The sequence below is a fragment of the Pelophylax lessonae genome (assembly GCF_965119305.1).
Source record: "Pelophylax lessonae genome assembly, chromosome: 6".
NCBI classification, from domain to species: Eukaryota; Metazoa; Chordata; class Amphibia; order Anura; family Ranidae; genus Pelophylax; species Pelophylax lessonae.
In genome coordinates, this window is record NC_138773.1 from 116,143,468 (window position 1) to 116,287,646 (window position 144,179).

Sequence of the window (144,179 nt, forward strand, 5' to 3'; positions counted from 1 at the left end):
TTTAAAAGGGGATATAATTTCTGCTATGGCTGCAAAGCATAGCATCACAGGCTTTGCATTTTAGCAAAAAATATGTTTTGATATCTTCAGAGGAGGGGGTTTCTATCAAGTAGGCCATGTAGGGACCCATGATTTCTATCAGCAGCCCTGGCCTCCTGGGATATGTGACAAGGATATCTCAGGGGGGTTGCACGAGCAGAACATGTTCTCAACAGGTATGTTTGGAGGCAGGGCACGTAACTCTGAAAGCACATTAAAAATACTTTCTGGCGTTCGTGCCTCACCTGGAGCACCAAAAAAAAAAAAAATACCTTCTTGCTATGGTATTTTGAGAAACATTTTTTTTTATCTTTGTTAAATGTCCCTAATGGCAGTATCATGCTTCTTATGCCCCTTTAAACAATCACTTGCCTATTACCTTTCAAAATGGCCAGAATTTAGTATCAAGATTGACCCTCCCATAGACTTCAGTGGAATTTGCTGCTAAGTTCTGGTTTGACACATTTCAAACAAGATTTGATGAACCATCCACGCATCAAACCATAGATGTATGCTGCAACAAGTAGTTTACAGTGCATCAAATAACACCAAACAATATTCATATATACACAAAGCAATATACATTTAAAGTGCACAGTGTAAATAAAATCATATAAAATAAAAGTGCTTAAGTGCCAATATACATAAAAATGCATAAAGTGGGCCGATGCATGCATTACCCAATATGACCGTTACCTGTAACATGCTGTGTTTGCTACATTAATGGTAGCATCCTTTTCTGGAGAGTGTCCATTTTATGAGGTAGTTTATGAGGGGGTTTGCTTGTTTTTGTCCACACACCGAAGGATCTGTTATTAATCTGGATTGGTTGGTGGATGATTCACGACCCACTGGTGATCTTTTGGACTTTGATTTAAAGAACTTTATTCACTTTTTGTGTATATAGACATCTTTATTTTATATGATTTCTATTTTCATGATGCACTTTATATGTATATTGCTTTGTGTGTTTTGCACCCTATACATATAACAATATAAGCATTGTTTGGTGCTAATTTGGTGCACTATAAATTCCCTGGCGCTGCATACGCCTATGGTTTTATGTTTTTTGCGATTTTGTATATCAATCCTCTAGTGCTTAGCAACAAAGTTTTGATCACAATGCAAACCAAATACCTAGATATTGTCATCCACTCATCAAACCTGGGAAGATTTGTCCATCCCTACTGATACTCACAGAAGAGAGCGTTTGGGGATTTGGAGAAACGTGGGGCACTTGATCCTAGGAATATAAGGCGAGACCACAGGTTTGCTTTAAATATTAATCCTGGTTGTAAAATCACAATATTTTAAACTTAATTTATCTCGTTAGACCTCATTTGGATATACTACTTAACTGAGTTTGTTTAGCTAATTTACCATGTCTACTGTCATACAATTTTAATATTAAATAATTAGACGCAAAGCTCTAGTTATGCAACTTTTACTTCCTGTTAAATGGCAACAAACATGTTCAGTCTTTGGGGGAAACTCCTGTGCATTCTTTGTTCCACAGCAATGATGGTGTTAAGCAGTTTAACCTTGGCAAGGCATGTCTCTTTGATGTCTGTGGATGTCCTGCATTTCAGGGATGTGAGGGGACTAGGCTTGTAATCCCCTTTACAGATCAATGAGTCATCCAGCTGCCATCCAAAATACAGTATATGTGTGCCACATCTACAGAGGAAATGTTTTCTTTCTGAGTTGGACTACTGTCTGACAGGTCTGTCCTCCCAGCTCTCACACTCAACTGTAGTGGCTTATCCACAAACAGAGGTAAGTTCATTCAGCTTTTTGGTAACATCTTAAAGGACCACTAAACACGCATTACAGAATGTAAACATTTTAGGAGATCAGAAGATACATTATTTAAATGAATGTGGTTTATCAGGGATCAGTATTTTAAAATACATGCCTTATTTCTTCTCAAATACTTCCATGTAAGAAAACTGTCCACTGTCATGGCAGTTAACAATGGGTCTGCATACATTTTAATTATATCTGTACAGGTGTTTAAAATATTTTTGGTATTTTCTCAAATTTACTCTAATAACTTTCATCGATTAAATGGTCTTAAAACAAATGACATATTTAAAAGCAAATGTTTTTAACGACCAAACAAAAGAAATAAAAACCTCGCTATTACTCTAACCGCCATCTAAAAAATGTTTTAAGGAATCTTGAGGATATTGAATGATCCTGTAGATATAATGGTTTAATATTGCCATTCAGTTTATCACAGGACCATAATCTTTTTTAGCATAGAATGTGGAGCATGAAAAAATAGTAAAAAAAAAAACAACCTTTGCTGGTTATCAATATTTTAGTGAAATAAATTAAGTAAAACCTACTTGACTTCATGCTTATGGGTTTTTTTAATTTAGGATGTGGTAAATACAAAACAGTATTGAGTTTATGGTGAGTGGCTGCTGAGAACAACATAAAAGCATACCAAGAACCTTATGTAGCTCATAACTCATTATTAGAAGACTTTTTGCAAACAACATTTCATCTTTAAATGTTCATTGCAATACCAACATTAAGTCACTCAAAATCTGTATTAGTGCCGGTTCACACTAGGTCGCTCCGACTTAGGGGGCGACCTGTGAAGTCGCGTGCAGCGCGACTTCGGCGCAACTTGCACGGACTTCATAAAATGAATGTCAATGCAAGTCGCCTCCAGGTCGCCCCGAAGTAGTACAGGACCCTTTTTCTACTTGTTTCGCTCCTATTAGAACCGGTCCTGTACTACTCAATGACCGCGACGGTGCACGACTTGCCAGGCTGACCAAGTCGCCTGACAAGTCATATTAGTGGGATCCGGCACTTAGGTAAACTTGCCCACTAGGGCATAAATAGGAAAAAACGTATTTTCTTTTATGCGTGTATCAATAATATTTAGCATGTTCTATCCTGCTTATTTTGCTTACAGTGTACCTGTATATTTTTCTATAAAATAGTAATAAAGGTATGTGAAATAACAAAATTCCGAAATGCTTTCATTAAATATTTTAACAGCAAGCGATTTTTAAAATACTATATTTGTTGTTATAGTAATAGGCCCTTAGCCACACGTGCCTATGTATACTAAGAAACACTCAATTATGCAAAATCCTCAGTGAAATCACTTCACATATGGGAAGTATTATTGATGTCATATTTATCAAAAATCCCAACAGAACTTCTAAAAACACAACTTAGATATTTCTTTACAGGGGTGATTGGCAATATATGCTGAAATCCTTGAGGAAAGAGATTGATAGAAGGTCAAGTACAAGCAGCTATGAAGCTCACAGATTCCTTTGTGATTTTACTATTCCTAAACCAAGTGAAGTCTCAGAGGACACGAACCAATAAAATGCTAAAGACTGTATCTCAAGATAAAGAGATTCCTCACCAAGGCATTAAGGATTTCCCCCTGCCCATTCAAGCAATAACTTCATCTAACATTTCTGTACTGGAGCATCCAATGCTTTCAACAAGAGGCCCTATGCTGACATCTCCACGTGAGCACAAATCCTCTGAAGATATGAAGCTCCATCTTCTGAAGAACACCCATGTGACTTGTAATGATGGCACAACAGCAGGGTAAGACTATCTAGAGACCATTTATGCAAGACAGCACAACTACGTGATTCTTATGGCTGTCTTTGGTTATTTGTAGGTACTACATACGAGAAGCCAAAGCAAACAAACGCTGGATTATATTTTTGGAAGGTACCTATGGAAAGGGAAAGTGCAGGATTCCGCAGACTGGAATAAAAATTGTGTAACTATAAAACTAATACATTAACAGAACAAGGAATTTAGTGGTGACAGTATCTAACTAAAAAAAATCCTGTTGCAAAACGTTTAATTTCATTAACAATCTTCTGATATGTACATTTAATGTATTTTAGGCATGTTATTTACCCGTAAAGGCTTCCCCGGCATAGACATCCAAAAGCCCTCAGACTGCTGCTGGACATATTTTGATTGTAATGTCAGCAGCCCCACAAAACTCATAGCTGTCACTCAAGTGGCACTCTATAGTATTCATGTTTGTTTCTCCCCAACTCCTACATAAAGGACTGAGCTGAGACAACACAGGCAATAATTAGAAAACCCCAGATAAGAAGTAGGATATGACGTGCAAGGAGGGGGCTGTGATAGAATTCACACTTTCTTAAGTTTAATTTACATAAAGTACACTGCACTTTGATAGGAAGTATTTTTTATATCCAGCCAGGGGCCATAAGTGTATCTAAGTGCTTTCAGTCCAGTGTCCTAATGGTACAATATATATAAGATTATCCTTTCTAGATAAGTCACTGTCTTGGGGTATCTACCCAATGATTCCTATTTTATTATATGCATGCTGGGATGATACTAGCATGGTTCAGGTCTGCTTAGATTTGATATGGCATGCCATAACTGAGCAGGTCTAAGCCTAGGTAGAATTTTTTTTTTTTTTTTTTTTTTTTTTTTAGAATTTTTGGCAGTAATCGTGTTGCACAGTGTTACCCATCGATTAGTGAAGAAAGTGAAATGTATAAAATCTGAAAAAGAGATCCAACTAAAAACTTGCATCTTTAATAACTGAAGTTAGCTAAATTCGGGTATCACTTAAACTCCAAACATTCTGCTTTGAACTTTTTTTTTCTTCAGCCATAGGTTCAACTTGCACTTCCTAAAAAGAATAGAGCAATGTGGAAAATACAATATCCTGCAGCAGCCTAAAAGTCTGCCTGCATTAAAATTGCTTAAAAGTAATATTTGATTGGTTGTAATAGGCACCTGAAATTTATATAAATATGCTTGCTGATGTTGATTCGATGTATTTAAAACTGAAAGAAATAAAAAAATATTCAGATTTAATCTGTAACTTTTCTAGGTTAGAAAAACATAGCTGTTTTTTATTTGGATGGCAACACAGACAGTAAAAGAGGCTGGAAAAGGTCAGTAGGGCTGAAGCAAAAAAAAAAAAGAATGAAAAAGGTGGAAAACAGAGCTAACAGATACAAAATTCTTTAGCAAACTAAAGTTCACTTCTGCTAGTACTGATGGGACATTGGGATTTCTTCCCTACTGTTTGTCAGTATCTATATTTGCAAAACACACCCAGGGGATGTTGTCCATTATTGAGTTGTATATCACTATGCTAAGGAGATGGTATTTTAGGTGCTGTTTTTAAATGGCACACATACAGGAATGCTTGTTTTTCAGCACAAAAGCTGGCTTTGCTGAGAAAAAAATCCTCACTATTTATGAACATTGTAACGATTTTATAAACTTTTTTTGGAGATTTCTACAGTACTTTTCTTTGTTTTGAAGAAATGCAATAATTGTATGCTTTTACAATATCCTTTCTAAAACTGATTTCTAAATGGGAGGATTTGCCTTAATTATAATTACCAGAAGATTCTCAGGGTTCTAATAAATAGGCATAGGCGAACCTTAAAAAAAAAATTGCACCAACCCTCTTATTGCAGTCAATGACTGTAATTTGATATGGGTCTTAGTACAGAATTTTGGGAAAAGCAGCAAGCCAATCATACAACATAAAATATTTCAGGAAGTAACAACTCTAGGTTGTTACATTACAAGGTGACATTTTTAATGTTTCAAGTTTTCTGTGGCTTTAGATTGCAAAGGTAAAAAACAATATAAAAGATAGATACAGTCAACAAATAAAATATATGACAACAAACATTATATATATATACTGTATATATTTTTTTTTAACAAAAGTAGAGTTCTAAATAAAGCATTATCATATATTGCATTAAAATAACCTTCCACTTTCTCTATAAACAGGGGGGTGGTGTTGTTACAGTAAAGAGACTTGCGATATCAGATACAAAAGTGCCAAACGGTTAATGAGTTCCTCAAACTGGCCAAAGACCAGAAAAGGTAAGTTACTATTGGCTACTTAAAGTGTTTGTTAGTCATTGTTCTTTGATTACATCAACTAAAATATAAAACACATTTTTTTTGTAACTAATTAATTGATTTAATAGTCAATATTATAAAAGTAGGTGTTTGCCTTATTTATAAAATTTCTTAGCATTTTTGTATATTTTTTAAACTCTGCTATAATTTACTTCATAGCTCTAAATTAACCTGCAAAATCAAGAAACAATGTTCATGTGCAATGCTTTTTCGAATTTTAAAGCTTTACAGAATCTTAGAACCACGTTAGAGGTACATTATCTGATAAATAGAAATATGGAAAATGTAATATATTATTCCTTTATCATAACTGCATGGTAATTGTAATACAAGTTAGACATTGTGTAGGTTTACTATGTTTTCCTAAGACAAGTGTTCTTAAGGGAAAGAGGGAACTAAGTGAAATAGTTACTATAGACTTTTAGATTTGCCAGACATTGTATTCCATTTTACTGCGATGCTAGGGCCACACCATTTTATTTATCTTAGCTACTTTACCTGATGGGCCCACTGGCCAGGTATGCATGCACAGCAAGGATGGAACAGAGCCTGAACAAAACAGATGCAGAGTTCTCTTAGCCCATGTGAACTCACAGCATTTGTAAAGGATTATTTTTTTAAAATAACAAACATGTCATACTTACCGGCTGTGTGCAATGGTTTTGCACAGAACAGCCCCAATCCTCCTCTTCTCATGTTCCCCAAAGGCACTCTGGGTTCCTCCCCCTTGCCAAGTGCCCCCATAGCAAGCTGTGATAGACAGCAGCAGCAGCCATTCCAGCCAATAAGGAGGGGGAGACCCGGGACAGCCATGGCTCTCATGCACATCGCTGGATTGAGATAGGGCTTAGGTAAGTATTAGGGGTTATAGGGGGCTGAGAGGGGAGCTGCTCACTGAAGTTTTATAAATGTATGCATAATATGCATGAGGGTAAAAAAACTTCAGCCTTTACAACTACTTTAAAGTTTTAAGAAACCCACAACAGTAAAATCAGTGTGTATATGCAGTAAAGCATGCTTGTTATACTCACTGTGGAACCTAAGGGGTTAATCCTGCGCATTGTGTAAAAAGGCTTTTTAATTCTGTCTTCTCTGATCCTCCCCTTCTTTTGCTGCCCCAATCCATCTTCTGATAGAACAGAGCCTTGGAGGCACTCTGCATATGCTCAGTTTGGTGTGTATTGCTAGAAAAAATTTTTTTTTGGGAGGATGCATGTAATCAGCAAAGGACCAATCAGACAGAAAGTCAGGGGTCATGTAGCCTCATAGGACAGTCAGAGGAGAATGAAAACTTCTCCTAAAAGCTTTAATCAGTGCTTGGCCAGACACTAATAGAAGTCACAAGACTGCTATATACTGCTGATGAGAAAAGGTATTTAGCAGTTTATGTTTACTAAAATAATTGCATTTCCATGTTCTGTGTACTGTGGGAGACCAGATATAGTGAATGCAGGCTCCTGGGATTAGTAATACAATAGTAATAAATAAGAAAATTATAATGTTTTTGGGTCAATCTCATTTACCCTTTTGTGACCAGGGTCATTGATGCCTAGAGGTCTAGGCCAAGTTTAGCAGCGTCCATATGCGTCCATATGCGTCAGTTAACTTACTATATAGTCAATGACTAATGTGCCTACCAAAAAATTGTTTACATTTTTTTAAAGGCATAGCTATCGTTTGGTAGTTTGTTTAAATAATTATACCATTCAGATTGTTTTATAGAAATTTACTAAAATGTGAAAAATAAATTTTACACTTAAAGTTTAACTAAAGGTAAAACAATTTTTTTTTCTAGTTTTGGATAGAGTCTAGAAGGATTAGAACCCCTGTCAGTTTTTATTACTGTCTGTGCCCACGTTAGGGAGATTCCCCTCTCTGTTTGTTCTGTTTTTTTCAAGAAAAATAAATCTTTATTGAGGGTAAGAAAATCATTGTAAAATCATCACACAATTATGCAGTATACATAGCACATAAATTGGTACAATGAGAAAAATGCAAAGAAAACTACGCTCAGTATATATAAAATATATAAATATATATATAAAATAACATCAATATACAAGAACAAAGAGCCATACTGCAGGGTAAAGTGACAATGTTCTTGAGTCTTCCAGATCAGGTGAACAAACTCAACATCAAAAAGTAGAGAGCATCTTTTAAGAACCTCAAGGGGATATGTAGAGGAAGGGGTCATAGGGGAGGAAAGGAGAGTATGGGTCAAGAAAGAAAAGGGTAGAAGGGGGAAGGAGGGGGGGGGGGAGGGCATTCCACTGGGAACAGTAGAGGGGAGCAAAGTGTGAGACCATTCACACCTCAACCCTCCAGAAGCCTATTCATGGCTAACTGGTGAGGAGCCAGGGAGGGGTCATCCAACCATGGTTGCCAGATGGAGTTACATTTTTTGACTTGCGAATCCATTGCTCTGCCCTTGGTACATGGGAGGAGATCAAGTATCTAGCTATAAGCTTGCGAGCAACATAGAGCAAATGTATAATGGCCACGTGGGCGTTCGGGGTCAGGGTCTCTACCTCCAGAGCACCAAGTAGGCACACAACAGTTTCCCTAATGGGCCATACACACTATACAATTGTCTTTAGATTTTTTCCTTTAGATTTACCAAAATCATATAATATAAGGTCAAACCTAAACACTTTCAACTTGTATGCAATCTGGCAGGCCCTTGCACTACATAGAAAAGGTAAATCTAAAGGAAATCTAAAAACAAAAGTTGTATAGTGTGTATCTAGCTTTAGTAATTTAAAATTATACACTCTGGAGATTGTGTCAATCACTACAGTCCAATAGCGAAACAGTTGGGACATCTCCATAGCACGTGAATGAGAGTACCCTGTTCTTTCTCGCATTTCGGGCATAAAGGAGTGTGTCTGCGACCCTATCTAAATAGCTCGACCGGGGTCCTATAAGCTCTATGAAAAAGGAAAAAATGGGACACCCTCTGACACAGAAACCAGCAGTACCGACGAAAGGGCACAGTTCCCACGTCTCCCCATCAACAGGTCTCAGATCTCCCTCCCAGTCCGCTCTACCTGGCAGGCTAGCCTGGTCCTGCATGGACTGTTTGTCCTGTTTACCTTCATCATCGAAAGTGAAAGTAAAAGAAAATCCCAAACTTTGGGTTGTCCCCAGAAAAGTAATAGATGGGAAATCTTCCAGTGGGGACAATAGTTCTGGCTATGTGGGGGTCTCCAAGAAATTCCCCTAATTTTACGGATTTCCTCTCACTTCCTGTTTGGCTATGGGACAGGAAGCGAATGGAAATCTCCGCAATAGGACAGGAATGGTCAAAAAAAATCTCATATGGGTTATTATAACCCTTCCTTACTCTATCCAAAATGAATAAAAAAAGTTTTGCCCATAGTTCTACTTTTAAATAGGTTATAATATTCGTCTTTAAATGTATTAAATTAATATTTTTTTTCTGGTTGTTTTTAACTTTAACCAAATTTAGCCAAAATGTGCTGACTGTTTTTGTCAATGTGTCTTCTTTGTTTAAGGCACAATGGTAGGTACATATTAATGTATTGAGCTGTGAGGATATGTGAACAGTGTGTTTTTTAATGCACTGCAAGGCACTTTCTGAAATATATGTTTAAATTACGTTTAAAGCTTCAAATTCCTTGCTAAAAAAATACATAATAATATTATTCAATGATTCATATTTTCTTAACCACTTCAATACAGGGCACTTTCCTCCCTTCCTGCCCAGGCCAATTTTCCCCTTTTAGCGCTGTTGCATTTTGAATGACAATTGCGCGGTCATGCAACACTGTACCTACACCAAATTTATGTCATTTTCCCCCCACAAATAGAGCTTTCTTGTGGTGGTATTTGATCACCTCTGGGTTTTTTCCTTTTTGCTAAACAAATAAAAAAAGACCGAAAAGTTTGAAAAAAAAAAATGTTTTTTGTTTATGTTATACAATTTTGTAAATAAATACGTTTTTTCCTGCACTGATGAGACTGCACTGACAGGCACTGATGGGGTGGCACTGATGGGGTGGCACTGATAGGCGGCACTGATAGGCGGCATTGATGGGCACTGATAGGTGGCACTGACGGGCACTAATAGGTGGCACTGATGGGCACTAATGGGCACTGATAGGCGGCACTGGTGGGCAATAATGGGCACTGGTGGGCGACACTGAAAGATGGCAATGATGGGCACTTGTGGGCAGCACTGATAGGGAGGGCACTGGTGGGAAGCACTGATGGGGAGGGCAATGGGGGGCTCCCTGATTGCCATCCCTGGTGGCCATAGTGGACATCCCTGGGGTCATAGGGGCATCCCTGGGGTCATGGGTGGGCATCCCTGGTGGTTCTAGTGGCATACCCCCGAGGGTCTGCACTGGTAATCAATGATCTGATTACCAGTGCCGACCCCCCCCCCTGTCAGGGGAGCCGCCGATCGGCGCTCCTTTACTCGTGCCAGGCACAAACTAAGGAAAGCCGATCAACGGCTGTTCCTGTTTACTATGTGACCAGCCGTGATTGGACACGGCTGATCACATGGTAAAGAGCCTACGTCAGAGACTCTTTACCGAGATCGGAGATGCATCACCAATCGTCGCTGTATTATCCTGCTGCCGTCATATGACGTCCGGTCAGGATAATACAACCACATTCCCGCCGTCAATCTGTTATAGGGCGGGCGGGAAGTGGTTAATCGAAGTAACACTGTTGCAAAAAAAAAAATGCATAATAGTTACTTCTTCAGTGAGCAGTGCCTCAGATTTTAGCTGTCCTAAAGAGTTACAGTATCTTCTTATAGAGTTAAAATATCTACTGCATCCAACACTTTCAGATGTGTCAGATATTTTGGTCCCCTAATATGTGCTGCGATTCCATTCGCCAGCCCCTACGTCCACACTGTATCCTGTGGCAGAGGATGGAATCACAGCATAGATGGGGGAACTAAGCATCCGACACACCTGAAAGTGTGTTGGATGCAAACGATTCTTATACAATCATAGCTCTTGAAGACAGTGAGGATCTCAGGCACCATTTGCTGGTGAGGTAATATTTACATCTCTTCTTTCGCAAGCAGTTTGTATTTACAGTACATTTTTTAGAAGAACACCATAGTCTCTAGGAAGAAACCACCTTGGAGTTTGTTCCCTTTACAATTATGCACAGCACAACGTCCCTCTTGTTAATATTAATATAATAAAGTTAGATTAGACTTCTGCACCATCTTCTCAACAGGGAGAGATGGCCTCTAGAGTTTGAAAGTCTATTACGCTTGTTTATTCCATACTGACTAAATTACTATACACAAAGCATTCTGCTCATTCCACCAAGAATGGTCATATCCTCAACAATTACCATTAACATGGTAGACAAGCTATTTTTCACATACATAATGTCAGCATATCTACACTTGATTAGTGGATTTTAGGCTAGGTTTACATTATTGCATGTTGGGAGCGTGCGCACCATTGGGTGCATTCCGGACACTCAAGAGAAATGCACTGCTCTTTAGTAGACATGTGGGGGTGCCATTAAAGCAGGACTTTACGCCTAAACAACTTGATAAAAAAAATAATGTTCTTTAGCAAGGAACATACACTGCCTGGCCAAAAAAAAAAGTCGCCACCTGGAATTAACTAAGCAACTAACTAAACTAAGCATGCAGCAACTATCTTATTGGATATTTACTGTATGTGCTCAAAGAATGAGGTCAGCTGACTACCTGAATATACTGAATGACCAGGTTATTCCATCAATGGATTTTTCCTTCCCTGATGGCACAGGCATATTCCAAGATGACAATGCCAGTATTCTTCAGCTTTAATTGTGAAAGAGTGGTTCAGTGGTCATGAGACATAATTTTCACACATGGATTGGCCACCACAGAGTTCAGAACCTAACCCCATTGAGAATCTTTGGGATGTGCTGGAGAAGGCTTTGCGCAGTGGTCTGAATCTCCCATCATCAATACAAGATCTTGGTAAAAAATGAATGTTACATAGTTACATAGTTAGTGAGGCTGAAAAAAGACACAAGTCCATCCAGTTCAACCTATGTGTGTGTGTTTGCTTTTAACCGTACATTGTATACCCCTGTATGTTGTGGTCTTTAAGGTGTCCATCCAATAGTTTTTTGAAACTATCAATGCTCCCCGCTGATACGACTGCTTGCGGAAGAGAATTCCACATCCTTACCGCTCTTACAGTGAAGAACCCCTTACGCACTTTAAGGTTAAACCGCCTTTCCTCTAGTTTTAGTGAGTGGCCACGTGTCTTATTGTATTCCCTTACTCTAAATAGTTTGTTCCTTATGCTAGGGTCGCCAGTACAGTATTTGTACATTGATATCATATCCCCCCTCAAGCGTCTCTTCTCCAGAGAGAATAGGTTCAGTGCTTGTAGTCTTTCCTCATAGCCGATGTCCTCCATTCCCCTAATTATTTTTGTTGCCCTTCTCTGGACTTTCTCCAGTTCCAGCACATCCTTCCTGAGGACCGGTGCCCAGAACTGGACAGCATACTCCAGATGTGGCCGGACCAGAGTCTTGTAGAGTGGAAGAATAATCTCTTTATTTCTGGAGTGAATCCCCTTTTTTATACAACCCAGTATTCTGTTGGCTTTGCTTGCGGCGGCTTGGCATTGCATGCCACTTCCAAGCCTGTTGTCTACCAGTACCCCCAGGTCCCTTTCCATCCTAGACTCACCCAGAGGTTCCCCCCCTAGTGAGTAGCTTGCTTTCTGGTTTCTGGCCCCCAAGTGCATTACTTTACATTTTTCTACATTAAATCTCATCTGCCATGTAGTTGCCCACCCCGTTATTTTGTTCAGGTCTGCTTGCAAGATTTCCACATCCTGCATAGAAGATATTGGCATGCCTAATTTAGTATCATCTGCAAATACTGAGATTGTACTAGATATCCCCTCCTCTAGATCATTTATGAATAAATTAAACAGGATTGGTCCCAGGACAGAACCCTGGGGGACCCCACTTTCCACACCCGCCCAATCAGAGTACTCCCCATTAATCACCACCCTCTGTACTCTCCCCTGGAGCCAGTTCTCTATCCAGGTACTCACCTTCTGATCCATACCTACCTTCCTTAGTTTGTACAGTAAGCGTTTGTGGGGAACGGTGTCAAAGGCCTTTGCAAAGTCCAGATACACCACATCCACAGGCTTACCTTTATCTAAGTGGCAGCTCACTTCATCGTAGAAGGTTAATAGATTGGTTTGGCATGAACGATTTTTCATGAATCCATGCTGATTACTACTTATAATACCGTTTTCATTACTAAAGTCTTGTATGTGGTCCCTTATCATCCCCTCCAAAATTTTGCAGACTACAGATGTTAGGCTGACCGGCCTATAGTTACCCGGGATATATCTCGGCCCCTTTTTAAATATTGGTACCACGTTGGCTTTTTTCCAATCAGCTGGCACCATACCCGTCTGTAAACTATCCTTAAAGATCAAGAATAATGGTCTGGCAATCACCTGACTGAGCTCATTTAGAACCCTTGGGTGCAAGCCATCCGGTCCCGGGGATTTATTTATGTTAAGTTTCTCTAGTTTAGCTCTAAGTCTATCCTCTGTTAGCCATGGCGGCACTTCCTGAGGTGTATTATTTAGTTCGGCCTTACAAGCTAGGTTCGTGTAGCCCCCCGATTCCTTTGTGAAGACTGAAGAAAAGAAATTATTTAACACTTCCGCCTTTTCTCTGTCCTCAGTGGCCATTTTTCCTTTATCATCTTTTATGGGGCCAATGTGTTCTGGCCTCGCTTTCTTACTGTTTATATACTTAAAGAACTTCTTGGGGTTCTTTTTACTCTCCTCCGCTATATGTCTCTCGTGTTCTATTTTAGCCGCCCTGATTTCATCTTTACATTTCTTATTACACTCTTTGTAATGCTTAAATGCTGCCAATGACCCCTCAGTCTTGTATTTTTTGAAGGCCTTTTCTTTAGCTCTATGCAAGACTGGACGGAAATAAATCTTGTGACATTGCAGAATCTTATCGAAACAATGCCACAGCAAATGCGTGCCGTAATCAAAGCTAAAGACGATCCAATATGTGTGACCTTATTTTTTTAGTGGCCACTTTTTTTTGGCCAGGCAGCAGTGGTGGCCGGTGTATATGGGGTGCTGCCCCCCATCCATGCGTCCGGCCCCCTAATCTGCATGCAGGGCGCCGGACGCATGGAGTTTAATGGGAATTGTTTTTTTTACATCACCTGATTAGAGCCAGAAGCTCTAATAGGGCGATGCAAAGGGTGGAGCCGGGGCGCAGAGCAGTGCGCTATTGCCACACCGATCCTCCTCCTGGCCAATCAGGAAGCGCGTCTGATACGCGCTTCCTGATTGGCCGCAAGGCAAACTCCTTGCCATTGGCCGAGGAGGAGGCGGGACCGGAAGTACTTGTGGAGACGCGCCGGGGGACAGAGTGAGGAAAAGCCGCCGCCGGGTCTGGGGGGGGGGGGAAGCCCACACTGCATTGAGGGAGGCACGCTGTGGCACTCTGCAATGATTGGGGACAATGCTGTGGCGCTCTGAAATGATTGGGGACAATGCTGTGGCGCTCTGCAATGATTGGGGACAATGCTGTGGCGCTCTGCAGTGATTGGGGACAATGCTGTGGTGCTCTGCAATGATTGGGGACAATGCTGTGGCACTCTGCATTGATTGGGGACAATACTGTGGCACTCTGCAGTGATTGGGGACAATGCTGTGGCGCTCTGCAATGATTGGGGACAATGCTGTGGCGCTCTGCATTGATTGGGGGGGCACGCTGTGGCACTCTGCATTGATTGGGGGGCACGCTGTGGCGCTCTGCATTGATTGGGGGGCACACTGTGGCACTCTGCATTGATTGGGGGGCACGCTGTGGCACTCTGAATTGATTGGGGGGCACGCTGTGGCACTCTGAATTGATTGGGGGCACGCTGTGACACTCTGCATTGATTGGGGGGCACGCTGTGGCATTCTGCATTGATGGGGGCATGCTGTGGCACTCTGCATTGATTGGGGGGCACGCTGTGGCATTCTGCATTGATTGGGGGGCATGCTGTGGCACTCTGCATTGATTTGGGGGGATGCTGTGGCACTCTGCATTGATTGGGGGCAATGCTGTGGCATTCTGCATTGATGGGGGCATGCTGTGGCACTCTGCATTGATTGGGGGCACGCTGGTCACTAATTTTTCTGTTTGCGCCCCCCCAAAAATTTTGAGCAGCAGCCACCACTGCCAGGCAGTGTACATTCCACATTATTAATTATGCTACCAAAATTAGTGTGTGCTGTAAGTTGCCTCGAGCATTGCCCCTGTTTCTTCTTGCTGTCAGCGGATCGTCCTCTACAAACTCAGCAGTCCCTAAAAATTGAGAGCAACTTGAGCAGGGTGAAACAGTGTATTACTGGATTTGAAACAGTATAGACACCCATTTTTAATGTTTTACATAGCTATACCTGCAAAGGGTGCCAGCCTGAGTGATATAGCAGGACTTAATTTTGTGACTAATGTTCCACTTTAACCACTTTCTGCAAAATCACGTACCTGTATGCCATTTTGAGGAAAAGGTTGTACCGGTTTGATGCCTTTAGCTAGAGGCCTCATCCGAGTACCGTTTTTAGAGTGGAGGGTTGGCTTTCATGTGATAACAACCGATGCGACTAAGCAGCCACTCAGGCCATTATCACAAGCAGAGAGAGGCGACGCCCCCCCCTCCCACCCGGGTCTCCCGTCCCACCGTGAGGCCCGAGAGGCCAGCCGGCACGACCGCCAGCTGGCTAGAGTCCCAAAAAAGTTGGATACTCACACATGTGAGGTATCTCCACGATCTTTTGAGTGAGAGCAATAATTCTAACAAAAGACCTCCTTTGTAACTCTAAACTGGTAACTGTTAAAAAATTTTAAACCGTCGAATATGAAGATTTTAAAGTACCGTAGTTTGTCACCATTCCACAAGTGCATGCCATTTTAAAATGTAACATGTTAGGTATCTATTTACTCGACTAAATAGGATAACTTTACTGTTTCATTTTTTTTTTTTATTCAGTGAAGTGTATTGTTTCCCAAACAATTGCGTTTGAAAGACCGCTGCGCAAATACCGTGTGACATAACATATTGCAACGACCGCCATTTATTTTATTATTTATTTTATTTTATAGCAAAAAATACAGATTTTTAGTTGGATGCAACAAATGTCAGAAATAGGTCTGGTCTTTAAGTCATTAATGGCACCCCCACGCACTGGCAAAATACCTGCATTTTCCTGTGCATGAAACTGCATAGTGCCACAGCACCATGCGGTTCCGTGTGATGTGATTTTAACAAAAAGTGTTGGGGACTTCTTTCCCCGCATTTTTTGTTGACAGGGCAGCATGTTGTAATGATGTGAACCAAGACTAAAAGACAATCTTCTGTCAATTGTGTCAGAATTGTTTGAATCATATGTCAAAGCAATAAAGCATTGTTATACATTTCCAAAAATTAAACCTAAAATCAAGATTTTAATATATTGTGGTTTTCTATTCTGTGGATGTGTTGGCTGCATTTGTTTTCTTTTCAAGTACATTTTCTGCAAGTACTGTACATAAAAGTATATTTTGAAATTGTCAGAAATGCAGTGGCATTGTAACTTCCCTTGAGATTAACTGAAATTTCCAATCAATCAAGCTTTCAGTTTTCCAAGCTGTTTTCTAGGAAATACACAACCCCTTCCACCTTTGTAATGCAGAGAAGAGGAGGTGTTTGTACAAGTAGTCTCAATAAAAAAAACAGCCTAGGATGATAATTCAATTCCTATGCAGATACAGTATGGTGAGTGAGTGTTTTCACCCTTACCACCCTAATGGCTAGTACGCACTATAAAAAAATCGGGCAAACATTTTCATCCAAAGAATTTTCGTACGATTTTCGTATAGTGTGTACACAACTTTCGACAGCCGATTCTGAATTTTCGTACGAAAATTCTCAAAGGGACAAACTCCAAAATTTTTCTCGTATGGGAAAAAAACGAACGATTTTTGTTTAGCCACTTCCTGAAAACTGATGTAGCTCTATGTCGGCTGCAAGAAGTGGTTGTACCAGGGTGATGCCTGCAGCTAGAGGCATCATCCCGGTACCATTTTTTAGAGTCGGCGGTTGGCTTCCAGGTAGTATTGTCCATGACGTCATGTCCGGGTTACACGGCGGCTAAAGGCGCTAAATTTAAAAAGTGACATTCAAAAATGCTATTTTCGGCATTTTGAATACATTGAAGTGCAGTGGAGGGGGTTTGGGGTCGTTTAGACCCCGATCCCTCCATAAAGAGTACCTGTCACTGTCTATTGCTGTCACAAGGGATGTTTACATTGCTTGTGACAGCAATAAAAGTGATCAGATATTTTTTTTTTAAAAAACCTGTGCTAAAATTAAAAAATTAAATAAAATAAATAGGAAAAAAAAAATGTTAAAGTGCCCCCGTTGCTGTGAGCTCGCGCACGAAAGAAAACGCATACGGAAGTCACGCCCGCAAATGAAATCGCTGTTTAGACCACACATGTGAGGTATCGCCGCGATCGCCAGAGTGAGAGCAATAATTAAAAAAAAGAGCTACTCTGTAACTCTATACTGGTAACTGTTAAATTTTTTTAAAACATCGCCTATGGAGATTTTTATTGACCGTAGATTGTCGCCATTCCGCGGGTGTGCGCAATTTTAAACCGTAAGATGTTAGGTATCTGTTTACTCGGTGTGACATCATCTTTCACAATATACAAAAAAAAAATGGGCAAACTACTATTTTTTTTTTTTAAATGCAGTGAAATGTATTTTTTCCCAAAAAATGGCGTTTGAAAGACCGCTGCACAAATACCGCATGACAAAAAATAATGCAACTACCGCCATTTAAAAAATATATATATAATGTTTGGGGGTTCTAAGTAATTTTCTATCAATAAATACTGATTTTAACTTATAAACAACATGTGTCAGAAATGGGCTCGGTCCAGAAGTGGTTAATGTGCAACGTTATCGTACGATTTTTGTACAAGTAAAATCAAAAAAGAAAGACTGCGCATGATCAGAAACACAAAAACACAAAAACAACAAAAAAAAAGCCTTTGCCTAAATAACAATTTTCATACGAATTTTCGTTCATTTGCTGTAAAACAACGAGGAAAATCGGACGATCATTCGCCCGATTTTCTTGTAGTGCGTACCCCACTTTAGACAGGAAGCATGTTACTATCAGGATCACCAGGTGAAAATAAAAAGAGAAGAGCCTGAAAAGAAGAAAACTACTGCAGCCACCACATCAAAGGAGTGGTAAGCAATGTTTTACTTTTTTATTTCTGGGTTTTGTATGCTTTAAGCAGCCACAGTCAGCAATTACATGTTACGATATACTGTATACGACTTATGAATCAATAAAACATATTTTTTAAATCTGTAAATATATAAAAACAGCAACATACTTTATTTTTTCTCTTTGTGTGAAAGCATCTCTTAACACAGTTTACATTTTTGCTGTCATAAAAAAAAAAGATCTATTTCTACAATGACGACATCTGAAAAGTTGGATTTATACATGCGCTCTGCAAATTGTTCTGAGGCCCTCTGATGTGATTTATATATATCTAGATACTTTAACACATCTCTGACCACAGAAATGCAATTTAAGTGATATATATTTCAATCATTGTTTTTGACAGGCACAGGAATTCTCTCAGCCAGGCAAGATGAAAATCCTCACTGGTGGAATCTAAATGCTGTGTATGTCTACTATGATTGTGATAAGTATAAAGAATTGTCCAGCAATGCTGTGAATGTATTCTAAAAACAAAAATGCATGAACGACTGTCCCCGGATATCTCCAATAAGTTTAAACCAGTGGTCTCCAAACTGCGGCCCTTTATGACACCAAATATGGGGCACAATTCCTCACACTGACACCAACTATGGGGCAAAATTCCTCACACTGACACCAACGATGGGGCACAATTACACACACTGGCACCAAAGATGGGGCAAAATTCCTCACACTGACACCAATGATGGGGCACAATTCCTCACACTGACACAAACGATGGGGCACAATTCCTCACACTGACACCAACGATGGGGCACAATTACACACACTGGCACCAAAGATGGGGCAAAATTCCTCACACTGACACCAACGATGGGACACAATTCCTCACACTGACACCAACGATGGGACACAATTCCTCACACTGACACCAACGATGGGACACAATTCCTCACACTGACACCAACGATGGGACACAATTCCTCACACTGACACCAACGATGGGGCACAATTCCTTACACTGACACCAGCGATGGGGAACAATTACACACACTGGCACCAAAGATGGGGCACAATTCCTCACACTGACACCAACAATGAGGGACAATTCCTCACACTGACATCAAAGATGGGGCACAATTCCTCACACTGACACCAAAGATGGGGCACAATTCCTTACACTGACACCAGCGATGGGGAACAATTACACACACTGGCACCAAAGATGGGGCACAATTCCTCACACTGACACCAACAATGGGGGACAATTCCTCACACCGACACCAACGATGGCGCATTGTTTTTTCCCACTGGGATCTTTTCTTCTCACTACTCCACAGTCTGGCCCCCCTAATGTCTGAAGGACAGTAAACTTGCCCCTTGTTTAGAAAGTTTGGAGACCCCTGATTTAAACAAATATAAGATAGTACCACACAAACACTGAGAACTCAAGACCAAGTTACAAGGAATAGCATAAAACATTTTGCATAAAACTTTTGGCTACAGAAGAACTCCATGCAGGACGTAAAATCATTGTACCTATACAATCCAGCAGTGGCGGCCGGTGTATTGAGGGCGCAGGGCCCATCCATGCGCCCGGCCCCCTAATCTGCATGCAGGGCGCCAAACGCATGGAGCTTAATGGGTTTTTTTTTTTTTTTTTAAATCACCTGATTAGAGCCAGAGGCTCATTTCATGTTTACCAGCCCCTTCCAGAATTAACACATTGAGCAATTGATAATAAATGCTCCTGTGTTTACTATTCTTCAGCTTGTGAATGAATATGAGCCTCTGTACAGAGACTTCTATTCATTCATATGCAGTGAAAGGGAATAAGGACTCTGAGAAGGAGCCCCCTTCAGCCTCCTCTAAGCTTTTGCTCACAGACATCTTTACATGGATCAGTGATGTTAGAAGGATAAGCTCAATGAAGGAGGCAATAGGGTTGATTTACTAAATGCAAATACGAAGTTCACTTTGCAAAAGAAGTTGCACTTTGCTGGGGAGTTTGCCCCAGAGCTTAGTGAAAGAGGTGAAGCTGTGTTGACTTCCATCATTCAATCATGTTCAAGAAAAAATGCTTTTTTTTTAAAAATGTTATTTGCAAGTGGTTGGGTATTCTTTGCGAAAGGAAACTTCACCACATTCACTAAGCTCTAGGAAAAAGTCCCTTGCAAAGTAAAACTTCTATTTTAAAGTAAACAGTCTATTTTCCTTTAGTGAATGAAGGCCAAAGCTTTTTGGAAGACACGGAGCTGTGAGTATCAACATTAAAAGCTCCAGTATGTTCTCATTAGATGTTAGGGCTGGTTCACACCTGAATCTCAGATACCCAGCACACGTTACTGTGCGATTCCTGAGTGGTGCAAATTTGTAGCCCATTCATTTGAATGGGCTGCAATTCACAACAGAACATCAAAAATGTAGTGCATGCACTAATTCTAAAAAAATGTGCCGCACCAAATCTCATGCTACCGGGGTACCATGTGATTTCAAAGCCACAAACACACTGCGTTTGTGATCTGCATTTGCGATGTTGTTAACAATACATTAGCCCCCACAGCTGATCGCAAAGGCAGTCTGTTTTGACTTGAGCGCAATGCGGGAAACGCACACAGAACGCGCATTTCCAGAGCTGTGTCCTGGTGTGAATCGACCCTTAAAGTGGGTGCTTCAAAAGCACAGAGCAGGTGTATCCTGAGCTCCTCAGAGGTCTGCTGACAGCCTTACTGACAAGTGGGGTGGTGTACCCGATTCAAAAACGAGACTGGGGAATTGCTACTCAGTGGTCTGTGAGCTTTACTGAAAAACTGTTTCCAAACTGCTGTGGAAAAGCACTCTAAATACATAAAGATGTTAAATTTGTTAGCGATGGATTCCAATTATCCATGACCAGGGCTTTTTTTCCCCAGAAAATAGGTGCAGGAACTTAACCACTGGGTGTGCTGCATATAGAGTGCAGAGTTCAGCCTTCTTCCACAGATGCTTACCCCTGCACCCCCCATCCACATCTCACTTTCAACCCTCTTCAGCTCTGACCTCTGCATGCAACCCCCCCTCCTCCACTGCCCCCATCTCCTCCCCTCCTTTAAAGCTCCACCATCTTCCACATGTCTTACTTTTATTCCTTTATTAAGCTGGATGATCTCCGCCTCTCTCATTTGCAGGGAGTTCATCCAGTAGGGGTGTAGGCATCTGCACTGTGCCCCGGGCACCTGCATCTCCCTTGTCCCTATCCTACACTCAGTAGTAAGCCGCTCAGGAGATCAGATCTGTGGGAGCCATTGGGAGAAGCCATTCTTTTGTGTTTACAAGTGATAATGGTGATCAGTGAGCAGAGGGCCTGAGCCAGAGGTGATGGAACAGAGTTCCACCAAGTTCCAGCTGAAAAAATGCTATAAATATACTTTTATTAATTTATTAATAGATATTTTCCTTTCTTTTTCCAGTTTTGTGCCGTATTGCTCAAGTGATGTCTGGAGCGGAAACATATCCAAAACAAACAATGGTATAAATATTTCTGTTTCTTTAACAAGATTACCACTGATAACATGAAAGGCTAAACTGTCTTAGGTACTATAGCTCTAATTCAGACTAAAGGCTTGATTTACTAAGGACTGGTTCACACTACCCCGCTTAATAAAATGTAGCATTTTACCATGCAGTGAGCTGTCAGAGATCCAGCAAGGAGTGGTGCGATGTGCACATAAGTTCATTACACTGCTTACTTTTTTCTAACTTTATCTGGCATATTACAGTGACATTTCATCCATGTCTCTGCACAACAGTGCTGTACATTGTGTTGCAGTACAGTGATATGCTGCATTTTTCCATACTGCACTGCATCACACTAGTGTTGTGGCAAGAATGAGACACATTGAAAAATATATTTTGATCTGCCAGAAATGTCCCAGCTCTTAAAGTAGAAGTCCAGTAAAAGCTTGGTCTTAAATCTGCACCCACCCCCATTCTAAGCCCTATACTAACTACCTTGTAGAAGAAAGATATCTGTGCTTCCCTATTCTGAAGGCCCTTTAGTTCAGGCACATGATCTCCCCAGCCGCTGGCTTCAGTGAAGAGGAGAGATTGCAATGCCTATGCAGTGATGTCACCCATAGGTTTACTATGGGGCATCCGTTGTCAGCTGTCAAGCATGTGACTGGACAGGAGAATCCTTGGAATAGGTAAATTTAAGCATCTTTCCTTGACAGGGTAGCTTAGAATGAGGGAGGGAGCAGGTTTTTGGCTGAATTTCTGCATAGATATCTTTTACTAAAACATGTCCATACATGGCTCAAATTTTGGCCAATTTCTAGGAATAAGAAATGTCCTATGAGAAGTGCCCTCTTTTAAAGAGACAACTAAGCACTGGGAAATGTATGGATTGCAGATCCCAAGTCCTAATATTGCTTGTATTTACACAATAAATAGTTGGTCCATTTTTTTGTGAAAAGGAAAGCAAGCTTGAATACTGGCAAGTCACTCTCCTTACGAATCCTGGCAGATTTACTATGCACTAGCGTTGACACTAATGGACCATACACACTATAAGATTTTCTGAAGACTTTTTCCTTCAGACTTACCAAAACCATATAATATGAGGTCAAACCTAAACACTTTCAATTTGTATGCAATCTGGCAGGCCCTTGCACTACATAGAAAAGGTAAATCTGAAGGAAAAAGTCTTCAGAAAATCTTATAGTGTGTATGGTCCTTTAGATTCTTTTGTATTTCTTTTTTTGACTGATCATTAAAGAAGAAATATACACTATATTACCAAAAGTATTGGGACACTTGCCTTTACACACACATGAACTTTAATGGCATCCCAGTCTTAGTCCCTTGGGTTCAATATTGAGCTGGTCCGCCCTTTGCAGCTATAACAGGTTTAACTTTTCTGGGAAGGCTGTCCACAAGGTTTAGGAGTGTGTCTATGGAAATGTTTGACCATTCTTCCAGAAGTGCATTTGGGAGGTCAGGCACTGATGCATCCTAAAGGTGTTCTATCAGGGAAAGGTCAGGACTCTGTACAGGCCAGTCAGGTTCCTCCACCCCAAACTCACTCATCCATGTCTCTATGGACCTTGCTTTGTGCACTGGTCCAATTCATTTGGCGGAGGGGGGAATATGGTGTGGGGTTGTTTTTCAGGGGTTGGGCTTGGCCCCTTAATTCCAGTTAAGGGAACTCTTAGGGTGTCAGCATACCAAGACATTTTTGACAATTTCATGCTCCCAACTTTGTGGGAACAGTTTGGGGATGGCCCCTTCCTGTTCCAAAATGACTGCACACCAGTGCACAAAGCAAGTCCATAAAGACATGGATGAGCGAGTTTGGGGTGGAGGAACTTGACTGGCCTGCACAGAGTCCTGACCTCAACTTGACAGAACACCTTTGGGATTAATTTGAGCGGAGACTGCGAGCCAAGCCTGCTCCTCCAACATCAGCGCCTGACCTCACAAATGTGCTTCTAGAAGAATGGGTAAATATTCCCATAGACACACTCCTAAACCTTGTGGATAGCTCACCCAGAAGAGTTGAAGTTTTTATAGCTGCAAAGTGTGGGCCAAATAAATATTGAACTCTATGGACTAAGACTGGGATGCCGTTAAAGTTTATGAGAGTGTAAAGGCAGGTGTCCCAATACTTTTGGTAATATGGTGTATCTTCAGTGGTTCTTTACCCATTTTCAAATTTCTTTTTTCTGTATGTTGTCCCTTGAAACAGTTATTAGACATCTCTTGGCTGCTGCCTACAATGTACAGACAACAAACTGCTCTACTGCCCCTTTGTGCCTTTGTGTTATCTACAGCTACCCAGATACATCTCCCATCATGGTCCTATTTTATTTAGGTCCCCCATCATTCTTGGTGCCACTGTCAATGGGCCTTTGCTCCCATTACAACTGTTTTTTTCCCAATACAAATCAATGGGAGTGCGAAATCAGCTTGAAATAAGTTGAAGGAGGTTAACTGTGGATCCAATGCACCTGTCAATGAACTCTGAATGAATTTAGAAGTATCTCAAACTGCTATCAAATGAAGGGGGAATGAACATGAAAAACAGCATTTGCCCTTTGACACAAGCCTTTGTAATACTCATTGCAGCTGCAGGGCAGGGCAGGGCAGGGCAAGGCAATATCAGACTAGTAACCAACCAAATTAGGTTATTATACAACGTATTTAGGTGGAACTAAGCCAAAAACAGTTACATCCAAGGTATGTCTTGAATGATAATTGTTGCTTGTGCTCTCAACCTGTCAACCCATTACATAGCTGGTGTCATACTCATAACTAATCACGTGTGCAGCACCATGGCAACTGCAGATCAAGCAGAGGCTAAGTTGGCAGCTTCCTTGGTTGTAAAGGATAAGAAAGTTTAATTCCACTTGAACATGTTGTAAGTATGTTATGTTTTCTGCAATTGCCCTGTATAGGTAGCAAATTCGTCTCAAATTACAATTAAAAAATAATGGGTTAATTTAATTGATAATATAAAGCATTTTTTATTTAATTTAGAAAAATGTATGAAAGAGGTAATTTTATCAAATGTTCTATGGAATATGAGTACTAAGGGACTTTTGGGGTGCTCACAAGTAATGGACCAAAAAAGGCCAATAAAGAAACAAGAAGAAAAAAATAATTTTCTTTTTTTTCGTCTTGTTTCTCTATTGGACTTTCTTGGCTCATTACTTGTGAGCACCCCAAAAGTCCCTTAGCCCTCATATTCCATTTTACATTTTTTAATTGGGATGTTGGTGCTCTAATTATATGTATTTGGTCCCATCCATGAAAGCTCCTTATCAAATGTACTGTGTTTGTTTAATTAGTAGTGTTGCACAATGGTGGTGAATGCAGACTATACTACCTTATGCTGCCTATAGAACGTCCAATGTCACCCAAGAACAGGGAGACATTTGCCTGTCCTCTGCACTGTAAGGAACCACCTCTCGTGTCATTTTTCTGGCAGACTAATGTTCTATACACCCAATTAACACCTTTCTTTTTTTCTTTTCTTTAAAGAGACTTTACATATCCCCGAATGGCAAAGACGCAGGGTTTTTTTTTTTTTTAATTCCATCTCCTGACTCACTAATACTCACCTCCCGTGCTGCTCCATTGCTCAAGGCACTCAGTCCTTGTGTATGCTCCATGTGAGATATATTGGAAAATCTCTGAGAGAAATACCAAGGCTGAAGCTCTCATTAACCCCTAGGGTAACAGTAAATGACCAGATCCTTACCATATAGGACTTCAGATCCGGAGGCAGGATTGGAGATTTTATGGTCACCATTAAATACAAATAGTCACCAGAGGGAAAACCTATAGATCTATAATTGAAATAAAATCTTGAAAATAAAAAGCAGTAAGCATGTAAAATATAAAAGACACATAAATAGTTAAATTTCCATACATGTTCTAAAAATAAAAACATACACAATAGATTTCTATTTCAGATTTATTTTCCTTTTTGTTTCCAGACTATTCATTCATGGGATCATTAATAATTCAGGAGGTAATACGAGACTTAGTACCACGAGGCATAAAACAGGCCAAAACTGTCATTCTGGCAGGTTCTAGGTAAGATTTCTTCAACTGTTAAATGTTTATGGATTATGTCTAAATGCTGTTTTGACATGTTGGAAGAAAGAGATTTGTAGATTACCTGTTCTGATTTTTATTTTTTTAACTAAATGTGTAACACAATCAGGGGAATTCAAAGTATCCCTAAAGGCACTTTTCTTTAAGTAGTTCCCCTAAGGCAAGCATTTGTGCCTGTGTCAGAAACATTACCAACCTGGGTGGAAAATGTACGTAGTTCTTACTACCGCCACTTTAAGAACCTGTCAATATGGCAGCGACAAATTCTTAAAGAATTACCTCCAGTTCTCAGATTAGGAAACTGGCGAAATTAAGACCAATGCTGAGCAGTACACCAGTACTCAGAGTGGGCTGTGCCTTTGCTGTATTTAGGATGTTTGCAGAAATCTTTTACACTCTATTAAGTTCATCACCCTTGTAAGAATCAACTCACCATGCCTGCAAAGATGAGGTGCAACTTTTGGATTACATTTTCTTATTGCAGTTTCACACCTACATATACACTGAACAAAATTATATTATTATATATTGTTCACAAATCTGTCTAAATCTGTGTTAGTGAGCACTTCTCCTTTGCCGAGATAATCCATTCACCTCACAGGTGTTGCATATCAGGATGCTGATTAGACAGCATGATTATTGCACAGGTGTCCCTTAGGCTGGCCACAATAAAAGGCCAGTCTAAAATATGCAGTTTTATCACACAGCACAATGCCACAGATGTTGCAAGTTTTGAGGGAGCGTGCAATTGGCATGCTGACTGCAGGAATGTCCACCAGAGCCGTTGGCCGTGAATTGAATGTTCCTTTCTCTACCATAATTTTTTACATGGGCATTCCAAAATATATAGCACCCTTAGTAGTTGCACAGTTAATAAACTGTTTGATCCAGTATGTATTTATACCATCAGAGTCAGTGAACACATTTGTACAGCCGACATATCTACACAGTTTAATGTCCACAGGGGTACATGCCCTTTAAATCTGGGAGATCAGTAGGCCAGTTTTGCTACTGGTTGTAGTCTCGGACCTACTATTTCTTTTAGGTCATTGGTGCGTATAAGTATGTGCCAGTGGTTTTTAGAATCTGGTTTACTTCTTCCCATTAAGCCCCATACCTAGTAATGATCCTCACTGGACCCTGTGGGGTCTCTGGTGGGGCCAAATGAGGTTTGAGGAGATTCCGTCTCATTTTTCCCCTGCAATTTTTTTTAGCTCTTCTAGGGATTTCATGTGAATAGCCCCTTTCCCTGAATCTTTGATATAAATCATCTGCTTCAGGCCAATAGTCACCATCGTTAGAGCAGCTCCTTCTAATCCTCAGGAACTGACCGACTGGAATACCACGGACTAAAGATCTCAGGTGATGACTACTAGCGTAAAGCAGGGTATTGGCAGCTGTTTTTTTTAAATCATGGTCAGTAGGGTGAAACTCCCTCCAGACGTCTATAGGCAAAGGTTTGTAAAACTGCACACATCTGGGCCTTGTGTCCTGGGTTGTGGGAGGAAGTGTCTCATTGCGCATATTGTCTGTCCAGAGCCGAGTTGAGGGCAGTAGTAGAATCACACATAAGAAGGATTAAGCCCTTTTGGTGCTGATAAACCTCTTTACAGAGGTGAGAGAAAAACCTATGTTGAAATCTGTTAGGTACGTATTAGAAGAGGAGATGATAGTAATGTTCTGGTCCCAGAGGGTTCCCTCCAAGAGTAAGTACCTGCCTGTAGGGTCTGCAATCTCCAATACACAAGAGAAAGGAAGGCTGCATCAGAATGCAATCAAGACACATCTATGCTTTTCAGTGGCCGAGACAGTATAGAACACTGGATAATATAGAGAAAGAAACCGTGAAGTGTAGGACTGGGCAAACCTGGTCTCCTTTAAGCATACTATATGCACTTGTTGGGATTTGAGATGATGGAACACTTTAGACTGCTTAAAGGGAGAGTTGAAGTAATAAATGTTTTGTGTTTGGATTGGATAGTCATGGTGGGGGAGGACTGAGGCGCTCATCAACAAAAAGGGGAGGAGAGGAAGAGAAGGTGGAGGAAAAAAAGGAAAAAGAAAATCAGTGGAGGCAGAGAGGCCAACCCATTCACAACTGAAAATTTGTACAAATAATATAAAATATAACAGGTCAAAATATAAGATGCATCACATATCATAAAGCATCCCTATAACAGGCCTCAAAACCAAACAATGCAAGGCTTACATATAAAGCTTCGGCATGGCAAAAGGGGGAGAATCCAGAATAGAGGGTGGAATTCAACAGGTGCAAATCTAAGTACTGTGAGAGAATTCCAAGTGTTCAACAGGGTCCAATATCAGCGATAAGGAGCGGGAAGCCCCTGGATTAAAACAATGTTTATGAGTATAGGACGAACCCATTAAAGGCTTTGCAAAGTACATACAAACAGCTCAGAGTGAAGCCACGGAGTTTCATTTAACATAGCAAGGGTAAAAGTAGCCACTTGAGGGAGAAGGCAGCAGGGCCACGAGAGGGCCCATGGTTTAGCAAAATTCTTGAAAAGTCATCCATATAAGATAACACAAAAACAGCATCAACAGGTTGACATCAAGGATGGCCAAACAGACAAAGTTCGAAAATGTGGCTTTCTAGAGGCACGCTGAGAGCCTGAGGGTTGTGCTAAGCCTGAGCTGTAACGTCCAGGAGAAAGAAGATGTAAGGCTTCAAGCGTCCACTATGCCTCCTCAGGGGTGCAGACAGAGTAGCTCCTGCCTTTGTAATTGAAGGTAACCCGAAAGGGGAAGCCCCAGGTACATTTAATGTGGTGGTTCAGAAGAATGAAGGTGAATGGCTTAATTTGGCTTTCAGTCTACAGCATGGACTTGAATCACCCCAGGACTTTGGCATCTCTTAGTGGGGGGAGGCTGTGGTGGGAATGATGCTTCTGCATTGCTCTCAGCATCAGAGAGTAGGTCCGACTCACCCTGTCAGCAAGGGCGGTAGGAAGGGACCAGATCTCCTGAAGTATAATTCCCTGCATTTAAGCCAGTCATAGACAGTTTGAAATTTGGCTGGTTGAGCAGGAACCGGATACATTTCGACCTGTTTATGGGCAGGCTGGTTGTACTGAAGTCGATCCATCGATTGACTCCAGTACAAGCAGCCTGGAGAGTTTTTCCGCCCGATTATTGCCAGCAGATAAAGCCGCTAACAGTGATCATTGTATTCTGCCAGTGGGGAAGGCTCCCCAAGCTCCACGCCAGCAGGATACAATAGTGATGCAGGAGGGATTCGCCCAGCAACACAAAGAAAATTGCATACTGTATGGCCTGCCTTAGATCTAATAAGTTTTGCTATGCCTAATCTAAATCTGGCCATAGATAGAATTTCAAATGAAAATTCTTAGGAAAATGTGTAAGAAAATTCTCAGAACATTTGTTTGTCGTTTGAAAGATTTTGTTTGCTTTTAACATTTGATTTTGGAATGAATGGAAAAAAACACATCCACTGTTAGAAATTCATTCATTTGAAAAAAAAAAAATCCAGCCTGCTCCTTTAAATTAACTCATCACTGCAGTTAAAAATGAACATTGATTTGACCTATTAATGATTAGAAAAGAATGAACTTTGGTAGTACCTTCTTTTTCCAAGAATTTTCATTCGAAAGTCTACATATCTATGGCCAGCGTAATACTCTTTTATTTTCAGTACATTTCAGTGTACAGATAATCTGTTATTCTATTCGTAAAATGCTCTCTCCTGTATCTGGTATTAAACCTGTACACCTACAGTATGGTCATAACCTATTAGCTTTTATCACATGCTTGCTATAGCCATATACACCTACTCATGTTTCGCAAAAAAAGTTCATTTAATTGGGTTGTAGGTAGTGTTTTATATTTCCCCACCTACACCTATTGTTAAGAGTTTACATGAAGTACTGAAGAATCTTTTTTGTAGGTCAGCCTATAAGTTTACATCAATGAATGTATTACCTTGATCTATAAGTACAGAATAGTGGGGGGAGGCATGTCAACATGTGCAACTTAATGTTACCTTGGATAGAGGACTAATACTGTTAACCCCTATGGTACCTTTAGTCAGAAAAAAAACCTTTACATATTTCCCATATATGCTTACAAAATGTTTTTGTACCTAACAAATAAATATCTGTCAATAGTTGTCTATTACCAATTAAAAACATGCCTAATTAGCTGAACACAAATATCCTCTGTAACCAGTGTTGATGTCACTTATTGATATTAGCAGACAATGCTTCCCTAAAAACTAAAGTGACCATATTTTTAAAACTAAATCAAGGAACACACTACAGACTATGCTCACTGTTAATGGGAATGGGATGGGGGCAGAGTAGGGAGAGAGGTTAATATCAGTGTGCATACCATGCCATACCAGATGGTGGTTGTGGCCAATGGGGTGGGAAATGCTTAAAGGGGTAAACAAAACCTGAGCCCACTCTGCTCTGGATAGAAAGTGTGTAATGTGTAGAGTGCAGAGGTCTGGAGTAAGTAAAGCATAGAGTGCAGAGGTCAGAAGTAATGCCTTCAAAGCAAAAATTCCCCCTCCTACCAATACAACTCCCCATGGGGGTAAAGCACAGAATGCAGAGGTTACATGGAATAAGTAATGCAGAGTGCAGAGGGCAGGAAAAGATTATGCATAGAGTGCAAGAGTAATGCCTCCAATACATTTCCTCATGAAAAAATCAGGGCAGCACAAGTATCCCCCACCTTCCTCCCTGAACTGCACTCAATGGACCTAGGCACTACATTGTATCTACTAATGAGACCTGACACCATGACCTCTATGTGTTACTTATGCTGCAGAATACATGGATAACAAATGGGTAATCATGACATCATTAAAGTCACCCATGAAGTCACCCAGGACAAATATGTTCTTTGATAAAAATGCTACAATGCACATTAGAGCATAGGCATCCCCATAGGTTTTCATTTTGGTTTTTATTTATTTTTCTTTTCTAACACAAAGTGGAGTTACTCCCTAGCAGCCCGCATGGCATCTGGTCCCTTCTCCTGACCTCAAGCCAAACATACTAACGTATCCTGGACCTCGCCAAAGAGCAATCGATGCATCCGCAAGGCGACCCGGATCCCAGGAACAGCAAAGCACACTGTCATGCTGGGCACACTTTTTAGAGGTCACGCACCTTTAGCAGGGCATCCGACCTAGCACAACTGCTCGCCATTGGCAGAGCTTTCATTATCACAAGTGTCAGTCTTCTGCGCATGTGTGCCATTCACTATCCTGCTGTTGGCCAGGCATTTGGTGACTACTGGAGCCATCCTGGAATTTCTGGACATCACAGGACACAACAGAATTCTCCCAATATCCATGGAGACTCCAGTTGCCACGTCTTCCAAAAGGTAGAAAAATTCATACAAAATGGTCCTTATGAGTAAGGAGTAGAGTTGAGCGGACACCTGGATGTCCGTGTTCGGCGGGTTCGGCCGAACTTTAAAAAAAAGTCCGGGTCCGTGTCCCGGACTTTTGCCGAACTTTTCCCGGACACCGAACCCCATTGAAGTCAATGGGGACCCGAACTTTCAGGCACTAAAATGGCTCTAAAACACCAATGGAAAGGGCTAGACTGCTGCAAATGGCAGCAAAACGTAGTTAAGAGCATGGCAAGTGCTCTGCAAACAAATGTGGATAGGGAAATAACTTAAAACAACAAAAAAAAAAAAACAGAAAAATAAAACAATGTTCTTCATCTCTGAAGGACGAGGCCCATATGGAGTAGGAGGGAGGTTGAGGTGGTGGTGGATGTGGCGGTGTCATAGGCGTGCGCACAGGGTGTGCCGGATGTGCCTGGGCACACCCTAATCACCTAGGGCACATAGCATTATCGCTCTGTTTGCCAGTGAGGAGATGGGAAAGATCTCCCTCGGACCTGCTCTGCTCTATTTCACTTTGCCAGCAGGGAGAGTAATGTATCGGGGCCATGTACATGTAGGCAAACACATGCATGTGTATTTAAACTTTGGGGTGCACACCCTAATGCAATAGGCTGCTCGCACCTATGGGCGGTGTAGGTGGAAGCGGCGGTGGAGGAGGACCAGGGCCGGATTAAGAGCATCATGGGCTTGGTGCTGAGGATTTTGAAGGGCCTTAAGGGCCGTGCCTTGGCATGCACCCAGAGGAGGAAGGGTGCAGCCATGCATGCCTAATTCCACATGGGATGCTGTCTCTGAAGCCCATAAACACATCCATGCATCGGCAACTGTCCCTCCTTGTCCGGCCTTCGTGCTGTGTGGGGAGGTTCTGAGGGAGCTGCCTGGGGAAGCGAGCATAGAAGCCAGACTTCTGTGTTTACAAGTGACAGAAGAGCGGTAACAGTGAATATGGCCAACCCGGGGCCTATATAAAGGTAGGGGCCTGGAGCTGCAGCTCCAATAGCCCCTACGTTAATCTGGCCCTGAGGAGGACGAGGTAGCCAACACTGCTTCTTTTCACAAATTTTAAATGAGGGTACACCCCAAAAGAGTGAGAGCAAAAATGGAACAATGGCTGGGTAAGGTCGTTATTGATCGCTATTCTGCACAAGGTACGGAAAAGTCCCGTGGGATCCATGTCTGGTTCATTTTAATGAACGTGAGCTTGTCCACATTGTCTCTGGACAGGCGGCTGCGCTTGTCTGTGATAACGCCCCCAGCCGTGCTAAATACCCGTTCAGATAATACACTGGCTGCAGGGCACGCCAGCACCTCCAAGGCGTAAAGGGCAAGCTCAGGCCATGTGCCCAACTTGGAGACCCAGAAGTTGAAGGGGGCAGACCCCTCATTCAGTACGTCTAGGCGTGTGCACACATACTGCTCCACCATGTTGGTGAAATGCCGCCTCCTGCTAAGATGTTCCATATGAGCTGCTGGTGCTGCTGTTTGTTGTGGCGTGCTGACAAAGCTTTTCCACATTTCGGCCATACTAACCCTGCCTTCTGAGGTGCTGGCGGTGCCCTGGTTGCGTTGGCGACCTCTTCCTTCTCCTCCTCCTCCTCCTCCTCCTCCTCCTCTGCCTTGTGCTTCCACTGTGGCCCCGCTGTCAGGTGGGAAAATGCCAGCAGCATCGCGTCTACCAGCGTGCGCTTGTACTCGCGCATCTTGCGATCGCGCTCCAGTGAGTGAATTAAGGACGGTACGTTGTCCTTGTAACGGGGATCCAGCAGCGTGGCCACCCAGTAATCAGCACAAGTTAGAATGTGGGCAACTCGGCGGTCGTTGTGGAGACACTGCAGCATGTAATCGCTCATGTGTGCCAGGCTGCCCAGAGGCAACGAAAGGCTGTCCTCTGTGGGAGGTGTATCGTCCGTGTCCTCTGTATCCCCCCAGCCACGCACCAGTGATGGCCATGAGCTGGCCTGGGTGCCACCCTGCTGTGAACATGGTTCCATCTCCTCCTCCAGCTCCTCCTCCTCATCCTCCAGAACTGTGCCCCTGCTGGACAATTGTGTCCCTGGCGTTTGTGTGTGCAGGAACCCACCCTCGGAGCCCCTTGCGAATGACTGCCCTGAAAGCCTTGGAAATGTTACCTCTTCATCCTCCTCCTCCTCCTCCTCCTCCTCATCCTGTGCCACATCCTCTTCCATCATCGCCCGAATAGTTTTTTCAAGGAGGCATAGAAGTGGGATAGTTAAGCTGAGAACGGCGTCATCGGCACTGGCCATGTTGGTGGAGTACTCAAAACAGCGCAACAAGGCACACAGGTCTCGCATGGAGGCCCAGTTATTGGTGGTGAAGTGGTGCTGTTCCGCAGAGCGACTCACGCATGCGTGCTGCAGCTGAAACTCCACTATGGCCTGCTGCGGCTCGCACAGTCTTTGCAGCATGTGCAAGGTGGAGTTCCACCTTGTGGGCACGTCACATATGAGGCGGTGAGCGGGAAGGCCGAAGTTACGCTGCAGCGCTGACAGGCGAGCAGCAGCAGGGTGAGAACGCCGAAAGTGCGCACAGACGGCCCGCACTTTCTGCAGCAGCTCTGACATATCGGGGTAGTTTTTAAGGAACCTCTGCACCACCAAATTCAGCACATGCGCCAGGCAAGGGATGTGCGTCGAACCGGCTAGGCCCAGAGCTGCTATGAGATTTCGCCCGTTATCGCACACCACCAGGCCGGGCTTGAGGCTCGCTGGCAGCAACCACTCATTTGTCTGCTGTTCCATGCTCCTTCACAACTCCTGCGTGGTGTGTGGTTTGTCCCCCAAACAGGCAAGTTTTAAAACTGCCTGCTGTTGTTTACCCCTGGCCGTGCTGAAGTTGGTGGTGAAGGTGTTACGCTGTCCGGATGAGGAGGCGGTAGAGGATGAGGAAGCGGAGTAGGAGGAGTTAGGAACAGGAGGCAAACTGAAGCGCCCTGCAATCCTCGGTGGTGGAAGGACATGCGCCAAATTGCTATCTGCCTCAGGCCCATCCGCCACTGCATTTACCCAGTGTGCCGCTAGGGAGATATAACGCCCCTGACCGTGCTTACTGGTCCACGTATCGGTAGTTAGGTGGACCTTGCCAGAGATGGCGTTGCGCAGTGCACACCTGATTTTTTCCCCCACTTGGTTGTGCAGGGAAGGGATGGCTTGCCTGGAAAAGTAGTGGCGGCTGGGCACGACATACTGTGGGACAGCCACCGACATAAGGTTTTTAAAACTGTGCGTCTCCACCAGACGGAATGAAAGCATTTCAAAGGCCAAGAATTTTGAAATGCTGGCATTCAGGGCCAGGGATCGCGGGTGGGTAGGGGGGTACTTCCTCTTCCTCTCAAGTGTCTGGGAGATGGAAAGCTGAACGCTTCCACGGGACATTGTGGAGATGGTTGGTGACCCAGGTGGTGGTGTTGCTGACAGATCCTCTGTTTGCGGGGTGGCAGGTGCCGGTATCACTACAGATGTGGCTGGAGCGGCCGAGACTGCAGCAGAAGAGGAAGCAGGATGAGCCAGAGACGTTTCTTAGTTTTGAAGGTGTCTACTCCACTGCAGCTCGTGCTTTGCACTTAGATGCCTGATCATGCAGGTTGTGCTCAGGTTGAGAAGGTTTATGCCTCGCTTCAGGCTCTGATTGCACAGGGTGCAAACCACTCGTGTCCTGTCATCAGCACATTTTCTAAAGAACTTCCACGCTAGAGAACTCCATTGAGCTGACTTTGGTGCGCTCGTTCCCTTGCTGCGTTGGGCAGTAGCGGGCGTAGTGTCTAGGGCACGGCCACTCCGCTTCTGCACCCTGCTCCCTCTTCTGCTGTGCTGGTGGCTCTGTGCGACCACCGCCTCTTCCTCCAAACTACTCAGGTCACCTGCATGACGTTCATTCCATGTGGGGTCGAGGACCTCATCATCCTCCACATCATCTTCCACCCAGTCTCCACAATTCTGAACGCCGCAGCAGTTGGCACCTGCGTTTCGTCATCATCGGAGACGTGCTGCGATGCATGTACTCATCTTGAGAAATAAGTGGTTGGGCATCGCTGCACTCAATCTCTTCCACTTCTGGGGCAGGGCTAGGTGGATGGCCCTGGGAAAGCTGGGAACCGAGTCCTCAAAAAGAAGAAGAGACTGCTGTATGGATTGGGGCTCAGACTGCTTGCCTGATTTCCAAGGGGGTGAGGTGAAAGACGGTTGGACATTGGCTGCAGGTGCCAACTCTGACCTTTTGCAGTAGACTGGGTGGGAGACAATGTGAAGGAACTGGAGGCACTGTCAGCAACCCAATCTACTATCGCCTGTACTTCTTCAGGCTTCATCAAGTCTAGAGGCGCATTATGCCCTACCAAATACTGCTGCAGGTTCTGTCGCCTACTCACACTTGTGGAAGGTGTTTCACTTGTGCGTGTAGCTGGCACAGATCGACCACGTCCTCTCCTTGCAACAGGAGCTCTACCAGCAGCACCACGACCCAGGCCACGGCCCCTATTTGACGGTCTCCTCATATTTCTGTAATTTATGATCTTGCCCTAGAAAGGTGTTTATTGAATAGCGGAACAAAACAACAACAGTATCGCACGGGTGTATCTGACAGTCAAATATACAAACTATGCCGCAATTTAATGTTTTTTACCCCAAAAGGGTGTATATTGAATAGCAGAATAGGAAAAAGGATAAAAAAACGGTGTATCTCACACGTACAAACACAGACTAGGCCCCGATTAAAATTTTTTGTACCCTAAAGGGAGGATGAGGAAGAGGAGTAGGAGGAGTTGGGAAAAGGAGGCAAACTGAAGCACCCTGCAATCCTTGGCGGTGGAAGGAGATGCGCCAAACAAATTTAAAAGGAGTATCTCACACGTACCGATACAGACTAAGCCGTAATTTATTTTTCTTACACTCGAAAAGGGTGTATATTGAATAGCGGAATAGGAAAAATGTTATAATACGGTGTATCTCACACGTACAAACACAGACTAGGCCCCGATTACAATTTTTTGTACCCTAAAGGCAGGATGAGGAAGAGGAGTAGGAGGAGTTGGGAACAGGAGCAAAAACTGAAGCGCCCTGCAATCCTCGGCGGTAGAAGCAGATGCGCCAAACAAATTTAAAAAGGTGTATCTCACATGTACCGATACAGACTATCCCGCAATTTCATTTTTTACACTCAAACAGGGTGTATATTGAATAGCAGGATTAGGAGAAATTTTACAAAACGGTGTATCTCACACATACAAACACAATCTAGGCCCCGATTACAATTTTTTGTGCCCTAAAGGCAGGATGAGGAAGAGGAGTAGGAGGAGTTGGGAACAGGAGCAAAAACTGAAGCGCCCTGCAATCCTCGGCGGTAGAAGGAGATGCGCCAAACAAATTTAAAAAGGTGTATCTAACATGTACCGGTACAGACTATCCCGCAATTTAATTTTTTACACTCAAACAGGGTGTATATTGAATAGCGGAATAGGAAAAATTTTACAAAACGGTGTATCTCACACGTACAAACACAATCTAGGCCCTGATTACAATTTTTTGCACCCTAAAGGCAGGATGAGGACTAGGAGGAGTTCCGAACAGGCAGGAGGCAGACTGAAGCACACTCAAATCCTCGGCAGTATGAGATGCGCCCCAAAAATTGGAAAGGTGTATCTCACACGTACCAACACAGACTATCCCACAATTGAATTGATCCCCAAAGGTTTTTATTGAATAGCGGAATAGGAAATATGATCAAAAAAAGTGTATGTATCTCACGTACAAAACCACACTAGGCCCCAATTACTATTGTTTGTACCCCTAAAAGGCTGGATGAGGAGTAGGAGGAGTATGGAACAGGCAGCACCCTCAAATCTTCAGAAGTATGAGATGAACCCCAAAAACTTGGAAAGGTGGATCTCACACGTACCAACACAGACTATCCCGCAATTTAATTGATCCCCAAAGGATTTTATTGAATAGCGGAATAGGAAATATGATCAAAAAAAGTGTATGTATCTCACACGTACTAAACCACACTAGGCCCCAATTACTATTTTTTGTACCCCTAAAGGCAGGATGAGGAGTAGGAGGAGTTTGGAACAGGCAGCACCCTCAAATCTTCAGAAGTATGAGATGAACCCCAAAAACTTGGAAAGGTGGATCTCACACGTACCAACACAGACTATCCCGCAATTTAATTGATCCCCAAAGGTTTTTATTGAATAGCGGAATAGGAAATATGATCAAAAAAAGTGTATGTATCTCACACGTACAAAACCACACTAGGCCCCAATTACTATTGTTTGTACCCCTAAAAGGCTGGATGAGGAGTAGGAGGAGTATGGAACAGGCAGCACCCTCAAATCTTCAGAAGTATGAGATGAACCCCAAAAACTTGGAAAGGTGGATCTCACACGTACCAACACAGACTATCCCGCAATTTAATTGATCCCCAAAGGTTTTTATTGAATAGCGGAATAGGAAATATGATCAAAAAAAGTGTATGTATCTCACACGTACAAAACCACACTAGGCCCCAATTACTATTGTTTGTACCCCTAAAAGGCTGGATGAGGAGTAGGAGGAGTATGGAACAGGCAGCACCCTCAAATCTTCAGAAGTATGAAATGAACCCCAAAAACTTGGAAAGGTGGATCTCACAAGTACAAACACAGACTATCCCGCAATTTAATTGATCCCCAAAGGTTTTTATTGAATAGCGGAATAGGAAATATGATCAAAAAAAGTGTATGTATCTCACACGTACAGAACCACACTAGGCCCCAATTACTATTGTTTGTACCCCTAAAAGGCTGGATGAGGAGTAGGAGGAGTATGGAACAGGCAGCACCCTCAAATCTTCAGAAGTATGAGATGAACCCCAAAAACTTGGAAAGGTGGATCTCACACGTACCAACACAGACTATCCCGCAATTTAATTGATCCCCAAAGGTTTTTAATGAATAGCGGAATAGGAAATATGATCAAAAAAAGTGTATGTATCTCACACGTACAAAACCACACTAGGCCCCAATTACAATTGTTTGTACCCCTAGAAAGCTGGATGAGGAGTAGGAGTAGTATGGAACAGGCAGCACCCTCAAATCTTCAGAAGTATGCGATGAACCCCAAAAACTTGGAAAGGTGTATCTCACACGTACCAGCACAGACTATCCCGCAATTTAATTGATCCCCAAAGGTTTTTATTGAATAGCGGAATAGGAAATATGATCAAAAAAAGTGTATGTATCTCACACGTACAGAAGCACACTAGGCCCCAATTACTATTGTTTGTACCCCTAAAGGCAGGATGAGGAGTAGGAGAAGTTTGGAACATGCAGCACCCTCAAATTTTCAGAAGTATGAGATGAACCCCAAAAACTTGGAAAGGTGGATCTCACACGTACCAACACAGACTATCCCGCAATTTAATTGATCCCCAAAGGTTTTTATTGAATAGCGGAATAGGAAATATGATCAAAAAAAGTGTATGTATCTCACACGTACAGAAGCTCACTAGGCCCCAATTACTATTGTTTGTACCCCTAAAGGCATGATGAGGAGTAGGAGGAGTTTGGAACAGGCAGCACCCTCAAATCTTCAGAAGTATGAGATGAACCCCAAAAACTTGGAAAGGTGGATCTCACACGTACCAACACAGACTATCCCGCAATTTAATTGATCCCCAAAGGTTTTTATTGAATAGCGGAATAGGAAATATGATCAAAAAAAGTGTATGTATCTCACACGTACAAAACCACACTAGGCCCCAATTACTATTGTTTGTACCCCTAAAAGGCTGGATGAGGAGTAGGAGGAGTATGGAACAGGCAGCACCCTCAAATCTTCAGAAGTATGAGATGAACCCCAAAAACTTGGAAAGGTGGATCTCACACGTACCAACACAGACTATCCCGCAATTTAATTGATCCCCAAAGGTTTTTATTGAATAGCGGAATAGGAAATATGATCAAAAAAAGTGTATGTATCTCACACGTACAAAACCACACTAGGCCCCAATTACTATTGTTTGTACCCCTAAAAGGCTGGATGAGGAGTAGGAGGAGTATGGAACAGGCAGCACCCTCAAATTTTCAGAAGTATGAGATGAACCCCAAAAACTTGGAAAGGTGGATCTCACACGTACCAACACAGACTATCCCGCAATTTAATTGATCCCCAAAGGTTTTTATTGAATAGCGGAATAGGAAATATGATCAAAAAAGTGTATGTATCTCACACGTACAGAAGCACACTAGGCCCCAATTACTATTGTTTGTACCCCTAAAAGGCTGGATGAGGAGTAGGAGGAGTTTGGAACAGGCAGCACCCTCAAATCTTCAGAAGTATGAGATGAACCCTAAAAACTTGGAAAGGTGGATCTCACACGTACCAACACAGACTATCCCGCAATTTAATTGATCCCCAAAGGTTTTTATTGAATAGCGGAATAGGAAATATGTACAAAAAAGTGTATGTATCTCACACATACAAAACCACACTAGGCCCCAATTACTATTGTTTGTACCCCTAAAAGGCTGGATGAGGAGTAGGAGGAGTATGGAACAGGCAGCACCCTCAAATCTTCAGAAGTATGAGATGAACCCCAAAAACTTGGAAAGGTGGATCTCACACGTACCAACACAGACTATCCCGCAATTGAATTGATCCCCAAAGGTTTTTATTGAATAGCGGAATAGGAAATATGATCAAAAAAAGTGTATGTATCTCACACGTACAAAACCACACTAGGCCCCAATTACTATTGTTTGTACCCCTAAAAGGCTGGATGAGGAGTAGGAGGAGTATGGAACAGGCAGCACCCTCAAATCTTCAGAAGTATGAGATGAACCCTAAAAACTTGGAAAGGTGGATCTCACACGTACCAACACAGACTATCCCGCAATTTAATTGATCCCCAAAGGTTTTTATTGAATAGCGGAATAGGAAATATGATCAAAAAAAGTGTATGTATCTCACACGTACAGAAGCACACTAAGCCCCAATTACTATTGTTTGTACCCCTAAAGGCAGGATGAGGAGTAGGAGGAGTTTGGAACAGGCAGCACCCTCAAATCTTCAGAAGTATGAGATGAACCCCAAAAACTTGGAAAGGTGGATCTCACACATACCAACACAGACTATCCAGCAATTTAATTGATCCCCAAAGGTTTTTATTGAATAGCGGAATAGGAAATATGATCAAAAAAAGTGTATGTATCTCACACGTACAGAAGCACACTAGGCCCCAATTACTATTGTTTGTACCCCTAAAAAGCTGGATGAGGAGTAGGAGGAGTTTGGAACAGGCAGCACCCTCAAATCTTCAGAAGTATGGGATGAACCCCAAAAACCCCAAATATCATTCAGCTCTGCTGCAGGCCACAATTTAATTTTTTTTTAACCCAAGGCTGTATATTGAATAGTGGAATAGAAAAAAAGTGTATGATTTTTGAAACCACTCAATAATAGCACATGTGAACTGAACACAGAAGTGTATGATCAGTCAGCACGGCACAGCTGAAGGAAAAATGCTGCACACAGTGACTGATAGAAAAACACTTTTCTCCCTCCTCCTCAGTGGGCAAAAAAGATTGTGTTCACTGCACCCCAAAAAGATTGTGTTCACTGCACCCCAAAAAGATTGTGTTCACAGCAGCCCACACAGCAAAATGGATTTGGACCACTGACACCTGCCTATCTCCTATCCCACCCCACACAGCAATATCGATTGTAGTTTGTAGAACACACTGACCCTAAAAATCAGCAGACTCTCTCCCTAAAAGGATTGATAAGATCGTAGATCGGGTGACTGAAAACCCCACCCCACACAGCAATATCGATTGTAGTTTGTAGAACACACTGACCCTAAAAATCAGCAGACTCTCTCCCTAAAAGGATTGATAAGATGATGATCGTAGATCGGGTGACTGCAAACCCTACCCCACACAGCAATATCGATTGTAGTTTGTAGAACACACTGACCCTTAAAATCAGCAGACTCTCTCCCTAAAAGGATTGATAAGATGATGATCGTAGATCGGGTGACTGCAAACCCCACCCCACACAGCAATATCGATTGTAGTTTGTAGAACACACTGACCCTAAAAATCAGCAGCAGCCTCGCCCTAAAATGCCTACAACTCGCCCTGCCTAACACACTCCGACCTGTCCCTCAATTCTATCCAGACACACACTGACCCTAAAAATCAGCAGCAGCCTCGCCCTAAAATGCCTACAACTCGCCCTGCCTAACACACTCCGACCTGTCCCTCAATTCTATGCGGACACAAATGAATTTTGCCTGCCTGTCTGTCCCTAATCAGCAGCCAGCACGTATGTGTGCTCTGTCCCTGAACTAGTACACAGCAGAATGACGCCGCAGCGGCGCTGCCTCAAACTTATAAAGACTTGGTCACATGCTTCAGACGGCCAATCACAGCTACTAATACATTTGTAGGCATGGCTGGGATGGCTTAGGCACACCAGTTAAACGCTTGTTGATTGGCTGTTGAAAGCCCGCCATGAAAAGCGCGCCAATGCATGCAAAACCCGGAAATAAAATGACCGAACACGGATTTTTACCCGAACATACAGTAAAGTTTTCGGGTCCGTGTTCGGGTAACAAAAATCCAATTATTCGGTACGAACACGAATAATACAGTCCGTGTTCGCTCAACCCTAGTAAGGAGGACAAAAAGAGGAATGTGGCCTCTGACTCAGCCTGAAAATTTATGAGAGTGGGTTCCTATGGGGTAGGAGCAAGGGCTGGGCTACCAAAATGTATACTGCCATGGAAGTCTGTCAGGAAATTGTCTTTAAAGGTACGTAGTATTCTCTACAGAAAATAGAAGGGGGCGATTAGAGGTAGGATTTGACTTCAACGTTCCTCCAAATTAACCTGGAGGAACAGACATAGTGTATTTATACCCAATGGTTACAGCTTATGATGAAAACTATATAATGGAGGATCCTGAATTCATTATTGTTTGTCTAAGGATTTGTTTTCACATTAGGGCTAATACCGAGGTAATGCGTTTTTCAATAGAGGAGGTTTATTTTCTGGGAAGCATAAAGTTCAGCATCTTTTTAACATGTCACTGCTGTCCACTCAGACTAGAACCTTACATATTTCTTAACTTTTAGTTTTCTTCTTTTGTTCCAGTGCTGGAGGCACTGGAGTCCTGATCAATATTGACAGAGTGTCAGCACTTGTGGAAGAGCTAACAGCAGACACCGTGCAAGTACGAGGCCTTGTTGATTCTGGGTGGTTTTTGGACAAGAAACAAGCCAAATCTGAGTGTACAGATGGCTCCTCATGCGCATTAACAGATGCTATCAAGAGAGGCTTGAAGTAAGTGAAAAAACTGTTTAAAGTAGAACATATACAGCTTTTCTTTTCACTATTACTATTACAGTTGGTAAAATTGTGAAGATTCCATATCTGAAATCTCCACCCCTTCAGATATTTCCACCAGACTAAAGCTGGTCATAGATGGTCAGCAGGGACTGGTCAAATTTGGATTCATGCGTGGCTGTTCCTGCTTGATAAAAGGACGTTGGACAACGTTTTATCAATCATCAACTGTAGGCAATGACTTGCAACCACTGATTAGTGTATTCTGAGGAGAAGTCCCACTGTCAGAATACAATGGCACAGCAGGAAGGATTAGACCATCCACCTTGCTTGTGGGACTACAATCATTTTTTTATGGCCAGTCTAAGAAAGTATAAAAAGAAAACTACAAGCCGTGGGAAACTGTCAGACTGTAAGCTGATGTAGTGTTCTCTTCGTTCTGTATATGCATTTTTATTATTTATATTTACTTATTGTTAATAGTTAGGAGTAATTTAATGAAACACCAATTGTGCACTCCAAAATAAAACCAGCTAAAATGGACGAATTTCGAATCATGTATGTCCAGCTTTAGATATTAGAAGGTGTCTGTGCTTTAAACTAAAAATTCTGGATGCACAGTCACCCAGGGTCATAAAGAAATACATTGTATGGCTCTATCCACCATTCCTAAATGAGGAATGAGCCTGTTATTTTTTATATAAATTTATAGAATTTAAATATGTAAATACTGTCTGCATTAAAAATGCTTTACTGTGCTTTACAAAAAACGTTAACTTAATTGTAGAATTTGTGTAATAATACTGCTTTGACATGATGAAGAGTGGTACTCCTGAAAAATCATCCTGAAAAATGAACTGCACTGTTTATTTTTTTGTCATCTGCAGGCTTTGGAATGGAGTACTTCCAGATAAATGCAGACAACAATTTAAGAGAGGGGATGAGTGGCAGTGCTTCTATGGCCCCAAGTCCTTTATGGCAATGAAATGTAAGTACCACTCGTTTTCTTGTAGCCAGTATATACCATCAAATCCTGACTTAGAAATTAGCTTCAGTACATTCAGTACTTAAAAAACTAACCCATACAGGCCACAAAGGCCTTGGGTTATTAAAGTGGGGATGGAATGACCAAATCTATTGGGAGGGAGTATGGTTGGATACTGGGTAGGTGGCTGTTCAGGTACATGAAGATCCATTGTGAGTTTTTGCACGTTTAGGAGATATTTACAGTGCCTATAGTACTATATAGCCTTATTATAGGCTTACCTATAGGCAAAATGAATGCATGGGAGTTTACTCCCACTTTAAGCTTTGAAAATAAAAGCTGATTGGAAATTGGTTTCCATGCACAACTTCTCCAGATTTATGTCTGCTCCAGATTTATGTCTGCTCCAGTTTTAGTAAATTCCCCCTAATGTACTGTATAAACTGCTGTACCTTTAGGAATAATGAATGCAAACAAATGTTCTCCTGCAGGGGAGGACTGGACCAGGGGGCGATTGCCCCCTGGGCCATTCTGATGCCCTGTAAAAGGGCTGCACTGCTTCTGCCACAGACATGCCTAAATGATTTCTGGTGAAGAGAAGAAAAAAGTCCCACTGCTGACCTACTGAGTGCTGGATGAAGAAAAGGACAGAGCGCAGTGCCATCCCCCCCCCCCCCCCCAGCATGGATGGTGTAAACCGTGTCTGAGCAGAAGCCGTTTCTTCAGCATGGAATGGGGGTCAGAAGGAGGCTGGGAGGAGGGAGAGTGGGAGGGGGGCCAAGTCGCTGCACCATGGGCCTCTGGACTGTACTTGCCCCCTGGGCCGAAAGTTGCCAGCTAGCTCCTGTGCAGGGGCATTGTTAGGATTTTAAAAATTCTGGGGCACTCTTGGGTATCCAAAGGAGAGGAATAAGGTGGCCAAATGGTGTGGCCAAACTGCACACCCATCACTACAGTGGAAGGGGATTAAAGGGCTATATTAAATTAAACCTGAGCCTGTTCACTGTTACATGGCACACATACAATACGTAAAATAGAAAATGCTTTAACTACTGTGCCACAAGTGAGTGCCTAATAGCCACGTTTAAACCTAAGCACAATTATTTTTTTAATTAAAACTATTCCATTACAGATGCTTCTCAGTAGTGATCGACCGATATTGTTTTTTCGTTGACTATACCGATATTTTGCCGATCGCATATCGGTATCGGCCGATATTTTCACACATGTAAAAATTACCCAAAAAAAAAAAATACGACAGAAATCTCTTAATAAACATGTTAATCTTTATTTATTAATATTTTTAACATTAAGTGCTTGTTCTTCACACCTTTACTGCATAAAAACTGATATGAAAACTTTAATTTCAGGGACATTTGCTTTGCATTTCACATCCTGATTGTGCATTAATGCATAAAACTGACTGCACTGCAGTAACATATTGCAGTGTGTGAGTCCACTACTGCAGCACTTTTATGATAAAAGTGCTGTAGTAGTGGACTCACATACTGCAATATGTTACTGTAGTGCAGTCAGTGCAAAACTGCTAGAAAAAAAAGCCAGGCAACAACAACAGCTACACAAAATACACATACGCATTGGATTGGATGGACTGGAGTCAGTGGAAGAGGACTACCTCTGCAGTAAGGCATTGACTGCAACTAATGCAGTGCAGTCAGTGCAAAACTGCTAGAAAAAGAGCAAGGCAACAGCTACACAATGTCACAGTGGATTGGACTGGACTGGAGTCAATGGAGGACTACTACCCTCTGCAGTAAGGCACTGACTGCCACTAATGCAGTGCAGTCAGTGCAAAACTGCTAGAAAAAGAGCAAGGCAACAACAGCTACACAATGTCACAGTGGATTGGACTGGGCTGGAGTCAGTGGAGGCAGTGCTGTATCTTGGCCTAGGCCAACAAGGCCCAGGCCTAGGGCAGCACTTTGCTGGGGGGCAGCAAAAAAGCTGATGGGGCTGCACTGATATGCTGCCCTGATGGGCACTAATAGACTGCACTGATGGCCACTGATGAGGCAGGACTGATAAACTGCACTGATAGGGCTGCACTGATGGGCACTGATATGATGCACTGATAGGCTGCATTAATGGGCACTGAGAGGCTGCACTGGTGGCCACTGATGGGGCTGTACTGATGGCCACTGATGAGGCTGCACTGATGAGGCTGCACTGATGGGCAGTAATGAGGCTGCAATGAGGAGCACTGATAAGGCTGCACTGATGGGCACTGATGTAGCTGAACTTATGGGAACTGATGAGGCTGCACTGATGGTTGTGGTCTGTGGTTTACAGATGACAGGACAGGTCATAAACAGGAAAGGGTGTGGCCTTTACAGGAAAGGGTGGGTCATATTTAAATTAGGGGTGCCCAAGTTTAGTCAGGCCTAGTGCAGCACAAAACCTAAATACACCACTGAGTGGAGGACTACCCTCTGCAGTAAGGCACTGACTGCAACTAATGCAGTGCAGTCAATGCAAAAATGCTAAAAAAAGAGCAAGGCAACAACAGCTACACAATGTCACAGTGGATTGGATTGGACTGGACTGGAATCAGTGGAGGACTACCCTCTGCAGTAAGGCACTGACTGCAACTAATGCAGTTCAGTCAGTGCAAAATTGCTAGAAAAAAAGCTAGGCAACAGCTAGACAGTGGATTGGAGTCAGTGGACTACCTCTGCAGTAGGGCACTCACTGCAACTACAGCAGTCAGTGCAAAACTGCTAGAAAAAAAGCTAGACAGTGGATTGGAGTCACTCAGCGGACTACCTCTGCAGTAGGGCACTCACTGGAACTACAGCAGTCAGTGCAAAACTGCTAGAAAAAAAGCTAGGCAACAGCTAGACAGTGGATTGGAGTCACTCAGCGGACTACCTCTGCAGAAGGGCACTCACTGAAACTACAGCAGTCAGTGCAAAACTGCTAGAAAAAAAGCCAGGCAACAGCTAGACAGTGGATTGGAGTCACTTAGCGGACTACCTCTGCAGTAGGGCACTCACTGCAACTACAGCAGTCAGTGCAAAACTGCTAGAAAAAAAGCTAGGAAACAGCTAGACAGTGGATTGGAATTGAGTCAGTGGACTACCTCTGCAGTAGGGCACTCACTGCAACTATAGCAGTCAGTGCAAAACTGCTAGAAAAAAGCTAGGCCACAGCTAGACAGTGGATTGGATTGGACTCATAGCAGTAGGGCACTCACTGCAACTACAGCAGTCAGTGCAAAACTGCTAGAAAAAAGCTAGGCAACAGCTAGACAGTGGATTGGAGTCACTCATCGGACTACCTCTGCAATAGGGCATTCACTTCAACTACAGCAGTCAGTGCAAAACTGCTAGAAAAAAAGCTAGGCAACAGCTAGACAGTGGATTGGATTGGAGTCAGTGGACTACCTCTGCAGTAGGGCACTCACTGCAAGGACATCAGTCAGTGCAAATCTGCTAGAAAAAAAGCTAGGCAACAGCTAGACAGTGGATTGGATTGGACTCTTAGCAGTAGGGCACTCACTGCAACTACAGCAGTCAATACAAAACTACTAGAAAAAAGCTAGGCAACAGCTAGACAGTGGATTGGATTGGACTTTTAGCAGTAGGGCACTCACTGCAACTACAGCAGTCAGTGCAAAACTGCTAGAAAAAAGCTAGGCAACAGCTAGACAGTGGATTGGATTGGACTCTTAGCAGTAGGGCACTCACTGCAACTACAGCAGTCAGTGCAAAGCTGCTAGAAAAAAAGCTAGGCAACAGCTAGACCGTGGATTGGAGTGGAGTGGACACTACTCTTTTCAATACTCGCAGTTAAGTAGAACAATATTATAATGCAGAAAGCGGAACATTTCAGCATGTCCATGGTCACCTGTTAAAGGTCTTCTGTTTTGTTGAAACAATGCTGCAACTTCGTAAACATGCTCAGGAGTGGAGAACAGAGGAGCAGAGAGAGAGAGGTATCTTCTAGCATGGGAAGCAAGTCTTTTGTAGCATGCCTCATGTTCTCTCCACCGAAGAGGATGACTTCTTCTGTCAATTACAGCTTCTTTCAAATAGAGCTGGAGTTCATCATCCAGGCTCATCATTGCAGATTCAGAAGAAATTGAATCCTCCGCATGAGGCCCCAATAAAACACAGAAAATGTCCTGATCAATTCGATGACAATAAAGCAGATTCTCTTTTGTTTGTTGACGTATTTTTGGACATTTGTCTGTTTTTTTCAGCATGCTGCTCTTCATAAAAGTAGTGTTCTGGACTTTTCTTTTAGGCAGGAACCTCCTGCACCTCCATGTCTTCTCAGAAGAGAAAGCATGGTTGTTGTATTTAGGATTCAAAAGACTTGCAAGCACAACATGTTTAATCTCTTCATGCTTCTCAAAACATGTATCAAGCAAAGCTCTTTGGCTTGACAGACCATCATTTAAAAGTTGGAGTCTGTTGTGTGCCATGATGACACAGAGGTCTGAAGTATCAGCAAGCCTCACTCCTTTAGGCATGTTTGCTCCACTGTCTCTAAGTTGCGCAAGCATCACTCGGTCTTTGTTGATTCCTCATTCTGCAAGCATGCCTAGAAACTTTTCTCTACTGTACTCATGCTGTGTGGGATCCTTGCATCACTTTTGTATTCAACACCAATTGCCTTCTTGTCCATCCGCGGTCAATGAAATGGCATGTAAGAATGGGTAGTGACTCGGACTCTGTTTGTGACCAGCAGTCCGTCGTGAATGAGAGCCAGTTGCCAGCATTCTCCGGTTGCAGCATAGCCTTTACTTTGTCAACTACCTTTTGGTGTAGTTTTGCCAGCATTTTGGTTCGATAATACTTCTCACTCTTCAGTGTGTAGCTTGGCTCAAGCATGGAAATCAACCGCTTAAATCCTGAGTCAGACACCATTGTAAATGGCTGGTTATCAGTGACAATCATCTCTGTGATTACTCTTTCCAGCAGTTGGGATTTTCCATCTGAATCTAGACAGTGACATCTTTTTTTTTTTCACAAGCATATCTCTTATTGTTGCCTGGGATGGTGGAGGATGCATTTCAAAATTACAATGATATTCATTTTGTTTTTTCTGTGCTGCATGATACAATTCAATATGATGAACTCTTAGATGGGCCCAAAGATTTGAGGTATTTTTGTTTTTTGCAGTTACTGATCCCATGCTTATGTTGCTTGTACATGTGTTGCACACTGCTGCTTTTCCTGGAGATGGTTGAGATGAGAAATAGCCCCAGACCACACTTTTACTCTTTCTCTCCTTATCCATCTCAATTTAAACTTGAAAGACACAAAATATATTTAGGAAATGGCTTGCTGAAGCTAAAGTTGCTGGCACTGGCACCCTGTTGTGGGTTGGTGGTGGCTGACGTCTGGCAGTGTGACTGGCTTGGTGTCAACCTGTTCTGAATGGCTGGCTTGCAGGTACACTGTGGTGGCACTGGCTGGCTGGCTTGGTGTCACCCTAATATGGGTGGCTGGCTTGCAGGAACACTGTGGTGGCTGGCTGGCTTGGTGTCACCTTGTTATGGGTGGCTGGCTGGCTTGGTGACTGGTGTCACCTTGTTATTGGTGGCTGGCTTTCAGGAACAGTCTGTGGTGGCTGGTTGAATGGCTTGGTGTCACCCTGTTATTGGTGGCTGGCTTGCAGGAACACTGTGGTGGCTGGCTGGATTGGTGTCACCCTCTTATGGGTGGCTGGCTTGCAGGAACACTGTGGTGGCTGGCTGGATTGGTGTCACCCTGTTATGGGTGGCTGGCCTGCAGGAACACTGTGGTGACTGGCTGGATTGGTGTCAGCCTGTTATGGGTGGCTGGCTTGTAGGAACACTGTGGTGGCTGGCTGGATTGGTGTCAGCCTGTTATGGGTGGCTGGCTTGCAGGAACACTGTGGTGGCTGGCTGGATTGGTGTCACCCTCCTATGGGTGGCTGGCTTGCAGGAACACTGTGGTGGCTGGCTTGCAGGAACAGTCTCTGTGGTGCCTGGTTGGCTTGCTTGGTGTCAGCCTGTTATGGGTGGCTGGCTTGCAGGAACAGTCTCTGTGGTGCCTAGTTGGCTTGCTTGGTGTCAGCCTGTTATGGGTGGCTGGCTGGCTTGCAGGAACACTGTGGTGGGTAAATGGCTTGCAGGAACACTGTGGTGGCTGGCTGGCTTGCAGGAACATTGTGGTGGCTGGCTGCCTTGCAGGAACATTGTGGTGGCTGGCTAGCTTGCAGGAACAGTCTCTGTGGTGCCTGGTTGGCTTGCTTGGTGTCAGCCTGTTATGGGTGGCTGGTTTGTAGGAACACTGTGGTGGCTGGCTGGCTTGCAGGAACACTGTGGTGGCTGGCTGGCTTGCAGGAACACTGTGGTGGCTGGCTGGCTTGCAGGAACAGTTTCTGTGGTGCCTGGTTGGCTTGCTTGGTATCAGCCTGTTATGGGTGGCTGGCTTGCAGGAACACTGTGGTGACTGGCTGGATTGGTGTCACCCTCTTATGGGTGGCTGGCTTGCAGGAACACTGTGGTGGGTGGCCGGCTTGCAGGAACAGTCTCTGTGGTGGCTGGCTGGCTTTCAGGAACACTGTGGTAGCTGGCTGGCTTGCAGGAACACTGTGGTGGGTGGCTGGCTTGCAGGAACAGTCTCTGTGGTGCCTGGTTGGCTTGCTTGGTGTCAGCCTGTTATGGGTGGCTAGCTTTCATGAACACTGTGGTGGCTGGCTGGCTTGCAGGAACACTGTGGTGGCTGGCTGGCTTGCAGGAACACTGTGGTGGGTAGCTGGCTTGCTGGAACACTGTGGTGGCTGGCTGGCTTGCAGGAACACTGTGGTGGGTGGCTGGCTTGCTGGAACACTGTGGTGGCTGGCTTGTAGGAACACTGTGGTGGGTAGCTGGCTTGCTGGAACACTGTGGTGGGGGCTGGCTTGGGGTCACCCTGTTGTTGTGTGGGTGGCTGGCTTGGTGTCACTCACTCACCCTGACCTGTTGTAGCGGGTAGCTGCTGCTGGCTTGCTGAAACACTGGTCACGGTGGCGGGTGGTTGTGGGTGGCTAGCTTGGTGTCATCTGGGTAGCTGGTTGCTTGCTTGCTGGGCTGGCATCCTGTTGTGGTGGGTGACTGAGGCCAGGGTCTGTGGGTGGATGGATGGCTGGCAGTGTGACAGGACCAGACTGCAGCTGGCTGTAACATGAGGCTGTGGGAGGCGGTCTTAAGTGCAGTGCGTGCGGTGAAATGGCGTCACGTATGTGCCGCGCAGGCGTGGGATGCAGTGTTAGAAGGTAGAACGTGTGCGCGCAACATACAGAAAGACGTCACGAAAATATCGGCAATATCGGTTAAAAAAAGCCGATTCTGATATATCGGGGAAAGACCATATCGGCCCTCGATATATCGGCCTTGCAGATAGTCGGTCGATCTCTACTTCTCAGCCTACCTTAACCACTTTAGGACCACCTGCCCACCTTGTACTGCAGACGAGCAGCTCTTACAGGCACAGTGATACCTGTTTCCAGGTTCAGGGTGCACACCATCTGCCCCCCCCACGACTCCCGCTGTGATTGGACACAGCTGGATTTAGCAGCAGGTCCCAGCCAATGATTTATTGCCAGGACCTGCTGATGGGCTGCCTCCAATCACAGCCCAGAGCCCTGTGTTGACAAATAACACAGGGCTCTGTACAGAGGGAACAATCTCTTTGTTTCTTCTCCCTTCCTAGCTAGTGTCATTAGTTCAGTGACAGTGTATAGTATTATCACTGATCCCTGTATTAATGTCGCTGGTGATGTCAGTGTCAGTTAGTCAGTTCCCACCCAGTGTGAGCTAGTGTCAGATTGCCTGGCATACTATCACAGTTCCACTTTCATTACTGGTATAAAAAAAAAGTCCATTATGTATATCATAGTTTGTAGACGCTATCACTTTCACACAAACCAATCAATATACACTTATTGGGAATTTTTTTTTTTTTAATCAAAGACATGTAGCAGACTACATTTTTGTCTAAATTTTTGAAGAAATTCAATTTTTTAAAATTCTTTTATTGGGTTTGTTTTTTACCTAAATTCATTCTATGCATTAGGGTAAAAACCCTTCTTGGTGCAGCACCTCCATCAGCCCCCCCCCCCCATACTTACCCGAGCCCCATCTCGATCCAGCAATGTGCATAAGATTGCTCTCGCAGGTCTCTCTCTTCACAGTGGCTTACACAATCCCAGCCAGTGAGCGAAAGAGGAGAGAGCGGGGGGGCCAGATCGAGCATGCTCTGTGGGTGTGAATGGACAATGTCCACAGGGATGTGGCAAAGGAGCGAGCCTGCTGCTTGAATGCCCTCATAGCAAGAGGCTTGCAATTGGGGGCACTCAGCAGCAGGGAGGAGCCAGGACCACCAGTGTGGGACCCAAAAAGAAGAGGATCAGGGTTTCTCTGTGCAAAGCCATTGCACAGAGCAAAGAAATATAACATGTCTTTATTTATTTTTTAAAAAATTACTTTTAGAATCACTTTAAAGTAGAAAAAAACTTGAGCTGGCCATATGGATTGAAATTCAGCCAGTTCAGCAGGGACCAGCTGAATTTCGATCCATGTGTGGCCACTCCCACTCGACAGAAATTGCTCTAATGATTGACTTCTGTCAAATGGGCTTGTTGCAAAATTTTGCTAGATCAGCATCTGCAGCTACAGGGCTGCATCCACTGATCAATGTGATTACAATATCTAAGCGGGAAGGATTCCTTCTTCTTATTCAGCCATTTAGCCCACTGGCTGAATGGAAAAAAAAAAAAAGATCCATCTTTGGCCAGCTGCCTTACCCGTATAAAAGAGATGGGTTCACTTACTTATTTTTAATCCGCTCCAGTCCGGTCAAGTGATCCTGCAGTTCCTGCTCCCCTGTGTCAGTGAGCAGCTGTTGGAGGGTAGAGGAGAAAATACCAATAATGTCTAGGCTATGGGAGCCTATGGGCGAGGTCGCAGCCCCTGTAATTCAGCCATTTTTATGTGCTTTCAAACACAGAACTGCAGGATCTTGTGACCGGACTGGAGCAGATTGAAAATAGAGAAATACACAGATCTTTTTTTGTCTAAAGGTTAGGCAGGATAGGTAGAAGGAGGGGGAAGGGAACATTTTTTAGGAATAGTTATTCTTCCACATTAACTATAAACCCCCGGTTATGCGATGTGTCTCGCAAGTCACTCACACTGTACTGTACTGTACCTATCAGTGGCGGCTGGTGCTCAAAATTTTTTTTTGGGGGGGGGGGGGGCGCAAAAAGAAAAATGTAATAGGTATTGCTTCGCGGCAAAAAACGCGGTAAAAAAATTGCATGACTTTGAGGTCATGGTACAGGCATGGCACAGGTGATGGCATAGACATGGCACAGGTGATGGCATAGGCATGGCACAGGTGATGGCACAGGTGATAGCATAGGCATGGCACAGGTGATGGCATAGGCATGGCACAGGTGATGGCACAGGTGATGGCATAGGCATGGCACAGGTGATGGCACAGGTGGTGGCATAGGCATGGCACAGGTGATGGCATAGGCATGGCACAGGTGATGGCACAGGCATGGCACAGGTGATGGCACAGGTGATGGCATAGGCATGGCACAGGTGATGGCATAGGCATGGCACAGGTGATGGCACAGGTGATGGCATAGGAATGGCACAGGTGAGGGCACAGGTCAGCTTCAATCACTTACCTTCTGACGGCGGCGGGATTCCAGGAACCGAGACGAGCAGCGCCGTGGACGTCCTCCTCGTCAGTCTTCTGTCTTCCGGTCCGGACGGCGGGAAGGAGATCGGGCGGTGATGGTGCGTGACTGACGCGCGCACTGGCACCGCCCCCATTGCGAGTCAGCGATGTCCAGGCTGGAGACTGGACCAATCACAGCCAGGATATCACGAAGGTGGGGGTGGCTCAGCGCTTTTTCCTGCGCCCAGGTTACGCCCCCAGAAGGCAGCCAATCGGCGCCTCTTCTGGGTCGTAAACCCCACCCCCCCCCCATAGCCACCAGGCCGAGCGCATAGGCCTGCGAACACGGGCCGCCACTGGTACCTATTGACCCTCTAGTATGCCTATTGGGTGTACTGGATCCGGAACCGTTCTTACTAGGCACGTATACCATGATACAGCGATTGCTATATCTGGCAAGGAAACTGATCGCCAGTCATTGGATAAGCCCTACGGTTCCCACTACTACACAATGGGTGACACGTGTCAACACAATTCTATTACGAGAACAACTAGCTTATCGCCATAGGAATGCAGTCAAGAAATGTTATGCTATTTGGCAGGACTGGCTGGACTGTCCTGGCCTGGCACCAGCACAACTACTTATGAGTAGAATCATGCAGGCTTAGCTTAACATGTTTTTTTTTTTTTATCTCTGGGGGACTCTCACCTACTTCTTTTTTTCTTTTTTTATTCCTTGTTTTTTCTTCTATTAATATTTTTCTTTCTTTCTTTGCACTTGACTTTTTCATTTCCCCTTTTTTTCCTTTCTTTTTTTCCCTTTCTCTGGGTTTCTTGTATCTCTTTTATGTGTACCTGATATTTTTGAAGTTTTTTAACAAAAAATAAAAAAATGTTTTCATAAGAGAGGTCCTGTTGAGATATTTACCTTAAATGCAGCCAGTGACATCACTGGCCCATGCGCTCTGAAGGAACGGCTGCTGGTGCCGTTCCTTCAGAGCCCCGTGCCGTGACCATCGGCTCCCGCGCCGTGACCGTTGGCTCCCGCGCGCATGCGCGGGAGTGACGTAATCGCGGGTCCGGCCAATCAGATGGCCGGATGCCGCGATCCCGGAAGACAGGCGACTGAACATGTCGCCCGTCATACAGGTAAGTGGGCGGCACGGCGGGGGCTCGTTCTAAGGTAAATATTTCATAATGAGCTAGTATGCGATGCACACTAGCTCATTATGTGTTTCTCTTTCAGGTTGGGGGAAAAATAAATGTTTTAATGAGTTTACAACCTCTAATGTATGCACTTATTAGCTGGTGATTAAGTTATACAGCAGCTATATGGGTTCTGTTGCACTAACTCTGCACCATTGTTCTCTCATGAATACTCTGATGTGTAAACGTATTCCCTTTATGCTGCATTGTATGACCTCTACATTTTTTTTTCATTGTTGATTTTCATGTATGTTCCTATTTTCTCAATAAAAGAACATTTTTGGATTAAAAAACTATAAACCCCCAACTACAGTCAGGTCCATAAATATTGGGACATCAACACAATTCTAATATTTTTGGCTCTATACACCACCACAATGGATTTGAAATGAAACAAACAAGATGTGCTTTAACTGCAGACTTTCAGCTTTAATCTGATGGTATTTACATCCAAATCAGATGAAAGGTGTAGGAATAAGAACAGCTTGTATATGTGTCTCCCACTTTTTAAGGGACCAAAAGTAATGGGACAATTGGCTGCTCAGCTGTACCATGGCCAGGTGTGTGTTATTCCCTTATTATCCCATTTACAATGAGCAGATAAAAGGTCCAGAGTTCATTTCAAGTGTGCTATTTGCATTTGGAATCTGTTGCTATCAACTCTCAATATGAGATTCAAAGAGCTGTCACTATCAGTGAAGCAAGCCATCATTAGGCGGAAAAAACAAAACAAACCCATCAGAGAGATAGCAAAAACATTAGGTGTGGACAAATCAACTGTTTGGAACATACTTAAAAAGAAAGAACGCACCGGTGAGCTCAGCAACACCAAAAGACCATGGAAAACAACTGTGGTGGATGACCGAAGAGTTTTTTCCCTGGTGAAGAAAACACCCTTCACAATAGTTGGCCAGATCAAGAACACTCTCCAGGAGGTAGGTGTATGTGTGTCAAAGTCAACAATCAAGAGAAGAGAAGTGAATACACAGGGTTAACCACAAGATGTAAACCATTGGTGAGCCTCAAAAACAGGAAGGCCAGATTAGAGTTTGCCAAACAACATCCAAAAAAGCCTTCACAGTTCTGGAACAACATTGTATGGAAAGATTTGAATTGTGTCGTCCCAATATTTATGAACCTGACTGTATATTGATAAAAGCCGGCTAAGAAATTCCCCCTGTAAGACCAGATACCAAAAATACCTGCTATTACAAATATAAGTCAAACCCTTCTCTGAAATATTGCAGAGGGAAAGCTAGATAAATAGACAGACACTGTAGATAGATACTGTAGATACAGAGCAGTGCATAAGATATTTATTAGTGCTCCTGCTACCTAGACACTTTCCTAGACAATAGAATCTATAATGCAACAAATCAATACATTATTAAGGATTCTGACACACTTTTCTGGACCTTTTTATTTCTTTTTCATTATCGTTGAGCCTCAGCCATTGCACTAACTGTGTTTCAGCCCCAATCTTTGTGGTTCAGTGGCTTTATGATGTGGAACAGCTAAGAATAGAAAACATCCAACCTGATTTCCAATTCATGACAGAAAATCAGTGGAATAACATACAGATCATTGGGCGAGAGCTGAAGAAGTCGCTGCGTGAAGTCCCGTAAGAGATAAACCGTGTTGTTTTCCAAAGAGTTTACGGTGATGTTTTGTATCCGTGCTACTTATTGGTATCACTAAAACAGCACAAATGATTACAAAATGATGTATTTTTAGCTAGGATAGATAACTATTATGCCTGGTACACACGATTAGATTATTGGACAAATGATCATTCGGTTTTTTTTTGCATGCTAATCTCATATCGAAAATATAAGAGGTTACTAAAGTTACGAAAATTCTTGTACAACAGAATAAAAATTCGGAAGTGATGTAATACGTTGTAGTGTACAACGACTGTACTGATTAAATGAAAATCGTATGATCTGGTGTGGTACGCGAACATTTTTCGTGTTTGTTCCTTTGAATAATATCAGATGAACAGTCGTGATCAGCTCTTGAACACTGTGTACTAACGATCAGATTATCATACGATTATTATATACGATCGCTTAGAAAGCGGTATTTTTCGTACGATTTTATCATCGTGTGTACGGACGGGTAAGGACTGTTTTGCACTGAAAAATTCTAGAGCATTTGTATGGACGTAGAACATATTACATTCAATTGTGCCCCTTTTATTTAAAGTATAACTAAAGGCAAAACTTTTTTCTAGTTTTGGACAGAGTGGAGAGAGATTAGAATACTTGTCAGTATTTTATTGCTGTCTGTACCCCCATTACGGAGATTCACCCTCTTTATTTGTCCTGTTTACCATTAGCATTGAAAGTGAAAGTAAAAAAAATCCCAAATTTTGGTATAGTCACTAGAAAAGTAATAGAGGGGAAATCTTCCAATGGGGGCACCGATTCTGGTGACCTGGGTGTCCCCTAGGGATTCCCTTAATTTGCAGGGATTTCCTCTCACTTCCTGTTTGGCTATGGGACAGGAAGTGAGGATAAATCTAAGCAATAGGACTAGGGTAGCCACCTCATCCCTTTAGCCCCGGTTCACACTACTGCGTGTGCGGGGTTCGCATGTCATGTCGGAGCGCACTGCTCCGACATGACATGCGATCAGCTGTGCGGTGCGAGTTTAGCCATACAGTTTGTATGGCTAAATTCGCATCGCACCCGCAGCAAACACGCACAGGAGGCATTTTTGCTGCCGCATCAGGATCGGATCGCACAGCGGTTCACACTTGTGCGATCCGATCCTGTGCGAACTGCACGATCGCACTGCGATATGCGATCAAACTGGGGGTGTCGTTAAGATTACATTGACACCCCCAGCGGATCGCATATGGCAGTGTGAACTGCCGGGGGTGCGTGTGCGATGCGGGAACAGGCTGCGAGTTCGCAGCCTTCCCGCATCGCATCAGTGTGAACCGAGCCTTAATACTGAACACACATGATTTACACAGATGGCAAAAAAAGAAAAAAAATCTGACAGAGCTTGAAACCCTCCCTTGCTCTATCCAAAATGGGAAAAAAAGTTTTGCCTATAGTTTGCTTTATGCAAATTGGTGCTATGGTAAATAACTCATATTATGAATGCGTAATATTGGCGTGATTTAACCAGCTTAGCAGTATTTTAAGCCATGTTTTATTTTGTTTGAATACCAAAGTTGCTTGTTTTACTGAAGCCCATAACAGTTGCACAGTCTGATATTGTAAAATATTTAACCTAATTTACTGCTTTTCCCTTTATCATAATAAGGGTTAGTTTACACTTGTAATTGGGGTGGCAAAAAATAGGCCGTTGAGCTGCATTTTTACTAAACTCCAACCATCCTCACTAAGCTGCAAGTAGGGATCGACCGATATCAGTTTTTCGCTGCCAATACCGATACCGATATTTTGGCCAATGCATATTGGTATCAGCCGGTATTGACCGAACTATGCTGCTTAGCAACACTGCATGTATACAAGAGGCAGTGATATGGGCAGCTGCGCGGTGGATATTGCCTCCACTGTCTATAATTGGCTTCTTGCTTTGCCCGCTTCTTGATGGGATAGCGAAGGCAGGTTCAAACTCATACCTAAACCAGCCTGAGCTCATCCCTGGCCTGAGGCCTTGTGTACATGTGCTTTGACCTCTAAAGAGCGATCTGTGCTCAGATCGTTTCTCAGAGGGCTTTTTTACAGGCAGTGAAGAGGTGCCTCCTGACCGCCTGCTTTAACCCCTTAAACTCTGCTCTAGCGTGCTACAACCAAGCGCATTGTAGAGTAGCCATATTCACTTGAATGGGTTGTGTTCCGCGGGTGCTATGTCCACTGAAAGCAACAGGGGGTATCATTTCTGCTGCAGCTGGGAAACAAAGCATCACAGCCATGGCATGTTTACACTCCTGGCTGCAGATAAAGGGGGGAACGGTTGGGGGTGGTAAAAAAAAAAGCAGCTTAACCGCTAGTGAGTCCTGACACTTTCATCATGCTTCACACGTCAGAATCACTTTAAAAAGGCTTTCAGCTTCTGATTATTTGACTTTACTATTTCATTGTGTTTTGAAACCTGTGTCTATTAAATATATATAAAACTATCCGTGGTAATATAACCAGTAGTTTAATTTTCAACTGACCTTTATGTTAAATTATAGCTTAGCAGTTGAAGAATACACCTTTAATGTTTTTTAGGTTTTGAAAGCTGTGTTTATTAAATACAGTATATAATAAACTTTCCATAGTAATATAACCAGTAGCTTTAATTTTTAACTGACCTTTATGTTATATTATAGGTTAGCAGTTGAATACACCTTTAATAAACATGCTTTTCTTATCATCTTCATGAACAGGGCAGTTTTTGCTCCAGCCTGCTTCTCCCACACACTTCTTCCAGAAAGGTAAGAAGAATGCAGACATCCCAGCTGTTCAGCTTGTCAGTTGGCTTATCTTAAAGGACTCTGTTTTGTCTTAACAAATTATAGCTATTAGAATTCTTTATCTAAAGCCCAAAGCCAGCCAAAACTTTTTAACTTTGAATAAAGTGGAGAAGGGCTAAAACATTGGCTAAAGCTGTCCATACATAGGCAGATTTTTTTTTTTTTCTTCAGCCTGCAGATTTTTTCATCCACATTATACAGTAGCGATAACTTAAAGCGCAGTTCTGGCCAAATTTTTTTTTGTTTATGCAAAAATACCCCTAGAATAGTCAGGGCTAGTGCATTTAAACAATGATATCCTCGAAACTGTCCGCTTTTTAGTGTACATACAGGATGAATTACTTACCTTGTGAAGTTCTTGTCCAGCGCGGCCATCTGCAGTGTGGGCAGCTGAAGCCGCAGTGTCCATCTTCCTGGATTTTGCGAGTCCCAGAATGCTATACCCTCGTCACTTCAGGGGCAGGCACATCATCCCACAGCTGGTTTCGCGTCATCGCGCATGCCCAGAAGCTGTTCTCCATCCATCGGCAGAGAATGACGTGCCTGCACCGGAAGTGACGAGGGACACTGGTGCAGGCGCATTGACTCCTGGGAATGATGACACTCATTTCCCAGGAGTCAATGCAAAGCAGGAAATAACGTCGGTGGCCGCGGCCGCATAAGAAAGAGGTGCAGCGATTTTTCATTAAAAATAAGGTAAGCGAACCAAATAAAATATATCCAATTCGTTTTTAGAATGTGATAATGGAATGTATGATAGGAAGTTTAAAATGTGGCCGGAACTCCGCTTTAATCTCTCTTTGTTGGTATTGTATTGTGACAGTTGGTACCATCAGCTGTCAAAGTACCTGAACAGTGCCTGCATCTGACTGGATGTAGGCACTGTTTGATTGACATTTTTCCGCGGGCTCCTTCTGTTTTTCCATTAAAGGATGTTGGGTGGGTGGATGCCGATAGGAACCCCTCTAAATCTGCTCTGTGTATGGCCAGCTTAAAGTGGTTCTATAGGCTCGAGTTTTTCTTTACCTTTATGCATTCTATACATTAAGGTTAAAAATCTTCTGGGTGCAGCTCCCCCCCAGCCCCCCTTATACTTATCTGAGCCCCATCTTGATCCAGCGATGTGCATGAGAGCAGAAGCTCTTCAGGATCGCTCTCCTCACTGGCTCACATAGCAGAGGGAGCCATTGGCTCTTGCTGCTGTCAATCACAGCTAGTGAGCCAATGAAGAGAAAGTGGGGGCAGAGCCGAACTTTGCTCTGTGTAAATGGACCCACAGACCGTGGTTCGGGAGTGAGCAAGCTTGAGTGCCCCCCGTAGCAAGAGGCTTGCTATTGGGGGCACTCGGCAGGGGGGAGGGGCAAGGACTGCCGGTAAGGGACCCATAAAGAAGAGGATGAGGGCTGCTCATTGCGCAGAGCAGGTAAGTATACCATTTTTTTTTTTAATAATTCTCTCTTTTAGAATCACTGTTTTATCACTGTATTTACTGCTTTGACTCCCTTGGGGAGATCTCCCCTTGTTTTTTTTTTCAACTGTGAGACCAGCACAACAAGGCAGGTAGCTGGTATAGTCACAGATTACAACAACAATCTGGAGTTTCTAACTCCTTTCCAGTGAAAAAAAAAACATATAAGACCCTTGCACACGATCGGATCCGATTGTCAGTTTTTAGGCAGACTTGATTAGACCACCCATTCTACTCTAAGGGAGGTGGATGTCAGCGGCCACCCGCCTGGCATCTGATTCAACAAGATCCGCTGAAAACAGACAGATGACAATACGTTTGCCATCAGTCCAGCGGGTCAGATTGGGTGAAAATGGACAGGTTGTCCATTTTCATCTGATCTCCCCATAGAGGGGGGGGGGGGGGAGGGGGGATCAGCGGAGCGATCCCCGCTGAGCTAGCAGAGTCTGTTAAAATGGATCCGTCTCATGTGAAAGGGGCCTACAGCATGGTGTAATTTGCTGCTGCGTAGAAAACGAAATTCCTTATTGATCCCCTGAAGGAAATCTGATTTTCCCTTGATCAACAATCTCTGGTTTAGTTACCTATAATTGTTGCTTTTGTCATGTTTATTAAAGACAAGTGGATATTTTCAGAATGAATGGTTCTGAATAGGGAAGAGGGTCAGTGTAGAGGACATCACAATCAATTTGGGTAGCAATCCATAAGTCAACAAATGGATGCTTAGCATAACTCAGAGGGAGATGGCTTTATCAACACAATGTCATGGGGTACAGTGGACCTGCTAAATCACCAGCAGGGAGCATGGAACGTTATCCAAGTACAACCCCAGCATGTAATGCTGGGCTCACAGGAAGTGGTTTGAATAACACAAGGTGTATTAGAGCCTAATGAAGAGTGGAGGCATATCACTGGGTCATTGGATTTGCGGGGGACAGCACTGGAGAACGGGTGATTATACCAGCTGAAGTATTTTTCTTTATTATAAGGAGGTGCTGGTGATCCGATTGACTGTTTTTTTGCTCGAACACTGCAAGAAGCCAATGACTGGTGCCACCTGTCAGCATTCAGTCATAACTGAAATATTAATTTTAAGTTTAGGCACACCATTTATAAAAGCCTTGCTTTTATTTAATTCAGATGTATTAAACAATATAATGTTTTTATCTAACAGCAACTGGCTGGATTTTCAAGTAAAAGGAGTAAACTTGGCTCGAGCTCTGCAATGCTGGGAGAAAAGCCTACAGGAGCGAAGAGGTCAAAAGACTGTCATCCGGGGATGTCCTTTTCATTTAATAGACAATTGCCATTGGCCTCATTGCAATCCCACATGTCCAGCTCTTCATGATCCCGTGACTGGCCAAGAAGTGACCTTATTGCAAATGTTCCTCAGGCTGAACCTTGAAAACCAGAAGAGAGGTCAGGAGCCCAAAGGAGATCTAAGCCAGCTGATGGCCATGTTAAGAAATGGTGGTTAATCAGAACTTCAGTACATTTTATCATACATTATTTATGATAGTTCCTATATCAATGAAACTGAACTTTTTCATTAAGCTTCAGTTGGCTGAAGGATGCTTAAAGATTGTTTTAACGACACAATAAGCTCTATTATTTATGTGGTTTACAGATTACACCAAACATGTACAAGTTTCTGCAAAAAGTTAAATATATGCAAAAACCAACAATATGTTACTTGATTCAAACTTAAACTAACTTAACCTCCCCGGCGGTAAGATTATTTCAGATTTTATGTAATTCTTAAGGATGAGCAGCCCAAACCAACTATTTCCATATGATTTTTTTTTTTACTGTGCATTCTTCTTTATAATATCTCGGGTGTGATAAAGTTTGAAACACAAAATCATAAATTATAATATAATAAATAGCTATAAATAAGTTAAAGTATATATATATATATATCTATATATATATAGATATATATATATATATAGATATATATATATATATACATAAAGTACACTAAAACTGCAGGTAAGGGCACTGGGGGGCAAACCAAGGTCAATTTATTTTATTTAGTAATGTAATCCAATAGGATTACAATATATCAGTGTGTTTGTGTGTTTTACTTTTTGAATTACCGCCTGTGCCACCCTTCTGCGACGCGACGCTCGTAGGGAACGGAAGCCGGGGCACACAGCATCAGGCGGAAGATCCAGCCACCATACACTGTTGGAATACATCGCGGGATCCTGGGGACAAGGTAAGTAACCTCTTCCAGGATCCAGCGACTTCTCCCTGGCGGTACCCTGAGTGTGGCTCGGGGTTACCGCTAATGGCACTGAAATTCCACCCCGAGCCACACTCAGGAATACCGCCAGGGAGGTTAAAAAAGTTAAAGGGTATTAAACCCAAACACAAGGATGTAATATATTGCAGCGTATCAGTCCCTAAATATGGTGACTGCATTTGTTTTCCTTTTTTTTTTTTAGGCTTTTTTTCCCCTTTATTTTCAGCTGGTGATCCAGCCAGAAACAAAAACACTTCTGGATGAAGTAGCAACTTGGAAACCTTAGGGGAGCAGCATTGTCATTCTGGGGAGAGGGTAGTGTTAGATTCACAAGCAGATTTAGATGGACTTGACTAACAAATTAAAGCAGTATTAAACCCAAACACAAAGATGTAATATATTGCAGCGTATCAGTCCCTAAATATGATGACTGTATTAGTTTTCCTTTCTTTAGGCTTTTTTTCCCTTTATTTTCACCTGGTGATCAAGCCAGTAACAAAAACATTTCTGGATGCAAAAAAAGGAGCAACTGAAATACCTTAGGACAGCAGCATTGTCATTCTGGGGAGAGGATAGTTTTATATTTCCAAGCAGATTTAGATGGACTTGACTAACAAATTAAAGCAGTATTAAACCCAAGACCTAAAATTTAATAAATTGCAGGTCGCCAATCCTTGTTGTGGCTGCATTAGTTTTCTTTTATTATTTTTTCCCTCTGTTTTCACCTGATGATCTGGCCAGTAGCATGCCCCCGCTCTTGATAAAGGAGCAAAGGGGCACCTTTAGACAGCACCATTGTTAAAGTGATTCTAAGAGCCCATTCACACTAGGGCGACTTATGAGGCGACTTGTGTCGCCCCAGGTCGCTTGACATAACAAAAGCAATGTTAATCAATCAGTGCCATCTTAATTGGCACTACTGAAGTCGCTCCGACTTCAGAAAAGGGTCCTGTTCTACTTTGAGGCGACCTGTGATCCGACTTGTCCCATATACTTCAATAGGAGTCGCCTCCTTATCTTAATTGAAGTGACTTGTGATCCGACTTGTGATCCGACTTTCCATAAAAATGGTATTGAACAAGAAAAAAAGAGCATATTTCTTATAATTTTTATTAAAACATGAATGCGGCTTCTCTCCACCTGGCTTTTTTTCTTGCAGGCATTTATCGGGCATTATTTGAGGCAGGCATGACTTTTTTTGGATTTAGTGTCTGGGGGGGTCTAAAAAGTGTACCTGTGAAATTTCAGCTCTGTAGCATGTCCAGAACCCCAACAAAATTAGCATTTTTCTTATAATTATTAATACAGCAATGTGGCGGCTTGTTTACACCTTGCCTTTTTTATTGCAGGCATTTATCGGGCATTTTTGGAGGCAGGCATGACTTTTTTTGGATTTAGTGTCTGGGGGGTCTAAAAAGTGTACCTGTGAAGTTTTATCTCTGTAGCATGTCCAGAACCCCCAAAAAATTAGCATTTTTCTTATAATATTTATTAGAACATTAATACGGCTTCTCTGCACCCGGCGTTTTTTCTTGCAGGCATTTATCAAGCATTTTTGGAGGCAGGCATTACTTTTTTTAGATTTAGTGTCTGGGGGGGTCCAAAAAGTGTCCCTGTGAAGTTTCAGCTCTGTAGCATGTCCAGAACCCACACTGAACCCACACTGCTGTATTAATAATTATACGAAAAATGCTTTTTTTTCTGGTTTTGGACATGCTACAGAGCTGAAACTTCACAGGGACACTTTTTAGACCCCCCAGACACTAAATCCAAAAAAAGTAATGTCAAGTCAAACTCTAACTTACACTGCAGCTACACAAGCAGTTACAGCAAGTTGTTTTTTTCCCTTTTGGGGTAAAATTTTTTGGGGAATAAATAAAAGTTGACCATTGTAAGCACCCCAGTCAGTGTTAAATGGTTTGTCTCAACACTCTAACTGATAAATTTGCAGGAGAGATTGTCCTGCTGAAAAACAAGAGACTTACTGGCGGGATCGCCAGGTGAAAATGAAAGAAAAGAAAACAAATGTGGCCATCACATCTAAGAATTGGTAAGCTGCAATATAATAAACGTTTGCTTTTGGGTTTAAGGGTTGGTTCACTAACTGCTGCACTGCAGCACAGTTGGTGGTGTGCAGTCTAATCCGGCTGAGATCAGCACAGATGCCGCGGTTTTATTTTTTTATTTATTTTTTTAATGAACTTTATTGAGATGTCAGACAGACATTTCATAAAGATCAAATGCCATTGCCTTGCACCGCGCTGCACTGAAAAAAAGTACAGCACGCAGTACTATTTTTCAGCGCATCGTGCCCACACATCGCGGCAATGTGTCACGTAGGAGCCAAGACATTTGGCCTTGTCTATGCGGTGGGAGTGCACTGGAAAAGTCGCCCAACACAGTCCCTCATCTGATGCGAACCAGCTCTAATATTACTTTAAATCCACACTCCAGCTAACACTTTAAAAAAAAGTTGGAGTAACATTTTTTATTTCTTTTATGATAAAAGTTTCACAAAAACTGATCATTGTAAGCACCCCTGTGATTGGTAAAGGGTTTGTCTCAACCCTCCAATTTGCTGGACAGCTTGGTTTGCTAAAGATCACCAGATCAAAATGAAGGAAACTGGCTTAAATAAAAAGAAAACGAATGCAGCCGCCGCAACAGCTGCAATATATAAAATATTAGTGTTTGGGTTTAATACCCTTTTAATGTTACACGTTTTAAAGGTTCTAGGTATAAGATGTTTTTTTGGTATAATAAAAAAGAAAAAAAAAAAGCATGTCATGCATGATGAACACTTTTTGATGTAATACTCCATCTGTCCTACTTGATGGTAATGAGATAGAGGGTATTTTTTTGTGTGCAAGGTTATATTTTAAGAGAGACAACAAGTGTTAAAACCAAGTAAAAAGGTAATATGATTTATATTATATTAACCTACGTATCAAGTAAAATAGATTGTCCTATTCAGCTAGAGCTGCAACCCTTAAGAGTTCCTACTCTACCATTTGTGAATATGACCCTTCTCGGCAGTGTTGGGGGTAACTAGTTACAAAGTAACTGATTACAGTAACTACATTACTTTTTTTGGTAACTAAGTAATGTAACTAATTACAATACTAATATTGGTAACTACACTACTTTACTAGGCTATAGGAAGTAACTACACTACTTTACAAGGCTATAGGAACGTGCTTTCCTGCATTACCCAAGCCGTGCGATACAATCGTTATTTCGAAGAATAGAGAGGGATGAAGTTTATGACTTTTTGTTGCACTTTATGTTTTATTCTGTTTTTTCAGGTTTTGTTCTCATGTTTCCCAAAGCCTGTGTTTATACAATAAACTCTATGCAGAAAGAGTGTCATGTATCTTCTTCTACACGGTCAATTAAGAAAGAGGAAAGTAAAGTAATAAGTAGTGAAGTTACTTTTCAAATGCAGTAACTAGTAAAGTAATCTCATTACAATTTACAGAAGTAACTAGTAACTAATTACATTTTTTGAGTAACCACCCCAACACTGCTTCTCGGTATATATTTGATTCATATACTTTTTTAATGAGCAAGAATCCAATTGGCCACATCATGCAGCTCTATTAATCAATGATTGTGTATGTGGCAAAGAAAGGAAAGATCTACTGATTATATCTCTGAGATTACTATTGCAGCCTGAAAGACAATGGTTCTGTCATAAAACTTGTCCCAGATTGCTGTTGAACATTTTGGACCGGAACCTATAAAAAGTTGGAGTCGGCATCAGAAAACAACATCTGAGTATGCAGGAATGCAAAAGATAAAGTAGATCATATTTTTGGAATGCAAAGATGTCCTGGATTCTCTTAGTTGATACATTTTATCTGTATGCATATGTTGCCATATTTCTTTGATGAGATCATTTTATCTGCAAATCCTTTCAAGATTTTCCATAGTTCAGTAAAATTCCATTTTGAAACATTACATTTAGCATAACACCTTGCAGATTTCCTTCTCAAGGCCAGCTCAACCCTGAAATATTTGAATGTTGCATTGTTGCTGGCAAGTTCAGTCAAAAGTTTGTTTGTTATGCCTTGATTGTTATGAATCAATAAAGACCATGTCTGCTCACTATTATTTTGTTTCGAACCAGTATCTGAATCATTTGAAGTGAAACTCCACATTCGTTGATTTAAGGACCAGGCCTTTTTCTGACACTTGTTTTTTACAAGTTTAAATTAGTAATTATTGCTAGAAAATTACTTAGAACACCCAAACAATATATATATATATATATATATATATATATATATATATACAGTGGGTACGGAAAGTATTCAGACCCCCTTAAATTTTTCACTCTTTGTTATATTGCAGCCATTTGCTAAAATCATTTAAGTTCATTCTTCTTCCTCATGAATGTACACATCGCACCCCATACTGACAGAAAAACACAGAATTGTTGACATTGTTGCAGATTTATTAAAAAAGAAAAACTGAAATATCACATGGTCCTAAGTATTCAGACCCTTTGCTCAGTATTTGGTAGAAGCCCCCTTTTGATCTAATACAACCAGGAGTCTTTTTGGGAAAGATGCAACAAGTCTTTAACACCTGGATTTGGGGATCCTCTGCCATTCCTCCTTGCAGATCCTCTCCAGTTCTGTCAGGTTGGATGGTAAACGTTGGTGGACAGCCATTTTTAGGTCTCTCCAGAGATGCTCAATTGGGTTTAAGTCAGGGCTCTGGCTGGGCCATTCAAGAACAGTCACGGAGTTGTTGTGAAGCCACTCCTTCCTTATTTTAGCTGTGTGCTTAGGGTCATTGTCTTGTTGGAAGGTAAACCTTCGGCCCAGTCTGAGGTCCAGAGCACTCTGGAGAAGGTTTTTGTCCAGGATATCCCTGTACTTGGCCGCATTCATCTTTCCCTCGATTGCAACCAGTCGTCCTGTCCCTGCAGCTGAAAAACACCCCCACAGCATGATGCTGCCACCACCATGCTTCACTGTTGGGACTGTATTGGACAGGTGATGAGCAGTGCCTGGTTTTCTCCACACATACCACTTAGAATTAAGGCCAAAAAGTTCTATTTTGGTCTCATCAGACCAGAGAATCTTATTTCTCACCATCTTGGAGTCCTTCAGGTGTTTTTTAGCAAACTCCATGCGTGCTTTCATGTGTCTTACACTGAGGAGAGGCTTCCGTCGGGCCACTCTGCCATAAAGCCCCGACTGGTGGAGGGCTGCAGTGATGGTTGACTTTCTACAACTTTCTCCCATCTCTTGACTGCATCTCTGGAGCTCAGCCACAGTGATCTTTGGGTTCTTCTTTACCTCTCTCACCAAGGCTCTTCTCCCCCGATAGCTCAGTTTGGCCGGACGGCCAGCTCTAGGAAGGGTTCTGGTCGTCCCAAACGTCTTCCATTTGAGGATTATGGAGGCCACTGTGCTCTTAGGAACCTTAAGTGCAGCAGAAATATTTTTGTAACCTTGGCCAGATCTGTGCCTTGCCACAATTCTGTCCCTGAGCTCTTCAGGCAGTTCCTTTGACCTCATGATTCTCATTTGCTCTGACATGCATTGTGATCTGGAAGGTCTTATATAGACAGGTGTGTGGCTTTCCTAATCAAGTCCAATCATTATAATCAAACACAGCTGGACTCAAATGAAGGTGTAGAACCATCTCAAGGATGATCAGAAGAAATGGAAAGCACCTGAGTTAAAAAGGGGTCTGAATACTTAGGACCATGTGATATTTCAGTTTTTCTTTTTTAATAAATCTGCAACAATGTCAACAATTCTGTGTTTTACCGTCAATATGGGGAGCTGTGTGTACATTCATGAGGAAGAAGAATGAACTTAAATGATTTTAGCAAATGGCTGCAATATAACAAAGAGTGAAAAATTTAAGGGGGTCTGAATACTTTCCGTACCCACTGTATATATATATATTTTTTAGCAGAGACCCTAGAGAATAAAATGTCGGCCATTGCAATATTTTATGTCACACTGTATTTGCGCAGCAGTGTTTCAAACACATTTTTTATGGAAAAAATACACTTTCATGAATTAAAATAAAAAAACCATAAAGTTAGCACAATTTTTTTTTTTGTATAATATGAAAGATGATGTTACGCTGAGTAAATAGATACCAAACATGTCATGCTTCAAAATTACATGTTTGTGGAATGGCAACAAACTACAGTACTTAAAAAACTTCATAGGCGACACTAAACTTTTTTTGCAGGTTACCAGTTTAGAGTTACAGAGGAGGTCTAGTGCTATAATTATTGCTCTCACTCCAACACTCGTGGCGATACCTCACATGTGTGGTTTGAAAACCGTTTACATATGTGGGCACGACTTACATATGCCTTCGCTTCTGCGCGTGAGCTCGGAGGAACATGGCGCTGAAATTTTTTTTTTTTCTTTTTTAGTATTTATTTTACTTTTTCACTGTCCCTTTCTATTATTTTTTTTTTTGGATCACTTTTATTCCTATTACAAGGAATGTAAACATCCCTTGTAATAGAAATAGGCATGACAGGTCCTTCTTATTGCAAGAGCTGGGGTCAAAAAGACCTCAGATCTCACATTTACACTTAAAATGTTTATTTACAATAAAAGCAATCATTGACAGACACAGCTCTTCATCTTCATGACCGTAGGGTTATGTTGCCCCCTACAGTAGTAGAACACTAGGCAGAGAAAAGCTTAAGCACGCCTATGGGGCAGCCCCTTAAGGTATACTCCCACTTCTTGCTATAGGTATTCAGTTTTTTGCTGCCTAGTCAGAAGTAAGGATCTAGTTCCTTGCTGGGATCTCTGGTCCTAGCTATTTTTTTCTTTTAAATGGATCTACTATCAACTGCTGGACTGGGCGATGAACTGGATAATCTAGATCCTTAGGGTCCCCCCCAGTTCAGTCAGCGAGCGCGTGCAGACCGCAGCTCAGCGCCAGGTGAACCGCAACATAACCCCACTGAATGGGGACTGGCCTGCGAGTTAAACATCTCGTGAGGGCGCATACAAACTGGCTTCTGCCTGAGTCACAGCGTTTCCTCCTGGCCGACAGCACCCACGTTACGATGGAGCGGTGCCCACCTTGTTCCAAGTGTGGTAAATAGCTGTCCCTCCTCTACCCCTGGTGGGTATTGGGGCAGACATGGGCCCCTCCCTGGGATGGTCAGACCCCCAGGTTCCCCACCTTCCCAATCGCGTCTCCCCTCCCCTCAGCTCTGTGGTCTCTGTGGCCCCATTTGCTCTTTCTGTAGTGGACTCTCTGGTTTCCAGGAGGACAGAGGCCTTAACCCGCCATATGTTCCCTATGGCTGGGTCGGCACTTAGGCCGGTGTTTACCATCACCCTGGTGTCACAAGCTATGACTGAATAGGCAAAAGTTTTATGCCGGGACCTAGAGGAGAAACAGCTCCCTCCTGGCAGATCAATTAGTCCAAGGGCTACAGTTCATCTGTGACGCCTCTTTGGATGGCGCTCCTTGCTTTCAAGACTGTCTGTCTCTGCGGTGGTCCTGCGGCGCATGATCTGGCTGAAATGCTGGTCCATGGACCAGGCTTCTAAGAAGGCCTTGTCCGATCTTCCATTTGTGGGAGATCGCCTGTTTGGAACTTCCTTGGATGACATCATTAAAGGCCTCAAAGGGGGAAAGAGTACTCTTCTTCCTCAGGCTTCCAAGGGTAAGGAATCCGTCACAGACGGGGACCCTCCTTTTCTGCTCACAAGCAGCCTTTTCGTTCCTCTGGATCTCAGGACAAGAGATCAAAACCCTTCAGGGCCTCCAATGGGGGTTCCAAGAAGTCTTGGTCGGGCAAATCAAGAGCGGGGTCTGCCAGGCCTGCGGACAAAAACTCCACTGCATGAAGGGGTGCCCTCACCTGTATTAGAGTTGGGGGGAGTCTTCGCTGTTTTCCGGACCTGTGGAACTTCCTAGTTCAGGAAAAGTGGGTCCACGAAGTCGATCAATCCGGCTACAAGATTGAGTTTTGATCATACCTGTCGGCAAGGTTCTTTCCTTACAACTTGCACTTATCCCTAGATCGCTTACAGGATCTCTATGGGACAGTGCAAGACTTGTTGTCTCAAGAAGTGATTCACCCAGTTCCAATGTCGGAACGCTTTCAAGGTTTCTATTCAAACCTGTTTATGGTTCCTAGGAAGGAGGGCAAGGTGCGTCTAATTCTGGACCTCAAGGCGCTAAACTGCTTTTTGCGGGTATAGAAGTTTTGAATGGAGTCCATTCGCACGGTGGTAGCATCCCTACATCAGGGGGACTTTCTCGCATCCATCGACATCAAGGAAGCTTACCTTCACATCCCCATTTGTATCGCCCATCAGCGCTTCCTCCACTTTGCCGTGGGCGAGGAGCATTATCAATTTGTGGCGTTACCCTTTGGTCTCGCCTCCGCTCCTCGGGTCTTCACAAAAGTGTATTTGGCTTCCTCCAGGCCTATGGCACACTTTTTTGGGTTGGCCGTGAGACCTGCTTCCCTAAGGGAATCTACCACTGCTTGTACTCGGGGCAGGTGCGAGTCCCAATCTGGGCTGTGGATGACCACATCATCCAAATAAGCAGCTGCGTACGAGCGATGTGGTCTCAAAGTTTTAGTCTCGATGTGTAGCTCCCTGTTACCTGGTTGGCTATGTTTAGCTTTTGGGAAGTTTATTATCTGTTGTTCCCACCCCTCATGTTTGACACTGCTTTGGGACGTCCCTACGGTCATAAAGATAAAAGAGCTGTGTCCATCTACGAACAAAAGAGAAAATGGGATTTTTGACTTGCTGTAAAACACATTTCTCTGATGGACACAGCACCTGCTCCTCTTAAGAATTGTTTTTTTTTCTTCTGACACTGCTTGTTACAAAACTGAATACCTATAGCAGGAATTGGGAGTATACCCCCAGGGACTGTCCCATAGGCGTGCTCAGGCTTTCCTCTGTCTAGTGTCCAACTCCTGTAGGGGGGGAGCATAATCCTACGGCCATGAAGATGAAGAGCTGTGTCCGTCAATGAACATCAGAGAAATGGATTTTACGGTAAGTCAAAAGTCCTATTTTTACATTTTGTACAAAAAAAATAAAACTTGCACTTTTAAGGCCGTTAGGCAAAAGTGATGTCAGAGGTTACTCTGGTCCTCCAGGGGCATAGTCGAGTGGGTGCCATCTTGCCCTCACTCGACTTCCTGCTGTTGATCCCTTGGGGAATCTGCCGCCGGGACCACTTTTATGTGAAAGAAGTTCACCCATTGTATAAAAAAATACTGGGGTTATGGCAGACCTGCGGTATTTACTGTCAAATAATGACGTACAGTGGGTACGGAAAGTATTCAGACCCCCTTACATTTTTCACTCTTTGTTATATTGCAGCCATTTGCTAAAATCATTTAAGTTCATTCTTCTTCCTCATGAATGTACACATAGCACCCCATACTGACAGAAAAACACAGAATTGTTGACATTGTTGCAGATTTATTAAAAAAGAAAAACTGAAATATCACATGGTCCTAAGTATTCAGACCCTTTGCTCAGTATTTAGTAGAAGCCCCCTTTTGATCTAATACAGCCAGGAGTCTTTTTGGGAAAGATGCAACAAGTCTTTCACACCTGGATTTGGGGATCCTCTGCCATTCCTCCTTGCAGATCCTCTCCAGTTCTGTCAGGTTGGATGGTAAACATTGGTGGACAGCCATTTTTAGGTCTCTCCAGAGATGCTCAATTGGGTTTAAGTCAGGGCTCTGGCTGGGCCATTCAAGAACAGTCACGGAGTTGTTGTGAAGCCACTCCTTCGTTATTTTAGCTGTGTGCTTAGGGTCATTGTCTTGTTGGAAGGTAAACCTTCGGCCCAGTCTGAGGTCCAGAGCACTCTGGAGAAGGTTTTTGTCCAGGATATCCCTGTACTTGGCCGCATTCATCTTTCCCTCGATTGCAACCAGTCGTCCTGTCCCTGCAGCTTAAAAACACCCCCACAGCATGATGCTGCCACCACCATGCTTCACTGTTGGGACTGTATTGGACAGGTGATGAGCAGTGCCTGGTTTTCTTCACACATACCGCTTAGAATTAAGGCCAAAAAGTTCTATTTTGGTCTCATCAGACCAGAGAATCTTATTTCTCACCATCTTGGAGTCCTTCAGGTGTTTTTTTTTAGCAAACTCCATGCCGGCTTTCATGTGGTTACACTGAGGAGAGGCTTCCGTCGGGCCACTCTGCCATAAAGCCCCGACTGGTGGAGGGCTGCAGTGATGGTTGACTTTCTACAACTTTCTCCCACCTCCTGACTGCATCTCTGGAGCTCAGCCACAGTGATCTTTGGGTTCTTCTTTACCTCTCTCACCAAGGCTCTTCTCCCCTGATAGCTCAGTTTGGCCGGACGGCCAGCTCTAGGAAGGGTTCTGGTCGTCCCAAACGTCTTCCATTTGAGGATTATGGAGGCCACTGTGCTCTTAGGAACCTTAAGTGCAGCAGAAATATTTTTGTAACCTTGGCCAGATCTGTGCCTTGCCACAATTCTGTCTCTGAGCTCTTCAGGCAGTTCCTTTGACCTCATGATTCTCATTTGCTCTGACATGCATTGTGATCTGGAAGGTCTTATATAGACAGGTGTGTGGCTTTCCTAATCAAGTCCAATCAGTATAATCAAACACAGCTGGACTCAAATGAAGGTGTAGAACCATCTCAAGGATGATCAGAAGAAATGGAAAGCACCTGAGTTAAATATATGAGTGTCACAGCAAAGGGTCTGAATACTTAGGACCATGTGATATTTCAGTTTTTCTTTTTTAATAAATCTGCAACAATGTCAACAATTCTGTGTTTTTCTGTCAGTATGGGGTGCTATGTGTACATTCATGAGGAAGAAGAATGAACTTAAATGATTTTAGCAAATGGCTGCAATATAACAAAGAGTGAAAAATTTAAGGGGGTCTGAATACTTTCCGTACCCACTGTCTATATACAGTGGGCAGTCCGGAAGTGGTTAAAAAAAATGTTTATTTTGTAGAACACATCTATAATCAGAAAAGATATTTAGCAAACTTCAATGTAGATTTTTGCCTTCTGTTCTCTGGATAAAGATTTGCTGTTGCATTAGCCTGCGTGAGTTTGCCTGCTGTAATAAATCAAGCAAGACCAAAAAATGATATATAGAAAACCCTTTACCCTTGAGGTACCTAAGTATAGTTTATACCTTGAAGTATCTCACTAAAGCTGGGTACACATGGATCAAAATTTTGATTTGTGTATATCTCTCACTGTTTGACAGAAGCTGATTGACTTCTGTCAAAAGGACCTGCTGGGAAGTATTTCATTCAATCAGTGGCTGTAACACTGATCAGTGTATGCGCCCCACTGTCAGATTACATTGTCCCATTGGGGGGATTCCTGTAACCACCTTGCTTGTGTTGATATATAGAAAAATCTGCAGCAAACAAAAGGGCAGAAATTAGATCCCAAATTTGTCACCTGCAGCCATTTTCACTGCCCATTCTACATCTGTATGCCAGTTGCTGACAGGCATCTGGCTTTGGGGTGCAGAGCATTTAAAGCATTATGAGTTCACTACACATGAATTTTACTTATTTAAGTAATGCATGCAAAAAATTGCATATAACGCATAAAAAATATGTAGGAAAAACATGTGAAAATACTTAAAAATACATATAAAAATAATTATATTTTAAGATGAAATAGTGTGAAGTGGCCCTTAAATTGGATCACATGGTGAGCCAAGATCAAACTGGTATGGAGCAAACTGATACAAAGCATTAATATTATAAATTCATATGTCAAATGCAAAATGATCAAAAGCAAAAAAAATAATAGTTCAGGCAATTTTTTTTGTTAGGAACCCTTTGCATGTACATGAATGCTACATAGTTGGTAAGGCTGATTAACCACTTGCCGACTAGTGGGCGTAGTTATACGGCGGCAGGTCGTCTATGTTATGCAAAACGACATACATGTATGCCGCTTTGTGTAGCAGTTAGTGTGGGCGCGTGCCCGCACCGATTGGCTAGAGGGGGAGCCAATTAACGGTTCCGGCGGCCGCAATGTCCGCCAGGCACCCGTGATCACTCCCCACGGAGACAGAACGGTGGTCTGTCGATGTAAACACAGCAGACTGCTGTTCTGTCAGTGATGAACAGAGGTCTCTGTGTTCCTCCTATTTAGGAACAGAGGTCTCTGTGTTCATCCAGTGAGCCCACCCCCCACACAGTTAGAAAGCATCCCCTAGGCACACATTTAACCTTTGATTGCCCCTGGTGTTAACCCCTTCCCTGGCAGTGTCAGTACAGTAACAGTGCGTATTTTTAGCACTGATTACTGTAGTAATGTCACTAGTCCCCCCAAAAGTGTCAGTTAGGTGTCCGATCTGTCCGCCACAATGTCACAGTCCCGCTAAAAATCGCTGATCGCTGCCATTACTAGTAAAAAAAATAAAATAAAAATGAAATAAATCTTTCCCCTAGTTTGTACACTTTAGTGCAAACCAATCAAAATACACATATTGGGATTTTTTTTACCAAAAATATAAAGCAGAATACATATTGACCTAAAATGATGAAAAAAATAGAATTTACCCTAAAATTAGAGTCCTCTGACAGTCGCCGCCCGATGGTATTAGCCTTCACTAATAGGAGCAAGGCTAGGCAGATAATTGATTATTAGGGTAATACAAAAAAACTTTTATACCTCGGCACGCCACTAGGGGGCCATCCTGAACCCAATCTGATATTACCTCAGAGTGTAGCAATCAGTACCGGAAGGCAAAAACTCCCAGATACAAAAAACCAGAGGGGCGGGGGGCGGCGACTGTCAGAGGACTCAGAGAAAATAATTTTACGGTAAGTTCTTACAAAAATTCTATTTTCTCTTGCGTCCTCTAACAGTCGCTGCCAGATGGTATTAGGGCATAATGGGACGTCCCAAAGCAGTGCATGTATGAGGGGTGGGAAAACAATGCAACCAACCCAGAAGGTAACGCAAACAGCCGGGCCAGTAACAACCTGAGCCCACAGGAAAAAAATGGAAACAAACCCAGAATAACAAAAGAAACACCCCAAGAAGGAGGGACAGTAAAAATAATGTCCCCTGAAAACAACCGCCGCACTCAAAACTGTGCGGCCAAAAGAAAAAACTTTGTGAAAGCGTGCACGGACAACCAAGTCGCCATCTTGCACGCCTGAGCCACAGAAGCCTGATGGCGAAAAGCCCAAGAGGCACTAACGGCTCAAGTATAATGGGCCTTTTTACCGGAAAAGGAGAAATCCTACCCTTAATGGCATAGGCCTGAACAATCGTCTGTCTGATCCACTTAGAAAAAGGTCGTCGTGGAGGCGGCCGATCCCTTCCGAGGTCCCTTAGGAAGAACAAATAGAGAATCAGACTGTCGAACATACTCCGTGGCGGACAGGTAAATCTTGACTGCCCGGGCCACATCCAGGGAATGCAAGGCAAATCCCTTAGGATGCTTGGGCCGCGCACACAGCGAAGGCAACACGATAGGTTCAGTGAGGTGGAACGAAGAAACCACCTTGGGAAGAAAAGACTGGTTCGGTCGCAAAACCACCTCATCTCTATGAAATACCAGAGAAGGAGAGCGGCAACTCATACACTCTGCGAGCCGACGTGATGGCCACCAAAAAGGCAACATTTAGGGACAACACAACAGAGGAATCTCTCTGATGTTCTCGAAGGGAGGTTGTTGTAACACAGAAAAAACCTAATTCAGATCCTAGAGAGGTAAGGGAGCTCTCCTCGGGAGAGCCAAATGCCGCACCCCTTGAATGAAGGTGCGGACCAAGGAATAGATGGCTAAGGCCGACAACTGACCCTTGACCATAGTCAGCGCCAGACGCTGATCCATGCCCTTCTGCAGGAAGGGCAAGACCTTCGCCACGGAGAGGGAGCGAGGATGAAAACCATGCGCTTCGCACCAAGCAATATACGCTTTCCAGGTGCGGTGATAAAACTTCCTAGAAGTCGCTTTTCGAGCCTCTAACAAGGTAGGGATACCCGCCTGTGGAAGACCTCTATCCCGCAAGACCCGGCTTTTAACAGCCATGCCGTTAAAGCCAGAGACTGTAAAGCAGGATGGAAGATCAGTCCTTGAGACAGAAGTCGAGGCCAGTCCAGGGCCACGAGAATGACTAACATGCGTTCCGACGCCAACCTGCAAAGGAACCTGGACAACAGTTGAATCAGAGGAAAGGCATACATCCGCCGAGAGTGATGCCAAAGCACCACCAATGCGTCTGCGGCGTCCGCCAGAGGATCGCAAGTTCTGGCCACAAGCTATCCACCTTATTGTTGAGACAGGACGCGAACAGATCCATGTTCGGGATCCCCCACTGGGCGCACAGGAGGCCAAATACCTCCGGATGCAGGGACCATTCCCTTTGGTCCAAGGTCTGGCGACTCAGATGGGCCGCTTGCCAGTTATTCACACCCGGAATGTGAACAGCCGAGACATGCGATTTGGCCCATGATAGAATCTCGGCCACTTCCCTGGGTTCCCCCTTGGTAATTGATATAAGCCACAGCCATGGCATTGTCCGTCTGTACCCAGACCGGACACCCCTGAAGTAGAGCTGACCACCGGAACAGACAAAGTATGATTGCTCGGAGCTCCAAGACGTTTATCGGCAGCGAAGTCTCCCCCGCCGACCACGTCTCCTGGGCACAAAGTGCGCCCATAACTCCGCCCCAGCCTGACAGGCTGGCAACCGTGGTGAGAATCGACCGCAACAGAGGCCGGAAGGTCTGGTCCTGCACCAAGGACGGCGACTGGAGCCACCACAAGAGACCCGACCGCACTGGGCGACTCAATGACATCCGCCTCTCCAAGGACTGAGGCGTCCTGTTCCACCTGTCCAGAAACTCTGCTTGCAGAGTCCTGGGGTGAAATTGAATAAACAGAACTGTTTTGAAGGCGAAACCATCAGGCCCAGAACCCGCATGCAGGTCCGCAAGGAGGAGAGATCGTTGTCCCTGAGAGACCTGATCTCATCCCGCAGAGTCCCGAGTTTGTTCTCCAGAAGGAAGACCCGAGCTTGAGCAGAGTCCAGGACCATCCCTAGGTACTGAAGACAAGTTGAGGGAGTCAGAGCCGACTGCTGAAAATTGATGGTCCACCCGAACTCCTGGAGTGTCTGAACCGACACGGCAAGAGCGCTGGCCAAGGTCACACATGAGCCCGACCTTACAACAGGTCGTCCAGGCAACCGAGGATCGCAATGCCCCGTAAATGCAGCAAGGCTAGAACCGGAGCCAATACCTTGGTAAAAAACCTGGGAACCAAAGCGAGACCGAAAGGTAACGCCACGAACTGGAAGTGCTCCCCAGATATCACTGATGACCCCCGAAAATAGGGATGAGTAGATACGCATCCTGCAAGGCGATGGAATCCAGGAAGACTCCAGGCCTCAACGATGCCACCACCGACCAGATCAAGTCCATCCTGAACTTCTGTACCCGCACAAAGCGGTTCAGAGACATCAAATCTAGAATCCGACGCACCGCGCCTTCTTTTCTGGGCACTGTGAACAGGTTGGAGTAAAACCCGCAAAACTTATCCCATGGAGGAACGGGTACAAAGACCCCTTGGATAAGCATATCGTGCACTGCCCCCAGAAGATCCCCGAGACGATCGAGGAACAGCTGGAGATTGGACGGAAAAACCTGTCTGCAGGACGAGATCGAACTCGATCTTGTACCCTGAGCGAATCCGCTCGTGAACCCACCTGTCCTGAATGCCGGACAACCAGGGCTCCCGAAAGCAATGCAGACGTCCCCCTTCCCCGACAAAGGGTGAAGTCGTCCCCTCAGAAAGAGGTAGACTGGGCCACCGAGCCAGACTGACCGGCTTTTGGCTGACCCATCCACGGCTTCTTGTGGCAACCGGGAGGTCGGAAGGGTCTACCCTTCTCCTGCGTCCCAAGGCACGAAAGGGAATCAGTTGAGTCTTGAAGGAGGGCCCCGGACGCATGCAGGGGGGCTTACCCTTAGAAACCTGGGGCAACAGAGTACTCTTACCTACCAGTGAGCCTCTTCTTAATTAACTCATCTAGAGTTTTCCCAAAAAGACGACCCCCCACATAGGGAACCTCAGAAACCATCTTTTTGGACGCGTGGTCAGCCGACCAGCTCTTCAACCAGGTCATGCGGTGGAGCGTGGCCCCTACCGCGGACAACCGGGCGACCAACGGGGCCTCATCCAAGGCTGTGTCGCACAAGGACCTCCCAGTCTGGGTGCAATCCACCATAGTAAGGGCAGGCGGAAAGGTCGACTCCAGAGTGCTGCGAAGCACCTTGGATCATGCCGCGAGAGTCTGATAGGCCATCACCGAGGCCAAAAAACAGCGTTTAACAGGGAAACCTCCACCAGAGAAACGTGGCGGGCGAGTGCTTCCACACGCCCATCAGCAGGATCCCTGAATACCGAGGAATCCTCTACTGGCTTTAAAGTGGACTTATACAGCCTAGACACAGCGTGATCCACATTTTTGGGGACACCGTTCAACGTTTGTCCCCCGCCCCCAAAATTGGATAGCGGAAGGAAAAAAAACACTTAGGCACCACCAACATGTGCCTATGCACCGCCACTGGTCATTTCACTCCCGTGAAATTCCACAGGGCAGGGAGAAAACCTGACCTGACTTCTGGGCTCTTCCGAACCCCAAAAACGGACCGCTGACTTGACTGAGACGGCTCATTGTCAAGATATAGAGTTTATTTTTAACGTCGCTAAGGGAAACATCCATCGTAGCGCGTGTACCCGCGTTACTGAGGAGGAGGATGCCTCCTCCTCCCCCTCAGAAGCGGAGGACCGGGACCCCTCAGGGGGACCACTGTCTGTGGCAACCAAGAACAGCAGATATAGAGGTAATGGCAGAGGTTTCAGGGTGGACCCGAAGCCCCCACCAGGCCTGCAGGGGATTTGCTGGCCTAGGAGTCCATTTTTGCCCAAAAAATTAAAAGGGACGCTGGCCCTTTAAATCGGCGGTTCCCACGGGACCCCCCCCCCCCCCCCCACAATCTGCACTAACTGAAAGTGCCCCCTCAGAAAACACACCAGCAACAAGTAAAAAACGTTTTGGTGGAAAAATGACAGAAGGATTAACAAAAATCCCCAGCCTGTCAGCACATTTTTACACAGGAGATGTGTGAAGAAGGAGGAAGGGACCTCATACCGCTAGAGGCCCAGCCCTCGAGCCCAGACAAAAGGTGCCTATTGAAACTCAATGTAAAATGTCACAGGAAAAATGACCGCTTGCCCTTACTAGGCATTTGCCCACATCCAAGATGGCGCCCGATAGGGAGCATGTGCAGAATCCTAAAATGGCTGCTGTCCTCACACAGAGCTTAGAATTTGCTCACCATAAAACATGGCGGCTGCTCCAAAAGGCGGCAAAACACATTCTGGCTATCATCGGGGACCCCAGGGAGACCCCTACAGCACCCCACACAGCGCCACCAGCGCGAGCAGGGAGGAAGGGAGAACAAACAACCCAGCCAGAAGGGGGATACTACAGAGACCACCAGCCCTGCTATCCCATAAGAGTGGGCCCACAACCCCCCAATGTCCCCAGGGACAAGGGGGTAACAGTACTCCCCAGTCCAGGAAGCGGGCACCGCTCAGATATGGGAGACCTCCCACCCTAAGTGGGGTAGCCGTCAGCCAAGGAGGGATGCTGGCAACATGTGGGCGATCCGGGTTGAGACACCCTCAGCGAAGGCGCAGCTCCGCAGGCTCGTCCCCTATCGGACGGGCACTGTCGTTGCGAGGCCTGGGCGTACCAGTAACCTGCGATGCTCGTTGGCAGGCTGGGACTCCATAAGGATCTATAATACCCAGTCCGAGGCCCAGCTCTGCAGTCACTTGTAGTCCTCCAGGAAAGGAATCCCTGACTAACTAGTGATAGTGAGAGAAATAAAAATTTATTGTGCAAAGAAAAACACATACATTCAGAAAAAACATAAAGAAAACTGAGACCCAAAGTCCCAGTCAGAAAACACCTAACCAGCTCCTGAGCTAGGCAGCGTAAAACTGAGGTAATATCAGATTGGGTTCAGGATAATGGCTGAGGGATGGCCCCCTAGTGGCGTGCCGAGGTATAAAAGTTTTTTTGTATTAACCTGATAATCAATTATCTGCCTAGCCTTGCTCCTGCAGAGGGCGCAATTACCCATTAGTGAAGGCTAATACCATCGTGCGGCGACTGTCAGAGGAGGTAAGATAAAATGTGATTTTTTTTTTTAAAGATTTTATTGGAAATGTTTTTATAGTAGAAAGTAAAAAATATTGTTTTTTTTTTTTTTTTTTCAGAATTGTTGCTCTTTTTTGTTTATAGCGCAAGAAATAAAAGAGGTAAAAATATAAGAGGTGATCAAATACCACCAAAAGAAAGCTCTATTTGTGGGGAAAAAAGGGCATCAATTTTTTTTGGGTACATTGTCACATAACCGCGCAATTGTCAGTTAAAATAACGCAGTCATTAAGGGGGTAAAACCTTCCAGTCCTTAAGTGGTTAAAGACACCAGTCCATCCAGTTCAACCTGTAATGCATGAACTTTCACATGTGCTAATTTACATTTTAATGTGTTACAGCACCTTTTTACACTTTAAAACAGAATTTCAGCCTCTGAAGATTTTTTAGATAAAAATACCCCCGGGACAGTCAGGGCTAGTGCATTTCATAATGGATAGCCTCTGAACTGTCCCAGGTTGCACTTACCTTTTAGAAGAAATACTTACCTTGAAAATGTCTTGTCCAGCGCTGCCAGCTCAGGTGTGGGCAGCTGAAGCCAGAGCGTCCTCTTCGGCATCCTCTTCCGTGTCCTCTTGGGTCCCAGAATGCCCTGCACCGGCCCCGCTCTTCAGTTCCGGTGAAGGCGCATCATCCCTGCACAGCTTCTGGGCATGCCCAGAAGCTGTTTAGCAGGGAATGACGAGCGGGGCCGGTGCAGGCGCATTGATTCCTGGGAGCAATGACGTTCAGCTCCCAGGAGTCAATGCAAGCAGGAAGAGAGGGCGTGGGCTGCGGCTGCAGAGGGAGGAAGTGGAAGAAAGGTTAGTATATTTTCTTCAATAACAAGGTAAGTAAACAAAAAAAAATCGGGACTATCCATTTCTTTTTAAGTTGATTGTCAGCAAGCGGATGGCCCAAAGTGTTTTTTGAGGCCGGAACTCCGCTTTAAGGCTTCACACCATTGGACTGATAGGGTCTGCCTGTCCGTTTCTTAGGCAGACCCGAACAGGCCACCCATTGCCCTCTATGGGGCTGCGGATGTCAGCGGATGTGTCCGCTGACACCTGCCGGGCATCCGATCTAACAAAATCCGCTGAATATGATACATTTGCCAAACGTCCCGCGGGTCGGATCGAATGACAACCGGATGGAAACAGAAATGCAGTCCATTTCCATCGGACTGCTCCAAAAAGGAGAGTGGCTCTGTCCTTGTCCGCTCTGCATAGTGACAACACAGCCCGGGACAGAGCACGGATGTAATCGCTAGTGTGAACGAGGTTCAAAAAAGTGACAAATTCCCATTAGGAATATTCATTATAATTATTTTTAGGTCTGATTCTCTGTTCTGGTGATTGTGAAATTGTTCAGCCTCCTCATGTATAATCTAGTGGTGTAGTACTGTAAGATGATTATGCAGACAGAAGATTTTTTTTCCACTGTGAGCTGGTAAACAATAAGTTATTGCTGTAGGGCCAGGTAGGAAAACATCTGCTATGCTGGTTAGAGATGATGAATGAGTTTAGTGGAAACAAACTCATTGTAAATAATGGTTATAGTGGCTTCATTTATCACTTCTAGAACAGGCTTTTTTTCACATTTACTTTCATCATTCTTCCTTGAAAACAAATGAATCCACCATAAAAATACATTGAAGAAACTTTCTAGCAGCAAGTGATACTCAGTCCCGAAATTTTGTAGAGGATTTGAGTAGACTTTTGAGTGTATACTGTATTGCCCACTGTATACTGGTAAAGTATTTCATTTTGATATGCAGCTAGATCTTATGTCTGTTGGTTTTGAAACATTAAGGCTCGGTTCACACTAGATGCGGTGCGAATTTACAGCTAATTCCCTGTAAATCTGCACCGCATCAAAATCGCAACCCGTACATGCAAACCAATTGCGGAGTATATGTTAAGTTAACAACACCCCATAATCGGTTTGCAAAATGCAGTGTGATATGCAGAATCGGATTACATGGGTGTTAACACCCATGCGATCCGATTCTGGTGTGGACAAAAAAAAAGACTCTGCACGAGTTTGGTGCAATTTGATCCATACAACTACATGACTCGAATCGCACCCCAGAGACATGTATGTAATTCGCACAAGAATGTGCTGTGATTCCTGTGCAAGTTACATGCAGTGTCCCGCATCACAGCAGTGTAAACCCTGCCTTAATTATGGCACCATGAGGTCAGGAATGGTAGTTTTTAGCATAAAGCTTCCATGCAGTGATCAATGCCCTGTCCTAAGACCTCCCCCACATCAGCTCACTCTTTCTAAACTTAAAATAATTCATTCTAGAACCCTAACCCTAAAACTTATCCTCCACATGGCATTAACCCTCAGAGCAACCGTCCATGTAATCCTAACACTACCCTTCACGCTCATCCTCCACATAACCCTAGCATTTATCCTTACACCACATACATTCAAGTAAGAAAACAGCAAAGGGAGACAGTGGTGGGGAAAGATCTGGGTGTTCTTGTAGAGCGTAGGCCTAATTTTAGTACCAATGCCAAGATGCAGTTTCTAAAGCTAGCAAAATCCTTTCTTGTATTAAAAGAGATATGGACTGCAGAGAGAGAGATATTAGTTTACCCCTGAACAAATCATTAGTAAGACCTCCTCTGGAATATGCAGTTCAGTTTTGGGTGCCAGTTTACAAAAAGGATATCGGAGAACTGGGGAAAGTGCAAAGAAGAGCAACCAAACTGATAAGTGACATGGAGGAGCTCAGCCAAAAAAAAAAATTAGCTGAACGGAATTTATTCTTCCTTGAGAAGAGGAGATTACAGGGGGGGATATCATCAACATGTATAAATACTGTACATAAGTGTTCCATATAGTGAACTTGGTGTTAAGTTATTCATTTTAAGGTCATCAGGGAGGACGGGCGGCATTCTTTACATCTGGAGGAAAAGAGATTTAACCTCTGCATAAAGAAAGGCTTCTTCACAGTAAGAGCTGTGTAAATGTGAAATATACTCCTTCAAGAACTAGTTCTGGCCAGCTCAGTAGATTAAAAAAAAGGGTGGGAACGGCCAAAACGTCCCCTTGTGCTCCCTAAGCGATTTGCTATGCGGTACCCCTATGAGAAGTCCCTTTTTAAAAAGTGGACTGTTCCACCGGTGGTGGACCCTCCGGTCTCCAGATTGAACAAAGCAACCATGATCCCGGTTGAAGAGTCCCCGGCCTTTAAGGACCCAGCTGACAGGAAAGAGGATGCTGGGGCCCACAATATGTACACCCTGGTTGGTTCGGCACTGAGGCCGGTAATTACCATTGCACTGGTGTCGCAAACTCTGACCGAGTGGGGTAAGCTTTTACGCCGTGACCTGGGGGGGAGTAGCTCCCCCCTACCTTTGGTGAGCTGGCGGACCAGTTGGTCCAGGGGCTGCAGTTTACCCCCTACTTTTATCACTTACCAAAGGTCCATAAAGATCCCCTGCACCCTCCAGGTAGACCTATTGTTGCTGCAATGAGCAGTATTACCAGTGGTCTCTCCCAATTTATCGATGTTTACTTACAACCTCTCGCCCAAAATCTGCAATCTTATATACGAGATTCTGGCCACTTATTGGAACAGATCATCCCATACAGATGGGAAGATAGTTACTCTTGGTTGTCCTTGGACGTTAGCTCATTGTACACATCCATTCCCCACAATATAGGCTTACAAGCCATTCAACATTTTCTTCTTGAAGACTCCTCTCTACATCATGATCAAGTGGCTTTTATTTTGGATGCGACACAGTTTTGTTTAACCCACAATTATTTTCAGTTTGAGGACACATTTTATTTACAGATAAACGGCACAGCTATGGGCGCCAATTTTGCCCCGTCGTACGCAAATCTTACGATGGGTTATTGGGAATTGAGATATATTTGGCGGAACAATCCGTTCGCTAAACATATTGTCTTCTTTGGGCGTTACATCGATGACATTATCGTCATTTGGGATGGCTCTGTCTCCCAGATCGACGACTTTGTCGGGCATTGTAACAACAACTCCCTGGGCCTCTCGTTCACATTTGCCTCACATCCTGATTCTATGCCATTTTTAGATTTGGAACTTGGACATGAATCTCATCAGATATATGCCAAGAATTACATCAAACCTACGGGTGGTAATTCATATCTTCATTTTAACAGTTGCCATCACCCCCAATGGACAAAGAATATACCCAAGGGCCAATTTTGTCGACTTAGACAGAATTGCACTAGAGATTCGAACTATTTAGCTCAAAGTGAACATCTGAAGCAAAAATTCTCAGAAAAAGGGTACCCAGAAGATTTAGTCAGTCAAGCCTTTGAGACTTATCTTCCAGGTAAACCCCCCAGTTCTAGGGTTACTACTGACCATCACCCGGTCCGATTTGTCACCAGGTTTCATTGCCAATATAGAAAAATGGAAAAAATTCTGGTAAAACAAGATCCCTATCTGAACTCCGTAGTTTTGGACAAACCTAAAGTGACATATAGGAGAGCTACAACTTTGAAAAATAAGATAGCGCCAAGCAAATTAAAGAGAACTAAGACTACCAACCGCTTGCCATGGATGATTCCTTTAAAAGGCATGTATGCGTGCCGAAAAAAGCTGTGCAAAATGTGCAATTTTGTGCGACACGGCCAAAAAGACTTTACACATAACAACAAAACGTATGTCTTGGAAAATTTTTATAATTGTTCAACTGAATACGTGGTGTACTGTCTGATATGCCCGTGCCAACTGCTCTATGTAGGTCGCACGATTAGACCAGTCAGACAACGCTTTGGAAAACATCGCCGCCTCATTGAGGGGGGATGTGATCTCCATAGCGTCCCGCGACACTTTCTAGAAATCCACAGTAAATTTACTGAGGGTCTAAAAATCTGGGTCATTGAAGCTATCCCCAAAGAATTACCAGAAGGTGAACGTTTTTCTAAATTGTGTATGCGAGAAACCTTTTGGATTTACACATTGGATGCTCTCGCACCTCGAGGGTTAAATGAAGAGCTTGATGTACATACCATCTTATAATGTTGTGCCCTAAGCCTGAGTTTTTTATAATATTTTTTATAATATTTTCCTAATATTTTATAATTTTTTATATATTTATATTTTTACATTCTGATGCTTTTATAGATATATTAAAATATCTTGTTTTTTTCTCTTAGGTCCATGTATAAGTAAATTATAGGGATCACAAGTATACTTGCAATATACTGATTTTTGTCTTTTTATTATGTGATTTTTATTCTATTTAATGGTTTTAATGCCCAATCAAATCCTTGTTAATGGCGGTTTCACGATCATTCATATAATTTTTTTTTATGTATTTTATTTCACGTATTGTTGTTTCCATATAACTCTAGGGGTCCTCAGTGAGCCTAGGTTAGCCTGGGTTCTCCTAGTTTTATCTTATCCTATTTTTATTATTCAATTATTTTCTTTACTAAGCATGAGATTGATGATCAATTGTCTTTTTATTTTTGTTTTTCACATATTTCATCGATTGAACAGACTCCACATATGTGCCGCTAATGTTTTATATTAATGTAGTGATTAATTGCAGTTTTATATAGTATTGCCTGTCTATATGTGGTTTTAAATCACTAACAGGTTCCCTTTCTCCTGGGCTGTGTCCAATTATCCTTTATTGTGCACCATATATATTCCCTGGAATAAACACGGCTTCACAGCACCTGAAGAAAGAGCGCGCAGGGCCGTACGTGACCCAGCGCATGCTCAGAAACGCGTCGTGCATACCGTGCATATTCCACACACCATACATTCCCTGGTGACGAGGCCGCGTTCCAGCTTCCACCGCACATCGCAGCCGCTGCCTTAGACGCTGACCGCCGACTGCTGGAGGAGGTAGCCGGCTTCCTTTTCTCCTCTGATCAGCGATCAAGCTTCTGAACTGCTGCACACGAGTGGATGGCACCTCCCAGAGGAATTCCTGATGTCCATGACTTGACACAGCTCGATGACTTTGGTTTCTAGTGAGTTTATATTACCTATGCCTTGTTATTAATAAAGACTGTCTGCACTTAGAGCGCTCTCTCTCTTTTTCTTTTGCAGTTTATCTGTGATGCCTCTTTGGATGCGGCTCCCTAGTCGCTAGGCTCTTTGTTTCAGCAGTGGTCCTTGGGCGTATTTTTTGGCTACAGTGCTGGTCTGCGGACCAAACTTCTAAGAAGGCCTTGACTGATCTTCCTTTTCAAGGAGATCGCCTGTTTGGAGCTACACTGGATGACATCATTAAGGGTCTCACAGGGGGGAAGAGTACCTTTCTTCTGCAGGCTACTATGGGCAAGGACCCTCGTCGCCAACGTGGGCCATCCTTCTCGGCTCATACGTTTTTTCGTCCCTCAGGGGTGACTGACAAGGGATCGAAGCTGTTCAGGGCCTCTGGTGGATCCAAGCGAACTTGGTTTGGCAATAATATCCAGACCTGTGGACAAGGCTCCTTTAGCATGAAGGTGAGCCCTTGCCCATATCGGGGGTAGGGGGATGTCTTCGCTGGTTTCTGGACCCATGAACTTCCCTGCTACAAGACAAGTGGGTCCACAAAATCATACGGTCCAGCTACAAGATCAAGTTTCTTGATTACCCCCCGGCAAGGTTCTCTAGCATTGTTACGCCAACGGGAGATCGCGGTACTGGGCTACTTGGATGACCTCCTTCTGCGAGCGGAGTCTCCTACTGTTCTGGTGGAAAACCTGGAAATCACCATATGAACTCTGAGGGAGTTTGGCTGGATTCTGAATTTTCAGAAGTCTGCTCTGGCTCCATCCACAAAGCTGGACTATCTGGGTCTGATTCTGGACTCAGCCTTAGCCAGAGTTCTCCTTGCTCTGGAACAACTCCAGAAACTGCAGGCTGTGATTCGTCTCCTGCTGTCCAGCAGATAGTCATCCCTCCAGACTTGCATGCAGGTGCTGGGCCTGATGGTGTCTACCTTCCAGGTGGTTCTGTTTGCACAGTTTCATACGAGGTCCCTGCAAAGGGAGATTCTGGCCAAATGGGACAAGACTCCGCAGTCTCTGGACATTCAGATCCGGTTGAGCCGGGGAACAAAAGAGTCCCTGTCTGATATGGTGGCTTCATTCTCCGGTGCTTCAGCTGGAAAAATCCTTCCTCCCCTTGTATTGGACAGTGGTCCCCACAGATGCCAGCCTGTCTGGCTGGGGAGGCGTCCTCGGCAAAAATCCTGCTCAGGAGATCTGGACACTGGAGGAGTCTAGACTACCGATCAATGTATTGGAACCCTGAGCGATCAGACTCTGCCTGGACCATTGGACAGGTCGTCTTCAGGGATGTCCAGTGCGCATTCAATCAGACAATGCCACGGCCGTGGCTTATCTCAATCACCAAGGGGGCACAAAAAGTGTCCTGGAGGCTCTGGAGGTAGCCATCATTCTAAGGTGGGCAGAACGGTTCATTCCAGCCCTCTCCGCCATACGCATTCCCAGGGGGGGAAAACTGGCAGGCGGATTACCTCAGTCGGCAGGCGTTGGACCAAGGGGAGTGGTCCCTTCATCCAGAGGGGTTTCATCAGTTGTGTCTCTGATGAGGCATTCCCGAGGTGGATCTGTTGGCCTCCCGGCTCAACAGAAATGTGCAGAGGTTTGTGGCTCGGTCACAGAATCCTCTGGCGGATGCCACAGACGAGCTAGTGGCCCAGTGGGGTCAGTATCATCTGATTTATGCCTTTCCTCTTCTCAAGCTTCTGCCAAGACTTCTACGCAGGATCGAGGCAGAAGGGATTCAGGTCATCTTAGTGGCCCCGGACTGGCCTTGCTGGGCTTGGTATGCCGATCTGGTGCGGCTGGTCGCCAATGTTCTTCGAAAGCTTCCTCTCAGGGAGGATCTGCTGTCGTCCCACGGACCAATCTTCCATCCTGCTTTACAGTCAATGGCTTTGACGGCTTGGCTGCTGAACATCAGATGCTGATGGATAGGTTTGTCTGAGTCCTTGATTACAATGCCGTTAAAAGCTAGGGAAATCTACTTCTAGGAAGATCTACCATCGTACGTGGAAGGTGTACATTGCGTGGTATGAGTCTCTTGTGGTTCATCCTCATTCTTTTTCAGTGGCTCGGATCTTGACCTTCCTTCAACAGGGGGGTTGAGCAGAAACTGGCCTTGAGTACTATCATGGGCCAGATGTAGGCCTTAGTGGTCTTCTTTCAACGGCTCTTGGCAAAACACTCCCTGGTGCATACCTTTCTTCAGGGAATTAGGCACTTGGCTCATCTAGTGCGGTCTCCGTTACTGCATTGGGAACTCAAATTGGTGCTCTCAGTCCTACAGAAGCCTCCCTTTGAGAATCTTTGGGAGATTCCTCTGCTGTCACTGTTCCAGAAGGTGGCCTTTTTTGGGGGCTATCACATCGTTCACCTTACTTGGTGGTTCACAGAGATAAGGTAGTTCTTCACCTCTGTCCGTCTTTCCTTTCAAAGGTTGTCTCCGATTTTCATTTGAATGAAGACATTGTGTTGCCTTCCCTGTGTCCCAGGGCAAAACATCCTAAAGAAATTGCTTTGCATGCTTTGGATGTGGTCCGGGTGATTAGGGTGTACCTGGCAGCTACGGAGTCTTTTAGGAAATCAGACTCACTATTTATGCTCAGGGATGGGCAACGGAAAGGGTTGTCCGCTTCCTCTGCGACCATTTCCAGATGGATCAGAAGGTGATTCAGGCCTATTCCATCAAGGGTCAGGTTCCTCCTTTCCCTGTCAAGGCGCAATCTACTTGGGCGTTCAGTGCCTCCTGGGCCTTCCATCATCAGGTGTCAGTGACGCAGGTTTGCAAGGCGGCCACCTGGTCGTCGGTGAACACCTTCACAAAGTTCTAGAAGGTGGATGTGTTGGCATCTGTGGATGCTTCTTTTGGCCACAAGGTTTTGCAGGCTGCTATTGAGAGGACCTGGTCCTCTTTGAGGGTGTATGTTTTTTTTTTTTTTTTTCAGGTGAGCTCCAGTTGTTTTGGTTGAGCTCCTGCTTACCTGATTGGCTATAGTTAGCCTTGGGAGTTTATTTTTCACTGTTCCCACCTCTTATGTTTAGCACTGCTTTGGGACATCCCAATGGGTAAGAAGATCAGGAGCTGTGCCTGTCAATGAACGAAAGATAAAATGTTTTTTTTTACTTAAAATCTATTTCTTTGATGTTCTTGATGGACACAGCACCCACCCCTCTGTAGAGTTGAAATTCTTCTGACACTGCTTGTAACAAAACTGAGTACCTATAGCAGAGAGAGGGAGTATACCCCCTGGAACTGCCCATAGGCGTAGCCAGACTTTTTTTCCACCTAGTGTCTTACTCATGTAGGGGGCAGTATAACCCAATGGTTATGAAGATCAGGAGCTGATTTTACGGTAAGTCAAAAATCCCATTATTGTGCTCTGCCGGGGGGGGGGGGGGGGGTTGGGGGTTCTGGCTGGGAGCTTTGCCAGCTGACAGAACACAATGATGACTGATAGCGGATATAGCCACCAGCAGTAATCACATGTAAACAATCTGACAGGCTGGTTGTATCCACGTCGCCCATAGGTGGATCAAATTTCGGTCTGCTGAATCGGCCCATTTTTGATCAATTTATGGCTTGAAGCATTGAACCTTTCCCCTTTATGCTTTGTTTTTTTTTTTTTACTGGGGGGGTAAACCATTGGCTCCCGTGGCTGTCAATCAAAGTCAATGCGCCAGTCAGGAGAGAGAGGGGGTGGGGTCGAACAGCAGCTCCGTGTCTGATTGGACACACGACGATGCAACTCGGTTCGGGTGCCCCCATAGCACTCTGCTTGCTGTGCAGGCACTCGGTAGGAGAAAGGGGACAGGAGCAGGAACGAGGGACCCGAGAAGAGGAAGATCGGGGCTGCACTGTGCAAAACCAACTGTGCAGAGGAGGTAAGTATAATAGAATTTACAATCACTTTCAACCATTTTAAGCAGAAAAGGTGATTTAATTTAGGTTGGGGCAACTGTACATGGTTAGTTTGATCCTTTTTTACTCTGTTTACACAGGCTGCCTGTCTACAGTGGGTATAGAAAAGAATCACACCCCTTTAAAATAATAACATTTTGTTGCTTTGCAGACTGAAATAAAGACATATATAGTTTTTGTTTTATCTAGCTGTATTTACTAGTGAAACTTATAACATCCAAAAAATGTAACACCAACATGTCAGAAAAAAAATAAATTCAAAAACAGAATCACTGAGTTGAAAAAAGGATCACCCCCTTGTGTCAGTATTTTGTTGAACCACCTTTTGCTTTAATTACAGCCTTTAGTCTGTTGGGATATGTCTCTACTAATTTTGCACATCTAGACTTTGCAATATTTGCCCACTCTTCTTTGCAGAACTGCTCAAGTTCAGTTAAATTTGATGCTGACTGTTTGTGGACTGCAGTCTTTAAGTCATTCCACAGATTTTCAATGGGGTTTAGGTCTGGGCTCTGACTAGGCCATGCAAGTACAGTCACCTTTTTCTTCTTCATTCGCTGTGTGGTCATTTTTGCCGTGTGCTTTGGGTCATTGTCATGTTGGAAGGTATACCTTCTTCCCATTGACAACTTTCTGGCAGAGGGCAGCAGATGTTTCTCAAAAACGTGGTGGTATTTTGCCCCATCCATTTTTCTTCTATCCTGGCAAGTGAAGGTGAAGTTTAATTTTAATGATTTTAGAAGCATTTGGTTTTAAAACCTTATCCTGCTTTTTAATTACACTGGAGTTTTTCTTCATTATCTTGAACAGATATATTTATTTTTCTCACTGTTAAATACAGGCAGAGCAGTGCAATTGTGAATTTGTGGAATGTACTCCCACAAGAACTGGTAATAACAGGCAACCCCCCCCCCCCTCCCCTTCAAGAAAAGATTTAACATAAACTTAACAAAACTTGTGGTGCTTCCAGCGTTAAATGATGCACTCCAGCCAAAGGTGGCAGATACAGGGAACACAGCCTGCCTGTTTAAACCTGAATACTGGATACGGTTTTAATTGCATAGTTACATTGGTCCAGCTTGGACCAATGTAACTATGCATATCTCATACCTAAAGGATTGCTGTGGAAGCTAAAAATCGTAGTAGTAGTCACCACTACTACAGTGATAGTAGCAATCATCCAGGTCCATGCCGATCAGCATTCCTTCTGCATAGTAACCACAGGGGTTTGTTTGCTCAGCACTACCACCATTAACACCCAATAGCCTTGTATTTTTTATGGAATACAAGACATTCTCTGATTGGACGAGGTGGGGCAGTCATGTTGCCGTCCCACAGTGTCCAATTAGAGAATTGCTTGTATTCATTGAAAAAAGTGTTCTGTCAAAGAAGACAGTGCCAAACGTGTGGCCCTCTGTGGTTTTTATGCAGAAGGAAAGCCACTCAGCACCAAACCCAGAAGATACCTGCTATCACTGTAGTAGTGGCAACCACTTTGATTTGCAGCTTCCATAGCAGTCACTCAGGTATGAGATATGCAAGCCGGACCAATGTAATTATGCAATAAAAATAATAGCTATCGTTCAGCATTAAAGCTAACCATGCTAAAGCTAACCATGCACAGCTTGAATTTAGACTGATTTTTTGCTGAATCAGCTGAAATTTGAGCCATGATTGACCCTGCAAACACCATCTGGCTCAAAAAAAAAATGTTTGGTCTGAACAGTAACTGCATCCTATCAGATGCAGTTACTGTTCACACATTCAGGCAGGTGTAAATACATGTGGTTGCAGCACTCTAGTGCAGGGTTTAAGGGGTTAAAGTAGGCGGTGAGGAGGCAATACAATGCCTCCTTACCCACCTGTCAAATGCTCTCTCAAGAGTGATCCCACAGGGTCACTCTTCAGAAACTAAAGCATGTGTGAACAAGCCCTTAATGCATAAGAAATGTAAACACAGTAGGAACAGACTGTAATATGGGAGTAGAACTGATGTCATTTCTGGCTTTATTCAGTGATCTGCTGTGTGTGAACTCTATCATCCTCTCTACCTTGTCATAATTTTTAATGACAGGCTGTTCAGTGAGCCTGAAAAAAATACCAGCAGTGGACTACTACAGAACGTCTCTTGAGTGACATCTCTGGGTCTGCCTAGCCCTGCTGATGTCAAACCTATGGCGACAGCATCCAGCAGAAGTTTCAAGGCTGTTCATATCATACCGTGTTTCCCCAAAAATAAGACTGGGTCTTATATTAATTTTGGTACCACAAGACACAGTAGGGCTTATTTTCGGGGTAGGTCTTATCATGTAATGTGCTGTCTTCTCTCCCCCTCTCCCTCCCAGCCTGTCTGGAATCCCCAGTGTGAACCAAGTAAAACTGCTTGTAAAATCCTAGCATCCACTCTATTACAGTATTATATCATGTCCAATGTGTGTGTTTCTGTAATATAATTGTGCCAAATACCTTTGTTACAGCACCACTCAGTGCTTCTGTGACCCGCCGGAGCTCTCTTCCCTGTTCTGAGCACTGGAGAGGGAGGGGCCGAGATCCCCTGCTGACAGGTAGGAGAAGAGAAGGAGAACAGCGGGAGGTCAGCTGAGCGGTGCTGTTCAGAAGGTATTTGGCACAATTATATTACAAAAACACACACATTGGACATTATATAAAACAGTAATAAAGTGGATTCTAGGATTTTGCAACTACTTTAATCTAGGACTTATTTTCGGGGGTAGGGCTTATATTTCAGCCCTCCCCGAAAATCACAGTAGGTCTTATTTTCAGGGTAGGTCTTATTTTCGGGGAAACACGGTAATATCATCAATAATGCCTAGAATATTAAAAGCACAAAACAAGTTTGATTTTGTAGCTCATTGGTAGTGCAAAACAGTGAGTTTACTCCAAGCCAGAAGTACATTTCAGAGCTTTTTCTGACCACTTTTATTTAAAACAAAACAAAAAACATGAATGTCTTCCCACAAAGGGGGTTCTCACCATCAATACAAACAAAATATAGGATTCAGCCTCCCAGGTCTTTATCCACCCTGCTGCTCAGGCTTCACACCTCGACCCTACTGACCGTCAAACACAGTCCCAGTGCTCCTGCACAAAATGCTGTACTTCTGTCAGCTTGGCTTTATATCCTTCAGGTCTCAGCTGCTACATCCTTCACAGGCTAGGCCTTTGTCTGTCCTGACCCAGACAGTACGGTGCAGATGTGCACCTCTCCCTACTCCCTTCACACACTGTCAGGGAAGGCATGTCCGTAGTGGAAATCTTGTCTCTTGGCGCACACATATGTAAATGTGAAGACTGGCAACTGGCTGGGCAGATGTGCATAGTCGTGGACATAGGCACACACAAATGTGTGCACATATGCACTCGCGCCTCTGTGCGCGCATCTGTCACTAATGCTGATGCCAAGCGAGCTATTTAAACAGGATTCAGTATGGGGTCATTGCTGTTTGGTCTGCAGCTTCTGTGTGTTGTTCTTGATTATGTGTGACCTCTGATCCTGATCCGGCTTACTTCTGACCTGCGCTTGTCTGCTACCTGCCCCGACCTCGACTTGTCTTTGGATTCTGCTTCTGACTCCTGTTTCTGCTTGATTGATCTTCTATTGCTGACTTGGCTTGTAACCCAACCTTTCTTCTGTCCGCCATCTATGCCTAATCTGTCCAACTGTTACAGACCTGGCTTGCCTGACCCTGCATCTTGCTAATCCAGCCTGCTACAGCTTCCAGTCCAGCAAGTTCTCATCTGGTTCCTGCTTCCAGCTGCTTACTACAGTCTCCTGCCAACCAAACTCCACGCCAGCTCATCTACTAACAACCTGCTCTGCTACCACATCCACATGCTGACTGATGCCACGCAGACTACTCTACTGGTTACAGGCACTCATACCTCGCCATGCTCCTGTGGTTGCTGTCTCACTACTAAGCCAGAGCTGTACAAGAGGCCTTCCTCTGCACCTCAGGCTCACTGACCAAGTACCTGACACACGCTGATACCCTCAGGAGGGTGGCGCACTGATCTCGAACTGTGTCTCTAACATAAACTCAGCACACACCTGCCTCATCAGTGTGCTTGTTTCCTGGAAAAAACACTCCCAGACCTACTCTCCCAGGACTGTAGGAGGCCTACTTCTACGGCATCTGTCAGGGAACCACCCCACTCACTACTACCTGTATTAACCTTAGCCATCATCTGTTTTTCAGGTTCGTTAATACCTGTGTCGTTACCCTTGGAAACCAATTTCTCATAAATCCACAACTCATTATTGACAACATCAGGAACTCTTGCCCCATTGTTTGCTAGCACAGTGTTTGAGCAGGGACTACGTACAGGCAAGCGGTTACTCTCCACGGGAGCTTCCAGAAGTTTCACATTGCCCCCCGTTGTCCAACATGCCATAAGCAAATGTGCTACCAACCGACATTTTCAACACATTTTTCCATACCAGTCTCTTTAACCATTCCTGGGAGTAGAGAGGAGACGTTGCTGGAAGTGGCCTTATGGAGATTTGGACACTGAACCGAGTGTGAGACATAGGGGACTTCCATCCTATCCAACCTAAAGGAGATCAGGAGAGACAGGAGAAGTACACTCTTACGCTCAAGATTTCTTGTCATTTGGTAAGAGGCCCATTTGCTTATTGCAAGTTGTGGGGAGTGATCACTTTACCGTTCTGTCACAAGAGGTCCTTTCCCTATAGGTGGCTGCCTTTTCTTGCCCTTATCTCTGCATTTGCTGGTAAGAAGCAAACCTGTGAGGTGGTGGGAAATTGTCACATCCATGTTGGAGCACCGTTTGTTTTTTCAGCACCAGATTTTTTACAGTTTTTCACATCAATTGTGACCCAAGAATTTTGGACTTTGTATTGAATATTTTTTGGGACTATTCACTTACCCCCAATTTGGGGCTTTGTTTTATTAATACCACACCCATGGAGCACATGGTTTATATTTTCACGGTGGTGTAAATATTTGTTTAAGGAATATATGTTATATTCATTACAGGATATATTATTGTGTTTGCACATCACTTATTCTGTATACAACACTTCACAATTAGCGCACCAGACTATTTTAATTTAAACACATGTAATAATTCTGTAAACAATTACTCTTACAAATAGTGCAATTACTAAAGTGCAACCAAAGTATGTGCATTATAAGCAATTACATAGATGTTAATTAATACAAATTGCCCCTGACAATTGTTTATTTTTGTGTCCCACTGGGGAGATTTTCCTTCATTCCCTGTCCCAAAAACAGGAAGTGAGAGGAAGTCCCTCCAAAGTGAGGGACTCCTTAGTTGTCACCAGACGTAGTGCTTCCCCTGCAACGCCCCTTTAAAGGAGAGTAAGGCCCCTTTCACACGGGCGTTCCGTATGTCCGTATATCACCCCATCCGTTTGCGGGTGATATGTGGACATAATGCATGTCAATGGGATTGCGGATGTCAGCGGATGACCGATTTGCGTCCTTTCAGTTCTGTTCCGTTTTTTGGAACGGAAGAGAACCCTATATTTTCTTCCGTTTAAAAAAACGGAAAGGATGCAAAATCGGATGTCAGCGGTGTCATCCGCTGACATCCGCAATCACATAGACATACATTATGTCCGTATATCATCCGCAAATGGATGGGATGATATGCGGACATACGGACTGGATGACACAAATGTCATCCGTGTCTGTGAAAAAAGAAGGAGAAGATTGCAATATGGTCCGCTCCGTGTGAAAGAAGCCTTATACAAAAATATGATTTGTGAAACCCACAATCTTTTACCTGCGGGGTTAAAGCGGAGTTCCGGGCACAAAAACGATATTTTTTTTTTGTGCCCGTCCGTTAGTTCAGCCTAACCTGAAAAGGAATTGGATAGTTAGATTTTTTTTTTTTTAAAACTCACCTTGTAATTGACGATCGTAAATACTCACCTATGACAGCTTCCTCCTCCAGCGCCGAGGCTCTCCCCGTCACTTCCTGCCTCGCAATGATTCCTGGGAGCTAAACGTCATAGCTCCCAGGAATCAATGCGCCGCACCGGCCCCGCTCGTCATTTCCGGGCGACGCCGCATTCCCCTGCTAAACAGCTTCTGGGCATGCCCAGAAGCTGTTTAGGAATGCGGCGCCGCACCGGAAGTGACGAGAGGGGCCGGTGCAGCGCATTCTGGGACACGAAGACGCGGAAGAAGACAGAGAAGAGGACCGCGCCGGCTTCAGCTGCCCACAACCGAGATGGAAACGCTGTGGAAGAAAACTTCTAAGTAAGTATTTCTTCTAAAAGGTAAGTGCGAACCGGGACAGATCAGAGGCTAGCTATTGTGGAATGTGCTAGCCCTGACTGTCCCGGGGGTATGTTAAAAAAAAAAACGTTTCTCTGCCCGGAACTCCGCTTTAAATCATCTATACACACTGCATGATAACGACTGCAAAAACTGCTTTCTAAAACAGTGGTTCTCAACTCTGGTCCTCAGGGCCCACTAACAGGCCAGGTTTGCAAGAAAACTGAAATACATCCCAGGTGATATCATTTGCTGCTCAAAGATTGCAGTATTCTAGTCTGCATCTCCCCAAGGTTATACCTAAAATCTGGCCTGTTAGTGTGCCCTGAGGACCGGAGTTGAGAAACACTGTTCTAAAACAAGAAGACCAGGAGATGCACAATATAACTAATTTTTCTTTAAAATAGACTTTGTATGTTTAGCTGTTTGCCATGAGACAAAATAAAGCTGGGCATAAATATTTAGGAATAGTAAGATGTACTGTACTTTCACAATTCAACCCTCCAACGATTACATTTTGGTCAATTTCTTCCTTAATAAGGAGCACTCTAGCCACATTCCTGTTTTGGGCAATAGAGGAAAGAGCCCTACAAAGATTTTCCTGACACCAGAGAAAACAGCAGTTGTGTAAGGTTTTCCAACTGTCCCGCTGTTTTATTTTCTAATAATCTCTTGGGGTTGTTGGATCATTATCTGACCGAGTGTTTCAAAGGCAAGCCATAGATGATACATTTTTTTTATGTTCAACCAGAAGGTTGAACACACTATTCTACACTATTATATACTGACAGCGGGGGAGGGGGTAGTTAAGCGAGAGCACGCATGAGGTCCGCACTACAGTATCTCACAATAATAAGTACACCCCTTACATTTTTGTAAATATTTTAATATATCTTTTCATGTGTCAACACTGAAGAAATGACACTTTGCTACAATGTAAAGTAGTGAGTGTACAGCTTGTATAACAGTGTAAATTTGCTGTCCCCTCAAAATAACTCAACACACAGCCATTAATGTCTAAACCAATGGCAACAAAAGTGAGTACACCCCTAGGTGAAAATGTCCAAATTGGACCAAAGTGTCAATATTTTGTGCGGCCACCATTATTTTCCAGCACTGCCTTAACCCTCTTGGGCATGGAGTTCACCAGAGCTTCACAGGTTGCCACTGGAGTCCTCTTCCACTGTACCATGATGATATCATGGAGCTGGTGGATGTTAGAGACCTTGCGCTCCTCCACCTTCTGTTTGAGGATGCCCCACAGATGCTCAATAGGGTTTAGGTCTGGAGACATGCTTGGCCAGTCCATCAACTTTACCCTCAGCTTCTTTAGCAAGGCAGTGGTCGTCTTGGAGGTGTGTTTAGGGTCGTTATCATGTTATCAATGAACTGTAGCTCCCCAGTGTCGGCAGCACTCATGCAGCCCCAGACCATGACATTCCCACCTCCATGCTTGACTGTAGGCAAGACACACTTGTCTTTGTACTCCTCACCTGGTTGCCACCACAAACGCTTGACACCATCTGAACCAAATAAGTTTATCCTGGTCTCATCAGACCACAGGACATGGTTCCAGTAATCCATGTCCTCAGTCTGCTTGTCCTCAGCAAACTGTTTGCTGGCTTTCTTGTGCATCATCTTTAGAAGAGTCTTCCTTCTGGGACGACAGCCATGCAGACCAATTTGATGCAGTATGAGGCATATGGTCTGAGCATTGACAGGCTCACCCCCCACCCCTTCAACCTCTGCAGCAATGCTGGCAGCACTCATACGTCTAATTCCCAAAGACAACTTCTGGATATGATGCTGAGCACGTGCACTCAACTTCTTTGGTGGACCATGGCGAAGCCTGTTCTGAGTGGAACGTGTCCTGTTAAACCACTAAATGGTCTTGGCCAACGTGCTGCAGCTCAGTTTCAGGGTCTTGGCAATCTTCTTATAGCCTAGGCCATCTTTATGTAGAGCAACAATTCTTTTTTTCAGATCCTCAGAGAGTTCTTTGCCATGAGGTGCCATGTTGAACTTCCAGTGACTAGCATGAGAGAGAGCGATAACACCAAATTTAACACACCTGCTCCCCATTCACACCTGAGACCTTGTAACACTAAGGAGTCACATGACACTGGGGAGGGAAAATGGCTAATCGGGCCCAATTTGGAAATTTTCACTTGGTGGTGTACTCACTTTTGTTAGCAGCGGTTTAGACATTAATGACTGTGTGTTGAGTTATTTTGAGGAGGACAGCAAATTTACACTGTTATACAAGCTGTACACTCACTACTTTACATTGTAGCAAAGTGTAATTTCTTCAGTGTTGTCACATGAAAAGAATTAATAAAATATTTACAAAAATGAGAGGGGTGTACTCAGTACAGTTACCACACAATTTAAAACAGGAGAAATAAGTTGGCCCTGCTCATTAGAGCTTACAATCTAAAAGGGAGGGTCAAACGATACAAAAGGTAGAAACTGTGGGGGATGAGCTAATGCAGAAAATAAAAGTACATTTACTAGGCAGGGGCAGGATAGGCTTCTCTGAAGAGAAGGGTTTTCAGTGACTGTCTAAAAGTGCAGAGTAGGAAATAGACAGATTTGGGTAGGGAGTTCTATAAGATGTGAGAGGCTCGGGAGAAGTCCTGAAGGCAAGCATGGGAGGAGGTGACAAGGGAGCTGGAGAGATAACCAAGGAGTGAAATAAAAGCTTTGTGGTGTCATTGGTTAGGAAGGGGCGTATTTTGGAGATGTTGCATAGTTTAAGGTTGCAAGCCTTAAACAGTAATTGGATGTCAGGCCTAAAAGGAAAGTTCAGAGTCCAGGATAACACCTAGCACCTTGCCATCGAGGACGGATTGATATTGGTGCCATAGACCTTAACAAAGAAGTCAGGGGAAGGGGCACCTGTGGGAGGAAATATTATGAGCTTGGTTTTGGATAGATTGAGTTTGAGGATGTGGTGTGACATCCAGACTGATATGTAAGTTAATAAATTAGTGATACGTGAGGAGATTGATGGAGTGAGCTGAGGGGTAGAGAGAGAGATTTGGGTGCTGTCAGCAAAGAAAATGGTATTGAAAGCCATTTGAGGCTGGCAGCTGACCCAGGGAGGAGGTGTAGATTGAGAACAGGAGAGGTCCAAGCACAGAACCTTGGGGAACCCCAATTGAAAAAAGAAGTGAGGAGGAAGTAGAATTGTAAGTGACGCTGAAGGTGTGGTGGGATATGTAGGATGAGAACCATCAAATAGTACAGTCACAGAGACCAAAGGAGGGAAGTTTTTTTTTAAAGAGGGGGTGGTTAAAGGCACCAGAGAGGTCCAGGAGTAGGCGTGCAGTCCATTGGTTTTAGCAGTAAGTTTATCGTTTGTAAGTTTTAGGAGAGCAGTTTCTGTGTTGAGGGTGAAATCAAGACTAAAGGGGATCAACAAGGTCATTCTCAATGAGGTAGTTGCTCAGTCTATTGTAGACCAGACATTCAAGGAGTTTGAAGGAAAATCGGAGCAAGGAGATGTGACATAGGTTAAGATTGGTGGGGTCCAATGAAGGCTTTTTAAGTCTGGGGCTTACTTTGTTTCTTTTCAGAAACCCCTGTTAACCTAGAATTACTGACATTTTTACCCAAACAATAACCAAACCTCGTCTTGGTTGCTTTGAGGACAGCTCATTTCTGCTCCGTATTGCTGTAAATAAAAAGGGGGAAGGGAACTGCACAGTGAGCATTCTGCATTGGAAGTGACATAGACAAGATACAGCATGTACGGTAATCTCCATCTACTTTACATAGCTGCTGCAGCTGCCAGAGGATAGGATGGCCTAGCCTTGAGTTCCACAGAGCTGCTGCAGAAGAGGACACCTCTACTCTGGATTCTCCAATTATAGACTTTGTCCATAAGGACTTTATCTGCGCAGGAATGCTGGGGAAGCCAAAATTAGAGTGGATAGGAAAAGGTTGTTTTACCCCGTTGCATAGGTTAGGCTGAGTTTTCCATAAAAGTTGTCACCACTGCTTGAGCGTGGTCTGAAGTTATTCAAGGCAAGGAATATCACCTCATCATGGGTCTCTAAAAACTGAGTCTAAATCCTCGCAGGAACCCCTTCATCAGGCATGTGACATGCCTGATGAACATAGTTACATAGATAGTGAGGTTGAAAAAAGACACCAGTCCATCCAGTTCAACCTATGATGTGTGTGTGTGTTTGCTTTTAACCGTACATTGTATACCCCTGTATGTTGTGGTCTCTAAGGTGCCCATCTAATAGTTTTTTGAAACTATCAATGCTCCCTGCTGATACCACTGCTTGTGGAAGAGAATTCCACATCCTTACTGCTCTTACAGTGAAGAACCCCCTGCGTATTTTAAGGTTAAACCGCCTTTCCTCTAGTCTTCGTGAGTGGCCACGTGTCTTATTGTATTTCCTTTCTCTGAATAGTTTGTTCCTTATGCTAGGGTCGCCAGTACAGTATTTGTACATTGATATCATATCCCCCCTCAATCGTCTCTTCTCCAGAGAGAATAAGTTCAGTGCTTGTAGTCTTTCCTCATATCTGATGTCCTCCATTCCCCTAATTATTTTTGTTGCCCTTCTCTGGACTTTCTCCAGTTCCAGCACATCCTTCCTGAGGACCGGTGCCCAGAACTGGACAGCATACTCCAGATGTGGCCAGACCAGAGTCTTGTAGAGTGGGAGAATAATCTCTTTATTTCTGGAGTGAATCCCCTTTTTTATACATCCCAGTATTCTGTTGGCTTTGCTTGCGGCGGCTTGGCATTGCATGCCACTGCCAAGCCTGTTGTCTACCAGAACCCCCAGATCCTTTTCCATCCTAGACTCACCCAGAGGTCCCCCCCCCTAGTGAGTAGCTTGCTTTCTGGTTTCTGGCACCCAGGTACATTACTTTACATTTTTCAACATTAAACCTCATCTGCCATGTAGTTGCCCACCCCATTATTTTGTTCAGGTCCGCTTGTAAGGTTTCCATATCCTGCATAAAAGATATTGGAATGAAGGGGTCCTGCAAGGCTCTGAAATGTTCGCTTGTGATGTGATCGCTTAATAAAGCTTTGAACTCAGTTTTTGGAGACCCATGGTGTGCTGGTGACATTCCTTGTTCTGATTGCTCAAGGTTCCTTTAGCACCCGGTGGTCATTGGTCTACCACCTCGGTGGTTTCGCATTTTGATAAACTTTTGCACTAACATCATGCGACATAAAAAATTTGGAGCTACCACTCCTTTATTATAGGTTGTCTGTTTTGAGACAATATATAACGTTTGGCTGTTTTAACTGATCTTCAGGCCTAAAATTATATGAATTTTTTTTTTTTTTAAGTTCGCAAAGTTTGCAAAAAAACAAAACAGAAAGCTGGCAATGAAAGGGTTGACAGAGGAAGTAAATTTCCATCACTAAATTGTACCTATAGGTAAGCCTATAACAAGGCTTATGTATAGTTAGTGTAAATATCTCCTAGATCTGCACTGTTTAGGAGATATTTATTGTACATGCAGCCGGTGACATCACGGGCACATGCTCTCTAAAGGAACAGCCACCCGTGCCGTTCCTTCAGAGCCCTGTGCCGTGACCGGCGGCTCCTGTACATGCATCATCGTGGCTCCGGCCAGTCACAGAGTCAGAGCCTGCAAACCCAGGAGCAAGACAGGTGAAGATGAAAGCGGCCTCCACCGATGACATTGCAGTGCTGGAAGGCTTAGTTTTTAGGGAAGTTTCACATAATGTGCTAGTATGCGATGCATACTAGCACATTATGCCTTTACTTTGCAGGTAAAAAAAATGTCCAGCAGTTTACAACCGCTTTAACCACTTGCAGACCAGCCGGCAGTTCCTGTGAATCGCTGTACATGTACGGCGGTACGCGGTATCGATCCTGGGGGAAAGCCGATCCACAGGGGCGGTGGCCGCGATTGCTGCAGGGCACCCGCGATCGCTCCCTGTGAAAAGAGAACGGCGATCTGCTGTTGTAAACACAGCAGACCATTGATCTCTCTGGAATCAATACAGAGCTCTCGTGTTCCTCCTATTTAGGATCACAGGTCTCTGTGATCATTTCACAAGCTCATCCCCCCAACAGTTAGAAAACACCCCCTAGGCTCACATTTAACCGTTTGATTGCCCCTGGGTTAACCCCTTCCCTGCCAGTGTCATTATTACAGTAGCACTGCATGTTTTTAGCACTGATTACTGTAGTAACGTTTCTGTTCCCCCCCAAAAGTGTCAAAAATGTCAATTAGGGGTCCGATCTGTCCGCCGCAATGTCGCAGTCCTGCTAAAAAAAAATCGCAGATCGCCATTACTAGTTAAAAGTAAAATAAATAAAAATGGCATAAATCTTTCCTCGTTTGTAGACACGATAACTTTTGCGCAAACCAATTAAAATACGCTTATAGGGATTCTTTTTTACCAAAAAGATGTAGCAGAATACAAATTGGCCTAAAAGGATGGAAAAATTTGATTTTTAATTTTTTTTTTATTGAATACGTCTTATAGCAGAACGTGAAAAATAGTTTCTTTTCAGAATTGTCGCTCTTTTTTTGTTTAAAGCACAAAAAAAAAAATCAAAAGAAAATTGCAGAAGTGATCAAATACCACCAAAAGAAAGCTCTATTTGTGGTGAAAAAAAGGGCATCAATTTTATTTGGGTACAGCGTCGCACGATCGCGCAATTGTCTGTTAACTTAACATAGTGCCAGATAACAAAAAATGGCCTGGTCATTAATGCTGGTCATACACTCTACGAAAAATCAGCTGAAATTCTTTCATTTGGACAGTTCTCTCGTTTTTCGGCCAGTTAATAGGCACGAATTGGTAATTGGTTGCGACATTTTTGAGCCGAAAAAACGAAGTGCAAGTTAGGAAATTTTCTGCCGAACAAACGATAAATTGAAAGGTTTATGTGTTTCTTGTCCAAACTGTTTGCACTAGGTAAATGTGAAATAACGAACAAAAAACGGATTCATTTATATCCATTGAACAATTTATCGGTCATTAAATGATGGCACGATCGTTTGCTCTCACAGCCGAGTGTTCATTTTGGAAAATGAGTTTGAATGATTTTTCGTATAGTGTATGGCCATTGGCCAGCATAAGGGGGTAAATCTTCTGGTCCAGAAGTGAGCAGACACTGCCACAAAGAATACTTCTCATTCAGTGTAAGTACTTACTAAGTAAAGACTTGTGCTGATTAATAAATATAAGCTTTAACATTACTGTCAGATGTAAAACTGTAACTATACAGGAGATACTGTCCGTCAATTCCCTGCACACACACACAGCAGTATGTGTATACCCCGCCCTGTACTGTCCCATCCTCCTCACGCTGCACATTCTGCTCCTCATGGAATCTCTACACACAACACTTCCGGGTTCTTTCCCGCATGACCCGCCCTCATCCAGTCCTGGGATGATGTACAGGGAGATAACACAGAACGCTTTTTTCCTCCTATCAATATTTGTAAAAACTTTATTAATTAAAACACCGAACACACCTACCAAGTATCCCCCCGTGTTTCTGTATGTTGTACGTAGTAGCAGTCTAATTCATGTTGGATAGATACCAGCTTCTCAGAATCAACACATAGCCTGACATTATTCAGAGCCTCAATACACACATACATATCATTGTCCTTCCCAGGGGGCGGATCCTATGGAACATTCCATTAACTCTCTCAGACTCTTAAAGGTATATACACCCTTTTTTATACTAACTAGTAACAAGTAACATCAAAAGAACATAATAAAAACCTAAAAAGGCATATATATATATATATATATATATATATATATATATATATATATATATATATATACACACACACACATACATATATACATATATATATATATGTATATATTGTATATACAGGTGCATCTGAAAAAAAGAAAATTGAATATCATCTGAAAATTTATTTTAGTAATTGAATTCAAAAAGTGAAACTCAGATATTTTATATAAATGTGTTACACACAGGGTGATAGATTTCAAGCATTTCTTTCTTTTACTTTTGGTGATTATGGCTTACAGCTAGTTAAAACCCAAAATTCAGTATCCCAGAAAATTAGAATATTACATAGGATCAATAAAAAAAGGATTAAAAAAAAAATGTACAGTATAGTATGCATTCATTACTTGGTCGGGGCTCCTTTTGCATGAATTACTGCAGCAATGCGTCGTGGCATGGAGGCGATCAGCCTGTGGCACTGCTGAGGTGTTATGGTAAGATGACCAGATTTTTTAAAAATGAAATCCGGGGACATATTTTTTTTTTTTTTAATGGCAAATGGTAAACTATTTTATAGGCATAATTTCTAAAAATATGATATATGCAGTGTATGTGGTATGTGTTTATGGGATGATTGTATGATATATACGTCATTTCTCACATTTCGATAAATTAGATAAATTGAGATAAATAAAAGATACTTCTTAGAATTTTTGAGGAATGTGATTACCAAATCCTAAGAAGATAGGATAAAGAAAAAACTTTTCAATGCATATTTTGTATTTTATTCTTACCAAAGAAGCGCAGAGGTGTAATATGCACAGACTGAGTGCAGAGTTGAGGGGTGCGCTATGTGCAGAGTTCAGGGGGTGCATCCAGAGATGGTTCGAATGTTAGCTGGTCCCTGCTAAACCAGGCAAGATTCTAATCATCTATGGCTTGCTTAACTGATTAACTGGCACTGACATCAACAGTGACACTAATATAATGATCAGCTAACGGAGAGGAGTGCAGAGTATATGGAAATGGGTAGTATGTGCAGGAGAAGAGTGTGGAGTATATGGTGGTGGGTATTATGTGTAGGGCAGTTTTTTTACAAACATTTTGTCAGGGCAGTGGACAGTGTCCGTAGAGCAGTGGAGGGTGTCAGTAGTTTTTTATTTTTTTTATTTTATTTTGTATAATTTTTTACAATTTTATTTTTATTCTTTTGTTTCAAATATTTTTTCAAAGTGCTTCGGTTGTGGATGGTTATGGGTGAATGGTGTCAGTAGAGCAGTGGACAGTGTCGGTATTTTTTTTTTTTTTATTTATACATTTTTTACAAATATATTTATTTATTTATTTACAATTTAATTTTTTTTCAATTTTTTTACAATTCTTTTTTGGGGGGGAGGAGGTTGGCAGTGGATTGTATCAGTAGGGCAATGGATGGTGTCAGTAGAGAAATGGTCGGTGTCAGTAGTTTTTTATTTTTATTTTATATTTTTTTCCAATTTTTTTTTCCAATTTATATTTTTTTGTTATTTTATATTTTTTACAATGCTTTTTTTCGGGGGTGGGGAAGTGGATGATGTTGGTTGTGAAAAAGTGTCATTGAAAGCCACACAGGTTGATCGGTGCTTGTAACACCCCCCACTCCGGTGACAAAACCGGGGACAGACTTGGTCCGGGGACAGTGTCCTTAGTCCGGGGCTGTCCCAGAAAACTGGGGACGTCTGGTCACCCTATGTTTTGGAAGTCCAGGTTGCTTTGATAGGGGCCCTCAACTAGTCTTCATTGTTGGGTCTGGTGACTCTAATCTTCCTCTTGACAAGGTGAGTTTGCTGGCCAGTCAAGCACAGTAATATCATGATTATTAAACCAGGTATTGGTACTTTTGGCAGTGTGGGCAGGTGTCAAGTGCTGGAAAATGAAATCAGCATCTCCATAAAGCTGGTCAGCAGGGGGAAGCAAGAAGTGCTCTAGAATTTCTTGGTAGAGGGCTGCCTTACCTGGGCGATCGGTAGCTCAGGGAACCGATCCGGTGCTAGCGGTGGCTGGGCACAGAGATGAGCAAGATGGCCTCAGCTCATCACTATGGCATAGGAGGCAAAATGGCCTCCGCCCATCTCTATGGCATAGAAGGACTGGAGCGACATCATGATTTTTTTTTAAGGGTAGAGGAGAGATTTGGAGTCTTTTAGACCCAGATCTCTCCATAAATGCTGTATTGTTATTGCAAGGGATGTTTACATTCTTTGCAATAGCAATAAAAGTGATCAACATTTAAAAAAAATAATAATAATAAATAATAATAAAAAATAAAAAGGGACAGTGTAAAAATGAAAAAAGTAATAACATAAATATATAATTTTTCTAAAAGTGCCCCTTTCAAGTGGTGAATGCATACGTAGGTCATGCCCACATATGTACACGCTGTTCACATCACATATGCAAGGTAACACCGCGAACGTCTGAGCAAGAGCAAAAATTCTACCACCAGACCTCCTCTGCAATTCTCAACAAAGCGTTGCCTATGGAAATTTTTAAGTACCGTAGTTTGGTGCCATTCTATGAGCAAGCTTAATTTTAATGCATGACATGTTAGATATCTATTTAATCAATGAAACATCATCTTTCATATTTTACAAAAAAATTGGGGTACATATTGGATTTCACGTTTTGTAACTTATTAAAGTGTATTTTATTCCAAAAAATTGTGCTTAAAAAACCGCTGTGCAAAAACCATGTGACAAAAAAAAAATTGCATCAACCGCCATTTTAATTTATAGGGTCTCTGCTAAAAAAAAAAAATAAAATATAATGTTTGGGGGTTTCTAAGTAATTTTTCAACAAAAAAATACACATTTTTCTTTGTAAACAACAAGTGTCAGAAAAAGGCTTGGTCAGCATGCGTAAGTGAAATAAAACATTTCTGTAAACCTTCCTCATTCCCCCCTTATCCCTGATTGGGAAGAAATCATCTACAGAAGGGTTAGGCAACCATTTTCTTCCACCCCCCTTTATCCAACTTCACATATTGTCCTCTGCCCCCCCCCCCCCCCCATTGCAGTGCCCTGTGCCCCTTCACATCACCCCCACTGTAGTTTCCTCTGCCCCCTCTCCCCCTGTGGTGACCTCTGCTCCTCTGCCCCCCCCCCCCACTATAGCAGTGTCCCTGCTACCTTCATTTAACCCCCCCCCCCCCCACTGTAGTGTCCTCTGCCCCCCCATAGCAGTGTCCTACCCGCACAATATTGCCCTGTGCCCTTCTCCCAAAGCAGTGTCCTGTGGCCCCCGTAGCAGTTTCTTCTGTCCCCTACAGTAGTGTCCTCTGCCCCCCCCCCCTCGCCAGCAGTGTCCTTTGCCCCCCTTCACATCATCTCCCCGACACAAACACACAGCAGTGTGAAGGTAGCGCTCTCTCACCTTACAATGGGTGAACAGCAGAGCGGAGAGTGGGAGACATCACAGTATTGGATGGAGGCGCCAACAGCTGCCAGAGTTAATCTTTCATATTAACAAGCTGGTGATTGGTTGCAAGGACTGCCCAGCATCCTAGCAACCTATCACCTGCTGGTTAACTTGAAAGGTTAACTGAGGCAGCTCCTGTCCTCCATCCAGTACGGTGCTTCCTCCTGTTCTTTGCTCTGCTTTGGAGATGGCAACGGGGGGAGGCAGAGGGGAAAGACCAGCAAAGCAAGAATGTGTTTGTGATCTACCTGTCGGCTGCCCATGGTCGACTGGTACCCCTTGGTCGATGGGTTGCTGACCCCCTGATCTACAGTATATATCACCTCCAGGTAATTGGAGCATCCCAAATTGACTTCATTTCCGTATAAATTAATTTTGTGAAAGGGATCATTCACATGATGTGCGGTGACCTGCGTATTTCTGCTCTGGATAAATACACTTCACTACTTGGGCACACAACAGTTGCTGGTGTGAATTGCAGTGTGGTGCAGTTTGGAAATTGCAGCATGTCTGCATATTATTGCAGTGCACTGGATGCCACCGCATGTCACCAGTCAAATATCACTATAGGACACAAATAAGGTTGAGAAAAAGAAAAAAACAAGCAGTGCAATCCTCTGAAACGCACATCATACCGCTTGCCGCTGGAAGTGACACAAGCCTGGACAGTAAATCGCTGCAATATGCTGTGCATGTAATGTGAACCTAGCCCAGCTGGGTTCAAATCTCTTCCCAGGGAAATACCTGCAATATAAACTGGACAGAGGTTTTAAGTTACATTCACACGGAGTGAATAAATTGCTGCCTTTTGGAGGAGGTTAAATGCCACCACTGCATGCAGCAACACGGTGCTATGGCAACATACAAAGTGACCGAATAGCTGCGGCCAGTTTGTATGTGGCCGAAACGCCGAAACATCGCCAGGAATCTTCTGTGCGGCCATGTATATGTAGCTTAACATTCTACATGGTATTCAAAAGTAAAAATAAATAAATATAAAAAAATAAATAAATAAAGTTACACTTTTTGGCTGCAATTCTCCCTTCCCAGGATAAAGGATATGGCTGGAGTTCCTCTTTAGAAAAAGCATACACAGTTGTATTTCTTTCCCGTTAAGCAGGAGTAAAGATAAAACATCAACAGACTTTAAAAAACTCCAGACAAACTTTCTTGACTTTAGCTGGCAAAGCTGAGTGTGTTGTTTTCTGTCTAGGGTCAGAATGGTAAAGAAAGAGTTAAGTTGTGAGCTGGCTGCACACTATTAAGCAACCCATAACAGAGGAGTTAGTCTAGCAGAGTGCAGGAAGTGAGAATGTAGTACTGTACTGTGTAGGAGTCTGACATTAGAAGGAGTTAAGCATTCTGTCCTGAAGCCAGCAGAGTTGTCAGCAGTGTGTACAGCGTGGCATTGCTAGGAGGTCTATGGGGATAACTAACAGCTTTGCCACTACTCCAGCTAGCCCCTGTGGTACCACGCACTGGCATTTCCTCTGAGCTCACAGAAAATATGACGCAGCCTCCTATTACTATTCCCTCCTCGGAAGAGGAAGTTTCTTTCTGAATAACGGTCAGAACAGCACAAGCCGGGAACAGACTGAAGATTTCTCAAAGATCCAGACTCTGCTTGCTGCCAGGCTTTTGGAGGAAGGGCAGCAGCACCCACCCTGCCCAGCATGGGATGAGTGAGTTTCCTATGGAACAGGATGCCAGTGTATTCACTTAATCTGAAAGTTTTCTGGTTGCTGGTCGTTGTCCTATTTACAGGCATCTGGTGCATGTTTCTGACTTTGAGGAGGAGCAGCAATGAGGGGAAGGATGGGAGCTGCCAGGAGGAATCATTCAGCAGCTTGGAAGTTCTCATCAAGTTAGGATTGGTACTCGTGTTATGTTTCATTGTCTTCAGATGCTGCAGCTCCTCCCCGAAATGCCAACGTGGGGACATAACTTTTCAGCAACAGCATCAGCAGCAGGTCAGGAAAAATCTGCTGGAGTCGTTTTATGAACAACACATCAGGCTCTCACCACATGTTCTTGGTCACAGCAAGGCACATGTGAGCCAGATAGTGGGTGAACTCATCAGGGTGGGCAAAGCCAAACAGCATGACACGGGTGTCATCCTTAGGGGGGACTTTGTTCAGATTGGCAGCGCTTATGAGCAACATAAAATCAACAGTCCGGACTTTTTTGACATCCTGGTGCCACTTAAGATTCCACAAAGTCTCAAATTGGAACCCTTTTTTTCAGATTTGTGTAAAGAGCTGATGCCCTGTCTTCAGGGTTCCATTGTCTGTGGAGTGGCAGCTGCCAAAAAGTCAGAGTGGGCAAAAACATACAAGCAATTCAGTGATGGCTTCTGCACAGAGGTAGGCCTTCGTCATGCACTGTCTTCTTCATCTGTCCAGAAATGGTTCCACTGGAAGATACAAAGATGCCTCAACGTGATCAGGTACCAGTTTGAAGAGCGGAGTTACATTACTCTTTCAGTATTTGATGATAAACTCATCCTCAAAATTCTCCCAAGATCAGATTATGTCTGCTGTCATATCTCCATGTCTGTGAGACTAATACCAGCTTTTCACTTGGGAGATTCAGTGTTTCTAACAGCCCAACCTTGGGGCAGTAATATCTGCCTGGAGAATGTAAATCTGGATTCCCATTGGGGAATTAACTTTTCAAAACATGAGCAAAAGTTATTGAACTGGTTTAAAGATCAGGCCCCTTCTAACTCATGCCACCTGAAGTGCCTACAGATCATGAAGAGCTTGAGGGACCTCAATGCCAAGACCTTCCAACCTTCATTCACATCTCAGTGGAGATCCATTTTATCTTCCTATAATTTGAAAACAGCTCTCTTTTACCTGTTACTGAAAATTCCTTTTGAGAAGTGGGATGATTTGTTACTGATGGAGAGGATGGCAGACTACTTCATGTTCTTGAAAGAATGTTTGCAAAAGGAATCGCTGATGCATTTCTTTTTGGGTAACAGCAATCTTCCAAATTTTATTGCCCTGCCAAAAATGTTCAAAGAAGCAATGCCAGTAAACCTGCTGGAGGGATATGGGTTGGATCTGTTGGACAAAGTGTGTTTTCAGCTTCTTAATTTATGGGTCCAAATGCCCCGGATTCTACGGATGAGTTCCTCTCCAAAAAGCTTTATTAGAGAGTCTATGAGGTGCAAACATACACATCTCTGAGTGGTATTCCAAACCAAGGAAATGGGATGAAATCAGGGTACATTTTATTTTTGCCATTTAAAGGCTGTGCACTGCAGGAAAATGTTTATTTTATTTGTACCAAATTCCAAAATGCCAGAATCCCAGGGTATAGTGGTTCTACTAAACTGCAGTAAAATAATGGTTTTAATAGAGATAGTTTTTGCACATTTTGTAATATTTATTGTATTTGTAATACAGTTATAGAACATTGACGCGCAGTGAGGCAGGGTTTGACTGTAAAGTTTTGTTCACACAGGTGGCTTTTTAGAGCTGCTTTATGTTTGGATGTTAAGAATGCAAAACACATTTAAAATGCCCTGTTTTTTGTATTTATACTGTTCAAGCCTCTTTTACAAGTACTGTACGTTAATTAGTAAAGTTATAATTATTAGGGATCCCTAATCACCATTTCCTGGCATCCTTACCAGGTCTGATCCCCAAGATCTTCATTGTGCGGCCTGCTTGGCTACTTTTTCACTTCAACATTTCAGTGGCGGGATGTGGACAGATACAGCATGTCTTCCACTGACTCTAAGCTGGCTATGCACTCATAGATTTGTTTTGTTCAGCCTGTGGGCTGAACCAAAGAAATCTGGAAGATTGCTCCATTTGAGATAAACAGACTAAAGCCCCGTACACATGCACCGATTGTTGGCCATAAATTTTCGGCCAACGTCCGATCGGCCGATTGTCGGCTTGTTAGTATGATGCTTCCGACAACCGACTGCGACTTTTCGGCCGAACAAAATCTGGTGTGCATGCTATAAAATTTTTGTTGGCCTTCACCAGAACGGCCGATTGTTCGTCAGTCAGTACAGATTTCGGCCGACAAAAGTCTGATGAGCAAGACTGGGCATACTCAGAGAAGAAAAAACACACGAAAAGTAGACCAGAACATGACATCACTTCTGCAGTTGGTTGTTGTTGGCCGACAAAATTCGTCTGCAGTCTAGAGCACATTTCAACCAACACAACAACACTGGACAAAAGACGGCCGATCGGTCGGCCAACAATCGGTGCGTGTGTACGAGGCTTAACTTCCCCTGCCATCTGTTGTACTCTGACAGGCACTTTGATTGGATGCAGGTCCTATTCAGATGACAATTTTTCACCCAATCATTTTTGTCAAACTTGGTGGTGCCGACAGGGGCAACCATGAACTGAATCAGTTGGAATTTGAGCCCTGTATAACAGTCTTTAGTGAACAAATTCAAGTTGCATGGTTATCAGTGTACCCAAACATTCTTCTAATTTTTCGTATGATCCTTTTTCACAGTGTACTTTTCTTTCTGCCTGTGTGAATGATCCTTTAAAGTGAACCTGCATGGACAATACATGGGTTCAAGTTAGGCCTCATTCACAAGAGCCTAATTAAGTGTACACCCATGCAAGGCAGGGCTGGGACAAGGGGTGGGCAGGAGGGACGGTTGCCCTGGGTGCAATGGTTTATCGCAGGGATGGGGGGGGGGGCGCAGTTTGGCATCCTTGCCCTGGGCACTGGATGACCTTCTTCCAGCACTATGCAAGGGCCTCGTTTGCCTGCTCAGGAAGCAAAAGTGTTCCATATATCCACATGCAGGCAGTCCTACTCATGCCAGTTGGTATGCAGTGCCTGCATGGACAGAGCCATTGCTCCCAATTTGGTGTGTGGATGCATGTGAGTACATGTCTTTGAACTCATACTGCCTGCGTATGGGAACACAAACCCACACGCACCTACACCCACATGGATATCAAATTGGGAGCAGCAGCTGGGTCCATGCAGCCACTGTATCCCAATTGACATGAATGGGACAGCCTGTATGTGGAACATGGCAAACACGTGGGTGCACGCTTAACTACACCCATGTGAAGCAGGCCTGCTTAAATTATCATTCCTTATATCATTCTATTAGTAACATTACCACACCATGTGTCTGACTTCCTTTATATTTGTATATCTAAAAGAGAGCAATAAAGAACTGGACAAAATGTCATATTGGGACTGTTAACAATTACATCTGTTGGCTGTTTAGTGTATGTCCAGATATGGTTTGGATGTGGAATTTGGAAAGGTTAGAACACCTATTGGTTTTTTACCCAATAAACTCAGACAGAAGTGAAAATACTTTTTCTTCGTAGAGGAAGAGAAACCTAGAACCTTTGTCAGTTTTTTTTTTTTTTTTTTTAGTTTCTGCCTATATCCCTTTTGCAGATTTTCTCTCACTTCATGTCTGGCCATTTGCCATTTTAAAGGCTTTCCCAGGAAGGACTCATTTTGCTGTATTCACTGGGGAATGCATTAAAACTTCAATGCTGTACTGAGTACAGTTTATCAAATCTATACATCAATACAACATGTAGATCAGCACAAATGTGGGAAAAGAATTACAAAGTGTTGGAAGCATGTAATGCAGTTTATATGATTTTATGTATAAAGTTCATGACATCGCAAAGGCATGGGTAGGGTAAAATAGAGTTATACAGTAGTTAAAGTACAAAATAAGGCTAACTCTAACTATTTTTAACCCCCCCCCCCCCATCCCCTCATCCTACCTAGCCTGCATACCCTGTATAAAACAAAATATCTTTATACTTACCTTTTTAATCTGGTGATCCAGCAGCTCTGGCTTCCCTGTGTCAGTGAGCAACTGCTGCAGGAAAGAGGAAGGTGTGCTGACAATGTATGGGCAATGCCAACCTATGGGCGACTTCATGGCTCTGAGAATCCACAGCTTTTGTCGAGCTCTCCCTACATAGGAAAGCTGGAGCTGCGGGATTACCTGACCTGATCGCACCGGTTTAAAAAAAGGTAAGTACACAGATCTTTTTTATACAGAGTACACAGGACAGATAGGAAGAGAGGAAGGAGGGATTGTTTTTAGTTATAGTAATAGTTCATGCTAGACTTCACTAACACTTTAAATCTGAATTCCTGGTATGGATATTTTTGCATAATGTAGTTACTTTGGTTCAACTTGGACTAATGTAAGTTTTCACGTTCCATATCTGGCCAATCCTCATGGAAGCTGGGGGAGATGAGGTGGAGATTGTGATGTAATTGCCGAGCAAGCAACCGTCTGTGTTCAACAAACACTGGGCATCTGCTCTGTATGGGACTTGCATGAATCTCTTTAGTAGCAGAGACTTTTAGGGCTCTATTACAGGGATCGACCAGGCATGGCACATACATACTTGTTTGGTTCAAGCTTAACCATTGTATCAACATAAAAATATCCATTCCTGGAATTCAACTTTAAAGCCAACCTCTGTGCATCATCCTTTCATATCATTGTAGACCCTTAGACTTGATTCACACTAGAGCAACTTGTCAGGCGACTTGTCAGCCTGACAAGTCGCGGTCCCTCGCAGTCCATTGACTGCTACAGGACCCGTACTAATAGGAGCGACACAAGTCGCTCCGACTTAGAAAAAGGGTCCTGTACTACTTCGGGGCGACCTCGGAGCGACTTGCATATACTTTCATTATATGAAGTCCGTGCAAGTCGCACCAAAGTCGCGGTGCACAGGACTGACAAGTCACCTCCCGAAGTAGTGCAGAGTCGCGTCGCCATAGTGTGAACCGACACTTAAAGACCTTTACATCTTTTACAGATACAGTACATAAAGCTTGCTGGCTGCAAACTTGGTACAAGCCTTCAGTATACTTTTGCCCAACCATCTGTAGTATCAGAGTGGGGGCAAAAGCATGCACTGCCACTGGTATCTGTTTTTGCCACCTATAGCTAGGCATGAGGAAACACAAAGGTATGAAAAGGATGGGGCCTAGAATTGGGCTTTAAGTTGTTTGTCTTTTGGAAAAGCAACCTGTATTTCAGTTTGTTCACTTTAATAGAATGTTGACCTATTAGTAGCTTTACAGGTACTATAGTCAAAAAGAAAGAGGATGCTTTATGTTATCCATAACAGCAAGGCAGGTTCTTCTTTTCATGTGTGTATGCAGTTTAGAACATCAAAGCTGCTCACAATTATTAGCACAAGAATTTCTTGTTTTAGATACATCTGTTACATGAAGGCCTTATGTGCATTAGGACTTCTGCTATTTAGAATAACCTGTTTGTCCAGTTACTTACATATATTTACAGGACAAAAAAGAATCAAACCATAGATGCATATAGAAGAAAACAACCTGGTTAGTGCTTTGTTTAGGCATTGCTGACATACAGGTTTCAGGAAAGACACTCACACTGACCCTGTTAGATGCTCTCATGATTCTTGTGGGCTGAGAACTCAGATTAAGGAAACTTTAGTGTATTTTGCTCACACAGACTTGCTGCATAGCTAACATGGTGAAGAGTCTTTATTTATCTTCAACACATTCCTCTGCCATCCTGTTATCTCTGGCTTGGGGGAGACAAATGTTAATCTATCCCCTACCTCACACAATACAATGTTCTGTGCGTAAGTGGCTGGTCAGCCGACCTACGGTCATGTGGGGTTGGGTTCTTACTCCTGTGTATTCTCTGACCCAGTGTATGATTGGAAACCACACAAGAAATTTGGTAGCATCCAAAGGATGAATAGGATGACAGGGCAGTCATTCTAAGTAATTAAAGGCTCCCTACCATGTCTCCTAACCAGTGAGCCTCTTACCCTGCCCTGAATGGGCAAAGGCAAAAGAAAGGGGGTGCACCGACCTAGTGCATTACCACTACAACCATTTATTAAAATTTTAAAAGGTAAGTAATATACTCACAAGACAAGTGTGAATGTACACACACCTCAATATTGTACATAAAATCTCCAAGGTAGCCAAGATCCCACACGAAGCTGAATGGCATGCAGTGTGTGCCGTATGGGGCTGCTGTGGCTGGGTTGACGCGTTTCAGGGGCGAGCCCCCTTCCTAAGAGCCAATTTTTTATGTACAATATTGAGGTGTGTACATTCACACCTGCCTTGTGAGTATATTACTTACCTTTTAAAATTTTAATAAATGGTTGTAGTGGTAATGCACTAGGTCGGTGCGCCCCCTTTCTTTTATCCTTTTATCAGTTGGTTCTGGATACCCTTGATCCTGAGGGGACAGCAAGACCATAGGCTTTTTCCACCTGAGTCTGAAGTATCCCTCTTCCCTCTGTCACATTCTACTCGAGCGCAGGAGATTTGCTTTACTACTGAATGGGCAAAGTACAGGTTCATTTTAAACCCATAATATTAGTAGCTTACTGATTGCTTCTACTTGTTGTTCCCTTTTTCAGTTTGGATGAGGGCTATAGAGGTTTTATTGAATCTATTTACTTACTATGAGAAGTAAATGAAGTACTTTTTAATGTAACTGAACCATTTAGTAGCAGGCAAGACATGAACATTTATTCAAAGCTGTGTCTGTCAGTTGACAAAGGGAAAGACTGGAGCACACTTTCGGGAAGATAGAGAGAAAAGTGAGTCATGTCCTATATTTATTTTCCATGATGAATAATTTAAACCTATGTATTGTTTTGGATAGAGGAAGTCGGGTTTTTTTTTTTGCTGTGTTTATCTCATTTTGGAGATTTTCTTGCTCTTCCTATCCAAAGTATGTAACCAGGAGGTGAGAGGAAATCTCTACTATGTTAGGGGGGGTCCCCTTCTTGGACAATTTCCCCAGGAACAGGTTTTTCTTCATCCTCTATATACTAATATTCAGCATGTCATTAAGATATAATGAGCACCTTATGCCTTGGGGTCAAACTTTAGCAATTCTAAATAACAATGGAATGTTGATGCCCGTTTCAAAAAGGCCCCCTTGCAATATGTAGTTAGGTTTTAGTTTACGTTAAAAAAACTTTATGGGTTACCGAACAACTGTTTTACATTACCATTTTATTAGGTGCGATTTTACTTGTATGTTCTGGATTATTCATTATTATGTACTGTAATATGTTAAAGCTGAGAATTTCAAGGAACAAGAAAAGTCTGATTACATGGTATTTCTGCACTATAACTATAAAGTGAGGTACAAATATGATATTTAATTTAAACTGTTAATGCAGAGAATGTCATTTATTTTTGACTATTCTGTATGCTGTAATTTATATTTAATGGTCTCAATACTGAAGGCTGTTAGGCTATTTGATAAAAAGGCACTTTTGGAAGTTGTGAAATACTTTGTATTCCCATTCATTTAGTTTCATGGTTAATGCTAAAGGGTAGGTCCAGTGATTAGGCCAAGCTGCTGATTTGCCAGATATACCAAAATATCACTCTCATTAACCACTTTGGTAGGGATCACATGATCAATGTCTTAATATCGGGTACATAATATTGAATTGCCTGCTGAAGTGATTTTATTCTCCAAAAACAACCCATACACATGTAGGGTAGGCGGCAGGTACCTCCTCCATGTTCCCCTCCTCGTGGGGGCCAAGTGTGGTTCACAAAGGAGGCATACTCTGGGGTGGGTTCTTCTGGGCTGCTCTAGGCACCCTGGATAGGGGCACTGCCTTACACATGGGGTACCCTCACTTTTACTTTGCTCACCAATGCCCTGGGACAGGGTGAAGGTCACTTTCAGGGAGAAATCTACCTTAAGGCAGACCTCTAATGCAAAGATGGCCATACACCGTGTATACTTGAACAGATGACTGAACTTTCTCTATGGTAATTCACACCACTACTGTCACTTGTGGCATTTAGAAGGGACACGCTGAGCTGACGCCCACTCCATCTGTCCAGCGTATCTCTGCTACCTCACTCCTAGAAACAAAATGGGGGCCAGCCGTGCGCCTACTGTGGGATTCATGCGCACACTCACCTAACTCTTGCTCGTCTGTACCTGTGTACAGGCTGAGGACCTCTGCAGTGCTGATTTGCTCCTAATGCTATGGGAAACAGACTGCTCGTGGAGAGAGTGCTGACAACAACTCGCTTACTGCAGGAGGCTTTTCCACCTGCCACAGGCACATGCTTCCCAACAGGCTGTTTGTGAAACCTTCATTACCCTTGGCAACCACTTGTGTCTTCATACCCAATGTGCCTTAGTTGACTCAAACTGTATACTTAAAGTGCCAGTTACCTCTTTAGTAACTTCAGACCAGGCCAAGGCAAAGTTTCAAAAGCTTTACTGGAAGCTCTTAGCATAATAGTTCCAAAACAAAGTGCAAAGTTTTTTCCTAACTTCCCTAGTCTCTAACTCAGGATTGTGGCTGCCCCAGCTTACCTGCAGAGGAATGAATCCATAAGTGGTTGAGTCAATTTTGGCAGTATCCAGCAGCTGGTGTTCTTCAGAGTGAACTGCAGGTCCAAGCAATCCCCCAACATGTGGAAGGTTCCTAGAGGCAGATGAGGCTCGCTCTGGCAGCTACGGGTACAGCAGCTCTCTGATGTGGCTGGGGATTATATGCTATGTCTTGTCTGTGTCTCTTCACATGCAGACTCTGTGTGTCTGGGCAGAACCCTCACCCCTTTTATTAACAACAGAGGGAGAGAGGAAGAGCTCAGCAAAAAATGCAGGAAATTAAGTTAAACATTTCCCTCCCATCTGGGACAGCAGCTGTCTTACTAACCAACATTGCAGCCTACTTACACACATTCAACACTTAATGGCCCTATTTTTGATTAAATTGTTGTCACTGTGGGGGATATTTACTAAAATTGGAGAGTGCAAAATCTGGTGCAGCTTTGCATAGAAACCAATCAGCTTCCAGGTTTTACTGGCAAACCTTAATTTAACAAGATGAAGTTAGAAATTGATTGGCTACCATGCACAGCTGCAGATAAGACACTATCCAGTTTTAGTAAATCAAATCCTGCGTTATTCTGTTGCTTTGTATCGTCCTCTGTGAGCTCAGAATCCTCTCCCTTTCCTTCTCTCTTTTGTCTCTTTGAAATAAACAGTGCACATTAGTTGTGGTCATGTGCACTATTCTATGAACACTGCAAATTTCATAGTCCCTTTTCCATTTTGGGAGTAAGCAAGGAGAATGTGGACGAATGTAGCCACCCTCGAAAAATAAGTTGGATCAAAGCAGCAAAATAATAAAATAAAATGAAAAAAAAAATTGGAGATTTGGAGGGGGCCAAGGTACTTTTTGTAGTTAGGAACACATACTTGAATACATTTTTGTTTCTTTGTAAACCAGAGTTTAGTGTCACTTTAATGTTGCTAGATTGATCTAGAAACGTTATTTGTTCCTTTATGAAAAAAAAAAAAAAAAAACAAGACATTTTTAATAAAAAGTGCTACCTAAATAAAAAATGTACTGTATGTTAGACTTATAAGGTGGAAATCAACTTTATGCAATGACAGGTTCTTACCACCTGTACCCGTACAAATCTGCTATGGACTTACTATAGCAGATTGGCACCAGGTTAATATTATGCTCAGAGATTTCAGCTTTTGCTAGAGTGATATGGTTCTGCCCTGTCTATGGTTTAGTAAAGATAAAAATGCGATGATCAAACAAAAGGTTGTAGATCAAATCTTTGTTTCAGATTGGCTTCTTGTAATCTTTTAATCCATCCTATAATTGCTGACAACACTTGAATTGGTTGTATCACTGAAAAGGTCAAGTTTAAGGTTGGGTTCACATTTGTGTGATGACAGACATCGCATCGCACCGCATTGCTGTGCAGATCACATGCAATGTCTGTGCGATGTGATTTCAGCCATACAAACTTTATGACTGACATTGCATCGCATTCGCACCAAAATAGTGTAGGACCCTTTTTTTGGTCTGAACTGGAATCAAATTGCATGAGTGTTCACACCTATGCAATCTGATTCCAGCTCCATTTGACAGTTTGCACTGCAAACTGATTTGGGGGTGTCAATAACTTTGCATTGACACCCTCAGTGATTGGCAGATCTCAGTGTTAACCAGTGTGCGATTTAGGTGCGTTGCACTGAATCGCAGGGTTTCATGCATCGCGTGTGAACTGGGACTTATAGTACTATTTTACATCAATATGATGGAATATGCATGACTAAAGCTCTGGAATGTAAAATAGATTTAACCAAATCTACAAACATTAAATAATAAGCCTTAACAAGTTTCTGATCATAAATAATAAAAGGCATATACCATTCAACTGAAAAAGCGGAACAGTTAACTTCAAGCCATGATTACCTTGACCCCTACTATCACGATGACTGAGATCTGCTCCAACGCAGTGCTTCCAATTGTGAGCTTTTTTCAATCTACAAAAAAAAAAAAAGGATTGGAAAGAAAGTGGTAGGCTATAAGGTTTTTCATTATTTTACAATAAAAAGGGAACATTCTAGTTGAACAGAAAATTTTATATTGTCTGAAAAAAGAGTAGAATGTTTTAATTTATTCTTAGTGGCAATTTAAAAGGAAACTACATGCAAATCTGGCAAGTAAAAAACTGGTGTAAATGGGTAAATAGGTCAGAGTAGTGTGCCCCATTTGTTCAAAGTCCACAGAGTGGCCCGTATCCTCCTCTTCTCGGGGTCCCTCTTCTGTGCTCCTGGCTCTCCCTCCTGTTGAGTGCCCTCACAGCAAAAAAAAACTTGCTATGGGGGCACCTGAGCCGTGTCACAGCTACCTGTGTCCATTAGGAAACTAAGCCATGATGCAGCCCCGCCCCCTCTCTCTCCTGATTGGCTGATTGACTTTGCTTGGCAGCAGCGGGAGCTAATCGCGCTGTGCTGCAGTCTCAGCCAATGAGGAGGGGAGTCCCAGGCCTTCTGCCTTTACAACCACTTTAATTTATTAAGGAAGCATAGTAAATAGATGTTATTTTGTAGTAGAATATCCAGACCTCGTTTATACACACCAGAATAATTCTAGGAACCATTTTGGTTTAAATATGTTTTTATTAGATTCACCATAAAAATTGACAGATTAAACAACATGTTCATATTGTGAAGGGGAAACATTGGAGCTAAGAAGGAAAAGGAAGGTAGAGCAACAGATAATCTTTTATGGTTACAACATACTCTGATATACAGAAGCATTCCAACTATCCATCCAACATCCAACTAATTTTGAGTTATGCATTAAAACTAATATTAGTAATAAAACTAGTAGAAGCATACAGAGATTGAAAGGTTAAAATTATAATACATAGAACTAAAAAAAATTGTGATACCAATAATGACTATAAATATAAAACCTGATGAAGAACATAGGCATGTTGTTTAGTAGGAAGAAATTGGAGTTATAGTAGCCTGTATTATGCCTTCCATGGTTTCTTCATCCCTCCCCATTAACATACTAATTTGGCTTTAAAATTAAACCTTTATTTTTTCTTCAAATATTTTTATTTAAATTTGCAATTTACAAGCTTCAAACAGAAACATAAAAGGGTAGATTTAAATACCTTATTGTATATCAATCTGTCATTATGAGTTATTCTCTAGGCGATGCAGGCAGATCATGGCTGGTGGGAGGGGCCAGTGGGGTGCTTTACATCAGGGGCATTACTAGCACAGGGTACTCAGGGCATCTTTTGGTGAGTGCCCTGGGTCTTTTTTTGTTGTTGATTTGTGTGCTGCTTCAGCTGCTGCAGGCTTTTGTTCCCACGTGCAATCTGTCAGACCTGTAGAAGAGAGCCAAGGGAACTGCTCCAAAACCTCTGCTACAGGTTTGACAGATGGAGCTGCCCAGGCAAAGCAGGAGGTCAGACTACACTGTGTTGTGAAAGAAAAAAGCTAGCACCCATGTAATAAAGTGGTGCTAGCTGCAACTGCTGTAAGGACTGTTGGTGAGCGTTTGTACAGAGGTTATAAGGGGGGCGGGTGCAGAGGTGATAGATGGGGGCTGCAGAGGGGACAGCTGTGAATTGAAATAAGCTGCAGTTGATGGGAGTTGCTTAAGTAAAATGTGGAAAGAGGGCAAAGATAAGTTGTGGGGCAATGCTGAGGTGAGCTGTAAATGTGTGGTGTGAAGCGGTGAGCTGTGATGGGGAGTGTGCAGAGGTAGATGAGGGGTGTGTAGCTGAGCTTAGGAATAGGTGTACAGATTTGAGCTGCGGAGGGAACAGTTGTGAACTGAGGATGGGATTGTGCAAAGATGATCTGTAGATGGGAGTGTACAGAGGTGAGCTGTGGACAGGAGTGTGCAGAGGTGAGCTGTGGACAGCAGTGTGCAGAGGTGAGCTGTGGACAGGAGTGTGCAGAGGTGAGCTGTGGATGGGTAGGAGCGGTGCTGAGGTGAGCTGTGGACAGGAGTGTGCAGAGGTGAGCTGTGGACAGGAGTGTGTAGAGGTGAGCTGTGGATGGGTAGGAGTGGTGCTGAGGTGAGCTGTGGACAGGAGTGTGCAGAGGTGAGCTGTGGACAGGAGTGTGTAGAGGTGAGCTGTGGACAGGAGTGTGCAAAAATGAGCTGTAGATGGGAGTGTGCAGAGGTGAGCTGTGGACAGGAGTGTGCAGAGGTGAGCTGTGGATGGGTAGGAGCGGTGCAGAGGTGAGCTGTGGACAGGAGTGTGCAAAGATGAGCTGTAGATGGGAGTGTGCAGAGGTGAGCTGTGGACAGGAGTGTGCAAAAATGAGCTGTAGATGGGAGTGTGCAGAGGTGAGCTGTGGACAGGAGTGTGCAAAAATGAGCTGTAGATGGGAGTGTGCAGAGGTGAGCTGTGGACAGGAGTGTGCAAAAATGAGCTGTAGATGGGAGTGTGCAGAGGTGAGCTGTGGACAGGAGTGTGCAAAGATGAGCTGTAGACAGGAGTGTGCAGACATGAGCTGTAGACAGGAGTGTGCAGACATGAGCTGTGGATGGGTAGGAGCGATGCAGAGGTGAACTGTAGAAAAGGGCTGTAGAGGTGAGTTGTGACCAGGGGAGTGCAAAGGTAAGCATACAATTTTTTCACAGATATTATGCCTAATTTATTTTCCTTACTTGCCACATAGCTTTTGCTATGGTTCAGCGGCTGCATTTCTGGTGATTAATTGTTTTTACACATAAGCTTCCTAGGCGCTGGTTTCCCCATTTGATTTAATGAAAAAGGTGTGCAGAGGTGAGCAATAAATGGTTGCTTTTGGGGGGTTACTGAGGAAGAGGGGATTTTGGCTTGGGAAAGAGGAGTGCTTAGTGATTTGTGTACATTATATATTCAGAACCACTATAATCTGTATGTTGTGGTATATGTTACATTCCTTTTACTGTCGTATTTTACATATAAATGACTGCTGGACAGTACTTCTGAATGCTGCATAGTGTATGTTGGGCTACACAATACATACTATTTAACTCTGTGCTCTATATGCTGGGCTATTACATACTCCTGAAACACTGTGCGTGATGGGAGTGCAATAGTCAGGAGTGTGCAAATTACATCATAGTATACAGACTTTAGCAGTCAAGAGTATGTAATGTACAACACGTTGTTGGTTGAGCTAGAAGGACTTGTGTCTTTTTTCAACCTGACTAACTAATGTACCATAGCCAACCAAGTGCAGTGGTCATGTAAAATACAGACTATTGAAAAATGAGCAGGCATCACAAGTATATAATGTATTGCACAGTATGCAGTGGTAGTGGTCAGGAGTATGCAACATAAGACACAACTTACATAGTCAAGATTATGTAATGTATATTGTACATTACACACTCCTGACCATTTTTTCTATGCTGTACTGTGTGGTTCATATCGTTTACCGTTGTATCCTATATGTTTTTTTTTTTTTTTTTTTTTTTTAAGAAATGACTGTGCTGAGATTTATATGTGTCTTTGGGACTTTCACTTATGGCACAATAATTACATTTTTTTTATGGGTATAAGGATTGTGGCATATGTGTGTTGTGCGTTAGCCTCAGGTTCTATTTAGGTATGCCCCTTTAACTGTCAGTACATTGAGGCCACACCCACTGTTTGCTGTGGTGCATGTAGTGCACTGCATCATTTTTGTCCTTGCAAAGCCCAGGGGTTTCCCAGGTCTTTTACAACCCTAGCAACACCCCTGCTGTACATGGATTCCTGAAAACATTACTGGATGCTGCCACAGTGCTCCCTTCAAAAGCCCTCTGTCCTGAGCAAGCAATGGGCTGGCTCCTATGAGAAGTTATGTGAATATCAAAATACCTTAATGGGTGGGTATCAGTCTGGAGGAGTGAGTGTTGCAAGGCATACTGCATTTGCATACAGACCCCCTTGGTATTGCCCACATATACTGAGACTCCATTATTGAAATAACTTAAATTCAATGAATGAAGGGGATGGGCCAGGCACAACAAGGCATGAAAGGAATGGCTAGATGATGCTGGACATCCTCCAGCCAGGAAATTATGAAAATTCAGTTTGACTTGCTGCAGCTTCTATTGAACGCTGTGAGAAGCTCACGGTGTACAATGATATCAGAGTAAGCTATTTCAGTAGATGAGATGAGCTTGTACAACTGGGCAAGACTGAAAGTGAAGCTGGAATTTAGCTTCAAACATATCTGATTCCCTTTGGACCATCTAAGGATAAGAGAACTGCTTCTACATTGTGATGATCTAATTCTGTCATTCTTTGTATTTATCGATTTCCAACATATATTACACAAAGACCTGCTGCTCGAACAGCAGTATTAGGGACTGAGTACATCATTTTTCCACCACACTCATTTTACTTTTGCTGGATTTGCTTGCAGTTTCCCATTAAAATTGTTCCTGGCAAATTAGATCAAGTCAGGCCATTTCAATTTCAGCTATCTTGTTATAGTATTTTTATTTGAAATACCTCATTTTATAAAAATAAAAAAATGAATTACTAACATACTATATATATATATTGTTTTATTTTGCAACAGGTCTATTTTCTTGTCCGATTTCATTTGATATATTTAAATATTTTTAACTCCTATATACCAACTATTTTATAAACTATGCAATAGATGTAATCATATAGTATTTTCTCTTATCTTGCTTAGATAGTAAGATACAGCTATTCTAGATTACACTATTTTATAATAACTCATTACATTTGTTCTAATATTAAATGCTATAGATTTACGAAAATAGTACATTTCTCTTATCTCAGTTCAGCTGTATTCACTTTAATCAGCCAATATTGTGTAAAATATTTTATTTTTGTTAATATTGTTCTTTACCTATTATTCTAGGTAAATCAGGGGTACTTTTTGAGAAATACCTTTACTTTTGTAGGTTTGGCATTTTTTTTTTACTTTGAAATAATATAATGGGACTTGTTTATCTAGTCCTTTTTCAAATGTAAAATGTTTTCATTTATTGCAAATTTGAAAATAAAAAAGTTAATATGTATTTATAGTCTGAGCAGGAAATTCTGCATTCAGACACTTTGATTATTATGAATCAATAAGACCAAAGATAAAATATTGCTGTTATTAAAGTGTACATAGTGGAATATATAAAAAAAACTTTATTTTAAATATATACTGTATATATTATCAATTATTTTTTATTATTTTGTTAAACGTGTACAAAAATTACTTTAAATGATGTCACAGTTTAAATAAAGAGAATATTATTGGCACATGGTGGATACTCTTTTTAACTTATTAAACATGAACTTTATGTGTATGTGTGTGTGTACAGATTTGTAATTCTGTGTAGCCTGCAGCAAGACAAGTGACATATCTATAGTAGTTCCTAATGAAAAATGAATGTAAAGGTAAACTTTTTTTAAATATTTTGGATAGAGCGGTGAGGGGTTAGACCCTTTGCCAAGTTTTATTGTTATCCATGTCCCCTCTAGGGGGAATTTACTCTCTCTAGTTTTTCTGGTGACCATTGTCACCAAAACAGAAAATTATTAGAAGCCAAAGTTTTGAATTATAATCCGAACATATACTGTAAAGATATAGAAGATATAAAAAATCCTCCAATTTGGACACCTGTTTCTACGACAAATTTTATAAGAGGTGATTTCTCCTCACTTAAGAGATTTTCTTTTCATTTCCTGTTATATGTGTGGGACAGGAAGAGGAGGGGACATTTTCCGACATAACAAAGACAGCAAACAAAATTAATAATTTGATAGGGGTTTCAAATATCTCTCCCTATTAGATATTTATTCGGCCTTATTAGACCCAGGCCGGTAGCAGTAGATAGAGAAAGCGGTAGTACTAAACCAAGTAATAGCAGAGAGAACTCTGACATGAAGTTAGAAAGGCTTGGTAAATCCCCCAGGGGACCCTGGGGACTAGAAAGCTTGTATCTGTTAAAACCAATGCTGTGGTTGGGAAAAAATACAGTTTTTATTATCGTTAGTGCTGACTGTAGTTCCACCCTAGACAGAAGCCCAAATTATGGGTGTTCCTATGGAGGAGGTATAGGCCGCACTGAAGCCACGGTCCTCTCTCAGTTTTGCATCCTTTTTGTCATGTATTCCTGTGCCTCCCTTGCTCCACATATACAATTCAAAGGCTAAGTCCACAACCGCCCACAGACCCCCCCCCCCCCCCCCCACCATTCTGGAGTCACGCTTCCTCTGCTACTGTTAAAAGACTGAGCCTCAAATCTCTAGAAGCTGCAAGCTAGTTCAGAGGAAATGGTTACAGTAGTAGCTGGTGGCTAGTGTTGTGTGAATGACTGGGGAGCAGCACCAGTTATTCACAAAAACAGCTGACAAGAGGGCATGCCAGCAGCTACTTAATTTGTCCAAAATAGACTAGTGTTGCCCTAGGGCTACCCTATAGCAGTTTTACTGCTACAGGGAGGCACCTCTTCACCGGATCACATATATATACATGACCTGGCTCTTCCAGTTAGGGGGTGCATTCGTGTTACCGGGAGGCTTTCTCCCACTGTGATCACACACAGCAGAGAGGCAGAATGGCAGTCTGCCTATGTAAACAAGTCAGATAACCGTTCTGTCAGTAGGAAAGGCATGGATCCTGTGTTCCTGCAAAGCAGGGACATGGATACATGCCTTCCCTTAGTAAAAGCACCTCCCACACTGTAGAAAAACACTTTCTAGGAACATAGTTAACCCTTTGATCACCCCTATTAACCCCTTCCCAGCCAGTGTCATTAGCACAGTGATAGTGCAGATTTTTTAGCACTGATCACTATATTATTGCCACTGATCCCCAAAAAGTGTCAAAAGTGTCAGTTAGTATCTGAATGTCTGCCGTAATATTGCAGTTCCGCTATAAGTTGCTGATCGTCGCCATTACTAGTAAAACATTATTTTTTTTTAAATATCCCATAGTTTGTAAACACTATACATTTTGCGCAAAACCAATTAATATATGCTTATTGGGATTTTTTTTTACCAAAAATATGTAGCAGAATACATATTGACCTAAATATATGAAGAAATTCGATTTTTTACATTTTTTTATTTATTTATTTTTTTATTTAAAATTGTTAGCGCAAAAAAATAAAAAGCGCAGAGGTGATTAAATACCATCAAAAGAAAGACATACAATTTATTTGGATACAGCATCACATGACTGCACAATTGTCAGTTAACCCTTTCTGGACCAGAAGGTTTTACCCCCTTAATGACCAGGCCATTTTTTGTGATACAGCACTGCGTTACTTTAACTGACAATCATGCGACACTGTACCCAAAAAAATTGTTCTTTTTTTCCCCACAAATAGAGCTTTCTTTTAGTGGTTTTTGATCACATGGGCAATTTTTATTTTTTGCGCTATAAACAAAATAAGAGCAACAATTCTGGGGAAAAAAAAGGCGGCATAGTAATGACGGCGATCAGCAGTTTTTAGCGGAACTGCGACATTGCGGCAGACAGATCAGACACCTAACTGACATTTTCGACACTTATTGGGGGGACCAGTGACATTACAAGAGTTTATATCCTTTGAAATGAATGGACTGCCCTACCCACGAGAAATGCGGGGGGAAAAGTCCTTGCCCCTTTTTTGTAAATCATGCCAGACTGAGCCCCTTGGTGCTATGGCACAATGCAGTTTGGCACCTGCACGAATGTGCCGCAGATGCCCATGTGTGAGGGTGGTAAAAATTAATGCTACCCCCCGCTGTCTTCTAAAAGGCAGCGCGTTTCTCTTTGGTTTGGAAACGCACATGTTTTTGCATGTATTCCCCACGAACAGAGATGTGAACCTACATTAGCATTCCTAAATTGCAAAAATGGGCAGTGAGGACACTAACCTGCTTGCATGTTCCACTCCCTCACCAGCTGGATAAGTGAGATGTTCCTATCTAGCTGATGAAAATGCTGCAGAATGTTACTAGCAAGAGAGTGATGAGACTGTCCATCCAGCCAGTGAGGGTGTAGCACTTACTGTCAGTTGGGTATTTCACTGCCATTCTGCATCCTTAACTGTGATCCAAAGCCAGTACCATGATTACAAACAATATACCTGTACAGTAAGTGTTAATTATATGGGCTCATACAGCCCAGTAGTGCAAACTGCGACAGTAACATGAAACTACAGGAACCAATTACAAGCAATCGTATTTTATTATACTGAAATCAGCCCAGTGTATTCTGATAGGCTGCATGGTGCAGCATGTTGGTGCGGTATGCATGACTGTTTTTTCATTTTTGGATAACAAAAGAATGAAACCAACGTTAACTTTTTTATGACAATTTATATCCTATTTGATGGATGTCACTTAAGGCTAACACACACCAGGGCAAGCATGTAGGAAGTGTGTTGGCAGAATCACTAGGTAATACTACTTTGTACATGAAAAATCCCAGAAAAAAGAAAACTGATATATATTTAGAGCTGTATCATTAAAGTGAAACTTTGGGCAAAGGTTGAACTGGATGGACTGATGTCTTTTTTCAACCTCACTAACTATGTAATTTATGATGCAGTTTGTCAAAAGCATTAACATGACAGTCTTTGTTCTTCGCTGCCCTCCAAAAGAAAAAAAAACGTTTCTGTTAACTGCCTAAAATATTTATCTTTAACAGGCTTTAATATGTTAGTGCTTATGTAAAGTCTATCTGAATCTACTTGTTCATCTAATACTATCTTTTCCACAGGTTAACATAGCTGCTATCTAAGGGAGTCTTTCTTGCTCCTCCGTAGACACAGTGGAGGAGTCAGTGTACCCAACCAAAAGCCAGGTACACAGGGGCCGAATGTCAGGAGACATTTGCCAGTTCAAAAAAAAAAACGTCCGACATTCAGCCTGTGTGTAGGTCAGTCTGTCCGTCATTGGCTGGCTACTGTTGAATGAGCAGCCAACCCACTCCCGATCAGGACTTTCTTCCAATGGGGGAGAGTGCTGATTGGAGTGGTCTGGCGGAGGGGGGGGGGGGGAGGTTAGGGGGGTCCCCCTGTCAGAACACAATAGCTCAGCGGGGGAGATAGCTGTACTTACTTTGCATAGTGACAGAGGTTGGACGAAAAAAAACTTACAATGTGTACCAGATTTAGGACAGGAAGTGTGTTACTGGCTGGATCACCAGGTCAAAAAAAAGAAAAAAATTCAATGCCATCCACCGCATCTAAGGACTGGTAAGCTGCATTACATTACATTTCTTTTCGTACATCATGGGACACAGAGCCATAAATCATAACATATGGGTTATATAGCCACCTATAGGTGAAGGACACTGGCAACCAATCAGAATTGATGACCCCCTATATAACCCCTCCCATACAGGAAGTACCTCAGTCTTTTTGCCAGTGTCTAAAAGGTGAAGGTCGCTGTGGAGAGGTGCTCCACATGTTTGTTATGTTTCAAAGAAGAAGAAAGATTATGTTATCATACACCAAACAAAGATCACTGGATCTAAGGGGTTAGCTATCGGATCCATCTAAAACAGTCTATGGACTAAAAAGATGGTACCCGAGCCTCGGGAAGCAGATACGAGGTTTTGCCTGTAACACTGTCCTTTTTAGGCGCTGGACCCTGGGATCTGGACCCTTGGAATACCAAACCCCAAAGGCGCTCCGTGCAGGGTGCTCTACAGGTCCAAGGCAGTAACCCCTCTTATATAGGAAGGACTCTAAGAGTATGCTCACCGTGAAGAGTGAAGATTGGATTCTTGCTTATAGTTGTTTCCTGCGGCAGGACTGGTGAGTCCATTTTTAATATTTACACAGCAAAAAAAAAACCTTAAAAGGTTGAAAAGTGCAAACTTGTAAATATTTTATGCACTGTTCCCTTTAATAAGATTACAGAGACTTGTGCCAAGTGTATTTCTGCTTGTATTTACATTGTAGCAGGTTTATGCAAAGTATGTTTAAGACCGCATTCACACTGAAGTGGCACGACTTCGGGGGCGACCTGTGAAGTCCCGTGCACCGCGACTTCGGCGCGACTTGCACGGACTTCATATAATGAATGTCTATGCAAGTCACTCCGAGGTCGCCCCGAAGTAGTACAGGACCCTTTATCTAAGTCAGAGCGACTTGTGTCGCTCCTATTAGAACGGGTCCTATAGCATTCAATGGACCGCGACTTGTCAGGCTGACAAGTCGCGGTAGTGTTAATGGAGCCTAAAGTCTGTTTAAAGCATATTGTTACACTGTTACTTACCCTGAGCTGGTTGCTTGAAAGGTTTCAACTGTGACAAACGAGAATTAGCCTAAAGTGCTCTCTCCCCCATTTGTTTGTTGTGTTAGCCCTGGCGCATAAGCATTCGCACGTTCGCCTCTGCTGGATTGCATGTCGCGTGTCTATGGCATACGCCTATGTGCACTCGGGAATCTTTGCATTGAAGTTCAGGCGTATGCCACGATAGGCACATGCATAAAAGGGCACGTTCTGCAAGGAACTGTTTCCAACACACTAGCCTCTGTCACAGGCTGAAAGGGACACAGAGCAGCAGCAGCTGGGTTGCGTAAGTCACTGTGGGTGTATGTTACTGGCACTAATAGGTCCTGTATCTTAGGTAATCAGTGTTGTGTGCATTAGGCTGTATAAGCTTGGCATAGACCTTGAGTACACTTTAAAGATAGTACCTCAAGTTATTCTTGCTATAAAGCAATGTCTGCCCGAAAAAGGGCTGGAGGGAGCGCAGTTGGAAAGGGCACTATGATGCCACCGTCAGGCCCTGAAGGTCCTAGTCATGTTTCCACTATGTCTACTCCTCTTAATAAGCCAGAGGCAATTAGCCAATCTGAGCCATTACGGTTGTCAGGCATAGTAGCTACTTCATGTACTTCTGCCACAGCCTATGTTACCAAGGAAGATTTGGCATTGGCATTAGCCAGCCTAGAGGATAGGATTGCTGACATGATTGCAGCACCACATGGAGGAAGGAAGCGGGTTAGATCCCCCTCTCCTGAGCCACATTCCCTGAATCAGTTCAGGATTGGGCAGAGGATGTGGAAGATGTAGCTGAGGGTGACCCTATAGAAGGTCAAGCTGAAAGTTCCACTTCCGTGGAGTCAGAGTCAGAGGAATCTATATCAGCCTCTCAATCCCAGAGATTGTTTATCCAGTCTCTTGCTGAGATGGTCCGGGCTGAGTTTAAACTCCCGCCTTTACAGTAGAGACTACTGAAACCTCTTTTTCCTCCCTAGGCTCATTGCGCCCTCCTCAGAGTCCTCGGTCATTTCCCATGCATCCACTCTTGGAGCAAGAAGTGTATAACGACTGGGATCATCCAGATAGGATGTTTGTTCCTCCTAAAATATTTTCATTGTTATATCCTATAGAGGATACGTTTTCTAAGAGATGGAAAATCCCCATTGTGGATGCAGCCATTTCTTCGGTTAACAAGAATTTAACCTGTCCTGTGGGTAATGCCCAGGTTTTTAAAGACCCAGCAGATAAAAAGTTGGAATCTTTATTGAAAGCCTCCTTTGCAGGTTCTGCAGTACAACCAGCAGTAGCAGCCATTGGAGTGTGTCAGTCTTTGAACGATCACATAAAGCAAGTGTCCAAGACAGTTTCTTCTCAAGGAGAGTCTGTGGAAGATCTGTCAGATCTACCTCGCACTTTCTGTTTTACAGTAGATGCTCTTACAGACTCCATAAGGCAAATGTCAAGGTTTGATCTGATGACAGTGCATATGCACAGAATCCTTTGGTTAAAAAGCTGATCTGCAGAATTACCATGTAAAAAATTACTTAATAGCTTCCCCTTTCAGGTAGAATGCCTTTTTGGTGATGATGTGGATAAGTATATCCAAAAGATCTTGGGGGGGGGGGGGGGGGGAGAGTACGTTGCTACTTATAAAGAGGAAGAGCAGGCGTCCTTTCTTTTTTGCCCAAGGTAGTGTCCGCCTTTCATTTGAATCAGGACATTATACTACCTTCTTTTTTTTCCAGATCCTGACTCAGAGGAGGAAAGGTTATTGCACTCTCTTGATGTAATGCATGCACTTAAATTTTATTTACAGGAAACAGCTCAGATCCGTAAGACCGAGAGCTTGTTTGTGCTGCCAGAAGGCCCCAGAAAGGGGTTGGCAGCATCTAAATCTACGATTTCCTGTTGGATTAGCCAGGTTATTACCCAGGAATATGGTTTAGTAGGAAAGGTTCCACCTTTTCCTGTAAAGGCACATTCTACCAGAGGAGTAGGTGCCTCTTGGGCACATCGCCATCAAGATTTTTTGCTCAGATTTGCAAGGCCGCAGTGTACTGCAGGCGGTGGTGTAATCCTTCTCTTAATGGTCTGATGGCGGTATTTTTTTTTTGTTGGGACAACCCATATGTTATGATTTATAGCTCTGTGTCCTGTGATGTACGAAAAGAAAAATGGATTTTTAATTCATACTTACTTGTAAAATCAATTTCTTGAAGTACATCACGGGACACAGAGGTCCCTCCCCTCTTCTATGGGGTCTTTTATTGCTTGCTACAAAACTGAGGTACTTCTTGTATGGGAGGGGTTATATAGGGGGGTCATCAATTCTGATTGGTTGCCAGTGTCCTTTACCTATAGGTGGCTATATAACCCATATGTTATGATTAATGGCTCTGTGTCCTGTGATGTACTTCAAGAAATGGATTTTACAGGTAAGTATGAATTAAAAATCAATTTTTTTGGTTTTGGGTTTGAAAATTCTATAAATAAAATAGTACCAGTCTCATACATTTAAGTATGCAGTACACCACTGCACTATAGTAGGGTACACATGTTTAAGAGAGCTAACAGATTTAGAAAAAATTTCAAGAAAAATTAGCAGTTTTACTATTATTTTTTATTCTGACTACTGTATATGCTCACTTGATGATTGTTTTAATGAGCTTAGCTTGAAATTCTGCAATTTGAAAGAAAATAAACAGAATGATTCATTTCCTTCTCCTTTGTTCAGTGGGTTAAAGACAAAGGAAGTGATCCTGCAATAGCCACACGAAACAAAAAAGCCTTATAAACACAATATTTACACTGTATCCTGAACATACTTTATATGTATATACAGTATATATATATATATATATATATATATATATAGCATCTCACAAAAGTGAGTACACCCCTCACATTTTTGTAAATATTTTGTTATATCTTTTCATGTGACAACACTGAAGAAATGACTTTGCTACAATGTAAAGTAGTGAGTGTACAGCTTGTATAACAATGTAAATTTGCTGTCCCCTCAAAATAACTCAACACGCAGCCATTAATGTCTAAAAAGCTGGCAACAAAAGTGAGTACACCCCTAAGAGAAAATGTCCAAATTGGGCACAATTAGCCATTTTCCCTCCCCGGTGTCATGTGACTCGTTCGTGTTACATGGTTTTAGGTGTGAATAGGGAGCAGGTGTGTTAAATTTGGTGTTATCGCTCTCACTCTCTCATACTGGTCACTGGAAGTTCAACGTGGCACCTCATAGCAAAGAACTCTCTGAGGATCTGAAAATAAGAATTGTTGCTCTACATAAAGATGGCCTAGGCTAGAGGAAGATTTCCAAGACCCTGATACTGAGCTGCAGCATGGTGGCTAAGACCATACAGCGGTTTAACAGGACAGGTTCCACTCAGAACAGGCCCTGCCATGGTCAACCAAAGAAGTTGAGTACACGTGCTCAGCGTCCTATCCAGAGGTTGTCTTTGGGAATTAGATGTAGGAGTGCTGCCAGCATTGCTACAGAGGTTAAAGGGGGTGGGGGTCAGCCTGTCAGTACTCAGACCATACGCCTCATGAAAAAGGGGCAACTGTCCCTCTAGTCCAGAGGCCAATAAAAATTTGTTGTACCCTTTTATGGTTTTTAAACTCTACAGCATGCATCCCAGGACAATAAAGCTGTAGGTTCACAAGTTTGTAAATAAGAGGGAAAATTGCTATTCTGCTGTACACTAATAGCTAATATACCCCCTCATTCTTCTCTCCTTCTTAGAGTAGCACCCCTACATCCCCTGTTCTTCTCTGAAATGTTACATTATCTACCTGTGTGGCTGCTTCTCTTTTTTTCTTGCTGTGCGCACTTTAGAGTAATTGCAAGCCCAGAGCACACACTGAACATTTACTGTCAAAGCACAGACACTACACACACAGTCAGAGCACGGATGCTGCACACAAAGGCAGATCGCAGACACTGCCACCACAGACAGCAAGAGCACAAACACTGCACACTAAGTTCAATTTATAGAAAAAAAAGGCTCTTTAAATGTCTTAGCATTTGCACAAAAGTAATATCCGTAAAGTATGTAAAATGTCTGTTTTCCCACTCCTAGAAAAAAAAGAGTTAGACTGAGAGTTGCTTAGCCATTCAGAGGAAGCTTTGTATTCTATAAATAAATATAAAGCTTCGTCTAATTTGCTGAAGTGGAGTTTGTAACATCATCAGCCTGCTTCTCTTCATAGAATACAAAGCTTCCTCTGAATGCCTGAGCAGCTCTCAGCCCAACTCAATTTTTTCTAATTTTTTTCTCGGGAGCCCCACTGCCAGAACACAGCCCTGTATACTCTATCTAGCTGGGGCTACATGCAGTATATGCAGCACTCCCAGCCACTGCAACTGTTAGACCTCATGCGCACTGCAGCTGGCACACGTTTTTGTGAGCTTGAACGTTTTTTTTAACAGCCCTTAACCACTAAAGGACTGGAAGGTTTTACAACCTTAATGACCAAGCCATTTTTTGCAATTTGCCACTGTGTGAATTTAAATGATAATTGCGTAGTCATGCAATACTGTACCCAAACAAAATTGATGTCCTTTTTTCCCCACAAACAGAGCTTTCTTTGGTGGTATTTGCTCACCTCTGTGTTTTTTTTTTTTTTTTTAAGATATATTACATTTTCTACTTTTTCTTATAAAAATATCCAATAAACTCAATTTTTGTCATACATTTAGGCAAAAATTTATTTAGCTACATGTCTTTAATAAAAAAAAATCTCAATAAGTGTATATTTATTGGTTTGCACAAAAGTTATAGCGCCTACAAACTATGGTGTATGTACTGGAATTTACGCAGCTTTTACTTTCTGACTGCCTATCTCATTTCTTGAAGTGCTAAAATGGCAGGGCAGTAAAAAATCCCCCCTAAATTACCCCTTTTTGGAAAGAAGATACCCCAAAGAATTTCCTGAGAGGCATGTTGAACCCATTGAATATTTAATTTTTTTTGTCACTCGTGTTTGAAAACTGACAAAAAAAAATATATATATACAGTATATATTTTTACAAGTTGTCAATTAAATTATATATTGCTTAACCACTTGTCAACTGCCCGCAGCCTTTTTACTGCAGCAGGGCGGCTCGGCTGCGTCCAGTCACATAGTACTACGTGACTGGAGCGCATGTGGTTTCGGCGGCGAAAGCGGCGGGAGACACAGCAGGAGGCAGGCCGCGGGAGGAGCAGCGATCGTCCGGGAAACCAAGAGAAGACCCGCCTGCTTATGTAAACAAAGCAGGCGGATCTTCTCTCAGACAGGCAGGGACAGATCAGCAGTTTCAGCTAAGCTAAGCTGAAACTGCGATCTGTCTGTGCCTGTCACAGAACCCCCCCCCCCCCCCACACACACACAGTCAGTAAGCATACAGGCATACATTTAACAGATCACCCCCAGTATTAACCGCTTCCCTGCCAATGTCTAAGTACGTTGCCACCCAGTACTGGTCCTTGCCCTTTATGCTTTTTATACGGGGGTCCCTTTTAAAACACTGGAGCATGAAGGCCCCCATTTGCACTAAACTGGAAGCGGTGTAATGGCCTGGCTCCTGCTCATCATCCAGGATAATGTCGTCCTCGTTCTCCTCCCCCCATCCACGGACAACACCAGGGATCCCAGAAAGGTTTAAAGCATGCTCTTCTTGCTCCTCCTCATCTGCCCTGGCACCATCCTCCTCTGACTCCTCTTCAGACTCCTGTTGTTGACTTGTCTCAGATGGAGTAGCCCCCCCTGGGAATTCATTCAGAATTGCGACTTCCTCATCTTCCTGCTCCTGCTCCTCGACAGCTTGATCAATGACACGACGCAATGCACGCTCCAGAAAGAAGGTGTAAGGTACAATGTCACTGATGGCACCCTGGCTGTGACTGACCAGTTTGGTGATCTCATCAAATGGCAGCAGAAGTCTGCATGCGTCGCGCATGAGCAGCCACTGGCGCAGTGAAAAAAACCAAGCTCCCCAGAACCTGTCCTGCCGCAGAGTTCGAATAGGTAGTCATTAACTGCACGTTTCTGCTGGAGCAGCCTATTAAGCATATACAAGGTTAAGTTATATTGCATCGGGCAGTCACAAATAAGAGGTCTGACTGGCAGGTTGTGTCGCCGCTGAATGTCAGCAAGGCGAGCCATGGCTGTGTAAGATCTTCTGAAATGGCCCGAGATTTTCCCAGCCTGCCGCAAGACGTCCTGGACTCCAGGGTATTTGATAACGAATCATTGCACGACCAAGTTCAGGATGTGTGCCATGCATGGCACATGTGTAATTTTGCCCTGTTTCAGCGTGCTCAGCAGATTGGCACCGTTGTCGCACACCACTTTACCAACTGTCAAATTGAGCGGTGTTAGCCACTGATCTGCCTGTGAACGCAAAGCTGAAAGGAGTGCAGGACCAGTGGGGCTCTTGGCTTCCAGGCACAACAGATGCAGCACAGCATGGTAACGTCTCACCTGGCATGTCGAATAGGTTCTGGGGATCTTTGGCGGCGCAGCGGAAGAGACGGTAGCAGCGGAAAAGGAGGAGTCAGCCGAGGAGGAGAGGGAGGATGGAGTAGGAGGAGAAGAAGAGGCAGGCCTGCATACAATCCGTGGCGGTAAAACCAAATCTACACTGGTGCCACGGCTTACATGCTTGACGGCCGTCAGAAGGTTCACCCAGTGGGCAGTAAAAGTTATATACCTTCCCTGCCGTGTTTGCTAGAACATGCGTCTGTGGTCAGATGTAACTTGGCACCGACACTGTGTGACAGAAATACATTCACTTGCCGCTGAACATGGCCATATAGCTCTGGGATGCCCTTCTGCGAGAAATATTTCCTTCCTGGGACCGTCCATTGTGGTGTTCCAATGGCCACAAATTTTCGAAAGGCCTCCGAGTCCACCAGTTTATATGGCAGTAGTTGGCGGGCTATCAGTTCCGATAAGCCAGCGGTTAACCATTGGGCAAGAGGGTTATCCGGCGTCATCATTTTTTTACGCTCAAACATTTGGGCCACAGAAGCCTGCCTTTTTCCAGAAAAACATGAGGGTGGCATGATGGAAGATGGAGTGGAGGACAATTGTGAGGAGAGAGGAGAAGGAGAAGAGGCTGGACGGTGAGAACCTGGAGTGTGGCTTTGTGGGTTCTGACGGCGTTGCTCCCACTGGGCTCGGTGATGGAAGTCCAGGTGCCATCTTAAGGCGGTCTTCCCTAGGTGAGTGTTGGGCTTACTGCGACCTATGCGTTGATTGCAAAGGCAACACTATTGTCAGCAGCAGACACGTTAAAAAAAAGCCCACACTGCAGAGCCATGTGCCGACGTCCTGGGAGCGCCAGATGTGACCGTACATGGTTGATGGCTTGCTCCTGATACATTAGTAGTCTGGTTTGTCCCTCCTGTGCAATGTAAGTTCGGCCTTCTTCTCCTCCCTATCTGCTGTTCCATCTCTCCCTCTGAACTCCCCTCCTCTTCCTCTCTTGTGGGCACCCACGTGACTTCCATAGACACGTCATCATCGACGTCACCTTCCCCACCACTAACATTAGAGATCTCGAAATAGGCAGCAACAGCGGGGACCAACCTCCTTGGGCTGATCTGGGTACTGTAGTGGCGACTGTTGCTATCTCCTCTTCCTGATCCGATTCCAAGAATGGCAGCGCATCGCAAATGTCTTGTGATGGATCAGAAAATAATTCCTGTGACTCAAGCGGAGGGTATATGGTGGTGTTGGTGTCTTTGGGGGTGCACACAACAGAGAGTGAAGAGGGTGCAGATAGAGAGGATGAGGAGGGTGCAGAAGAGGAAGGCTTAGTGAGCCACTCAACCAAGTCTGGTGCATCCTTTGACGTAATCGAATGCACCTTCTGCAACTTCCCACTTTCGCTCCGGCCTGGTGCTCCTGCCCTACCCCTACCACCCCTGAAGAAGGGTCTGCCTCTTCCTCTGCCTGTCATTTTTTAAATGACCCTGTGACAAAAGTCTTTAGAGAAGCGCAGTATATGTGGAAGAAGGTATGTAACACCCCGCTTCAATCTGTCATTTTGGGGGGCCACTGGTCTATCACACCAGTTCTAAAAAAATGTTTCCAGTAACTTTTGTCACTGTATGTAGCAGAGGTAATGCAGCGAAAGAGGCTAAATTTCTGCAGTACCCAAATACACTATTATGAAAGTATATTGTTATATAACACCCCGCTTCAATCTGTTGTTTTGGGGGGCCACTGATCTATCACACTAGTTAAAATCATTTTTTTCCAATAACGTTTGTCACTGTGTGTAGCAGAGGGAACGTAGCAAAACAGGCAAAATTTCTGCAGTACCCAAATACACTATTATGAAAGTATATTGTTATATAACACCCCGCTTCAATCTGTCATTTTGGGGGGCCACTGGTATATCACACCAGTTATAATACTTTTTTTCCAGTAACGTTTGTCACTGAATGTAGCAGAGGGAACGCAGCAAAACAGAAAAAAATATTCTGCAGTACCCAAATACACTATTATGAAAATATATATAAAACTGCGCTTCAATCTGTCGTTTTTTGGGGGGGGGGGGGGCGACTGGTATATCACACCAGTTATAATACTTTTTTCGAATTGCGTTTGTCACTCTTTGTATTTGTAGTATCGCTACAGAACCGCTCACCAGTCACAATGCTGCACAATACAAATCCACTATAATATGCTTTCTATATTAGAAAGTATATTATAAGTGTATTACACCCCTATATACTGCACACCAAACAATAGTACACCTACACCAGTCCTTAAAAGGACTTTTGTGGACCTATTAGCTAGCGATTTGTGTCACTAACAGTCTGTCCCTGCTCCACACAGCAACCTCTCCCTACACTGACAAAAGACAGAATGTAAAATGGCAGCCAGATTAGGTCTATTTATAAGGTAGGGGGTATGTATATGTGCTGAAATGTCTCAATTGGCTTTCCTGTACCACCTGATGGATGTGTCATGGGTCAAAGTTCTTCACAATGTAAAAGAATATGGTGGTCGCGAATATCGCCATATATTTGCATGTTCAGTGAACACGCAAAGTTTGCTGCAAACCGACCGCTGGGCAAACCGCAAGGCCATCTCTATTTATTACACTTCAAGCAGGCTCTCCCCCCATCTAAGTTGGGAATCTACAAGCCATTGGAGGAAGCCCCTGTGATTAGGTCACACGGTGCCACATGCGTCAATTCCAGAATTAAAAAGGTGACTAAAAAGGGGCACACTTGCGTAATAATTGTCCACGTATAAATGGTACCCCTTTCCGAATAAGGGTGACACCAAGTCCCAAACAATCTTGCCGCTGCTCCCTATATGAGCAATTGGGGGGGCTCCACATGCGGGGGCTTTTCCCTCATGAATTCAGAAACTACATATATAGCCTGCTGCCCTGTCACAGAGCTTATACATCTTGACCCCATATCTGGCACTCTTGCTGGAGAGAAACAGTTTGAAAACAAGGAAATGTAATCAGGGACTCATCAACGCAGACAGTTTGTTGGGGCATATACAAGGCTGCAAACTTTTGGTTGAAGTGAATTATGAGGGGGCACATTTTTTGGAGTCAGTCATATCCAGGGTCATCACCCCGAGGATGACAGAGTTCATTGTCATTGAAATGCATGAACCACAAGGTTTGCTCATATCTAGTCCTGGCCATGGCAGCGGAGAACATGGGCATATAATGAATTGGGTCAATGGACCAATATGACCGCAACTCACTCTTTTTAGTAATGCCCATGATGAGGGATAGGCCCAGAAAGGTTTTAAATTCGGAAACATTGATATGTATTTAATTATATCAACTGTTTAGATTTATTAGCACTTATTCACTTAAAACTATAGCGTGGTTTGCCAAGGAAGCGTTTGGAATATTTGGCAATCGGTTCTTTGGAATTATATAAAATCTTTACAACCAGCAGCTGTACCTACAGCCTAGAGCACATCACTATTCATCAAATTTGCACAGGTAGTGGTTATTTTTCCACTTTATATCTTATAGCAACAGATCACTACACCTGGTGTTGTCACCGGATCCTTATCTGGTGTTGCTGGTTGTCCATGTATGCCTACCCGGTCTGGCTAGCTATCAACAGAAGCCTGCCCAGTATTGCTGGTTATCTCTGGATCACTATCCAGTGCTGCTGGCTATCACCAGATCCCTTGCCAATTATCACCAGATCGCTATCTGGTTTTGTTGGCTATCACCAGATTCCTGTCAGTTATCATTGGATCATTACCCAGTGTTGTCCCTGGATCTCTACCCAGTGTAGCCAGTTGTCACGAATGCCTATCCTGTGTTTCCGGCTATTTCCAGATGCTGACCAAGTGTTGCTGGTTATTACCAGATGCCTAACCGATGCTGTTGGCTATCACTGGGTCACCACCAGGTTTTGCTGGCTATCACTGGATCCCTCATTTGGTGTTGCTGGTTACCACCAGATCCCTACCTGGTGTGCCCAGTTAGCACCGGATCACTACCCAGCATTGAAACCTATAACCGAATCCCGGTTTTGCCAGCTATACCAGAATCACAGTTTTTCTAGCTAAAAATAGATCCCTAGCTGATCCTGCCAACTGACTACAGTTCTGTACCTGTTGTTGCCGGTTATCACCAGATCACTATCTAGGTTTGCAGCCTATCATCTGAATACTACCCAGTGCTGTCACCAGTTACCTACCTGGTGTTGCCGGTTATCACTGGATCCCTACCTGGTGTGGCCAGCCATCACAGGATTAATACCCAGTAGTGCCGACTATCACCGGATCCTTACACAGTGTTGACAACTGGCACCTATTCTGTACCAGGTTTTTCAGGCTATGACTGGATCTCTAGCTGGTGTTGCTGGTTATCAGTGGATCCTCACTTGGTGTTGCCAGTTATCACTGGATCCCCACCCAGCGTTGCTCTCACTCACCAGATGTTGGCTGGATTACTACCCAGTGTTGTCAATGGATACCTACCCAGGTGTTGCTAACTGGCACTGGTTCTATGCCCAGTGTTGCCAGTTATCACCAGATACCTACCCGATTTTGCTGGTTATCACTGGATCACTACTCGGTATTGTCATCAGATACTTGGTGTTTTCCTGGTTCAGTACATGGTGTTGACGGTTATCACCAGTTGCTTACCCAGTATTGCTAGCAAGCACTGAATCATTACCCGGTGTTGTTGGCTATCACTGGATACCTGCCCGGTGTTGCTGGTTATCACCCGATCACTAACTGGTATAGTTGACTGCCATCGGTTCTGTACCTGTATTGCCAGTTATCACCAGATCCCTACCAGGTGCTGCCGACTGGTGTTGCTGGCTATCACCAGGTCACTACCTAGTTTTGACTACTGGCACCAGTTCTGTACCCAGTATTGCTGGTTATCACCAGAAGCCTACTTGATGTTGTTGGCTGTTACTGGGTCACTACTAAGGTTTGCCAGCTATCATCAGATCCCTTCCTGGTGTAGCTGGTTAGCACCTGATCACTAGCTGGTGTTGCCAGATATAACTGAATCATGGTTTTGCTAACTATAAATGGATCCCTACCGGGCGTTTCCCGACTGGCTCTAGATCTGTCCCCGGTACACCCGACTGGCTACATGGGTGTGCCAGCTATCACAGAACCCCTACCAAGTGTTGCTCGTTAGTACCGGATCCCCACCTGGTGTTTCCAGCTATACCCGAATCATTTTGCTGGCTATAAATGGATCCCTACTGGCTCAGGTTGTGTACCCAGTGTGGCTGGTTATCACTGGCTTACTGTCTAGTTTTGCCAGCCATGACAGGATCACTACCTGGTGTTGCCAGCTATCTCCAGATCCCTGCCTGGTGCTGCCAGCTATCATCAGATCCCTACCCAATTGTACTAGGTTTTGCAGGCTATCATTGGATCCATACTCAGTGTTGCCGATTATCACTGCATCCCTACCTGGTGTTGCCATTTCTCACCAGATCTCTACCCAATGTTACCAACTGGCACCGCTTCTGTATCCGGTGTTACTGGGTATGACCATATCATTACCCAGTATTGTCAATGGATACCTACCCAGTATTGATGAATGGCACCGGTTCTGTACACGCTGTTGCCAGTCATCACCTGTTGCCAATCTGATGTTTCTGTTTAGCACCAGATCATTTATCTCTGATGTTGCTGCTGTTACCAGATCAATAGCCAGTGATGTCACCAGATCTCTACCCAGTGTTGCCGACTATCACCTGACCTCTACCCAGTGATGCTGGCTATTCCAGGATCACTACCCAGTGTTGCTGGTTATCACTGGATCCCTACCTGTTGATGATAGCTATCACCGGATCCCTACCTGGCGTGGCTGGTTATCACCAGATCACTACCACATTTTCCTGGTTATACCCAAATCCCTACCTGATGTTGCTGGCTGTCACTGATTCTTTACCTGGTGTTGTGAGCTATCACCAGATAGCTACCCGTAGTTGCCAGCTATCACCAGATCTCAACCCGGTGTTGTCAACGGATCACTACCTGGTGTTGCCGCTTATCACCTGATACCTACTAGTATTGCTGGTTTTGGTTTATTTAATATTAGGTATGCCTGCCCATTAATTCTAAACCAGTACATTATGCATAAGGACTGATGTTCCTTGGTTGGGGGCCATTGTGTTGCCCTATGCCATGCTGATACCAGCCTGTATGTCCCTAAAGCTGAACTCATTAACAATGGAAAAATATGCATATATTGTGAGGCACTGGTTGGTAGGTTTGTGGTTGATGTATATGTACCACCTAGGTTTCTCATACACAAGGTGAGGAGCTTTAGGGTTTAGGGCAAATGTGGAGAAAACAAACTTTTTGTTTTCCCAGAATCCTAAATACTTCTGGTCTGGGTCCTTGAGCTTTGTAAATCTTTGGGCAGGAATCAGCCTTCATTCCTAGGTCCACATCTTACCTGTTAGCCAGGCCTGCTTATTAGTCTCAGCTGTGCACAGTCCTTTATATACGTGAGCTGACTGGAGCTCAGCACTCCCTTTCTCTTCTGAGTGCCTGCTGCTGGGTAAGAAGTGTGACTGCTGACAAAACACTAAAAAGGTACATAAGCTGCCTGTTTCGGGGAACACATTAGGGTGCACCCTGTTATACCAGAACTGACATGAGTTTGTTTAGTTGCTCCGACCATTAGATGTTTTGTTTCATGCTATGGACTTGCTGTACAAAGCCCATCTGTATTGAAACTTTGTTTTTTTGTGGTCCTGCCTCGTCCCCCCCCCTTCCTCTTTCAAATTAGCAAAACAAATATATATTTCAAAATAAACTTCCTAAATCCTGACCTAAGCCAGGATGACATCACCCTCCCCCCACCCCCTGCATGCGCAGACACTCCGGGCAGAGACT

General features: G+C 43.4%; 2 protein-coding genes across 3 annotated transcripts; both read left to right on the plus strand.

The window, feature by feature from the left end:
• Positions 1-3,322: 3,322 nt before the first annotated feature.
• LOC309558285 (palmitoleoyl-protein carboxylesterase notum2-like) lies at positions 3,323-61,840 on the plus strand (the record flags this gene model as incomplete). 2 transcript variants are annotated; one of them, XM_082261340.1, is made up of 11 exons in its annotated part: positions 3,323-3,627; positions 3,704-3,756; positions 5,836-5,931; positions 18,649-18,709; positions 21,695-21,753; positions 25,724-25,823; positions 42,399-42,587; positions 43,478-43,578; positions 55,920-56,067; positions 58,798-58,845; positions 61,527-61,840. In XM_082261340.1, the coding sequence occupies 11 exons, from the start codon at positions 3,323-3,325 to the stop codon at positions 61,828-61,830; spliced, it is 1,464 nt and encodes a 487-aa protein (XP_082117466.1). In that variant the 3' UTR covers positions 61,831-61,840. The 2 variants fall into 2 exon arrangements, with proteins under 2 accessions (XP_082117466.1, XP_082117467.1); XM_082261341.1 differs by lacking the exon at positions 58,798-58,845 and having other exon boundaries at positions 3,376-3,627.
• A 47,721-nt stretch (positions 61,841-109,561) lies between these two features.
• Positions 109,562-111,829, plus strand: ITPRIPL2 (ITPRIP like 2). Its single transcript, XM_082262094.1, has one exon. The coding sequence runs from the start codon at positions 109,955-109,957 to the stop codon at positions 111,443-111,445; it is 1,491 nt and encodes a 496-aa protein (XP_082118220.1). The 5' UTR covers positions 109,562-109,954; the 3' UTR covers positions 111,446-111,829.
• The last annotated feature ends 32,350 nt before the right edge of the window (positions 111,830-144,179 follow it).

Bases quoted from the DNA above. Each gene is read 5' to 3' on its own strand.
- ITPRIPL2 (XM_082262094.1), top strand. From the start codon at position 109,955: ATGCCAGTGTATTCACTTAATCTGAAAGTTTTCTGGTTGCTGGTCGTT.